Source organism: Topomyia yanbarensis, chromosome 1, assembly GCF_030247195.1.
Source record: "Topomyia yanbarensis strain Yona2022 chromosome 1, ASM3024719v1, whole genome shotgun sequence".
Taxonomy (NCBI): Eukaryota; Metazoa; Arthropoda; class Insecta; order Diptera; family Culicidae; genus Topomyia; species Topomyia yanbarensis.
This window is the reverse complement of record NC_080670.1, coordinates 34195515-34325381: the sequence shown is the minus strand read 5'-3', so window position 1 is coordinate 34325381 and position 129867 is coordinate 34195515. Positions and strand designations below refer to the sequence as shown.

The following is a 129867-nucleotide window of genomic DNA, read 5'->3' as shown; positions in this document are numbered from 1 at the left end:
AAGTACTTCAACTATTTTGTGCGACAATACCGAGATTTATAATTCTTTGTAGCCGCAAAACAAAAAGTAAAGAAAAATATTGTATCACCTTTTTTTCAACATTCTTGTTTATTGTTACGTATTTCAAATCTGGCAAAAGTCAAATGTAGCTGACGAAATTCCTTATCCAGTGATATCATTATCTCATGTTTTGATGATTTTCGACTTATTCCGGGCTGACTTAACACCGACCACCCGGTCAGCGTGGCAAGCAGAAAGTTAGCAAAAGTTGAGCAAAGCAAAATTGATACTGGCAGAGTTTCTGCGAGCATTTTGCGCGATTTGTGCGAGAATTCTGGCAACGAATTCGCTCAAATGCAACAACCGTTTCTGACAGAAGCGGTTAAACCAACCGATGCTGCTCACTTTTATCCAGAATCCTGTCAGATATGTACCGGCAAGATCTCTGCACGCTTCCTGCCACATCTTTGTCAGATGTTTTGCTCGATTCGTGCTAAATTCTACCAGGTAGGAATTGCCAGGATCTTTACACAGTCTATGCCAGAGTTTTGCTCGGTTCCTGTCAAAATTTGCCAGAAAACGCGAGCGAAACCGAGTTCGCCCTAGCTCAACTAACCCGACAGGATATACGCGCAGAAATCTGACAGGGCTGCCAAACCAAGACTTATAGAAATCTAGCAGAGCGGTCTCTGCCAGAAAATTTGCTCACTGGGCTAGCGCCGCCAAACCAACGTTTCCCAACTATCCGTCAAATCCATTCCGGAACCGTCTCGAAATCCTGAATGGATTCAGTATGGAGTCTTGCTCAAAGAAAACAACCGATTCCGACTCTATCGGTTCATGCATTTGAGCTGGAATTCATACTGGAAGTCCGAACCGGTTCCGGACTAGTTTGACTGGGTAGAGGAATAATCGCTGTCAATTCAGTCGAACTCAGCCACTAAAAAACATGACGACTGTAGCGCTCCTGGTTTGGATATCCCAACTACCTTCGAAACCGTTAGAGATTTTTACACAAGTTGAATGCTGTGCTAATGTCCTCTAGTAATAGTCTGGACAAGATGAGTTTGACATATTCATACGAGCAGAAGTTTTTCGTATTCAAATGAGCGGATCATCTCATATTAACGTTTCAAGTATACCCGGTCAAACCATTCGGAATTTGAATCGGAATCCTGAATGGAGTCAGTATGGATTCCAAATCAAATGCAACAACCGATTCTGAGTCGGAATCGGTTGTTGCATTTGATTTGGTATCCATAATGGCTCCATTCAGAAATCCGAACCAGTTCCGGAATGAGTTTAACTGGGTAGTGGTATAACTAACTTTGTGCTCCGGTTGACATTGAGAATGGAAAGATTTACTATCAGATTGCAGATAATTTTTCGTCGAATATGCAGTGTATGTCATTTACTATGAATTTAGCATTTTCCCCGATATTTTGTCAAAATTTAATATCGTCTTATCTTTTCAAAATATTAGGAGGTAGACTTTCAAGAATAATTTCAAAATGGTATTGTCAAAGTAACTTCTTTGCCGTTGATAGTTACTACAGCACAATCAAGTAAATAAAGAGTTCGAGAAGCTGATGAAAATTATTATAGCTTCTTTGTGTATTTGTATTAATGTAATTAATTAAAAAATAATGTATATTAATGTAGTGTATCAATAGCATTTTTCCACTTTGTATCACTGTGCAACGCCAAAAACTCTCGTGTAACTCACACTCTACTGCGGCTCTCAGCCAATATTTCAAGAGCGGAGAGTGACGTATTGAAAAATGCGCGCGAAAGCGTGAGTTCTTTGTTTATTTTATCCATCAGCTGATCCCGGGCCTGGCAGAATAGTATAGTTTTTGCATGTGCATCTCGATGCTTGTGAATATAATAGTTTTTGTAGTGTTAAAAGTGTGATACTTTTTAGTGGGGACCATCATCAAACTTAAAAAATGTTGAACTGCGCTGAACTATCATTGTAAGTCTGTTTAAGTATACTTTTTTTGTGAAAATCGAATCAGAATACATCTGTGTGAACTAAACAGGTTTATTTAGGTTGTTCGCACTATTAATATGTTCTATGTGGGTTCTATTTTACATCTGCGGATAAAAAATCAATCAGAATGCTAAGATTTAGTTCTATTTTTCGAGCATTATATTGAAACATTCAAGGAAACAATATTTATAACATAATTACATTACTTATTTGACACATTATGTTTCTCAATCTGCACAAATCTTGAGCGTTTTTTCAAAACGTCATATCTGCAATGAGTTACTCTGTTTACTTTCTCTTCTGTTAATAATTCGGTCACTTTAACATTTATCCCTCAGCTCTTTGCATAATATGCTAGTTAAAACCACCGTCTTTCGATCTGTACTGTAAAATAGGTGAAAAGTGTTATAGTGACGCCGTAAAAATCGAAAGAGAAAGTGTACAGAGAGTAACTCATTGCAGATATGACGTTTTGAAAAAACGCTCAAGAAATACTGATGAAAGGTATTTGAAGCAGTGTTGTATTCGTGTTTCAAATTGTGGAAAATGTTCCGCTGTTGCGAATCTTTTGAAAAAAAGAAGAGGTAAAAAGATAGAACTGCATTTCAGCATTGCAACTGATCAGTTTTAGTCGGATATGTTATTAAAATCAGGAAAATAATATTAAGAACAGACTGTGTTCTAATACCTATTTCTGATAGGTCTAAAATTAGATAACTGCTCGTTTTGAAGCAGATTTTAATTATGTACAGCATAAACGAACGGCAAGTTTGTCGCATCGACAATACTGACGCTTATCATATTATTTCTGCACTATTTTGTTATTCTTCTATTACGTATTGTACGGTACTAGGGTAATGTGCCTATTATGGCAGTAGAGCATATTGTGACTCTGTTTCGCACCTCTCGGCGTCGTACCTGGCTTTGAACGAATCATACGAGGTAATGATTAGCTGACCAAATTGAATTGGATTAGAAAACAAAAATCCGTGTGAATTCGTCTTTGGCATTTGCTCACTGATGACGCTGATTTTTGATTAGGAGTTATTGGACACAATTTTGAGCTTTTAAGCGCCCCATAGAAAAATTGACAGTTGTGAAGTCGACCGACGAAATCTGGTTCCAGTTTTAATCTACCATCTAATCGACCAATTTAATTGGTTGAAATATACCGATTTCAATAGATTTCAGCGGCCATATTTAATCTATTGTCGCGTCAGCAGTCGCTAGAGTCGGTGCAATAATAAATTGGCCGATTAAAGTGCGATTCACACGATACATCAGGTTTCCGTCACCGGTACGGAACGTCAAGATTAGTTACATGCAGTTAGTTGGAGGCATTCGCACAAAACATCAACGGCGCGGACCGTTTTGACGTATGGCACCGTGTGAACGGACACAAAAGAAGCGCCCAAAAACCTAAGAGGAGAAGACAATCGCGAGCCAATTTTTGATCCAGTCCTAATCTCAATATTGAACCAGTTCCTAATTGGTCGTTTTGTCATTCAAGGGCGCTCAAAATTTTTACAAATGGGTTATTAAACAGTGCTACTGGATCTATTCTGGATACTTTTCATGAGCATCAATATTCATGCAAATTGAAGAAAAGTCTTCGGTGATGATATAACTACGTATATTGTTTGGAAAGACAATCAAAATAAAATTCAGGGGCGACATTATGGAACCATTTCGAATCGACTTTTTCATACAAGCTTGCATACAATAAACCTTTCGTTTCGAGATGCGTAATGTCATCCTAGCTTTCAAATGCAGCTAAATTTGTGAATCCTTGTTTTAAGTGCGAACGTTGAGGCACAATTAATTTTTATTAATAGCAGAGGTTAAAATATTCGCTCATTCTCACGACAAGCAGTTTATCGCACAGCTTTGTCATCCTTAGTAGGCACGGACCCAACTTTCCACCTTTCAAGAAATTGCGATAATTTGCTGACAATGTAGTATGGAAGCGTGATAATTTCGCAGCTTCGAACCTCGTGATAAATTAAGTTCAAGAAAAACCATTAATATATTACAATATAGAATTTATTTCCCCACATTATTGCAGCATTTTCATTCTAAGGATCAGTATCTACTCATTTTTGTGAATTTTTGCGAAACCATTATTAAATAATAAATTTTATTCGGCAGTTTTACATTAGGCGCGAAAATACCATCTCATATCATAACGCGAAAAGATGAGATCCAATGCTGTCTTGTCGAGAAAAGTTTGAGAGCAAACAATGTTACATCGTATGTTTGCTTTTTTATTGCTGGTCGAAGTAGGTGAAAGATTATTCTGTTCATGAATGCGAAAATTGTAAACTGTGATTAATAGTGAAAACTTTTCACTATAGAATAGAACCTAAGAGCATAGAACGAACAGGTAGGTTTTTGTCATTGCTAAGTGCTAAGCGTTGTATGTGGAATAGCTTTGTCGCGTTTTGTGTCGTAGTGTCAGGCAGGAAGGAAGCATTCTTATCAAGTAATCACCATTTCAATACCTAGGAATTGCCTGAATTTAATTTTTTGTTGAAACTTATTTTTTGGGATGTATACAGTCTATAAATCTTGTTGCTTTATATTAGAAAATCTGGTATATTGAATAATTTAAAACTGCAGTCGTAATACAGGGTGACTCAACATGAACTTTTTATTAACTACAAATTAAATTTTTTATCACTCGAAAGTATTTATTAAAATTAATTTCTTTCAAATGTTGACCATAACAGCGCTTGAGGTGGTAAATTCGAGTGATCTAGTTTTGACGCTTGACATTTCAAAGGGTATCTGGCTAACCGGAAAGATAGCGGTTCATTTGCTCATTCATGTTAGAAAAAATTTAAATCTGCTATATTCCCAAAGGTCAAGAAAATTTACAAAAATTGATTTTTATCACTCGTTCACATGGTTTCCTTCTGCCGCCAAAATTACATTTTTGGATCCTGGGATTTGGTCTGTTTCTATTTGTGGGCAAATTTTTATTTACCGGGAGTACTGAGGTCGAAAGTACCGTGCAAAATCCCAACAAATCCGTACAGGTATTTCTTCCGGGCACACGTCCATAAATCTGTTCTGTCTCTCCCAAATTCCAAACGGTTGGTTGGCTTAGATACACCTGTTTTTCATAAATTCATGAATCCAACAAAGTGATTTATTGAACAAGCATGTACTCCGAAGCCAAATGTGTTCTCAAATGAATCAGAGCTCAAAATTGAATCCAACTCCTGCTAATTTACCAAACCGTAAGGCCAAAGATCGGAAAGGTAGGCTCAATTTCCTGGCGAAGGCATACAAGTCGAGATCAACAAATTCCCCTGAAATATTGAACAGATTTGCATTCTTGAATGAATTTTCTGCATGGGAAACGGTCCGTTATGCATCCACGAGCTCCCGGCACATTCTCAAAATGATAAATGAATCTTTACAAATGCAATCCAAATCCACCTAGTGGAGTGAATGTTTTTCTTTGTTTAGTTTCACGCTTCAAAAACCTTTATGAAAACCAACCGTCAATTAGATGTGTTATAAATATAATGTGCGTTAGATATTGTAAAGAAGTAATTGCAGTACCTTTTCTTTAAGACAAACATAAGCGGATGTGCAATTTTCACTGCTGTTGTCAACTTCGCGCAGCGACCCGTTAATTCCTGCAATGATTTCTGATTAATTAACATATTAATCTGTGAAATGTTCCACCGTCGCTTACAAGTAGCTAGGTACAGCATGGACCAACACAAATCGCAACGAGCGCTTACTAAAAATAGTTAGCCCTATCCCATCTCGTCTTCGGATTTCTACCACTATCAGGAGCAAAATACGCAATGCATTTGAACAAACTAATGGAAAACCGCCCTTCACCTCGTGTCGCCCTTCGGCTTCTGGAAGGCTGTAAGAGCGTAGAAGGGATCGCAATGCCTCTACTTACTTCTTATCTGCTCTCCCGCCTTCGGTACTTTGCCCTGGCTAATCAGTGCTCCATCCTCGCAGCCGACCTCCGCTCCCCGAGTGTGTGCAAGTCGCACTCGAAGATCAGCAATAACCGTCATTCAAAGCAAGCTTCCCGATCGGCCAAACTAATAATTTAAATGTTAACACTAATCGCACACATTTCTCCTCACATTGGTAGTAGTTTTTCGCGCACTGTCGCCTTTCCGATCGCGCACACTGCAAAACTATCATGCTGCGAAGATCCTGTCCATCTCGTGCATCCCTTTCGAGCCGGGTTCAGTATAGTTTTCGATTCAGTTGCAGCTCAACGTTCGTGGATATTGAACGCCAGCCTGACCGTGCTTCGGATATCGTCGTGTGTAGTAGTCAAGCGAAGTCGGATCAAAACTTTACAACGAAGCAAACCATTGGCAACGGATTCGGACCGCGGCCAATCTCCAACGATAGCTTGACCCAGCAGGACGTGTCTCCAACTGTTCGTCAACGGTTCAAACAGTTTGTGCAAAGTGTTAGCGATAGTGATCCAACCGTTAGTTCGACTAGCATGATCGGTACGGCGAAGATTCTTTCCGGCACGGACGTGTCCAAGTGAGTTTCGCAGCTGTTGCAGTACGGTGGTTCCAAGACCAATTGTTTTCTGTTTTTTTGTTTTTCGTTAAATACTTTTCGCAGAGAGATCCGTGATCGGTTGAAGAAAGATGTGAGTGAAGTAAGAACCAAGATTCCCACGTTTGTTCCCGGGCTGGCCATTGTGCAGGTCGGTGATCGGGAGGACTCCAACGTGTACATCCGGATGAAGATCAAAGCCGCGGAGGAAATCGGAATCAACGTGGAACATGTGCAGTTGCCGAGAACGACTACGCAGGATGAACTGTTGGCAGTGGTGAGTAGTAAACTGGGATTTAGTTGACTTTTAAAATGATGAAGACAGGAAAACAGAGTTGGTTGTTTCAGTGGATTAAGCGACCGAAAGTTACAGTCGGAAGGACATAACATGCTTCTTAAAGTCGGTTTTTAATATATTAGATTGTAAAAACCGGATATAGGCCTCAAGCGTAAAATTTGGACACAAAATAGTCGGTACTTACAAGGTAGTTTTTGTCCCCGACTTCTAATATTGAAAATAACGATATACGGAATTGCCTCCCAATGAATTATTTGTTCATGTCGAGTGTGTATGCTGAAAGTCCGTCCTTGCCGACATTTTCTATAGAGAATTTTTAATCAATTTATAGCTTGATACAATTAAAGTTAGCTCTACGAAGCATGTTCTGCTCTTCCGACGTTTATGTACTGTCGTTCAATTAAGCGACCGAAAATAAAAGTCGCAAAAACAGAACATACTTCGTAAAACCCACTTCAAATATAAAACCGCAATCAATATTTATATCCGGTTCTTACAAAGTACCTTGTCCGATTTTTAATCTTGAATGTAGCATTAAACCAATTTTCCTGCGAACGAATTATTCATTTTTAACCGTTTTTTTTATAGTGGACGTTTATCCTTGCCGAATTTTTCGAGTGAGAACTTTTCAAGCGATTTTCATGCTGAAGGGTATCTTAGTCCGACTTTTACGCTTGATGCTTATATCCGATTTTTATAGGCTAATATACTGCCCATAATCGCAAGTCAGTCCCATGTTCTATGGGATTCCCTATCTACATGGGACTGACTTGTTATTATAGGCAGTATATTTGCAGCGTGTTTTATGCTGAATGTTCCGTTCTTGTTGCTTTTTATTTTTGGTCGCTCAATTGCATAGTTTATCAAATTGTCCAGTTGAAAGAAAAGAGGTGGTCATATATGGAGAAGTTCACGCTCTAATTCTTTGAAAGAGCGTGCGTAAGATGTTTGAAAAAGATCCTTTCAAGTATTTATTCAAAATTGAAAGAGATAAAATGATTAATCAGTTTTTACCGAGCAAATGTTTGTCGATTCTAGTCCGGATGTCATAATTAATTTTTTTCTGGTTAGGCTAGCCCCCCACACATAAAAAAGAGTTAGTTATTTATTACAGTGGGAAATTGGTAAAAAACAAAATGCGTCAATGATTAGGGCACAGAGAACAGACGTCCATCTTCAACATTCAACTTGTGTAAAATCTCTAACGGTTTCGAAGGTAGTTGGGATATCCAAACCAGGTGCGCTACTGTCGTCATTTTTTTTGTGGCTTAGTTCGACAGAATTGACAGCGGTTATTCCTCTACCCAGTCAAACTAGTCCGGAACCGGTTCGGACTTCCAGCATGAATTCCAGCTCAAATGCATACACCGATAGGGACGGAATCGGTTGTTTTCTTTGAGCAAGATTCCATACTGAATCCATTCAGGATTTCGAACCGGTTCCGGAATGGATTTGACGGATAGTTGGGATAGGTTGGTAAGGCGGTGCTAGTGTTTATCGAATATTAATTCAAATGTTTACACACGTTTTTTTTTTAATATTTTTGTTCGATCATGGATGTCTGTTCTCTGTGTTTAGGGTAATTTCGGGAATGATGCCGCGCATTTCTAAAAATCAATCCTGCATCAAAGTGAACCATAAAATATTTGATGGAATCATTTTTATCAATTGTGACAAGTATCTAAAATACACTGAAATGGTTTTTGTCACGAAAAAATATTCATCAAATTTCCACGAACACTTAAAAAAGGTCTTTTTGGGAGAGATACCGGGTGAGACGCCGCACCGTGATCCCAAATTGGAAAAATGGTGAACAAAAGTATTTTTTAGCTCTCGTTGATGTTTTCGTAATTTGGTGTTTCCACTTATAAATCGGCTAGCACGTTCATTTTTCTTAAGGGAGTTCTTCGTATTTCTAAAAACTTTTTTTTCGTGTTTCTAAAAACTTTTTTTTATCCAACAATATAAAATTAGTTTTGGAAGAAATTCAGATTAGGACGTAAGTAACAATATTCTTCGTAAGTTACAATAAGGGTCTTCTTCTGTTCATTACTCGATCGTTTTAACATTTACTACTCTAAGTACCAATTACTCCATTCTTTTATATTTCGTTGCATTAATTTTCCGTTCCCTCCGATATAACATTTTTTCACTAGTACTGAAGTCCGCATTATAGTCTTGGCTAATGGAAAGGTATCTCCGACGACCGCCCCACAAGCTCAGTGGAGGTCGATTTGAATATTTCTCTGATGGCAGAAATAATGCCGATATGTCTCCTTTTCGATATAAATTAAATTGAAGCCATTTAACATCATCGATATATGCGTGATCTAACTAAAAAACACACGGTCCACCTACCCGCCCGAGAAATAGAGATTGATGGTGTAGACTCCGACGGGGGCCTTAATTGCGAAGTATGGGGTTGGTTCTTCCAAGAACCCGTTGCTTGAGTCAGTGAAAATTTTGGTTTGCAATCATTTTATCTCCTAAGCTTCCTCGTAAAGGCAAGAAAGTGTCCCTTGAAAGGTGCTGTTACAAAACCGAAGCGAGTGGCTCCTGGCTTCGGTTTTGTAACAGTGGCTTGATCGCGGAGGCAATGACACGAATTCCACCAGTGTGGCTAAACGCGTTACATTTATCAATGTACGCGACCTCGCTACAATTACTACGACCATTGATTGAAAGAGCTAAGCGTCCACAGTATCCGAAATAATCGTATCAAAACGAGGAATTCCTCCGGTGGAAGCGTACAAGGTTTTGGCTGGCTTGATTCTCGACACTGATTAAAGGTCAGACGAAACGAGTACCCAGCACGAACAACCGTGGATGGTCTTCCACTCCGTGATGAACAGAGATTGCTCAGAAATGTACACGAAAAGCTCCTTTTGTACGTGAATAGGAACTTCGGATCATCTCAATTTTTCCGGAAAATTCGGCAACGTTGGAAACGGAAATGAAAAACTTGATAAAAGCTGAAAAACGCGTTTAATGGCACCGTTTCGTCGACGGATTACCGAAGATATCGATATTTCATCTGGTGACTAGGCCCTACGTTGTGAATTTGATTCAACCTTTTGATCGGAATACTTGCAATTAGGAATCCTTTCTCGGCGGCAGCAGCATTCCATGTAGACTTTCAAATAAAAGACGTTTCACGATGTTTCAAGGGCCACAAATTTATCTGACAGCAAAGATGCTCGCGCTAAGCATTTGTAGTGCGCATATCGCCGTAACGTTGGCCAAATGATGACAGCACAGAGAACAGACATTCATGATCGAACAAAAATATTTTAAAAATGTGTGTAAACATTTGAATTAATATTCGATAAACACTAGCACCGACACACCAACTTATCCCAACTATCCGTCAAATCCATTCCGGAACCGGTTCGAAATCCTGAATGGATTCAGTATGGAATCTTGCTCAAAGAAAACAACCGATTCCGTCTCTGTTGGTTGGTGCATTTGAGCTGGAATTCATGCTGGAAGTCCGAACCGGTTCCGGACTAGTTTGACTGGGTAGAGGAATAACCGCTGTCAATTCTGTCGAACTCAGCCACAAAAAAACATGACGACAGTAGCACACCTGGTTTGGGTGTCCCAACTACCTTCGAAAGCGTTAGAGATTTTACACAAGTTGAATGCTGAAGATGGACGTCTGTTCTCTGTGATGACTGCTAATTATTATGACAGTAGTGGTGAGGGTGATCATATAGGAGGCTTTGCTGCAAAGATCTTCCCCACAAAACTGATGGTTTTATATTTTCCTATCAACGACCATGCGCACATCGTTACAGTTCCAAGAATGTTCAATGGAGCATGGAAAGCACTCCTTGTATTTCCTGGGGAAAACATGGGAGTTCCTGAGTGCTTTACCTGCAAAATCATTATAGATTACTTTAGTTTTGAGTTCTTTCACATTGCTCTATTGCGGGTAATGGGGAGGCGGACACTTAGATTTTAATGGTGATGCGAAGGCGGACACAAAGACATTAAAAGGTAATGTTTATGAACGATCGCGTAGCTTCGACGAGTTTTTCAGTATTTCTTGCCGGGAGGACGCTCATAAACTGGCGAATTTCGTGGAATAATGGAAGTTTGGGAATCCCAAAGTTATCAACAAAAAACTTGGTTCAAGGGGATGTATGGAGGTCGTCACTTCATTCGGGTGATATCTCGGGTCATCTTCAATCATTATAGGTAGAATGCGCATCTCCAGCGTATTGGGGTCGTGGAGAGCGATATCTACGCTTGTGGTGACGGTTATCGCGACATTAAACATGTTGTCTGGTCGTGCACCTAGTGTTCTAGCGCCAGATTTCCATTTAACGAATCCCTTCGGCCTCGTCCCAGTCCGAGATGGGCTGGCTATCCTAGATCTCCACTATATACATATTTTAAATCTCGATAAATATCCAAATTTAGTGATCTCTTCTTTTTTGGTAAATATGCTAACAGCTACCTGGAAATCTTATTTCAAAAAAGTTCCCAGCGGATCCAAGGAGGCCAGTCGACGATTCGATTCATGATGCCCGATAGTGATCTTCCGTTTGCCAAAAAGTTCGTCTTTTCCCTATCATTGTTGTACGGCCTCTCTTAACTTTCCCTGACTTGGTCTCTGCTACTCTGATGTTGAAATGAATACCTTTTGTGTATGTCTTTTGCCTCCCTTATAAAAACCTAATAGTGTTACTCTTTGTTTCAATTGTTCTTGTTAAAATATTAAATAGTATATACATAATCTTTGAAAAAATGCATCTTCAAGGTCTGCGCGCGATCCTTCAAGAATACATGCGAATATGCGAATGGCCACATGATTATTAAATCAAATTTATACACACGACAAACACGCTAATATGCAAATGCTTGAGCCCTTCGCGACTGTCCCAACGGCACCTACATCCGTGCTCTCGCAAATATGATAACATCCCGGTGAGCACTCAGCGCTTATAAATGTTCAAACGCGGTCTCAAGCGTGAACCTAAAAACTTCCGCGATCGCACGATCATGAATCGGTCTCTATACTCGGTATCAGCAAATTAGGTCCATTCCTTCAATCGGGCCAATTAAAAAAAGAAAGCTCTCATGTGCACTGGAGAACGCGTTCCATGGCGACATGACCGCCCAAGTAACGATTGAGGTTGTATGATAGTTTTATAGTCATCCATATAACTTAGATTGCACTTGTAGCGTGCTATAAAACTTCAATTGTTACTTTATTGATATGGGGTAACTTACACCTTGTCAGAATGTAATCTGTATACCGAAATCTAAATATAAGAATGATGGTCCGCTTGGCCATCCGAGAACACACGCAAATATGTGAATGGTCACAAGGTTACAAAATCGAATTTATAAACGTGAAGTTACATACACGCGAGCACACACGACAAACACGTCAACATACGAAGGCTTAAGCCCTTCGCAATCATCTACCCACAGCCACGCCCGCGATCGCACAAACTTGATGACACTCCGGTAATACGGTGAACGTTTTAGTACTTACGAAGTTACAAACGCGGTCTCAAACGCGAACCCACAAACGTCCGTGTTCGCGCGATAATAAATCGGTATCAGATTCACGGCCCGCACGCGAATATGCGAAAGGCACATGGTTATAATATAGAATTTATACACGCGAAGTTGCATACACGTTTGCATACGCGAAATATAAAATACAAATACACGCGATCGAACACGATAACGTACAAATGCTCGAGGCCTTCGCGATGATACACGCGATCGCGCACCGGCACATATTTGAACCGTACAATGAATATCTCATTCAGTATCAAGGCCCGCTGGAATTAGCCCTAGGCAGTGTTTTAGTGGGGGACATTACTTGTCTCGTCTGCAATTGTAGTGTGATTCTGACGTGGAACCCTTTCGAGAACCAAGCTCTACTACTCCAGTAGAACAACTCTCGAAAAGAAAACTAGTATATTGCATTGGGTGAGTCGATTTTGCATCTGGAATAAAGCATCCAGTATCGCTAAATGTGTAACATAAATTATATTAATTTTATATCCCTATATGGAGGGACTATAAGTAGTTGCAGTAGTTGTTTATTGTTTTTTGTTTTGAGTTCACTGCTAATCGATCCGTAAAATCTTCTACATTGTAATTTTTTAGCGATGATTGTCTATCGGGCATTTCATTTATCGCTCATACGAGAAAAAGAGTCCGCGTTATTAACCAGTTTTTGGAGGCTTAGAATTTCGCGACTCATCTTATCCCGTAGAAGTTGGACGTCGGAAAAGTACCGTCCCGAGTGGGTACCGTCTGTCCATCTGAAAAACTACATATATTATTGATATACTTATACTTTTCTACTCGCTGTGTCATTGCATTTTTGATTCATTTTGCGCCTTCAAATCTTCCATTGCTAAAAGGTAACAACCAAATATTGAATGAACATGTTCAACAAAGTCGTAGTTTGTATCTTCGGGTTTATTTTCTAAACAAACGTCAAAATCTGTCGAGTTGAATATGGACGGGGAACAGCCGGATGCGAATCTGTCATCTTGAATTAATTTATCACCATGCAGATCGATTTATAAATATAGCAACTCGAATAAGTTTATTGGCGATATACCACTATACAGTAATCTATGAAAGAATTCCGAATTGCACATTCTCAGTGCCACTATATCCTATCAGTTGTAAGCGGCAGCTGCTAAACTACTCGATCAACCGCATGTCCATAAATCTTCACCGCGCTAAATCGAGCATGTCACCATAAATAGCGTGTCTTATACGAAAAAAAGTACTGCAAAAATATGACGGTGCATATTTCTTACGGCACTTTGCGTTACTTGCCACCCACGACATTTGATCAATCCGCGCTACCTCCCAATTCCGTTGCTACTTTGTTTGATCAGCATGTGATCGCTAGCCAGACGATTGCATATCTTGTATTCGTAAGCGACAAAATTATTTGACACATGTTTTCCTTAATTTTCCTTACACCATCGGATGAACGGTTTCCTCTCCGACTTAACTGATTGATACATGTCGTCCGTACTGACAGGGCGTGAAATCATATGCCAAGCTCGCGCCTATGCTTTCTGCCATGCTTGCACGCGGTGCGAAATTGCCGCATCACGCTATTTAGGCTATGACATGATCATCTTTCGGTTGGATGCTTGCAAACCGGAATGCAGTTGAGCGGCTTCTCCGGCTGAACCAAAGCGGCGCTCCTCTGTATCTATATCGTTATGTTAGCTAACGTTTATGTCCACATTTGTTACGAGATTTTCGGTTGACAGATTAGTGATTAATATCATATCATTTTTTTTTTCAGCTCAAACGACTCAACGAAGATCCCAGCTTCCACGGAATCATTGTCCAGATGCCACTCGAGTCGGACCATCCGATCGACTCGCACCTCATTACCGATGCCGTTTCGCCCGAGAAAGATGTCGACGGGTAAGTTGATGGTTGGTCTTTGAAGAAGTTACTGCTGCTAATTACTTTGACCCGCCTAGTCTCAACACCGTTAATGAGGGTCGCGTCACCGTTGGCGACATGGGCGGTTTTGTGCCCTGTACCCCAAACGGTTGCATGGAACTGATCAAAAGATCTGGAGTTCCCATCGCCGGTTCGATTGCGGTCATCATTGGTCGGAGCAAGATTGTCGGAACACCGATGGCCGAACTGCTCAAGTGGCACGATGCAACCGTTACGATTTGTCACTCAAAGACGAAGAATTTAAACATGATGGTACGGTGCTGTGCGGTGGGAATCACTGATGCATTTATTGACGAAGGATTTTTTTGCTTCTTTTCGTTTGCATGTTAGATTAAGAAAGCTGATATCCTAGTGGTGGCCGTCGGCAAGCCGGAAATGGTGCGTGGAGCTTGGATCAAGCCAAGTGCAGTCGTTATTGATTGTGGCATGAATGCGATTCCAGGTAATCTATAATTAGAAAGGAGGGCGGGATAATTAAAATAGGACGTGCTTGGTTTCCAGCATGGCGCCATTTGACATTGTCATTTCAATTAGTTAAGCATATAGTTTTATAGAAGTTTATCCTGCCACCAGATGGTTTACACTTGGTCGAGTTTAGGTGTATTCAGTTGCCTATTTTCTTGTTATGGGCCTATCCGCAAGAGAGACTCAAGGTTGCATATATCATATCGTACCAATCCAACAGGTAGTGAGAATTAAATGCTAGAAATAGACAGTATCTTAATTACATTACAACATTATTGACAAAATTTTAAAAAAATCAGTGCCTGATAGTGAAATCTAAAGTAATGTTTAATCCTTTTAGGAAGAGAACACATGACATAGAGAACTCAAACATCTTCAAAATGACGTTCAAAAGATCAATCTCATTAGATAGGTGCCATTCAGTTGTTCAAGCGATGCAGTTTTTTTTGCTGTGTAGCTCCGGCAGTTTTACTGCTATCCCGCACGGCAAACTCCAAGCACCGTTTTCACTCCATGTGCGGTATCCTATTCTGTCTACTGTGTACGACAATATTAAAGCAGAAAAGTGAGCCACAATGTATGTTGCTGTATGCCCAAAGCGACTAATGCAAGCATAAATGCGTGTGAGGGGTATTTAGAAATTCGTGTGAATTTGATGATTTGCCACTAAAAACTATGTTGAACTAATTAAAACAAGCTTTACCTAGCAAAGGAGAGTTTATTTGAAATGCAACTTTTATTTGAAAATTTGCAATGACTCCCTAGCCAATGTAGCAAAGAGTGACGTACACTGTTAGACATTTAGTTTAGAAAGTTTGTTGCAGTGATACTTCAGAAACGAAAAGCACATAAGTTGGCATTGCTCAATTCAACTCAGCAACAAAGAATGCTATTAACAAACTCGAAGTATTTCTCGGTAAGCAATATTACGGTACAGTGACTATCATAAAGCTCAAGTATCTATCAACCGAAATATGGATCGTAGCGTATACTTGCACCCGATGAAGGTAAAACAAAACCTTCAACGCTAAACATAGATGTTTATTCTGCCTTTCGCCATTGCAATTTGTATAGATAGTTGCTTTTTCAGTTCTGCATGGCAATATTGATAGAGCATAATTATAAATTTCAACTCGTCCGGTACTGAAGTAAACAACGCTCTGTGTGTACATTCTACATGTTGTGTACAAAACGAAAGTGGTCCTTATCAGCAGGAATTAATGATGCAGCCAAACAGCCTAGGTGATAAGAAGACATTGCTGTTTATTCCCCTTGAATGCTACACCGTCAGAATCGGAGATAGGATTTTAGCAAACAACAAGCGCTGGGTAATATGTAGGTTTTTAGCGATATTTTAGCATTTGTCATACTAAAAATGTGCGCAATCGACTTGTAATCTAAAGGAAAGTATTGCATTATTTTACGATTTCGATTTCTTGAAGTTCACATTTTTAACGCTACTAGCCTAATCGGGACTTTATGTACCTAGACCTTTCACCTATTTAGTGTAGAATCCATTATTTGATATATTAGGGAATAAGTGTGCAGGGACGGAGACCAATTAGAGTGATTTTTTAGGTAAAGATAATACAGTTTGGCTTTTTTAACATAGCTGGTTCTAGTCACTATTCCAGCTCCAGTGATGCAACCAATTCTAGTTAGAATCGGTTGTATCACTCGAGCCGGAATACCAACTAGATCCAGCCAGAATTCCGGCTCATTTCCAGCTGAACTTTGCAGGGATGCTGATTACCTTGAATGTGGGGCCCTGTTCTCACAGTCACGTCACCTAGTGACTAGAAGAAAATTTCAGCAGGTGACGTGACTTGTAAAAGGGCCTCTGTTTTGTGTTTATCAAATCTACCACTCTTTGCATTCTTATTCGGACACACTCTTCTTCCTTTTGAGACAGTCTTTCGAGAAAAATTCTTTAAAAAGGTTCCTAGTCGCTCAGGATCGGATTATCGGATGTGTATCGGATTATGTAGCTTTATATATCCAGACGATTTCGTAGTGTGCTTCGGTAAATTTGTATATTGATGTTTTTAAGAAGGTATATACGAGAGACATAAGGGAGGTCGCGGCTTTCCAGCGTATCCCAAACTGGATGGTCTTCCTCGGACCCAAAGGGAATCCTGTAACTGAAACCTGACTACTCAGTACATGACCAGACAATGTACTCAATGTCGTGATAGCCGTCACCACAAGCGCAGAGACTGCACTCCATAAGCCCAACATATCGCAGATGCGCATCCAACGTGTAATGGTTGGACATGAGACGGGATATGATACGAATAAAATCCCGACAAACATCCAAGTCTTTGAACCAAGGCTTCTATGTCTTTGGGATGGTAGAATGTAGCCATCGTCCAAGCCTCGAGTCGTGTCAACTTCTGAGCATCCTCTGTCAAGGTTAAATACAAAAAATCTTTGAATCTAACTGGTCTTTCGTAAAGAGTGAGTCGATAATTATTGCGACACCTCAGATTGACGCCCTCTATCAGAGCCCGTACAGTCGATTCCGGTTCCTATTTCTCAGTTTTTTTTCCATTTATTCATCATTTAGTTTTTTCTGCGCCTTTTCTTTGGTCTTCCAAAGTTCGCATTTGATCGTAGCCCCACAGGTGTCGATCGGGCGGAGTTCAGGAAAGTTTCGTGTGTTTTGGCATAAGCCCCATAGAATTAGCCGCACGATTTTGAAGTAGCGACGTGAAGCCAAATCAGTCCAAAACAACGGTTTTGGTCGCATGGCTTCAAAAAAGGGCAAAAGCCTTTTTTGGGGAATTGAGTTTTGCAAATCTCACGGTTTATGTTGTCTTCGGTCACGAATGGTTCTCTATGTTTAACACAAAGGCGTATGGCCTGCTAAATTTGATATTTCGAAGCGCATCAAAAACACACCTGAGAAATATCCCTGTCTCGGTAACTGCTTAAAATCCGCTTTGATGAAGATTTCCCAGCAGCGTGTTTTAGTAAAAAAACTACTGGATTTCGTCCCGATTTAAAAAGTTCGGCGCCTTGTTCGTTTTTAGATTCCGTTTGAAATGAGCAATCAGCTCTCTATTCGTTTTTTTCGCTCATTGTCCCTGGTTTTCGTCCATATTCTGGCTTCTGGAACCTTTGGAGAACTGTTAAAAAGGTCCAGTGATGTATATTCATCTTTTTTCCAAATGTGCGATGCTACAACCCAGGATTTTGCATGTGGGTGACTAAAATCTTTTCGCGAACGGCTTGCTGATTTTCTTTCATTAGGCTGTGCACACTGACAAAGTCGACATAACTTTGACCACAGAGAACAGACATCCATGATAGAACAAAAATATTTAAAAAACGTGTGTAAACATTTGAAATACGATAAACACTAGCGCCGCCACACCAACCTATCCCAACTATCCGTCAAATCCATTCCGGGACCGGTTCGAAATCCAGAATGGATTCAGTATGGAATCTTGCTCAAAGAAAACAACCGATTCTGACTCTAACGGTTGATGCATTTGAGCTGGAATTCATGCTGAAAGTCCGAACCGGTTCCGGACTAGCTTGACTGGGTAGAAGAATAACCGCTGTCAATTCTGTCGAACTCAGCCACAAAAAAACATGACATTAGCGCACCTGGTGTGGATATCCCAACTACCTTCAAAACCGTTAGATATTTTACACAAGTTGAATGCTGAAGATGGACGTCTGTTCTCTGTGCTTTGACTTTTACTGTGAGCCGTTAGTTGATAAACACGGCTCACAGTAAAAGCCAAATGTATGTCGACTTAGTCAGCCTGCACAGCCTAATTTCGACCGGAGTATCACTAACAGCTGCACAACTGAGCGAATTTAATTACACTCTAATGAAAAACTGGGCAAAATTTGGTTAATTTCGGCCTGGTATGAAAAAAGCACAGTTGATAGAGAACAGTTGCGCAAAGAGTGAAGTCAAAAAAAGTCTACCTATCGAGCACAATTGGAATCCGTCTCTGATACCTGTACAGCAAAGCTGAATTCTAATTTTGTTCGATAGGTAGACTTTTTTTAGCTTCAAACTCTGCACACTCTTTGCGTACCTTTGTACTAAGGCCTTTGGAAAAAAGTTACGAAAGTTTGAAACTGTCGCAATGTCTATCGACTAACTCTTTAGACCGCCATCTTAGATAGAGTCCGCACTTTTGTTACTCAGGATGGAGCAATGCGAAGGAACTCTAAGATAATCTGGTAACAGTTTTCAAATAAAGTGCTCAAAGAGTCTCATATTTTCCTAGGAAATACGGGAAGTACTTTCCAGACTTCACCCAATGGTGAACTTCTTTGGAGCTGAGGCTGTCAGTAGCGATGAAGTAATGAACTGTGGACAAAGTTTAACTGATCTCAAGGGTATATTGAATATCAGCCAATTCTACGAACTAAACTTATCAAGATCATTAAGTTTGAGCGGAGTATATATCCATCGAAGATACTGAAACCAGTGAACTCGTGGATATTTGATCCATCAGAGTCGTACATTTTTATTTCTCTAAATTTGATATAAAAATGTTAGGGATGATTTACGGGCGTATATGACCTAGGATTTAGTACATTTCGTGTCGAAGAATACAGTTGAATCAGAAGTATAAAGGAAATTGGCACAGTTGGAATTCACGGTAAACATACATCAACTGTCAAAACTAATTTTTGAGAAGAAATTCCGGGCAAACCGTTACTTTCCTATGACCGGTCTCGGTAGTAAACATGAGAGAAAAGTTCTTTCGTTATCTACTGTGAAATGTATTCGGCCATAACGATTTGTCTAGAATTTCTCTTCAAAGTGAATTTTGTCAGTTGGATTATACGCCATAATCGTATATTTGTCGAAAATTATATGGACGTGAATCGGGTTTGAGAAATAAGCTCGAAACGCCTTTCGAAATTTACAATCACCAATGAGTTTAAGATATCGCATCGTATGAGCAACCAGCATGAGAAGTCCCAGAATTGATGTTTCAGCGGAATGTCGCACAGTGTCTGGGGGCCGGAATAAAACCTCAAAAAGTTATGTTTAACATATCAATATTTCATATTTTTCCCAAATTTTTCATGTATTGAATGATATATATTCAAATTTTTATGATCGTTGGATAAAAATGCGATTTTTAACAGCAATTTAAACGTAGTAATGTCCGGACGTTTTAATGATTTCCCAACTACAATTTCCATGTTATCTTCAAATGCATGTTGTTCTTTTAATTTTGGTTCGGTTTTAGCACAACTAGTTTCAACTTGGTTTGCGATTATAATATGTTCACTAGATTTGCTTGAAACTATGACTTTTTTGTTTAATTGTGTTTCAGGTGGTCCAATCGAAAATATTTTTTTCATTTATGTATCCTGTGCAATCAGGTGAGACAGTTCGGAACGGTCAAATCTGAGTGCATATAAGGAGAGTGACGACACTGTCAAAATTGGAACAATTATTATTTGTTAGTGTCATTCCAAACGAGTCAAATCCATGTATTTTGACAGGTCGTTTGTTCGTTTGGAATATCACTGACAGATAATCATGACAGTTGTCTTCACTCTCCTTACATACACTCTGAGTCAAATATTATACATTATATGGGAAATTACCTCTACTTTTCGAATATTATGGTCTTGTTCTGAGCATCGATGCGCAAACGGGTTTTAGGAGATTTTAATTTTTTCCCGGTCAGCGTGGCAAGCAGAAAGTTAGCAAAAGTTGAGCAAAGCGAAATTGATACTGGCAGAGTTTCTGCGAGCATTTTGCGCGATTTGTGCGAGAATTCTGGCAACGAATTCGCTCAAATGCAACAACCGTTTCTGACAGAAGTGGTTAAACCAACCGATGCTGCTTACTTTTATTCAGAATCGAGCCAGAAATGTACGGCCAAGATCTCTGCACGCTTCCTGCCACATCTTGGTCAGATGTTTTGCTCGATTCGTGCTAAATTCTACCAGGTACAGTCGTGATTCGCTGGTTGGGCCACACCTCTGTCCAACTAACGAATTTGATTCGTTAGTTGGACCGACTGACAGATGTCAAAAACACGCCAAAGGAGACGCTAGTAGTGTAATTGCATCTATTCACATCTCTAATAATTGTCAGATTGATTGTCAAAGTAAATTTGACATAAGATTTTGACATTCAGATGCTTTTTAGTTGGACAATGGTCCAACTAGCGGAGGTCCAACTAAAAAGCGGTCCAGTTAAAAAATGTCCAACCAACGAATCTCGACTGTAGCAATTGCCAGGATCTTTGTACAGTTTATGTCCGAGTTATGCCAGGGTTTAGCTTGGTTCCTGTCAAAATTTGCCAGAAAACGCGAGCGAATCCGAGTTCGCCCTAGCTCAACTAACCTGACAGGATAGGCGCAGAAATCTGACAGGGCTGCCAAACCAAGACTTACAGAAATCTAGCAGAGCGGTCTCTGCCAGAAAATTTGCTCACTGGGTTGTTGCTGATATGGAGGTACATGGTGTTTTGTGCAAGATAATTAGAAAAGCTACAGTAAACTAAAACCTTATACAATTGATTAAAAGTAGTGCTCTTCATTTTTATGATATATTGTTGATATTGGTGAACATGTAACGGAAAATCTGCCATATAAATGGAATCATAGTCATAAGGAAGGTTCAATGACACTGTATGGCAAAATGAATCTAATATTTTATGACTTTTGACATCTAAAATGAGCTTAGTACCTCAAAATTAGCTTAACTTGTGATTTTCAGCCAAACTAGGCAACATATTAGGCTTTGTCCGACTTTTATTCTAAGATCCGTTACTGTGCGACGTCCTCCATCGTATGGGTCAGTTCGATGAAGTGTATGTTCGCAGCGGAGTGAAAAAAGAAACACACGTACTCCATCACCGATAACAGCATTGCTCGGTACAACCAAATTACTACCCATTATCCGATAATTATCCCATGTTCTATGGGATTCCCCAGCCACATGGGAATGACGCGATTATAGGCAGACCAGGTCTCCTGGGTGGGCACCCCACCATACCCCATAATTACACTCAGGTTTTTTTTACGCGGGGGATACAGGCCGCGTAAATGAAAACTGCGTAAATTTCAAAATCCGCGTAAATGAAAACCGCGTAAATTTCAAAATCCGCGTAAATGAAAACCGAGTAAATTTCAAAATCCGCGTAAATGAAAACCGCGTAAATTTCAAAATCCGCGTAAAAAAACCGCGTAAAAAAATACCGCGCAAAAAAAACCGCGTAAAAAAAACTTGAGTGTACCATAATTATTGTCCGGAGAAAGTTTATTCTTTGTTGGCATTTCTGTGTCACCTAATGTGAGAGACCGTCTCAGTTTTCTACGTTGATAACTCGAGACCCTGCTGATGAGCCCAGGTGGATAAATCATCTTGCAATGGCCCCTCCTAGGTAGAGTTGAGCCAGCGAAGGTTACGCGAAACGAGTTCACGACTTGACGTTGTCCTTTGGCCATCCTGTATGGCAGAGTGCATTTTCTTACAATCCGGCACCTCCACGCTTGGAATTAAGGGATTCTACTGATCTACTCCATCTCTCAGTAGGCCTTCGCAGTGAGACCCGTCTCGGAAATAACACCATTAATCTCCACGTTACGAGCTGGGACATAGACACGATAATTCGTGGTGAAGCGACCATCGCAAACAATTGCGTTTGCTTGCTTTAGGCTACCTATAACAACGCGCAAGCGGCTAGATTGTACTGCCACGATTGAATATATCGTCAGGTTTCGCAGAATACGAATAATGTTGAGGGACTTTTTTTTCTTTGGGCCGAAAGAACATTTTGTACAGTCCGTGGGACGTGGGGGACAAGTTTTTTTTACAATTTTCTTAGGTTTAGCACAACGTTCCTCGAAATATAAATTTAGTTAGCAGGGATAGTTAAAGGTAAAATTAGACAAAGATAAATCTTTGTCTTGATAAATCTTAACTGTGTGCCGATGAGCGTTGGTCGATGAAATAATTCGGTTGTTTAAACAACTACCAACTACCGTTAAAATATCCTCACTGTGGCGAAGACGGTGTGTAATGCGAATAATTAGATTGCCAAATGAAGAGTCAAGAAAGATGCCAAATAAAGAGTGCGGCCAGAGGAACAATTCGATTCTTACTCCCATGGTGAAACAGATTCCAACTGCCTAGCCATTGAAACGGTTGCCAATCCGGAGGGACTTATCGCAAGCCTTAGTCGGCTCGGTGTTACTGTCTGCGGGCAATCGCAATTCTTTTTTATTCAGTTGTTTATTTATATGTTTATTTGTAAGGCATGGTACCGTGAAAATTGAAGGTGCCAATTTTTCACGTTATGCATTTAAAATTTCCTAATTTTAGAAAGTTACATATTCAGTTTAAACATTTAACACTAATAAACATTTTTAGACTATCTTAAACTTTATCCAGTTTCATCACATGACGAACGTGGCACTGCTCACGTTGAATATGTTAAGAATAATTCTTGTGTAAGCCCTGCAGGTTAGAAATCAAGATCAATGTTTGTGAAATACTTTCGTTTAAAAGTTGTCAGCCTTATTATAATGCACGGTTAAACGGAATAGATAAACGAGCACTCGATACATGCACTTCTAATTTCAATTAACTCAGTCCGAAGTAAAACGCATCAAACTGAGTGGTATTGAGGTTGTTCATATGATGTATACTTCTAGTATGTTAGATTTCCTTAGCTTTATAACTAAAGGTTGTCCACGAAATTATTGCACTACATAGAAACCGTGATCAAAAATTAATTCGTTATTTATATTAAGAAAAAGATTCAGTTTGTGATATGTAATATTTAAAAACAGTTTTGAATGGCATTCATAAACTTTTACACTTCTCTTCAGCCATCTTTTACTTTCATTATATTTTCATTTAATTGTCAATAACATCTGATTTTTTAGCCGCTGTTTCGTAATTGCCCAGAATCTTTCGATTTACTGAAGTTCCGGGCAGTTTGTTGATTTGCAGTCTTTGGGTACAAAATTTATCTTGAGTAATCTATAGAACTCTAGAACTGATTTTACATAACGACACGATGGTGAATTAGGCCAAAACACTGAAGAACCACTGTCATGTCTAAATTGGGTAGTCAACGTTTTTAGGGGCACTCTTTGTGGTAAATTTCCAGTCCTGGTTCAAAATCCTGGTTGTGACATAATCTGACCTCGTTTGCTGCAATTGCAGATTGCTTGCTAGACCAATTTCGAATTGTTGTTTGTATTTTGCAGCGATATTATATCGGATCTCTGGCGGTAAATATCAGGCACTCTCGAAACTGTGGCGTTCACTGCCCTGCCCTTGTATGCAAAAGTGACGTAAACGCCACTTTGGTAAAATTTCACTTTTTCGTACTTTTAAGTTCGCTACGAAAATCCGCATCTTTCAGTGCAAGTAATTTCAAAATAGAAAAAAAAAAACAATTTAAAACGCGAAAAACAAAATCGCGAACGCATACTTCAACCCGCATCATGCAAGAAAAAATTGATTTCCTTAAAAATATGCTCGATGGTCTTTACGACACTTTTGCATACAAGGGCAGTGCCGTAGTCGTTTATAGGTTTGCGATGAGATAATTTAGAATTCTGGCGATGAGCGTACTGAATTTTCCGGTTGTGTTAATTCATAGAACGAAATCTCACCAATAACAATGATGATTGGCATCTATTGACGTATAATAGAATATGAATATCGATTTTAGATCACCGTGAACTTATTTTGGCGGATTTTAATTGATATTTTTTACCGAAAAATATCAAATAAAATCCGACAAAATATTATAGAATATATAATAGATGTTGTTATATTTACACAGTTATACATAGTCGAGCGCGTTATTTACGAAAATAGCCTTAAACGCATCATGAAATACGAACAAAAGGGTTTGTTCCAGCACACGGAAGTCACTTCCTGTTGCTCCGGAGCAAAAAATTCTTGCTCCTTTTCATTCCGATTTGCTACCAGAAGACAAAAAGAAGAAAAGATTATACAGGAACGATTTTCTCCCTGTTTGTACCGGAGTACTTCCAGTTTCTCCTGGTACTGGAACAAACCTAATTCTTTGCTGGCCTGGACGTCTTAGTCTTACAGTCTCGAATGTCTCATTTTGAAACCTTTGAAGAAAAATACGATATGCTTATTTCATGTCTATGAGGCGACGCTTAATATGTTCACGTCTGTTTAACAACACGGGCCCCTTCGCCTTCGTTCAATAGTGCCCAGGGGCCCGAGGTTTGAACATCATTATATGCATTCATAAATGAATCCGAGATCACCTGGACATCAATAATCAAATGGTCGGTGGTAAGTCAGACCGGACTAAATCGCAAAACATCAAAAAATGAGATAATGATAGCACTGGATAAGGTAATGTATAATGTAAAGGATGCTGCGATTAAAACTTTAAACTCTTTTTTCTCGAAATCAAATTATTATCACTTAGTCCGGTCTGACTTAGCACCGACCAAATTACATAATAAACTAACTGAAAAGAATCAATAAATTAACTGAAAAATTTAGCATTCCTGGCTCGCTAACCCTCATCTCAAGCAGCATAATATGAAGCCATAATAATTAACCTATTCGATTACAACGAAAGCGACGACGATCACCGAAAAGCAACCAAAATAAGGACCCTAGCGTGAGTGGCGATAACAAAACCCTTGTTATCGCTCCTTTTGTGTACCAATTTTGTCTTGTTTGCGGCGGACTTTTTTTGTGATGCTTCATTTGAAGCAAGATTTTGAATTAGCCGAGGAAAGTGCATTAATAGAGTTATTCCATAGAGTTCTTGGATTATTTAAAAGAAAATATAAAGCGGGCCTTACACGTTCAATATTTTTGTCAATACCAGACAGTATTGACAAAAGTATTGTACGTGTAATCGAAAAAACTTGTATTGACGATGTGGATTTCAAATGGGATTGAAATATTGTAACAATATCGTCAATACGCGTATTGACAAAAATATTGAACGTGTAAGGGCCGCTTAAGAAAGGGGAATTGGATCGGATTAATTAATAAATTAGGTAATACATTTATTATAATACACCGACAATATGGTAAATGTCTTCGTAAAAGCTGTTCACTCCAATTTTAATTATAATCAGTATTATTTTCTTCTCAAAAATATTTGGGTTTAATGGTTAAAAAATAAACAGTAGTAAAGTTCACGAAGTCTGTCAGCAATCCCTATTGAAAATCACATCGCTATCAACCCGAACTAATCCATCTATCTCTGTCTTTCCTTCCCAACTTCGACTCGCTGCCGTAACCAGATCCGACCAAAAAGAGCGGCCAGCGGTTGGTGGGGGATGTCAAGTATGACGAGGCACTGGTGGTGGCATCGCATGTCACCCCGGTCCCAGGCGGGGTCGGACCGATGACCGTGGCGATGCTGATGCAAAACACCGTTCAGTCTGCGCTCAGAGTTGCCAAGAGATTGATCGACATGGAGTTCCGCTGGCCGATCAAACCACTGCCGTTAAAACCGCAACAGCAGGTTCCCAGGTGAGATCGAGTGATTTACTAGTACAAACGATGTGTTGTGCGATTTAAGGTTGGACGGAGAATGCGCAAAATTCGCAAACGATAAAAGCAGTTTTTTTCCACACCGTATGTCAGATCTTCATAAAAATCAATCAGCATATGTAGAATGTTGTTACAGTACTGCTGATTGATTTTTATGAAGATCTGACATACGGTGTGGAAAAAAACTGCTTTTTTCGTTTGCGAATTTTACCCTTTCTCTGTCCAACCTTAATAGGGCTCAATTCGTGGAATACGGAACACTATAATTTTTACGAATGACTAGTTGTATTTTTTAAAGAACTGTACCGAGTTAATTTTGTGCAACAACTTTACCATAAATCTAGCTTACATAATCTGTCGCAATACTTTTCGATTGTGCTTTAGAATTTAGTCATGATTTTATTAGTTATATGTACAAAACTACGCCTTTATGTCCCCTGACCATTGTTCTGTTCCACAGTGACATCGAAATTGCGCGTTCACAAACGCCCAAAAACATCTCCGTACTGGCTTCCGAAATCGGGTTAATCCCATCGGAAGTCTCACTCTACGGTGACAAGAAAGCCAAAATTTCCCTCAAAGTCCTAGATCGCTTGAAGAACGAAGCAGATGGCAAATACGTGGTTGTTGCTGGGTAAGTTCGCTGGTTAGTCTGTCAAAATACCGTATCTTTGAATTTCAACCATCACCAACAGAATAACGCCCACTCCGCTAGGCGAAGGCAAGAGCACCACTCTGGTCGGGTTGGTGCAGGCATTGACGGCTCACAAGCAATGTAATGCGATTGCATGTCTACGGCAACCGTCGCAGGGTCCCACGTTTGGTATCAAGGGTGGTGCCGCCGGCGGTGGATACTCACAGGTTATTCCGATGGAAGACTTCAATTTGCATCTGACGGGGGATATCCACGCCGTAACGGCTGCCAATAACCTGCTGGCGGCTCAGCTAGACGCTAGGATTTTTCACGAGGCTACACAAACAGATCAGGCTCTGTACGAGCGGTTGGTGCCGGCTATCAAGGGGTCACGAAAGTTCTCAACTATTCAGTTGAGACGCTTGAAGCGGTTGGGAATCGAGAAAACCGATCCATACACCCTGACTCCGGAGGAAATTCGGCGGTTCTCGCGGTTGAATATCGATCCACATAATGTAGTGTGGACTAGAGGTTAGAGTTTCGCACGACACAACTTTTTTCGACAGTAAATGACTTATTCTATTTACAGTTCTGGACGTGAACGATCGCTATCTACGCAAAATCACGATCGGATTGTCTCCGACGGAGAAGAATATGACACGCGACACCAGTTTTTCGATTTCGGTCTCCAGTGAAATCATGGCGATTCTCGCATTGGCAACCAATCTGGAGGACATGAAGCAACGTCTGGCCAAGATGGTGGTCGCTTTCGATCGAACTGGTGCTCCCGTTACGGCGGACGATTTGGGTGTCACGGGTGCGATGATGGTTCTACTGAAGGACTCCATTGAACCGACATTGATGCAAACACTGGAAGGAACTCCAGTCATGGTGCACGCTGGTCCGTTCGCCAACATTGCGCACGGTTGTTCGTCGATCATTGCCGATGATATTGGGTTGAAGTTGGTCGGAAAACCCGGTTACGTGATAACAGAGGCTGGTTTTGGATCCGACATAGGAATGGAAAAGTTCTTTAACATTAAATGCCGTGCGTCGGGCAAGATCCCAAATGCGGTCGTTCTCGTGATGACGGTTCGTGCGTTGAAGATGCATGGTGGTGGTCCGCCCGTTATTGGCGGTGCACCGTTGCGCCGAGAGTATACCATGGAAAATCTGGAACTGGTCGAAAAAGGTTTGCCAAATTTACTTAAGCACATAGACAACGGATTGAAGTACGGAGTTCCGGTTGTTGTGGCCATCAACGCCCATTCTACTGATACTAAAGCGGAGCACGATCTGATCAAGAAAAGTTGTAAACAAGCTGGAGCTTTTGCGGCCGTTGTTTCCGATCACTGGGCAAAAGGAGGAGCGGGAGCTACCGAATTGGCGCAAGCAGTGATTGAAGCTTGCAAGCAAAAATCCAATTTCAAACTGCTATACGAGCTGGATCTGACAGTCGAGGAAAAGATGCTAAAGATTGCCAAAGAAATGTACGGTGCTGGAACGATTGAACTTTCCCCCCGGGTTAAGGACGCCATCAGATTGTATACTGACAAGGTACATTAGCAGGTTTCGTAGAATTTCTTTTTCATTTACTCAAATTTTTGCTCTAGGGTTTCGGAAATTTACCGATTTGTATGGCCAAAACTGCCATGTCACTAACTGGGGATGCGAGCGCTAAGAACGCGCCGAAGGACTTCAAACTGGTTATCAACGATATCTGCCTGTCGGCCGGGGCTGGATTTATTGTACCGATGTGCGGAGAGATCACCAAGATGCCTGGACTGCCTACCAGACCGTCGATCTTTGACATTGACCTTAATACCGAAACGGGCGAGATTGAGGGTCTTTTCTAGGCAAAACAATTCAAAACGCAACTTTTATCGGTTACGTAATGCTGGCAAATGTCATCAGTTACAGCTAATTACGAAACTGGGCGGGGCTATTAATTTCTATCTCATTTTTCTGATGATTTTTTATGTAACAAACACACCGAGCTACCATAGAAAAGCTTTACTAGGAAATATTCTAGGCGTTTTTAATGTTGTCCAATAAAACATTGCTTTATTTATATATTTAATAGTGACTGTATCAAGGTTTTTCTGCATCTGAAAATGACCAAATTGAATGAATGTTTTTTAATCTTATCTTTCTTTTGATTTTGATGTCGGTAATAGAAATTCTAAAAACGTTTGTTCAATTAAACAATTCGTCATAGTATATAATCAAACTGAATATGATTTGCAAAGCGTGATACGGACAACCACATTTGATTCCCATTTTCTTAGTTCATTTCCTGACAATATGTTCGAAAACAATCAACCGAATGATTCCAACCGATAGATTCGAAATAAACCTCGGGCTGTACTGTAGCATCACCTGCCGGTGTATAGCTTGAGCTCGATGGAATTTCGCCCTATAGTATCTGGATTTTGCCTGTATTCAGGCGTAACGGGTTTAGGATGAAATTCGTTTGGAGTTCCCCGCAGTCACCAATTTTTCTGGCAAAGACCGTTCTAGACTTCTGTAAGTCTTATTTTAGCAGCTCTGTCAGATTTATGGGAGAATCCTGTCGGGTTAGATGAACTAGGGCGAACTCGGTTGCGCTCGCGTTGTCTGGCAAATTCTGACATGAACCGAGCAAAATCCTGGCATAACTCGGGAATAAACCGTAACAAAGATCCTGTCAATTCCTACTTGTTAGAATTTTAGCACGAATCGAGCAAAACATCTGATAAAGTTGTGGCAGGAAGCGTACAGAGTTCCTGGCCGTACATTTCTGGCTGGATTCTGGCTAAAAGCGACCAGAATTTGCCAGAAAACGCGAGCGAAACCGAGTTCCCCCTAGTTCAGTAAACCAGACAGGATCAGCGCAGAAATCTGACAGGGCTGCTAAATCAAGACCCACAGAAATCTAGCAGAACGGTCTCTGCCAGAAAATTTGGTAACTGGGGAGTCGCTCTTCCTCAGTCACCGTGCCCAAGCAGAAAGTTAACAGAAGTTGAGCAAAGTGAAAATGATTCTGGCAGTTTCTGCCAGCATTTTACACGATTTGTGCGAGAATTCTGACAGAGAATTCGCGCAAATGCAACAACCGTTTCTAGGAGAAGCGGTTAAATTATATCCAGCTAAGAATGTACGGCCAGGATTTCTGTACGCAGGGATGCCAAGTGTTTTTCCAAGAAGTCTGTAATAATTCTCGAAAAAGTCTGGAGTTGTCTGGATAGCCCAATTTTTTTGAAAAAGCTTGAGGATTGAATTTGAGGCTGTGAGCTTTCAGCATCTTGGATTGCTGAAATTTCCAGCTGATTCAACAATATTTATTCACTATTAGCGAAAAAACCTTTGCTATTTTGTGTTTCCAGCTATTCTAAAAAGTTTTGTTTTCAAAATCGTAGCTCGAAAAGTTGTTATAAAAATCAACAATTCTATCTCATTTTGTTATTTTTCAAATTGTCTGGATAAATTTGGACAAATTTTCTGAAATCTGGATCAGACAAACATAAATCTGTATGTCTGGACGACGCTTAAAAATCTGGAAGAATCCAGATAAATCTGGAAGGTTGGCACCCCTGTCTGTACGCTTCCTGTCACAACTTTGTCAATGTTTTGCTCGATTCGTGCTAAAATTCTACCAGCCCTCTAAGAACGGTTGGTTTCAAAACCGTCCAATGAAGGACGTTCGTTGGACCAATTTGGACAACGTCCAAATAACCGTTCAACGAACGTCCATCGTTGGACCCGTGTTGAACGATTTTGAAACAATTTTTTGGACGTCTCAGTGGGAGGTAGGAATTGACAGGATCTTTGCACGGTTTATTTCCGAGTTGTGCCAGGCGGCCCTATTCTGCGCGGCGTCCCACTGAGACGTCCAAAAAATTGTTTCAAAATCGTTCAACACGGGTCCAACGATGGACGTTTGTTGAACGGTTATTTGGACGTTGTTCAAATTGGTCCAACGAACGTCATTCACTGGACGATGTTGAAACCAACCGTTCTTAGAGGGGTGTGACAGGAGACGACTAATCTCACCTCACTTTCCGTGACTTCCCTCTAAGAACGGTTGGTTTCAAAATCGTCCAATGAAGGACGTTCGTTGGACCAATTTGGACAACGTCCAAATAACCGTTCAACGAACGTCCATCGTTGGACCCGTGTTGAACGATTTTGAAACAATTTTTTGGACGTCTCAGTGGGTTTTCTCGCCCGATTCCCCGGTCAGCGCGGCAAGCAGGAAGTTAGCAAAAGTTGAGCAAAGCGAAATTGATGCTGGCAGAGTTTCTGCGAGCATTTTGCGCGATTTGTGCGAGAATTCTGGCAACGAATTCGCTCAAATGCAACAACCGTTTCTGACAGAAGCGGTTAAATCACCCGATGCTGCTCACTTTTATCCAGAATCCGGCCAGTAATGTACGGCCAAGATGTCTGCACGCTTCCTGCCACATCTTTATTAGATGTTTTGCTCGATTCGTGCTAAATTCTACCAGGTAGGAATTGCCAGGATCTTTGCACAGTTTATGTCCGAGTTATGCCAAGGTTTAGCTCGGTTCCAGTCAAAGTTTGCCAGAAAACGCGAGCGAAACTGAGTTCGCCCTAGCTCAACTAACCCGACAGGATACGCGCAAAAATCTGACAGAGTTGCCAAACCAAGACTTACAGAAATCTAGCAAAGCGGTCTCTGCCAGAAAATTTGCTCACTGGGTCTGAGAGTGGAGTCGGGTGAGGTGAGATATCCCATTGCGGTTAAATGGGCGTCTCACGTCACCCGAAGTGACTCTTCAGAATTGGGTGACAAAAGTCACGTAGAGTGAGGTGAGATTAGTCGTCTCACGTCACACGCCGTGCAGAATAGGGCCGAGGGTTTTTGCTCGGTTCCTATAAGAATTTGTCAGAAAACGCAAGCGAGACCGAGTTCGCCCTGGTTCAGCTAACCCGACAGGATGCGCGCAGAAATCTGACAGGCGGCCTTATTCTGCGCGGCGTGTGACGTGAGACGACTAAACTCACCTCACTTTATGTGACTTTTCTCACCCGATTCTGAGAGTCGACTCGAGTCAGGTGAGATTCCCTATTGCGGTTAAATGGGCGTCTCACGTCACCCGAAGTGACTCTTCAGAATTGGGTGAGAAAAGTCACGTAGAGTGAGGTGATATTATTCGTCTCACGTCACACGCCGCACAGAATAGGGCCGAGGGTTGCTAAAACAAGACTGATAGAACAGTCTCCGCCAGAAAATTTGGTAACTGGGATATTCGGTCTTATTCTGCGCGGCGTGTGACGTGAGACGACCCGAAGTGACTCTTCAGAATTGGGTGAGAAAAGTCACGTACAGTGAGGTGAGTTTAGTCGTCTCACGTCACACGCCGCGCAGAATAGGGCCGATTGTTTACAAAATTCATATAAAAATGACCGTTTCGAGCGAACCTAGAACGACTCTGATCTAAAAACGAAAACAGCAGTAAAACAAACACCACCACTTTCTTTTCCCATAAAATGATAATAAATAACTTTATTGACATTGTTCGTTTGCTGAGACCTAGTCCTCTGAGATGGAAGTTATGAGTATGACATTTCTATGGTTGCTTTCCGCGCATTAAAACCGGTGCAACAATTCGTCCGTATTGGATTCCGCTTCGTTTCTTTTGCCTTTTTCTGGGCCCATCCCACCACCGTTAACCATTGGATTTAGCGATCTTTGCTTGATGTGTTCAATCAACTGCGGATTGAGTTCTTCCTCCTACGGAAATAAAATGAGTATCATAAACATGATTGACAATCGAGAGAACTTACTTTTCTCTGGATGGCAAAAATGTCGTTGTCAATTCCCACAAAGTCAGACTCGTATGATTGAACGCTAAAAAGCAGATGTGTCAATTAGTTGAAAAACTCACGATAAAAAAATGATCGTCTCTCACCTAACGTCATCAAATGCTCCCTTGGTAAAATCCTTATCGTTCAGTACCGGATTGGAACCCTCGACGGAGAAGACGTTCGTTGTTGGCACCTTCCGGCCTCCGTTGATGTCAGACGCGATGGACCCGAAATCGGTTGCCGACAGTGCCTTAAGCTGCCGATTCAGGCTACGTATTTTGATGCAGAAAGCTATCACCAGAATAGCGCAAACCAGCGCGAGTGCGGAGGCGATCACAATCAGAATTGTCTTGAGCAGTTCACTCTTTTCGTCCACTTCTTCGATGCTGGTTATGGGAACATCCTGCAGTAGAAGTTGCCGCGCTGATAGAGCGGTCTTGAGGTTCGTTACGAATACGCGGTCGTTGGAACGTCTGAAAGTTGAGGTTATGTTTACTTTGTGTGTGCGCTGAAACTGTTATGCAATGACACTAACTGTTGAATCTCGATCGCTTCGACTGCTTCGTTGTTGCGAATGAAATGTGCCCGAATGTCCGTTACCCTATCTTCGTCAGCTCGTCCTGTTTTACCAATAGTGCCTTTAACCACATCGTCTATGTTACAATCCATCTCGTAGTGTTCGCTAAATTGTTCTTCAACCTAACCAGGAAAACCACTACTGAGCAAATATGACATATATAATTAAAAACGGAATTTGACGCTTACGAAATTTTTCATTTCTGGATTATCGATTTCGCCAATGTTATTCAGGAAGACAAATTTGACCCGATTTGTCTCGGCAATGATGTAGATCTTAGCTGGAACCGTGTCGGTATGGTCGACTAAAATGAATATAACAAATGAAACATGTAGTGACCCTGACGAAGCCACTCGAAACGTGCCACTTACCCAAATCGGTGGCGACTATCGTAAATGTGTAATAACCTTTCATACTACTCTGGACCTGTGTGGCCAGTGAAAGCTGACCATTCGCCAAGTCCATGTTGAAGGGAATTGGTACAGTGGGAAGGTTAGTGCCAAACGCCTTCAAGGATTCCGCATCGATGGTGTAACTGATAACGTCATCCTCGTCCGGATCGTCAGCTATCACCTGGAAGAGAATTTTTCCGGAGTAGTCGTTCACGGTGATACCGGCCGAATAGGACGCGTAGCGAAACTTGGGAGGATTATCGTTGACGTCGTTGACTTTAATGCGAACTATCAGCCCCAATCGGGAGTCCGCCGGGAGGGGTGTCACCGGTCCGTTGATACTGTTGGTAGCGATCACACGGATTTCATGCTTGGGAATGTCCTCGCGATCTAACTCCTGGGTTAGCTGCAGGATGCGGTTCACTTTGTCCAGCTTGAACAGGTGACTGGAGTTCCCGTACGAGGCTTTGTAGAAGAGAAATGTAGTTTAGAAGAGAATAGTGAATAGTTGAAGTGTGTGTGCGTATTTATGTACTCACTGTCGATAAAGTAGAACACATTTTTCTTATCCTCCGGAGGCAATTCCGCATTCTTCGGATCGATTGCTTCCGGAATGGTTCGATTTTCCTCTAAGCCCAGCTCGTTTTCTGAAAAATTCGTTTTGTATAATGTATTAATGGCTTGTTTATGAATTAGTCATAACTTGCACCATTATAGACCGTATGGTTTTGTTATTTGAGGGGAGGAGAGAATAAACATAAACGATGACACTTATTTGCATCTGTGGCAAGAGTAAATGTTCAAGAGTCCGGCACAAGAGCAAGTTTTTTAGTTAAGGCGTTTCGAAAGGAAAATTTTTGCATGACAGCATTTTGTTTCGTATGCCTACCACCCAAGCATCTTGTACAGGTTTCGCTAATTTGGCTGTGTGATAAATTGGAACAAATCTGTTTGGCATAACAACAAAAAACAACAAAGTCTATGTTGAAAATGTTGAGGGGGAATTGGATTGATTCCAACTAAAACGAAACATACTTTATAGCTTTCATACAGAATGGTTTTTCCAATATTTGACGAAATTTGACTGTTGTTCTAAGATCATTCTAGTTGCAAGATGCAAGAAAAGGATTAGGATCATTCAAAACTATACTCGAAAGAATAGTAAATAAAACATAGCATAACGCTATCAAAGAAAAATGACAGTTTAGTGAGCTTGTTTATAAGGTGTTAGAAATTAACAACGATTCGAATCAAGTTTCTCGTACTATGGTAGAATCAGAAAATGTTCTCCATGTCCAATTGCTCACAAGTAAAAAACGCTGTATTCTTATATTAATCAGATTTTCTAAAAAACAGGATTGTTGGAAATTGGAAGGTTTAGATGGAAAAGGTTTATCAGACCTGTAAAATCTGTATCGAAAGGTGAATCCTCTTCTAGGAACTCCGGTTCCCCAGTCATGTTGATAAAGGCAATCACCACGTTAGCAGCCTCGGCAGATAGGTTTCCTCCATCCTTTGCTAAAACTTTGACCTAAAGGGCAAGAATAATCGCATTAGATATATTGATTGATATAACTTGTAGTTGGTGAAATGGGCAGACATGAGTCAAATAGATTTACGGTTAGCTGATACTCTTTCAGGTCACGAAAAATTCCGGAATAGGGATCCATCAATGCGGAGTGATTGATATACGTACATCATAGTATGCTGACGGCAAAATCATTGACAGCTGGTGAGGTGAGTAATCATCTGTGTTGAAGATTGTTTTCAACGATAAAAAGGAGAAAATTGCTATGGTGATTGGGCACTGTCGTAACAACGAAAATTGAGATTGAGTTTGAAAGAACAAAAACAGTCCCTGCCAAGTGCTATTTCAACAATCGAAATATTACCATCCAAACGTGAGAATTGTGTAAAATCATTACTTTTCAGAATAAAATATTGGACCGAGTGTACAGTAGATTTTCTCTACATCGATATTCTCAATGCTCGACTGTGTTTAAACAATATTAGTCCTGTCATGAAATTTAATTTTTCACCTTCGAAAGGATAATAAACTCATAATATAAATAAGAACAAATCTCGCGTGTGTTTTAAGCATGCTATCAAAATTCACTATGAGATGAAATTGTGGACAAACCATTAATCGCCGACTATAAATCACGGCAACAGATGAAAGAGAAAACTTTTCTCTTTCATAAAATGTTAACATCAATTCTCGACGAGTTACGGTTTGTCCGGAATTTTCTCTCACAGTGAATTTTGATAGCATGCTTATTGGCCCTTCACAAAAAATACGTGAGAAATGTTGTATTTATGCAGAAGCATGGGAATTGTGCCGTTAGACCCATCGTCAACAGAATCCTAAAAAAATATAATGCTGCTTTTTTAATTTGAATTCAATTGGTGATCTAACGTCGGTAACAAATGTGTCAATTTTTTGCACAGACGCAAATTTTACTGTACACGCCACCGAAAAACTACTTAAAATTAAGTACTTTTGACTCAATCTCGTGGTATCGTGCAGGAAAGTAAAATTAGGTAAACCGTGTTGAAGGTAGTTTCCATTTAACAACGGCAAAAATAATAACTTAACCTTGAGTTTAATTTACTTAAATTTAAGTTGAATTTGCCTAATTTTGAGTATACCCCAAACAACTCAAAAGTACCTTACTGCACGGAAGACCTCGACTGAGTCAAATCTCTCGTTTTGTTTTTGACAACACTAATAAGTGCGAAAGCGACGCACAGCTCAAAAGTACCTAAATTTAAGTTAAAAGTACTTATATTGTAGGTTATTTTATGGTTGCGTGTACATTTCTCAAATGTCCAGCTGGAACCGCTAGACCGACGTTAGGCAGACATAGCTTCATTATGAGTAAAAGGCACACCTACATTACCGACCGATACAGATAAATACCCAGCACTGCTTTACCATAGTACACCCCAAATTAAAAATGAAGGTATGATGGCCGTCTTGTATCTTTTATCATATAACCTGTCCATTCATCCAAACTCCAGTAGCACATTTGATGACAGATACATAATAATGTCCTTTATATGTAATTTAAATAAACCACAGAATCCACTTCGATCTTGGCTGTGCACATAAAAACAAAAAAATCCAAATTCAAAATAAGATCAAATTCTCGCAAGCTCTATTCGATGGTCCCTTTCGCTTCGAACTATTCACAATTGACTGTATTCACCGTTTCCTTACGCGCTGTTCGTGGTCGAACCACCGGTGCAATTACACGTTGCCAAATCGTGACCAATAACCCACCTCTGTCGGAACTCAAAACACTTTCTTACCCGATAAGATCTAGCCTCGATGGCATCGGCATTTGTCAGTACCAGCTGCGCACTGTTTTTATCCAATTTGTTCAACTGAAAGTACACATGGTCCTGGGTGGATGCTGCAACGAAATATAAACGAAAAAATATTTCCCCACACAAGTGCGGTAAATCAATTATACGGTTGGACATTTCGTTATGAGTACAATTTCTTACCGTCCTGACTGGTCAGCGAAAAAGTAACCACCCCGAAGTCTCCGCCGTCTGTATCGGTTGCACTGAAGTTGGGAACCGTTTCACCTTGCGTGTTGACCAACGGTCTCCCGTTGGCAAGGGATTCAAATCTACAAAGTGGAAGAGTTTAAAAGGTAAATCAATTAAAACTGACCTGACATCGTCGAATCGAAAACCAGAGGCAGTCACGTGTTTTGACTTCATTTTCTTACTTCAACCGTATCCTTTCGTCGTTTCTAGGGTAGTTCAGCACTGGTGCCATGTAATTGATCGGTTCCACTTGCACCGTATAGATGGCACTGGTGCACCAGCGAGGACTATTCACAACTAGCTGGTACTCGTCACCCCTGTCACAGGCCTGTGAATTGGGACACTAAATGAGTAAACTGCCTTTCATTAAGAGTTAGAGCTTGAACCTCAATTTCTACCGTCCAACTACCGAAAAAGCCCTTCAAATCGTGTCCAACTGCGAACCGTGCCACATACTCATCCGTCTGTTGCAGCGTGAACAGGTTTGCGATGTTCTCAGTGGCTATTGCCTCCGGGGAGTTGTCACCGGCTGGAAGTATGTTATCTTGATTAAAATGCTCTGACGATAGAGGATTCTGTGTCAGTCAGTGCTCGTTGATTCGTAAAAAGCAAGAAACCAAGAGATTCCATATGTGTCATGTTCGTTTTAGAAATTGGTACAATATCAGACTGCAACGTGCTGCAATGCATGTTCACTTTGATAAATCACGAGACTCTACCAGCTTCCGTTGTAACAAATTGAATGCTATACAATAAAATAAGATAGAGAGTAGCCATAACCTAGCTCGAGTAGCACGGAATCCGCAGTGATATACATCCTTAGTAACAAATTTTTATTCGATGTTGGCTTGCAGTAACTGTTTTTACCTTTCTCTCGAAGAGAAAACAAAGGAATCACTTTAAATATCTGACTTGGATGCATCAGCTATTGTCACTCACTCTCAGTCAATCCGATCCGGCTGGAATCGCTGAAGTGTGGTTGGATTCCGAATCAGTAGCAAATTTTGTGTCAAATCTAAAATTGGAATTTTTAGTCAGCGAATTCCCTGTCGGTCGGATGGCCTTGTTCGAATTTTAGCCGATATATTGCGAAACGAATTTCGAATTCGACATTCCGACTCGAACAAAACCCAGGGAATCCAATCCGACGAAAAATAGAAGAGAAATCCGGGTGGAGGTATATTTTCTGAGAATATTAGAATTAGAATTACGCAATTGATTTCAGCTAGAATATCGGCTTTAATGCACCAGCCGAATTTCGCCAGGAGCTGGTTACGCCTGTATAGAGGCAGCATAATGACACAGTTTAAGCGATGTAGCAGTTCTACACTTACTGAGAAACCCAAACAATTGTCTCAAAACTACCCAAAAATGATCTATTTTGAAGCAACCTTTTCTTGGGGGACAGCTCTTCCGGCTGATTGACTATGAGATTAGTTTTGAAATATGTTTTGAAATAAATTTGGCCAAAGAGAAGAGGTAACCATCGCGAGCTGATTTGATCTAGCCCTAACCTCAATATTGAATTAGCTCTTGCAACGGTTGGTTTCAAAATCGTCCAATGATTTTTTTCAAAATCGTCCAACGAAGGACATTCGTTGGACCAACGTTGGACGACGTAATAACCGTTCAGCAGACGTCCATCGTTGGACCCGTGTTGAACTATCCCTCTAAGAACGGTTGGTTTCAAAAGCGTCCAATAAAGGACGTTCGTTGGACCAACGTTGGACGACGTTAAACAGGCGTCCTTCGTTGGACCCGTGTTGAACGATTTTGAAACAATTTTTTGGACGTCTCAATGGGATTTGAAACAACCCGGTCAGCGTGGCAAGCAGAAAGTTAGCAAAAGTTGAGCAAAGCGAAATTGATGCTGGCAGAGTTTCTGCGAGTATTTTGCGCGATTTGTGCGAGAATTCTGGCAACGAATTCGCTCAAATGCAACAACCGTTTCTGACAGAAGCGGTTAAACCAACCGATGCTGCTCACTTTTATCCAGAATCCAGTCAGAAATGTACGGCCAAGATCTCTGCACGCTTCCTGCCACATCTTTGTCAGATGTTTTGGTCGATTCGTGCTAAATTCTACCAGGTAGGAATTGCCAGGATCTTTGCACAGTTTATGTCCGGATTATGCCATGGTTTAGCTCGGTTCTTGTCAAAATTTGCCAGAAAACGCGAGCGAAACCGTGTTCGCCTTAGCTCAACTAACCCGACAGGATACGTGCAGAAACCTGACAGGGCTGCCAAACCAAGACTTACAGAAATCTAGCAGAGCGGTCTCTGCCAGAAAATTTGCTCACTGGGCGTTTGTTACATTCAGCGATGCCAGATGTGAAGGTATGTCTTCATTTTGAAGACATTTGAAAGGCTGTGAAGACGGTTTTTTTTTCATTTTGAAGACAAATTTGTTTCGGTTGTCTGACCGATTTCTGGCTCAAAATCTAAAACCGATTCAGAATCTTGGTCGGTGAAGACAAATGAAGACATTTTTAGATGAAATGTGAAGACATTTGAAAAATATGCCTGGTATCCCTGGTTACATTTGAGTTGGAAACCATACTGACTCCATAGACTTTTCTACGGCTCATGTACGTACACGCCACATGACACAAATACTACATTACAAGCTGGTGGAAAATAATAAACAAAGACGGCAAAAGTAAATGGGATTGTTTTCAACCAGGAAACTTCATTAGTGTTCGTGAGACCGGTCGCAAAGAACTCAATTCAGAAATCCGAACTGGTTCCGGAGTAGGTTAAAGGCCCAAAAAATACGGCTCCAACGATGGACGTTTATTTAATGATTTAGAAACCAACCGTTCCTCCATTGTGGCAAGCAGAACGTTAGCAAAAATTTAGCAAAGCGAAATTGATACTGGCAGAGTTTCTGCGAGCATTTTTCGCGATTTGTGCGAGAGTTCTGGCAGAGAGTTCGCGCAAATGCAACAACCGTTTCTTGCAGAAGCAATTAAACTAACCGATGCTGCTCGCTTTTAGCCAGAATCCAGCCAGGAATGTACGGCCAGGATTTCTATACCCTCCTACCTCAACTTTGTCAGTTGTTTTGCTTGACAGACTGACAGAAATCTGTCTGTACGGTCTTTCCTTCTAAGAACGGTTGGTTTCAAAATCGTCCAATGAAGAATGTTCGTTGGACCGATTTGAAACAATTTTTTGGACGTCTCAGTGGGTTGTCAGAAAACTAAATTTTCAAAATTAAGTGGCCGCCCACTGAGAAGTCCAAAAATTTCTTCGAAATCATTCAACACTGGTCCAACGATGGACGTTCACGAGAGATAGAATATGGACTTGTTCACAAGAATTCCTGGAAAAGGCTTTTGTTCTAGACCTTTGTAGAAGACATTTAATTTCTATGTCTTTCCGTTGAAAAGATAGTTTTGGCGACCTCTATGCAGTGAAATGTAGAACTAAATTTTTCTAGTTAATAGATGACTCATATGGTGTACTAAATTTTTTTCAAACACGAATCACGACTATATTGTATCTGGCCACGTAATAGAAATGCATTATTATACCATTAGGTGAACGGAAAAAGGATTTTCAATCTCTTGTTTTGCGGAAACGACATCAAATGAGCGAACGGACAAATGACAAACCAGATGTTATTGTGCTACATCGAAGAAACGTGATCGGGAAGGTGTATAAACCACAAACAAGCAGACATTATGCTCTCGTTTTCTCCTATAATCGCTTCAAAAACTGTTGATGTTCGTGCAAGTGTCACTCATATTGCTGCGATATCTCAGTGAAAGAATAGTGCGGGTAGTGCCATTGCCTTTTTTATATTTTAATTTAAGAACTGTCAAAAAGCATCATTAATCAAAGTCAGTATATAACAATCATCAGTCGAGACCATGCAGTTGAGCCGGAACGACAGCAGGTAGCGCTCATGTTTGTATCGAACTATTGACGATGAAGTATGTCATGTCTAATAATCTGTAGAGGTCCTTTGGCAAGCATTCGAATACTGCAGGAAACGATAGTGGGGGAAATGTTGACAAAATAACGTGCGATGAATTCTAAACGCATTTCGACACTTGGAATCTCGAAGCTTGTCTGACTCTCACCACCACTAACTGGATCAATCCCACCAGGTAGCGATGGTTGGGTTGGGGTTATGAGATTTCGACTATGAAACTCCCGTAGCATGCTGCGATTCGGCGAGGAAGACGGATATGATAAAATTGCTTCCGAACCGGGACTGGAAATTTGTTGTCATTTGAAAGGTAGTCGCATATAATTTGTCGTCATTTTGAAGCTCGTTGTTGGTAGCTTCGTTAACGAATATGATTTCATTAGGATCCGATGGAAGTCTGGGTGGTGAGTAGTAGATATGACATTTTCTGAAATTCATCGCATGAGATTTGACGAAAAAATTATTGGCTTACACAATTTAAATAAGGTTCTGAGTCTTTTGGGACGCCTTAATTTATGTAGTTTTTCGAGCTTTGAGTTGACATGGAAATTACGAATAGTCTGCTAGGTAATAACTGGTTAGCAATCTATTCAAAATCTCGTCCAATGCACGAACAAATGGTTTCATTTATTTCTTTTCACAAGTGTATTCTACTTTTTTCAGAAATCGTCACCCGACTTTTTTATATGATTTAACTAATTGGCTGAGTTGTGCTGAAGTGGATTTGTTTTCATGTAGATTTAAACCAGAGATTAGTTCCGAGGATACCAAAGTTCGAAACCTGTAGACCGATCATATCGTCTAACTACCAGGTGGAAATATCACTTAAGTTGTTACTGAACATACGATCGAAACATATTTGACACATTTGGAATATGGAGGAGGATGATAAACTAGTAGGGGTACATCGTCGGTCCAGATGTTTTTTTTTATCTATTTGAGGATTTCTGGGAAGCGTATGATTCCATGAAACGGCTTCACATAATGCTAGCACAGAAAACAGACGTCCATCTTCATCATTCAACTTGTGTAAAATCTCTAACGGTTTCGAAGGTAGTTGGGATATCCAAACCAGGTGCGCTACTGTCGTCAAGGTTTTTGTGGCTAAGTTCGACAGAATTGACAGCGGTTATTCCTCTACCCACCCTCTAAGAACGGTTGGGCACCCACTGAGACGTCCAAAAAATTGTTTCAAAATCGTTCAACACGGGTCCAACGATGGACGTTTGTTGAACGGTTATTTGGACGTTGTCCAAATTGGTCCAACGAACGTCCTTCATTGGACGATTTTGAAACAAACCGTTCTTAGAGGGCACCCACTGAGAAGTCCAAAAAATTGTTTCAAAATCGTTCAACACGGGTCCAACGATGGACGTTCGTTGAACGGTTATTTGGACGATGTCCAAATTGGTCCAACGAACGTCCTTCATTGGACGATTTTGAAACCAACCGTTCTTAGAGGGCAGTCAAATGATTCCGGAACCGGTTCGGACTTCCAGCATGAATTTCAGCTCAAATGCATCACCCGATAGAGTCGGAATCGGTTGTTTTCTTTGAGCAAGATTCCATACTGAATCCATTCAGGATTTCGAACCGGTTCCGGAATGGATTTGACGGATAGTTGAGATAGGTTGGTGTGGCGGCGCTAGTGTTTATCGTATATTAATTCAAATGTTTACACACGATTATGGATGTCTGTCCTCTGTGATGCTAGATAGATCAAAACTAATGTTTAGAATTGCATTGATTGGGTAAATCGATTCGTTTATGTGTTTAATTGAAGCATGATTATAAGTCACGAATCGTACCAGGTATAAAACCATGCTGACATTGGTAGGCTGATCAAACATGAAAAATCAGTGGCTTGGAAATGTAGCGTGAATTACACCAGCCACGGTGTGGTTCCTTATGGTCCCGCAATATATTCGGCCAGAATACCACCTATCTGCTTATCAAATGGTCTTGCTCCTATGCGTTACTCACCTGCCTGTATACCGACCAGTCTGTAGAGAATCTTGGCATTCGGTGTGTTTCTATCGTCTCGGTCAGTTGCCTCGAACCGTTCCACCACTGGTGCTCCTTCGACTGTATCTTCTTTTAGCTTCAGCTCTGCAAACTGGGGCATGACCGGTTTCTGATCGTTGATATCCAACAGAATCAACGTGAACTGCGTTTCGACTGAATTCTTCCGACCGGATCTATTGGGGTTATCTTGGGCCTTTAAGCCAATGATAAATTGATCCAGACCCCCATCGCGATCTAGCACCAGGTTGTTCTCCTTCACCGCCACCAATCCGGTTTGATGCAACCGTTCACCGGGAACTGTTTCCACAAGGCGACGTATCTCGAAAAAGCCCTGCAAGTTCTGGCCCAACTTCGAATCGATTTCGAACGTTACGGTGTAATACGGTTCATCCCGGTCCAGATCATCCACATCGAGACGAACGATTTCTGTCCCGGAAGGTGATTTCTCGAAGATTTCTACCTTCTCGACAGTAGTCTTGAACGAAGGAATTTTGTTGTTTGTGTCGGTTATAGTGATTCTAATCGTTCCTTCCGTCTCAAAAGTACCATCACTGAGTGTGATGTTCAGTTGAATGAAGTAGGTGATTGGAACGTCACAATCTATTGGTTTCTCCGATGGGCTTACCAGTATATAGCCTAAAGAATTGATTGAGAATAGTCCGGCGTGTGCGGGATCCTGGGGACTAAGATATCATTGTCGGTATCATTGTCTGGATTCATATTTACGATATATCTACTTACGTTAACGAATACACGATCTGATTATGAAGTGGGCCATCTATGTCCCGAGCAATGATGTTACCTACTATGGTTCCGCTTTCAGCTTCTTCCATAACGGATCGCTCGATCGATAATGTATTATCAACAAATTCCGGTGCATTATCATTTACATCATCTATCTGTAGAACGACGATCGCTTCCGTGTTGCCCGGTGGAACAATCTGGTTCAAATCCACCAATTTCACCGTTAGAAAGAGTGTCTCGTATTTTTCGTAGTCCAGCTTTATATTGATCACGTTTTGCTCAAGTTCTGGGTTCACTCGAATTTTCCCGCTAACTCGATTTGGGTTGCTTTTGTCTACGTCGATTATGAGGCAGCTGCGAATTAAACGAATGGTTAAACATCTACGTATCCAATCACAGACTGTTCGCTTACTCTTCAAATACATCCGGAGAAACTTGTAAACCACCTTTTACAGCGTAACTGTTCTGCCAATCTATACTGAATTGTAGTTCGGCTGTAGTATCCGGGTCAGAGCCTTCGATTTCTGCTATCACTCCATCTATCTCGGCAGCTGTATTCGGAGCAGAGTTCTCTTCAATATGTATTCTTCCACGAGGCTGAAATGTTGTTTTGTTTTTATACAGAATTGTAGGAACTAGATGACCCCACTTAAATGACACTTACCACTGTAATCAAAGGTGGTTTGTTGTTAACGTCCAGCACGGTGATAACTAGCTGCGAGAACACATGGTGAAGCGGTTCCTGTTTGTCCGTTTGGAGCGTATCCCGTGCCTCCAGTTGAACGATTACTTCGGAAGCTACGTCCCAGTCGAAAACATCATCGTGAGCAATACTGATCTGGAAGCTAAAGGTGGGCAAAGATGCATATTCGTTTGGGTCTTCGGTGTTTTCTAATCTCGTGACTGTCAGATCCGTTTGTATTCGGCCAAGAACCGCAAGAGTCACGTTGTCATCTACATCCCGATCGGTGATGTGCACTGTAACCAGGGGATGATTCGCCCCGTCAGTCTCATTGATGGTAGCTTCGTAGGTTTCATAATCGAACACGGGAACTTCGTCGTTCCAGTTCATCAGCTCAATGTTCACAACTTGCTGGGTGATGTGTGGTATGTCAGCCGTCTCGGTGGCCGTCACGATTAGCTGGAACTGCTGCCGTTCAGGCAACTCGTAATCCAGTTGGTCGGTATTAACAATAGTCAGCGTAAAATTTACAAATTGGTAGCCACTGTTCGGAACAATACTGAACGAATCGGCATTCAGCAGTTCCTGTTCGGCGACTTTTTCGTTCAACCTAACGGTGTAGGTTGCGTGGGGTCCCTAATAAAAGACAGTAAGACTGCACTTAGAAGAAAAGCTGTTTAAAGATTAACCTCACCAAATCAACGTCCTCAATACTGAATCGCTCGAACGGCAATTTCATCAGTGTGTTCTCCCAGAAGGCCATCTGCGTCGGGTCAACGTCGAAAACGGGTGCGTTGTCATTTTTGTCGTCAAGAATAATGGCTGCCTCATTGATAGTTGCGTAACTATTATTGTGGCATTTGAAGGCTGTTATCTGCAAAAAATCAGAACGGATCATTTGTACTGTTATCTTCGTCAAGAATGCATACAAACCGTAAACTGATAGAGTTCGTTCTTCTCCGCATCCCGGTTGATAGCAGCCACACGCAGGAGGCCAGTCGAAGCATCGATAGCGAAATATTTTGCATCTACGTAACAAAATCGGTCGAGAACATAGCGAATGTAAGAATAGTAAAACTACTCACATGCTTGCACCTCCGTGTGCAATTCGTAGCAAATCGCTCGTCTTAGTCCGGTGTCCCCATCGATAGCTGTCACCGTTGTCTCGAAAGGTTCTTTCTCAGGAATTCGCTGGGTCGTGAAGGGACGGGTGAATATTGGTGGTCGGCTTTCTACGTTTTGTACCTGCACGACGAAGCTAACCTCGAGGCTGTGGGTCTTGTTCAGATCATGCACTGTAGCGGAAAAGCTGTATACAGCCCGTTGTGTGTAGTCTAAGGCTTTCAACACTCTGGATATTAAAATTCGTACATTTTCAAAGAAAGATAACATTTCGACTACTACCAAAGAACCTACCTCAGAGTGAATTGCTTGTTATAATCGTCTATGTTCGCTGATTCTTCTAAACTAAATAGTGTTGCTTCTTCCGAAGGAAGCTCAAAGTCCAACAGGTTCGTGTCGAAACCTTCAATTTCGCCATCCACAAATCCGTCAGCGTGTCGTATGGTGTAGTTACAGTCGGAGAGAAAGTTGGCCTGGAGCTCGTCCACTTTGCAGGGACCTCCGCTGGACATTACCGGAGCATTATCCAGAATATTTATCAACGTTACAGCAATGAAGACCACGTTTCGCGAATCGCTTCCTACTACCAGGGACAAGATTGGGTTCTTATCGGAAAGTTGTTCGTAATCGAGTCGATTGCTGATATTAATATACCAATTGTTGTCCTCCTGCAGCAGTATGGCACCAAGGTGGACAGGCGGATTTTCCAACCGAATCGTGCTGCCTCGATAGTTGAGCTGAACCATCTTGTAGGGAGGTTCTATTTCCTCCCACATCGAGACAGGCAGTAGCGGTGGATTCGAAGCGTATTCGCCGACCACAATTCTCTTCTCGTCCATTGATAGAAGGTATGGCTCATCCCAGTCACCCGGCGGTAAGTCTTGGGCACGGATCAACGGTATGACAGTTAAAAATATTAACGCGATCTGTTGGTGGGAAGAGGAGTGCATATTAATGATCGCTTGGGATAAAAAAACAAATCTATTCTGGATACTTTTCATACGCATGAACGTTTCATGCAAATTAAAAAAAGTGCATGATTTCCGTAATTTTAGAAAATTTAAATAATTTTCTATCAATTCAAGTATTGCTAAAAAAATCGAAAAAATTACGACAAGTTTATTAATTTTCAATCCAATTTTGCTCGAATTCCGACGAATTTTATGCAACTGGCAACTCTGTATGCTCTATTTTCGAATCTTTGCCACAATTCTGGCAACAAAATGTATGTTTTTGTTTTAAATTGTTCCTGCAGTTATGATGCTGGTAATGTTTTGTTTTGATTTCATCGAGCACTGAAACTTTCAAAACGTGAATTTCGAGCAATAATTTTTTTTCATGACATTTCAAACCATCATTGGTCATTTTTTTCACCCATCTACTGGATCTAAAGGATTTCAAATATAAAGTATATTTTTTGAATTAGAGGTATTTTAAGACAATTAAGTTTTTTACACAGAAAGTGCAATAACTCTGGAACGGTTGAGATTTGATGGTATGTGTAGAACGAATTTTTCTCCAAATACCGTCGTGCGGGGCTACTTTGCGAACTTTAGTTTTTTTAATATTTACTAACAGACGCGCTTTTATTTGTTTTATTATACCTTTGACATTTGTAGAGCCATGTCTTTTAAACATGTTGCATATGCCTTTTGTCATTTTTATCAACACAAAACAAACAAAACACTTCAAGGGTAGATAAAAGGGAGTGGAGGCTCGTAAAATAAGACTGCTCAACAAATCTTAAAATCTTAAGTGAACCGAGGCCACATACTATTTTTCGGAAAGAAGAAGAAAAAAGTTGAAAAATGGCGCTTTCCGTTTGTTTCTAGTATCTAAGGAACGGTTTTAATGAGCATTTGAAGATTTTTGTGTCTTTAAAAAAGTTGTTTTTAATATCATTATCAACAACTTTACCGAAGATACCAAGCCTCTAAATAATGTTTTGAGTTTATTCTCCTTAATTATGTCCAAGAGAATTAATTACCAAAATTGTTTTTTTCAAGAGATGCTCTGTATTATGTTGTATAATTTCTTTGAAGACATTGAACCTCCAAAGTTGGTGGTTGCGAAATAATGTGATCTTGGCCGTGAACAAACTGGTTTCGAATCTTTATTTCGAAATTCTTGATATAAAAAATGCATAACTTGAGAACGTGGCTTTGTGTACTAATTACGCAATCAATTTAGCACTCAAATATACGTCATAAATATCCCCTTATTCCACTTCTTTTTTGCGAAATTTTCAATCCCACCTGGCTATTTTTATAATTGATAATTCAAAAAAAAATTAAATGCTCTTAAGAACCTATTCTGACATACTAGAAATAAACTGATATTGCCATTTTTCATTGTTTTTTCTTTTTTCTATCCGAAAAACAAAATGCAGTCTCACCTAGAAAAACTCTAGTAAGAGAACTGCGGAGAGAAAAACAGCATTTTTGGCAACGTATGCTCCAGCATTGTATGGCAACACGTCCAATGTTATAAGGATAGGCAATGTTCGATTGGATTCGTTTTTTGACAGCTTAACGCGAATCCAATCGATCCAAAATGGAGTCTCCGCAGTTCTCTTTCTAGAGTTTTTCTAGTCTCACCCACTCAAGTTTTTCTGACAAGTAACGTTGTAAATGTTAAATTAAAATGAATCCCTTATTTTAGAAAATGCGATAAATGCGTGATGCTTTATTGTTGAAAAAGCCTCTGATATCAGTGTAAATTAATGGTATTTCAATAAAAGTAAATAAAACTGGTTAGTTTATATTTTATACCGAATTCAAAAAGTGTGCAAAGTAGCCCTCAGCTAGTCTACAAAAAATATTTTTGAACGCTATATTAACAACTTTTTTATGTGAACCAATTCTGCTCATATTTGGCATACATAATACATACACGATGACGATAAATCTGTGCTGATATGATACAAATCCATCGATTATTAAAGGAGTTATAATTCGTCAAAATTGAAAAATTGATAAAAAGTGCGCAAAAAGCCCTGCATGACGGTATGACAGTAAATCACCCCTCGAGAGGATCTTAATCATGAACCAAACACCCGGTAGATATTGTCATTATCTCATATACTTGGTTCGAAACCGAGAGGTACGAAATAATGTCACAATAGGCTTTACTGCCATAATAGGCACATTACCCTAAATAAAATGGTAAAAACGAAAGGAACTGGTAGCAGCTTGGCGAATGTTATTTATTTATTTTTCTTTATCCACACTCACCGGAAAGTAAAAAAAAATCGGGTAGCGCCAACGGAAGGGGGCAGTTGTGAATTGTTCCTGTATCGCTGTTTTTTTCCGATAAGATAAACTGCAATTAAATTTCTGATGCGCGGCAATCGTTATTTCGTCCTCTTTTTGGGTTGATAGGTAAAGCCCGAAAAAAGCGTACTAATTGTTTGCTCAGGCCTTTTGTTTCACTTCCTACGAAAATTTAATTTAATATTGGCATTTCACGCACCATGCTGGGTCGCCTGCTTTTCTGACAGGGGAGGAGAACACGTTTTCCGGTAAATTGCTTCAATCGCTCGTTCCTCGGATTGAGGAAAGTTTCACTTCCAATAAGCGTTCGCATTCTGATATAATATTCGTTTCATGTTTTAATGAACAATAAAAATTGTACGAGTTCAAAGCTTCCCAAAATTGAACAAGGAATAATTGAGAGCCGTTCGTTATGCGTCATTACGATTCCATATCGCATCCACCCGCACGATTGATTAGCTCACACTTGTCAATCGTATATTCCTGACACATGATGACTAATGCCCCGATCCAATTGGATCTGTAATCAGCAAATAACACACCAACAAATTGGCGTTATTGAATTAGAAAAGCAAAAATTTCCCACCCTTTCGTCATGGCTCCCCCTCGGAGATATGGATGCGATTGGGATGCTGACGTGTGCAAGGACATCGTCACTGTTGTGCTATCTTCGGACAAACGCCATTTTGGGGTAAACTGAGTTAAATATGCCATATTGCTGGTCTAAAAAATCTCTACAAAATGGCGTTTTCGGAATTTTGACATCCTACTTGGTTACTGAGATATAGCAAGAAACGTGCTGAGAAATTCTGTGATATTTGCTTAAAATTACTGTGTCTGGGCATTGGCAAAAGTTATCTTGATGGATTAGATGTTTTTCTATGTAAAAATGTCTGAGAAACACAATGGAAAAATCATTTTTTAAATAAAAACACACGAAATGTGAGAAAAAAGCAATTTTAGTTTTAAACTGGAAATATAGCATATTTGGCAACACTGTATCCAAAATTTTTTATTTTTCCTAGTTTCCCTGAGTCATTTCCTTTAAAATGCATCTCACCGATTGTTTATAGACCAAATAAAGCCAAAGATATAAATAAAAGTTAATAATTGATGATTTTTTTCTATGGAAAATTTTCCAAGCACGATTATGACACGCCATACAAATTTTGTCATCAATACACACCTATGACACGTATGAGTGCGACTTTTGTTTACATGTTTAGCAAAAACTCCTAATATAGTCAACCGATCTTCATAATATTTGAGAGATTAATACAGAATAGACAGAAGCATCAATTGTATTCTCTGAATTGTTACCACTATTTACCAATTGCAAGATATTCAATCTCAATCTTTAAAAATCGTTTTTTCTGGAAATGTGCAAAATGGCGCTTGTCATAAGATAGCACAACAGCGACGACATGGGGAATGGGACACACCACAAGCGAGATGGATTATCATCAAGAAGATAATCCCAATCCCGTGAGATTTGAAGTTTCTGCGGTAGCGCGAGAAGTTGGTGAAAATGTTGAGCTATTTGAGATTTGTGGTGTTCTAATAAGTCGTGGAAACTCCTCGTTTAGTCCTAAATTGCTTAGTCCAGTAGCTGTTTGCTTCGACTTTGTGTCTATACTTACTTGGGCTGTTATTTTTGACGGCCTCTCAACAGATTTTTTTTAGTTTTTTCAAGGAATCTTATCCATCTATAGTTGTTATGAGCAGTAACAGATGGTTTCACCAGGGGATCGTCAGAGCCGTACTTTTCTTTGAGCCAAAAGAGTATTATGATTAGTTGTTGGTAATGGCGTAGCATCTTTTTACATTTAAAGTGGGTAAAGGGTAAACATAAGTGCAATAATGAGGTGCTAGATGGGAGTGTGTAGCACGCAATCAAAAAAGACTGGAACGTGTGAACGCACCCCACCCTCAGTGGGTTGTCAGTCGCGGGATGACGGCAGCACGCCCAGTGAGCAAATTTTCTGGCAGAGAGCGCTCTGCTAGATTTCTGTAAGTCTTGGTTGTCAGATTTCAGCGCGTATCCTGTCGGGTTAGTTGAGCTAGGGCGAAATCGGTTTCGCTCGCGTTTTTTGGCAAATTTTGACAGGAACCGAGGAAAACCCTGGCATAACTGTGCAATGATCCTGGCAATTTCTACCGCGTAAAATTTAGCACGAATCGAGCAAAACATCTGACAAAGATATGGCAGGAAGCGTGCAGAGATCTTGGCTGTACATTTCTCGCTGGATTCTGGATAAAAGTGAGCAGCATCGGTTGGTTTAACCGCTTCTGTCAGAAACGGTTGTTGCATTTGAGCGAATTCGTTGCCAGAATTCTCGCACAAATCGCGCAAAATGCTCGCAGAAACCCTGTCAGCATCAATTTCGCTTTGCTTAACTTTTGCTAACTTTCTGCTTGCCACGTTGACCGGGCGGGAGCTGCCAACAAAAAAAACCGCATGGGTCAGAAGTTTTTAGAGCCGGTTGAGTGCAGTGCAGACGCGAATGGGTAGCCTTGTGCGGCTGGAACAAAACGGAAAGCCTGCTACCCGGCGATAAGTGAAGAACAATTTTTACATTTCAGTTGCTGTGTACTTCCCGGAGAAAACTCGGCACATTTAGTGAAAGCAGTTTTCGGCATTCTCATGTTCCCATCAACCGGAACCGTGTGTGTTTGAGTAAACGAGAGATCGAGCGTTTCGGGAATATCCAGCTCGTTCGATACCGCCGGTGAACAAGAAGAACAACATTTTCCGACAAGAGCGTGAGGATCGGTGGTAAAAAGGGCGGTTTCTCCCTATCGGATCGCGAATCCCAAGAATCCAAGTGCGTACGGCGAGTGAGTGAGCACGTGTCGTTCTACTTCTGAATCTCGAAAAAGCACTGTTGGCAGACGGGCGTTGCAGGGACCGGTACAAAAAGTGACATGCATGGATGCAACCAGTTCGCGAAGGAAATACGATGAATAAGTATAAAGCAGTACCTTCGCCAGTGGCCTTGGGAAAGAGAAAAAGCGAAAGATACTAGGAGCTTCCGGAAGAATGCCGTCCGACCATGACGAAGCAGCAGATGTGTGTTCTGGCCAAGCTCTAGAATCCCTATGCCCAGGAAAGGAACGTGAGGAGGTCGCAACGGTTGAGCGGTAAGTCTGCACAGTATCTCCTTTTCATCTTGCATTTCACTTCAGCATTCATGTTTGGGTTAGCTAGCCTTTTTCTTGTTTTGCAGTCTCTCAAGGGCACGCTACAGATTCGCTGGGCGCTATTTGGGTATGGTGAAAGATCAAGTGGATTATTTTCACAATATGCACACTTTTCACTTTCATTCCCAACGCAAAAGTTATCAGGATAGCCGAACAGACACACGAACCTTGTCGAACAAGATTAGCTACCAGGAGTTCGAAGGAATGTACGATTTTATTCTTTCTTGTGCGATTGCCATTCGAAATCCGTCGCTTATGGAGTTCTCCAGTAGACCCACGCATTACAAACTCGAATCGGTGACCACAGCGTCGATCTTAATGCTGTAGGCAGGCATGTAGACGCGATAGTCTTTCATAAAATACTTGTCGTTAGTGATGTCATTCGCTTACGATAAGTTCAGAACATCATAATTCTAAGCAATTCTTGGCGAACTTTGGAGATAACTGTTACGGCTGAAAATCGCTGAGTCAGCTCTTTCGAAATCTTTACAATTTTAGATGATTATTTTTGATCCGAAACAAGATCAGATATGGTTCGATTGAATTATATGTGTATGAAGTCGAACAGTCTTCGATGAAGAATCCTGTTCGACATTCATTTTAACGAAGAAAGAAACAAATAATGGGAGATTTTGAAAATTAAGACATCCCCTGGCTCGTCAAAGCAAGAATCTGATCATCTATCATTACTCGATGTATGGTTGAATGCTACCGATTTGCTTAGTAAATGGCAAAAAAATACAAAAAACAAAAACAGATCAAGAAAGCATCTTTGTTTCACTCACTTGTGCAAAATTTCAGGGACATAACCAGAATGTCGAGACGCTGCATCAGATATTAATTACCAGGACTGGTAATTAAAATCTAATGCACTGTTATCAACAATTCACCAACCAGATCAGGACCTCTAAAAAATCGTCTTATCAGTATACTGGTCTCGATATACAGTCGCCTTAGTAGGTACTCCGTCTATTGCTTTCAAATACTAAGCATCAACTGATTTCACGAATCAATTGTTCATGATTCGCGACTAGAATTTACAGGAAATGAACGATATTTAAGCACGAACGAGCGTCGAGCGAATCTTTTGGAAATCGAGTTTTCCGTCGGTAATAGATATAACGGTTGATGAACGAACACATGTTCATATAAATGCTTCGGATTTTTTTTTATGATAGAGGCAAGTTGAATTCCCCAACAAAACGTTTGGTCGGTGAACCGATACTCCGTCCGTCACCTTCAAACACATATCGTTAGCTGATTTCACAGTCTCCCGTGAAAATGCTCTGCATTGAACTTATATTTAAAATTTCACAAAACTTTAAAATTTCGTATTTCTACTTCGCTTTCGAGAGATTTTCCGAAAATTATTTTTTATGATCATACATACTTCCAAATTGAATTAAACCTGGTGAAAATTCTTCTGGCGGATGTCCAATTTTCCATCGGTGACAGCGAAATTCTGTACAACTTCTGTTATATTCACTAGTCTAAGTAAAATTGTTCATTCTTTACATGATAAATGCCGCAACTTTCAACAACTTCATTTTATCGGCGCAGAACCGTAACGTGCTGTGGGACGCCAGTCTTAGAAGAACGCTGTTTTATTGATCCGCTCTATCAACTTAGTGAGGATAAGTCATAAAATGAATCAGCAAAAATAAGCCTTTTTCCATGTACACACTAAACTGTTGTTCGAAAATCGAACTGAAAAAGAAAACCAAAGTAAACATCCCAGGAGTGCAAAGCTGATACTCCGCCAAGGGTACCAGAAGACGACGCCATGGCCCTAGTTCATGGTTCTGTTTTCGTGACATGAAATCGTGATTGTTATAGAATTCAGGGCACTTTATTTACGATTTTGGGAACAATTTATTTTTCCGTGCGATGTAATTAAATTATATTGCGGAAATTTGCGAATTGGTGAAAAACCAGCTTGCAATTGCGATTCGAAAGAAAAGGGCCGTTGAAGTGACTCGTATTTTTGTGGTTTAGGCGAGGTGGAAAGATAGCTTGCAGAACAGCATAAACTCACCGAAATATTTGCTCATACTTTCCATTGTTGAAAACGAAACTCGCAAAAAACCCCTTCCCCCCTCCTTTAGAGTGTGCAAAACCTCCATCACTTACCATTATTGTATTCCGATGACCATTCATATTCTCTCATGTGCAGTTGAATCTGCTTTACAGCTCTTTCCAAAATGTATTGCCAATGCAGGGGAGGATACTTCCCGCGCCAAACGCAGTTTGAACTTTGCTACTGGAATCGTTTCCCGGGAATTTTATTTTCCCTCACTTATCATTTTTTTTTACCAAAATGGACGTGTTTCGTTGTTTCTCGGCGCTTTTCACTATTTCGCTTCACAGCTGCTATTCAATTAAAATCTGCTATGGAACAAAGTACAATGGGAAGCCTTTTTAACGAGCTGCGCACTTGAATGCCTTTTGGGTTTTTTTTCTTTGGCAAAATATTTCGATTTTACAAGTTTACTGTATTCATCCTGTGTGAGTCATTCAGTTTCTTTTGTTCGTCTTATCAAGACAAACATCTTCCGTACATTCTCTGTTCAGTTGAAGTGTGCAAATAAATAATCGATTAAAGATAATATTCTTTCTTATTGAATGTTCAGTTCATTTGCACTCCCAACAATAAATGGTAAGTCGCATTTAAAGAAAATTAGAGGAAAGTTAAAGCCATCTCGAGATTGAGTAAGTCACGAACCAAGAGCAAACAGTTTCATTTGCAATTGGCTATCTTCTTGAGTCCCCACTCGCAAGGATATTGGTTTTCGTCACTTCCGCCTTCTACAAGATCCAGCTGTTGAATTTGCTTTTCTTCGATTGCTTCTGGTACACATCAGTCCACAAACGCGATCCGGTTTTCTTTCGGCTGGGGTAGCTTTATGTTTGCACCCGCTTCGAATCGTGATACGATGTTTACATGGTATTCAACGACTAGCAACTGACAGCTTAGAATTGTACTTTAACTCCAAGAATTGTCCACCTGATTGACCGATCGACCGACCGATTTGTTCAGAAATTGACGCGTTATTGACGGGAAACGACTGTTGTACAGTTGTACAGCTCAACTCGGCTGGCTGCGGCACTCCGACTGCGGTATCAATTTTTTGGCCCCGTTATCGCTATCAGAGCTATGCATCGACTGATAAAAGCTTACCGCCGAGGGCTTGTTGTACTGATAATTGCCACCCGATTGGGTCTTCGTCGTAAATCAATTGCTGTTGGAATGCTACTAAGGGCTGACACAACCACCGAGCAAATAGCCACAAAATTTTGTGAAGGTAAACTATCATTTTTGCAGGAAAACCATTTGTCCGGCATGTCGAAACCAATCCTTCTCTCATCCAGAATCTTGACTAGTTTCTTTTTACAAAAAAAAACGTCGATGACAAGAAAGAAATCGATCGGTTGGAAAATGGAGCTCCCACCTCGGCATGCACTCTATCTTAGCGTCAGTTTTCTACTTCAAGAAGAAATCGTTGAGTCACTACCGGAAGGGACTTATTCTCTTCCAAACGTTGCCAGACAAGGAAGGAAGGCGTCAAATCTAATTGAATAAGAGAAAAAATCAGAAATTTGTGATTGCAATTATGCGATAAAAATTATCAGAGCGTGCAGATTAAGGTATACCTACCACCGATTTAACACTGATTGATTGCTCAATATTAGGATATGTTACGAGTCATATGGAACATTGTTCAGATAAGTTTTACCGTGTTATGATAATGGCTAGACATATTCTAAACCAGGCGTCAACGAAAATAGATACTTGTTAACGAATATAGTAGTAGTTAAAAGCCAGCTGGAGCCCTTTAACTTTTCGGTTTATAAAATAATAAACCAGATGTAAGTTATTGATGTAAAACAGTTTTGAATTTAAAACAGTTAGAGGCAAGCAACAGCTCAGTGACCTGAAAAGGAGACCAGCGTCTTTCTCTTCACTGACGAGCAGCTATTCACCATCGATAGCACGTCCATCCAACTGCACAAAGAAGGCATTTTATGTCCCTGATAATATCGAATTCAAAGTTCGGATCAAACATCCAATAAGTGTGATGACATTCGAGTTAGTTGCTTCAGATGATAGATAAAAGTAAGAGCTGTAAAGGGTGTGTTCATAAAAAATTGCAGATTGCGTGCATTTACCGAAGCCAGCATTCAGTTTCAATGTCTCCTTCATTTATTGACTTCTAAGCTTACTGAAGTTTCACACAGAATCGAATACCTTCAGTTCATAGAAAATATAAATTGATTCACAAACAAAGAATTTATTTGTTACATGTGAAGGCAGAATTGTGCATCTTGTGCATCAGCGCATAAGTGAACTGCGTAATCCTTGTCTGCTATTTTTTGCTCGATAATCTTACTCCGAGCCAGCACAGATACAAAGTTCAGTTTGAAACTGAAATTTAATTTGAACCGAAAATAACTGAAGGAATGCACTGAACCGAACTAATGAAGCACGATGGGCCTATACAAATAATAACAAATTGAGTGAGTTAGCTGTATATGGGTCATTATGCGCGAAGTGATCAAAGCACGTGTAATCGACCTTCACGGATTTGAACCAATTTTGGAGGAATTGTTCATCTAGTGCCATTAGATCAAAATCCAAATTTGTGCCAATAGAAACATGGGAAAACCCCCCGTTTTGCCAAATTGGTAAAACTTTTGATTTTGTTTTGATTATATCTTTGGTTCTATTTATTCTTAAATCAAACCGCAAGTCGCGTTATTTAAGAAGTCTAGAAAAATATAGGTTTTTAGCGGCAGTGCTGCCAACTATGCGATTTTTCCAGTTTAAAATTTAAAGTTCATTTTTATCGCAATAGATGATTAATTGCTCCAATATTCGTTCAAATCTGTGAAGGTCTATTTCAAGTTTCCATCGTTTTTAATGACTTTGCGCGTAATTACTAATATATGGAATCAAAATATCTGCTCCAGAACAAAATCAAACAGATATTTCTTTAATCTTCCCAAATAAATCACTGAATCGATCAAGATCGATTCTTTTTTGCGAGTGAATCGGACACTATCCGCTCACTAAACTGAATCGTTTTGCCCATCTCAATTTCATACAGTACTTTCAGTAACTGAAGTACTGAACAAGAAAGCCTGCAATGATGACCTTTGCCACAAAGCCACCGCAAATTCTCGAGGAGACGCCTACCGAGTTGGCATGGCAAAGATAAAAGGCCCAGCTGCACCTCCTGAAAGGTACCCGGAGAAGATGAAGGTCATCATCAAAAGGTTTTCCCCGCAACATGAACCAATCTTCGCCGTACAGTGAGGAGGATGATCACGAAGAAGGAACCTCGAATTACCGACAAACAGCTGATCGAGATGGTGAAAGCCATGAAAGTGAAGAAGGACCCGGGACCAGCCGCAAACTTGGTGCTGAAAAAAGCGATATCTGAGAACCCGGATATGTTCAGAATGATCCGATAACTGGAAGCGACGGAAGCTGATGTTGCTTCCGATGCCGGGAAAACATGGAGATCTTCCAGCGTATAGGTCAATATGTCTGTTGGTACTGTTAGAGAGAGAGAGAGCAATCCTGAACAAGCTAACCAAGTACACGGACCGTGAGAACGGCATGTCATGCAATTCGGCTTCGTTATAGGCAGGTCTACAGTCAATTTCATCGATATCGCTATTTCGTAGTGGTTACCTTAGACGTGAAGAATGAATCAATAGTCCTAGCTGAATAACTCAGCAGGATATTACAGAGCTACTTTTAGTACCGAACACTGATCTACGAGGCAGACAAGGAAGGATGACAACTACAACTGACGTTCCTCAGCCCGACGCTGTGGAAGTATAGAAGGTGAGCCTTCCCAGAGATGTAACGATTTTCGGTTTTGCGGGTGGATGTGGTGTTCCAAGTAATCGGAAAATCACTAGAAGAGGTGGACGGAGACGATTGCCCATCATAAAACAGAGTTGATGTTGACTAGCAGCCAAAAGACAGCAACAGGCGAAAATCGCGATCCGAGAATATATCATCGACTCGAACTTTTAAAGTCATGACGATTATACTAAGGGGAAGACTGTGGGAGCAACCACAGCTTTGGTTGAGGCGCCAGTGTACGGGGCACCACGAACCATCGGGAATCGCTGAACCGAAGCCCGTGAACAGACTAGTTCCACCGCCAGGGACTAGATCGAGTAGGTCGAGTGAAGCACCAGCGGTGGGTCGTCGAGTTTTCAGCGAACCGGAAGTAGCGAACCAGAAGCTACGCTTCATCCGGTATCGCCGAACCTACCTCGCCAAGTACTGGGGTGACATTACGCATCTCGAATCGAAAGGTTTATTGTATGCAAGCTTGTATGAAAAAGTCGATTCGAAATGGTTCCATAATGTCGCCCCTGGTTGGCCTTTTCAGAAGGATTTATGGACTATCCGAGTAGATTGCGACAAAACTGGGACCTAAAAGACTCACGCAACGGGCATCAGCTTCGGAAGAAATTCCGCTGCCGAGGAATAAATGACTCATTGAGATGGCTCGCGAAAACAGGAACTAAATGGCTAACAGAAACAGGAGCCAAATAACTCGCGGAAATTCACCGCTGCGATTAGCCGAATAGGTATTTGGAGCTAAACGGCTCTAATGTTTCTTTTTGTGGCGAAGACATTTATCAAAGCCAATCCACCTTGTATTCCTCAGATAATATGTCCTGAACACGTTCGTCATGATTCTGTCGGATAGTCTACGGCGGTGAATCTACCTTATTGTAAATACCTTGGCGGTAGATTTTTCCCGATACTGACGTTCGTTTCCATGATCCATTTAGCTTCACGCTTCGTTCCGATCTTCTCGATATAGTCCCCGGAGGTGGACCTAACCTACTCAACGGGCCAGCCAGTATGTGCTGAGGTGTTTCCAGTGCTTCCGGAAGAAGCGTAGCTTCCGGTGCCCTAACGACTCACTACGATTTACTCGCTCTAATCCCCGGCGGTGTGTCTAGCCTACTCCCGAACTACCCGGTAGGTTGACGAGGTCGGTCCGGCGATTCCGGTGAAACCTGACCTCCGGTTAACTGGCGCCTCGACGACCTGAACTCGTAGCTACGACGCGTACTACACAACTGGTTCACTGCGATGGACCTAGTCTACACCTACGGAGAATTTCACGGGGGGCAGAATTTCTCCCGAAACCCTATTTGCTGTTTCACGGCGGCTTTTTAGCCGACGACGCTACTTTGTTGGTACCTTCGTCATTTTCTCTGCAGCTTGGAGAGTATACTTGTAATCACTCTGTTAACAGCATCCCAGATAGGCTCGTCGTGGCACATCTCTTCAACGATATTGTCAACTGTCACACCAGGCATACCCCTTCGAACTTCTTCGAATCTAGGGCATTCGAAAACCACGTATTCCGGGCAATTCACGCACTCCCGGCAAAGGGGTAACGAATCATTTATAAACCGATACAGGTACTTTCGGAAGCATCCGTGCCCGGACAAAAACTGTCTCAAAAGGAAGTTCACGTCGCTATGCTTCCTATGCCTCCACACCGACACTTTTGGGATGCGTCGGTGGGTTCGCCTTCCATTCTCCGCGTTGTCCCACTCTTGCTGCCACTTAGCAAACGAGTCCATTCTGACCGGTCTCCTTGCACTGTCGTGTATTGTCTGTGTGTATATGCGCCAAATAATGTCACAGAGATGGCTGGGTCCATTTTAACAAAGTTATACTCAAATGGGAGATATAAACCGATACTGCCTTGGAATATTAATGACGCAAAAATCATTTCAATATTGTTTAAATTGCAGAAATTTGTGATTCTGGGTCATTCTTTGACAACTTTGGCCACCTACGACCGAACCGGATGCTTCAAGGAAGTGACAAAGTCCCTGAATTAAATACTTATGTCTTGCTTCGGAATAACAAACACGATTTTCATAAACTTAGTTTCAAATGAAAGGTCAGTACCCTTACTAACTGCTGTCGAATTTTATGCGGATTGAAGTTATGGTTCCAGAGTTATGATTCGAAAAACGCGATCATACATACAATTTCCCGAAACTTTTTAGCCTTTCTTGTATAGCAAGGAAATGTAAACACTCTGAAAACCGACTTTTTAATTGAGGTCCGGAGGGCCGTGTAACGGACCCTACACGAGACAGAAATATTGTCAGTAAATATATGTTGACATGTTGCTTCAATCCATTAATCCCATTTAATTTATACAGAATAAATATTTTCAAGATTACCTTACACCATCAATATATCGATCAATATATGATTAATTGTCAATATTTCTGCTCGCGTAGGGTCCGCTTATCTCGTATGCCACTCGGATCAGTTCGTGGAGATAGGCAAATGTCTGTATGTTATAATGTATAGATTTATTTTTTTATTTAATTTGTTTATTTAATAAGGCAGGTTTGCGTTAGCTTAAAGGTGCAAAGCATGTCTAGATTTATATCAGAGATAGCTGAAAGGGATTGCACAAACTTGACGAATTTTTGAAAAAAATTGGAACGGGACTTCACGGTTTAAAACCACAGTTTTGAGAAATTAAAAAAAAAACATCTTTTAGGTGAAAATGAGCATTTTTGACCGAAGTCCCGTTCCATTTTTTTTCCAAAAAATTCTTCACCGGAAGTTTCCTGGGGAACCCAAACTTTCGTCATTTTTTTTTTGTTCTGCTCCCCAATCGTGTGTTGAACAGTGTTATCGGTTTCTTAAATACTATTACCGATGCTATTAACCTGGGCAACACGGGTCTGATTGTTATAGGTTTGCAACGTTGTCTGACCATAGGTAGCGCCAAGTTCAAATGTCATGAATGAGGGAATAAGGTGAACTATAATTTGTTAAAAATAACTAACATGTTAACACGAGGAATTTCAATCGGCAGCAATACCTCTCTTTTATACCTCGAGCGTCCTGAAAATTTTACATACATTTTTTCTTGAACACATTCATTTTGAACAAGCCGAAAATGTAACTCGAACATATATTTTGCGATCGATTTTAAATTTTCTCAGTATAGTTAATCTTGCTATCTTCAGCTACGTACCCGGGGAGTTTATTTATGGCAGATTTTTTTAATCAGATTATTTGTAGAATTTCAATGAATGAATGCTCTAAGTAGTCTCTTACCATTGTTCTACATTATCGCGAAAAAAAATTATTTTTTCTTGAAATTTGCGATTCCAAAACAATTTATTTTTAACATGAATTGTTGCTGTAAACCGTTAGCTCCTCAATAATTTTTTTTTGACTTGGTTAACTCAAGCGCTACAATGCCACAATTAAACTGAGCACTAAAAAATTAGCATAATAATTTAAAAATCACGTATTGTTGGAGCGTAAAACAAACACCTTTCTACTGAAACATCTTCAAGCTAAATAATGAGTGAAGAAGAAGGTCGTTCCTATTCCTGGAGCAGTCAGTGACCAGTACTGCTTAAGATTAGATAATAATGTTCATACATAATGTATACACACAAACCATTTTAGCCCCTGCATTCCATCAGGAAAACTTGAAGCAAACTACTAAGACATTTTCTACTCGCAACACAGGTTTTAAACGACCTTCGTCCCGTTTACAAGTACAATTATATGTGAAGGACATCCTCAGATTGCAGATACGCTTGAAACAGCTAAGCAGTAGCTGAATGGTATGATTCAATTGCTAAAAATCTCACCACGAAATTGAATGCAACTTCCTCGGTAAATGTGACCTGCTGGTGTTGTATATTCCTTAATGTAGAGCTTTACTGATGACGACAGCTTTCGTAACCGGGCCGGTCGGTGATCAAACTTCATTCGACTTCATCTGGCATCAAGGAAGGTGACTGCATAGTCAGGCAGAAACGATGAAAAGCATTTCACACAAGGGGTCATTCATAAATTACGTAACGCGAAAATTGCCTAAAATTAACTACCCCTCCCCATGTAACAAATTGCACACTTAATTTTTTCTGCATCTCAGCTTTTTTCTTTTCGCATCTTTAGCCGAAATCTCAACAGCTGAGATCTCAGTAAAAATTTTTTTTTGCTGAGATCTCAGTAAAAGTGAAGTTTCATAGCTGAGATTAGGAAAATATTTCACTGAAAGTCAGCAAACAAATCTCACTTTACTGAGATATCAGTTTCTATACACCAAATTTTTTTCGCCAAGTGCCAGCAAAAATTTTCTGAATTTTTATCAGCTGAAAGTTTCAGCAATACAAGATGCTGAAAAATTGGCAATTTAAATTGGGTCATTAAATGAGAAAAAAAACTCTTTTTTTATTACATACACCGATAAAGATGATTTTCGTGATTACAACAATGTTTTTTTTCCAACTCAGGAAACGTGAAAATAAAATTTAAATTTTAAATAAAGATATATGTTGACAGTCTTGATTTGACACTGTCAGAAGCATTTGACATATCGAATTTCACGACAAATGATGCCCTGTCAGAAAAAAATGAATACATGTTTTTCCGGTTTTCCCGCAGGGTTATTTTTATTTGACATAAACACCATGCAATACATATAGTTTTTTTCATTTTGGGTGTTGTCTTGATAGGCCAGATGTAAACAACCGCAGTTTTCCTATGTATGGTTGTATGTTTACATAAGATTTGTTTTGAAAAACAAAAAAAAACATTTTACGTATTACAACGAATTTTTTTTGAAAAGATGTTTTATTTTGTATATTGGACCTAAAATTTATCCAATGGAACGGATAACTATATATAGCTTAGTGACCCAATTGAACCTGATTGACAGAGTTGCTTTGCTGAAAATTCAGTAATTAAATTTGTCAAATTGACGGCGCAATTGCTGAATTCTCAGTATTCCGGGCTGAATTGCTGTAAATCCGGTAATTGCGCTGTCAATTTGACAATTTGAATGACTGCATTTTCAGCAAAGCGAATCTGTCAATCAGGTTCAATTCAAATTGCTGATTTTTCGGTATTTTGTGTTGCTGAAACCTTCAGCTGATGAAAATTCTGCAAAATTTTGCTGAAATCGACAATCAACTTTTGGTGTGTACACGGCTGTTGGGAAATTGCCGAACCGAATTGAGTGTGTTTCGCCAATTTCTCTATGCTTCCCTCTCTTATAACTTAACAAATACTTTAACAAAAAAAATTTCTTCAATAAAAACATGTTACGTTACATTCTAGCTAATTCCCCCTACCCCACATGTCACAACATGTCACTATTTGTCGTACCCCCCCCAAAAGCGTTACGTAATTTATGAAAAGTCCCCAACGTGTGTTTAACCTGTCGAAGATTATAAATCAACGGTAGCCGTGCCTTATCTTGTACATCTGGTCTTGATCTCAGCTACATCACTAGAACTAATCATTGGGATACAAGTGATATGTGAAAGTAATATAATTTTCTGGTATGATGTCATCGTAAATCACGTGTGCTGCATAGTGCAGAAAGAAAGTGCTTACTTTGAAAGTAGGCCACTCTTTAACACTCAATAGCATCACGGCGATCCAAATTAACGAGAAACGAAAAAATGCCAGAGGGCTACTATTCATCACCTATAAATAGGACTCCTATTATCCGTGTACTTGCACTGGTGCGGTCCTCATTTTTTTAACTAGAAGACAAAATGTCCGGAAAATGAGGAAAAGATACGACCGTTCCAAGTTTATTTTATTCTTCCTTTTTCACGCTACACACTCAATTCAGTTCGTTAATTTCCTACCAACCGTGTAGACAGCGAATTTGGAAACTGATGTCTCAGCGATGTGTTGTTTATTAATTTTCGTCGAAATGTTATCAGAATCTCAGTTATGAAACGTCACTTTTACTGATATCTCAGCGAAAAAAGTTGTTAGCCGATATCTCAGCTGTTGCGATTTCGGCAAAAGATGCAAAAAAGCTGAGATTCGGCAGAAAATATTAAGTGTGTACCAGGTCGGGATAGCTGGAATGCCTGCGCTACGCTCTCGAGACTAAAGTAGAGTTGAATGAGAAAGTAAAAAAAATAATTAAATACAGCCAATTTGCTTGGAAGCTAATGTGGCAGATTAATCCGAAGAGAATTGATCAATTAATTCATTTGATTTGAATAACAGTTTGTTGGAATTTTGCGAATCTTGGCACGGATCCGAGGAGGGTAAACATTTAGTCGGCAATTCAATTCATTGAGGAAATTCCACTGTCAACGTTTCGTTTCAATTTGGCAGAAACTAGTTAATTAAACAACACTGTTGGCTGCTATGAATAATATAAGAAGACAAGATTCAGTCGGAGTGGGGCAAGGAATGAGAGGTTTGAGTCTATATGCAAAATATAGTATCCGTTGCATAGGTACCGTTCGGAATCTCAAAACAAAGTGTGTTGCAGACTTTACAACTTTGACTAAAACGTAATGAAAGAATGAATGATAGGTAAGAAACATAGCAATCGAAAATGAACAAAATATTGCTGTAATTGAAAAATATAAAATATTCAAAATTCGATTCTATCTTGTCAATTTTACTGTAGTTCTTTTAACACCAACCTGTTCTGGTCCTTATTTTTCGTAGAACAAGCGGAAAAACATAAAAAAAATGTTATCAGTTTTCTGAAGTAATTTGGGAAAGTTAGGATTGGTTATTGGATTGAACATAAACGTCCACCAGCAAAACAAAAATAAAATTAATCGAAAGGGTGGGGGATAAGCTGCGCCGAAAACCTAACAACACTGGAAGCGAGCTTAGCATCAGTTCAACTTATCGATGCGGTAAACTTTTCCTACACAGAATGAAAAAGCGTAGGACAAGTCATCTACACATTTACACGGGCTGTTTCTTTCCGAATACACATTCCAGACGAACTCGGGCTTCAGAGATTCTTATGCTAATCAGTTCAATAGATTAAACCTATCAACTTTTAGAACATTTCTTTCTTCTAGTTTACAGTTTAGATTATTAAATAAAGCGCCACTTTGGAAACGTTCGCGTTCAGGAAACACAGCACCTACTGCAGTGGTTTTTTCAGCGTCCTGGGAATGGTGGTTGCTATCAGGCTCACAACTGGAAGGAAAGCGTAGAAACAAACATGCTATTAATGCTGCGGGAATGGAAACGAGTTTGAATATTAATATTAATATGACTGCTTGGCTCCCATTAGTGGACCAACAGCTTCCAATCTTTGTAACTTCTGTTGGCGCTGTTTGGTTAGTAAGTTTGTTAGTTTTGTTCATAATGATATATCGTACAGTTGTGGGTTGCGTTTTTAATGTATGCAATCCGTTCATACTGAAAATGAAATTTAGATAAATCAGCCGCGTTCTGCGTTCACTTTTGCATATCACTCTCTAAATCGCAAGGTTTTCCAAAATCCACTGCTATTATTCTTTGCATTTTTTATTTTTGACATTATTGCTTTTCCATTGCTTCCATTTTAGAATCAAGATTATTTTATTTTTGCTGATGTTCAATTCCCTTTACCATTTATTGTTTCCTAGTTTGTTATGAATGAGTATTTTTACATGCAGTCTTCGGCAATATTATGTAGTTTTGATAGCTACACATTTGTCTAGAACATAGCTTGCACGAAAAGTCATAATGAAAAAAGTTATATTAAAAAAACTAGATTTAAGGGGGTTGCCATAGAAAACGTCTTATTAATCGATAACCTCTAGTCCTACAAGCTCAAGTTCTTCAACAAAATTCTTCACTATGAGCATTTCTAAAACTTTGTCGAAGACACCAACTTTCTACCGCATCAGGATAAAAAGTTAATTTTTTTAGTTCGATCATAGTAAGCCATGCCTAATTTCAATTGTTGTCAGATTGTGGGGAATATTCATATGAACAATTCCTCCAAAGACACCCTGTGAATATATTCGATGGTTTGGCCGCTAGTGAATTAAATTCACGTTTTTGGCGTTTCCGACCACTGTGCAACGGCTTTACTTCTCTTCCGAAGGAAGACGTGACCACAGATTTTTTCACCTCAGAAAAATCTCAACGACCTCGGCTGGAATTGAACCCAGGCAAATTGGAATGGGTGGCGGTCACGCTTACCACTCAACCACCGGCGCCGTCAACCTTGCACAAGAGGTAAAATATCTGAAATAATAACTTGGACATGTACCAAAGATAAACTCAAGATAGAGTGGTCGGAGATTTCCCATGTACCATCAAAATATGACCCCTTGTTAACCTCGGTTCACAGTCAGAGTGACAGCTAAAAAAATCAAAGCGAAGCTTTGGGTAACACCATCGTCGATCTTTGCGTCGTATCTATGACAATATGTAGCGGTAAACATGTTACCCGAATTTTCAGCTGCCAAAAACAAACCTTGATGTACTTGTAGCTTTATATTTAGTGTATGGATAATTTGGTTGTTATTATCACTAATGTGGATAATTCCTAGATAATTAGAATGTCTATAACGACTGCTATATGTTCCATCATGTTTCATGGAATCTTGTACCATGGCTTCGCACTATATTTTGTATGGGAATCAAATAAAGGTTCAATTCAGCGTATTTTTTCAACTGCAGCGTACATTACCCGTTTAAGATACGAAACGATCTGCAACAGTTCTGGTTATCCCATGTCCGGAAAAATCCATTCAGTTGCACTGTTTATTCAGTCTAGCCAGTTCACTGCATTTTGCGTGACGATTCGATACCATGTTCACATACTGCCCAAGAACTTTTTCAACTGTTTGAGTTGTAACCATAGTATTTTGTAGACGCATTTAAATAATTATCGACGCCGTCGACGCCTATTAACGAGGGGGCAGCAAAAGCATACTATTATTAAGTTCACCGGTTCACGGCTACTGAACCATCTTTTCTGAATATTTTGTATGGGACATTGTAATCTTGAGTTTATCTTTGCATGTACTACGAATAACTAGTTGATAATGAAATGAGTTATTATAATACCTAAATAATAACAAAACCTTTTCAACCTTCCAATAACAAAATTCACTGTATGGAGGTAACACTGGAATATTTTTTTTTATTTCGATTATAGAGGTTTTAACCTTAAGGTCATTCGTCTCTTCGGGTTAGAAAAATCTCTTATGAAAAATTTCTAACCCTATGTGCGGGGTCGGGACTCGAACGCAGGTGCGCTGCGTACAAGGCAATAGATTTACCAACTACGCTACGCCCACCCCATAAATACTGGAATACATGAATAATACTAAAATATAGTTTTATACCTCATTGAGGTATTAAGCAGGTATTGAAAAATGTTTCTTCAATACCTGCTTAATACTTGAATAAGGTAATAATAATCAATTAATACCAGGTTTTGGTATGATACCAGAAAATAGTATGCTCTGGTTATTGGCCAGCTATTTTCTCCTGGTCGAGTAAGGTCGCAACTGCAGATCACTTTCCATATCACAAGCTTCTTCAAGATGTCTTATTATTCTTTTTTGATTGTTTTCTTTTTTATACTGTTTGCGTATATTTCGTCTATTATTATTTTTAATGTTGTAACGTCTGGAACCTCTATTTTTACTAGTTTAATTTTATCTATTTTTTCTCTGATTATAGTCTGGGAATTAAGTCGTTTATTTGTTCATTACACAGGGTTTTCTTTATTAAATTTTCTATATTTTCAATGATTTTGCTATTTTGGCATTTTTATCTATTAATTTTTTTTGTGTTTTTATTTCTTACTTTCATGTTATTTTTAGTATTTGGGTGTCATTTTTATTTTAATTATAGAGATTTTAACCTTATTCGCCTCTTGTGGAAAAATCTCTAACCCTATGTGCGTAGTGAGGAATCGAGCCCACGTGAGCTGCGTACATGGCAATCGATATACCAACTACGGTATGCCCGTCACCTATTTGGGTGTTGCATTATTTATGGAATTTCTACTATTAACTATAGAATAGTTATTCTATTCTACTATTAACTATAGAATAGTTAAATTCTCGCCATTATGATAGTACGTGTTCTTCTTTTTAATTGATAGCCTAACAGCTTTACTATAAGAACTCTCCATTCTACTAACTGCCTATTACCCCTTTATTTATGCTTTTCTGCTGTCAATTTTTCTTACATTTTTATACTTCTTAGATTTCTTTTTGTCGCGTTCCCAATTTTTTTAATTTTATTTAATGTTCTTTTTCATGGTTTCGATTTTTTTAATCTTTTCGTTTTTTGTAATTTTTTTCTATTTCCATGGTTTATTTATTTGTTCCGATTTTTCTAAATGATTAAATTGAGTTTTTTTTTGCTTTTTTGCCATCTTTGTTATTTTATTTGTTACTATATTTTTTACTCCTTTCTTATTCTTTTGTACTATTTTGTTCAGTTTGTTAAATTTTCATTTGGTTCTTCCTTATTCAGTTTTGTCAATTTTCCTATTCATTATAGTAAAATATTTTTGAAACATATTTTTTTTACTTTTATGTATTTTTGCTCCCCTTTTTGATGGTCTACCTACCTGTACCCCATTCACTGGATAGCCTTTTATTGCTGTGATTGTTTTTATTTCTATTTATTTTTCTTTTCTATATTCTCTATGTTGCTGTATTTATTGTTTCATTAATAATTTATTTTTTCTTTCACTGTTTATCTCTTTCGTTTATTTTCATCAGTGTTATATTTTTGAATCAATTCATTTTGGATATTTTTATCAATTCGATTTATTCTTCGAGGCTATTTTATCTTCTCCTTTTTTATTCTAATCTTTTTTTTAATTCTTTGTCTCTTCAGAATCTGACACTTCGCAAAGGTTACAATCAAGTGCCAGATTTCGAGAGACGTAGCCGATACGAAAGATTTTTCTATAATAGTTAGGTTTTGTGTCCTTCGCGCATATATTTATTTTTAACCATTTTTTTCTCTTCATAGAGAGAAGTATATCATATGGTTTGTTTTCATATTTCTTATATGATTTAACTATTTGTTCTATTTTCTTAACTTTTTTTTCTCAATACTTTGCTTTATTTTTTCCAATTGTTTTCCTATTTTGTTTTAATTTTTATTGTTTACTCTTATAAAAGTTATTATAATTTCAATAGTAATAACTTCTCTACTTTGTGTTATTTTTCGTTGCTTGTTTTTTTCATTCTACGTATTCTTTATTTTCTATTAATTTTGGCACTTCTTTCTAATATTTATGTTGTATGTTTCTTTTAGTATTTTCTGCTCTTTTTAATTTTGATGATATTTGTAATTTTGATAGTGCCATACCCAACAAGCGCTGCCCTGAAGTATATGTAACTCCTACCATTTCTTTTACTCGCTGATCTGAATAATTCTAATCATGAGAAACGTCAGGATGGCAGGCTAGCGACATCAAATATTTTCTCTTTCAATAATTCATATTACATTTCCTCCCGCTTCACCCGGTAACCTAATGCATTACATCTATATCACAGACAATACTCGTTTGCTACCTTTTTCGTTGGACTATAACAAGTATCTCACATTTTTTTAATTTTTTTTGATTTTGTTATTCCATTTTGCATTTATTAAATTTTTCTTACTTCTATTGGTTTTTTAATTCTACTTTTTATTTGTTGTAATTTTACTATTTCTGCGCTTTATTGTTAGTGTATTTTTTTTTAATTTTTTTTTTATTTTTTTTTTATCCAACCTTTTTTCAATATGTTTTTATAATGTCTGTTAAATTTATTTTAACCATTCTTTTATTTCGATTTTATTTTAATTTGATCTATTCCTTCTATTTATAATTTTTGTTTTCTCTATTTTGTTAAATTTCTTGTTATTTTCTTTCTCCTTTTTGTATCTCTTTTTTCATCTTTTACTATTTATATAATTCTTGTCTCTTTATTTTTTAGTATTTTATTATCACAATTTTTGCTATTTTGAAAGTCCGGCTTGGTGCACCCAATTTAATTGCTGTTTTTTTAATAAAACGTTTTAAATTTTTTATTAACACTATATTTTCGTTTTTCCTGTATGTTTTATTCTTAATTTTTTTATTTTTATTGGAATTATTTATATTAGGGTCATTTCACGCGAAGTGATCAAAAAAAGATGCAAACTTGAAATCGACTTTCACGGATTTGAACAAAATTTGGAGGAATTGTTCATCTAGGGCCAATATATAAAAACCCAAGTTTTTGTGTCAATTGAACTCCCCCTCGGGTCATGGGAGCACCCCCCGTTTTGGAAAATTGCCAAAACCCTTGATTTTCTTTTGATCATAACTCCGGTTCTATTTACTCTAGAATCAAACCACAAGATGGCTTTTGAAGAAAATTGTTCAAGGAGTCTATAAAAAATATTATTTTTTGCCGACAATGTTGCCAACTATGCAATTTTTCAGTTAAATATTAAAAGTTAATTTTTTGAAATTTTATTCAATATTTTTCAATCTCGAACATAGGTTCTTCTCTTATTCGTTCTTTGTATGCTATTCAATATGTAGTTGATTTTTTCGTTTATTTCATTTCATTTTATTTTCTCAATCTATTCATTATTTTTTTCCGTTTCTATTTCTGCTTTTTTACTGATCTTTTTTCAGTTTTATTTTGCTAGTGCTAATATTTACTAATTAAGTTTTGTATTTTTTGTGTTTCGAATTCATCTCGTCAGTAACTAGTACCATCTGGGTGTCTAGTTAGATGATGTATCTGAACTAGTACCCAAATTAGCACTAGTTAGACACAAAAAATTCCAAACAGTTCACACGACATATGTGAACGCCTAAAGCCACATGTCCCGAGTGATGTCCCGGGAAGCAAATATAGCTCTGGTTTGCTGACGAGAAAGCGAAGACGAACTCTTGTCTTTTGGTTCAAGAAACCAAACGCCTGGTATTATGCAATAAAAATTGGACTAAACCGTTTTGCGCGTTAAGGGCACAAGACCTAATTTTAATTAAGTTTTGTATTTTTACATTTCTTATAAAAGAAATGTATAGAATTCGCTCAAACTTTCAAGATTTTTTCCGAGGCCCGGAGGGCCGAGTCTTATATACCAATCGACTCAGCTCGACGATTTGGGACAATGTCTGTGTGTGTGTGTCTGTGTGTGTGTATGTAACGGACAAATTCTCATTCGTGTTTCTCAGTAATGGCTGAACCGATCTTATCCAAACCAATTTTAAATGAAAGAACTAAAAAACAGTATGAACGCTATTAATTTGTTTTTGATTCTGATGTTTAGTTTTCAAGATATGAATATTTGAATGCTTAAAAATGGCGTTTTTTGCAGTTTTTTTAAATTATCTGCCGAAATTGACTACACAGATTAACAATTTATATGTTTTTAGACAGCTTTAACGAATACCTTTCGAACAAGCTATAGATTGTTGAAATCGGACTATTATCAAAAGAGATATTTATCATTAAATGCGGACGAAAGATTTTTATCATTTCCCATTGCCAGAAATATGACCAAAAACATGTAATCTATTATTAACGCCAAAACGGCTTATTTTAGGTCAATAGTATCTTCGGAGAATTTACTGGAGGTAATATGCCCTTTCTTTTGGTATTATGCTTTTGCTGATTAATCCCCCTATGAGTGAGATATTTTCACAAATTTTCTTGGAAGTGATTATATCGAAATGATGCCTTCAGCAAATTTGTAGCTCTTACTTTTGCGAATAACTTTACTGAAGATTTCAAATATCTATTTTGAATACTTTAAAAGTTATGGCTTGTTGTTTGTTGATTACTCTTTGTCGCCTATATGTTGTTCAATATAGTAATAATCCATTGAAATAAGCTAAACATTATTTCGATAAAACGAATTTTGTATTTCATTTTACTATCTACAACCGCTAGAAATAATCACCGAACACTTCCAAGTTGTCTGGAAGGAACTTGATAACTTACCAGGACAAAAATGTTCATTTGTGCGAACCTTCTGACTGCAATTTTTCTAACTTATAACCATCGGATCGATCTGAAACATATCGGAAAATGAAAAGCGAAATAAATAACTCCAAGCAACGGCGTAGCCAAGAGAAGGTTTTGGGGTTTAACACCATACAACCCCTCCCCCCCCCACCACACAAAAAAAAATTATTGGATTGAAGTTGAAAATTTATTGATGCAGACTGATTTAATTCAATATTACAATAACAACTATCTGATCCGTAGATTGATAACCTGTTGTTGTAAACGTCATGAGGACTTTTGATAAATTGTCGGAATGGGGTCATGAAATGTAACTGATCTATTGGTCGTGATTTCACAGTTGTCTAATAGCATCAATATCAAATTCCTGCCTGAAAACATTCCAATAGAAAATTCCAGCGTTCTGTAATCAATCATAATCCTCAGATTTATTTTCAAATTGAGCTCGTTTTTGTAGAAATGTACTGTAATAAGGGTCTTTATTTAATAGGAAGCGAAGTTAAAATTGATTTAATGTCTATGAAACATAGAACTGCTCACCAAAAAAATGCATAACTTTCAACATTTGCTAAAAATGTTTTTGCCTTCCTCATCCACTCTAAAATTCGTCAATCTAATCCTGACCCGGAGAGCCGAGTGTCATATGATCGACTGAGTTCGTCGAGATCGGGAAATATCTGTGTGTGTATGTATGTGTATGTGGAAAAAATGTGACCTCTGTTTCTCAGAGATAGCTAGACCGATTTGCACAAAGCTAGTCTCAAATGAAAGGTACAACCTTCCCATCGGCTGCTATTGAATTTTTTATTGATTGGACTTCCGGTTCCGGAATTACGAGTTGAAGAGTGCAATCACACAGCAAATTCCCATATAAACTGAAATGAAAAAATTTCAAAATCAAATTTGTATTTTTGATGCCAAATGACTTTAAAATGCATGAAACATTGAGATGTTTGACAAAAATTGACTTCTTTGGACTTTGGTACATTTCTGCCTTTCTCATATAGAAAGGTTATGCAATCACTCTAAAAATCGACAATCATACCGGCCCGGAGGGAGTATGCAGTGAGGGGTTGCTACTTTAAAATTAAAACTAGTTTAAAATTTCTTAACAAGTTCAAAATTTTCGGCAGGACCTGGACCTCCCGGATCTTTTTCCATGATCCGCCGCTGGTTTCAAGTGATGTTTCAGTATCACATAGTATTTCAAGATCGTGGCTGTCGATCCATTGTATATATGTGCAAATCGTACTGAACATGTAATATTCTTTTCCACCATTGTATTGAACATTGAACGCATCATTTGATAAAATTATTTTGACGGTATATCGTCCAAGAAGTATTTATGGTGAATTTTCTCAGGTTAATATTCATGACTACAATAAAGTCTCTACAAATTCGCTAAAGACACGAACTCTGTTACTATTTTCTGAATAAATAATTCTGCATAATTTTAAAACTTCAAAAATTACGATTTCGGAATTATGCCGTTTGGACAGTAAGATCGATTTTCACCAAACCCCCACCAAACCGAATTTCTGGCTACGCCGCTGATTTCAAGTAAGTAGAAACAAAGTCGTTCTACACTCGTTCACAAGAAACTTTTTCCAATGCTGAATATCTATTATAATACATTGAAACCCCGATTTTATCAGCCAAATATGAACATATGTTTGATGGGCAGACAAACAAGACTGAATTCGAGTAAATCCTTTCTTGTTTTCCTTATCATGAAGATGGAAATATGCAAAAATAAAAAGTTCATCATAATCAGAAATAGTTATCAGACTACATCAAGGGACAGGAAGAATATTTTAACAGCTTCAGTTTATTAAAAAGAAAAAAAAATTGCCCGATTTAGTCAATGTCCCCATTTTGTCAGCCTAAAATACACCATGAGACTGATAAAAATGGGTCTTTATTGTATGTATTATTCACTGTGTTTCACATTAATAGGTACATTTCATTTTTGGGGATTTTTTATTGTATCGAACTACAACAATTTTTAGGTAATTTTCAAGGGGTTATTTTATAGACTTCTTCCAAAATTTCTCGAACCTATTCCAATTAATTGGTATACTTAAGGGTTTATATGTTGCAGATAGAGAAAATACTGAAATTTTCAGCTTTTTCCTACACAATATTACGAAAGCTTATTAAACAATTTTTCCTAATAAGTTTGTGAAAATTATAAACTATTTGAATTTTTTTTAATAGTTTAATTTTTTATTTAACCGTGATTTTTTAATAAATAGTGACCATCGCTTCACAACGTAGTCTATTTTTCATGGCTTGCGGTGAGCACGATCTCTCGAATTGCTGAACTGAAAATTATGGAATAGAAATTAATTTTTAGTATTCTTTACAGATTTAACTCGCCGCGCAGATAGCTTTGAATTAGACCCGCTGGTGCCCTAAGACGATTTCGCTAGATTTTCAGAGCACTGTGCACCCAGTGCATTAACGCAAGTGACGGAAGGTTATCGAAAAGATTCGTGAAAATGAAAAATTCAGTAATGATTTTCCCAAACAATTCGTTTTCGAGAGGTTTTCATTTGTTCTTTGGCATTAGGATTAGCGATAATAATTCAAATCAAGGATACTACTGGGAAGTCACCTTTAGAAAAAGTCGATGTCGAAGTAAAATTTGGAACTATGCACGCATGCACTTCAGAGTTAGCGTGATATCAGGAGCTGCAATTTCATTTCAACGCTTTTATGTGAAAAGGGCGATACGTACAAATGTAAACATAAGGCTTTTTCATACATGCGAATGAGGGTTTTGAAACACAACAAATTAACCTAAAAATTTGGATTCTACGATATTGCTTTCTTAAACTACAGCAAAAAATACAACGGGCGAAACTGTATTTTTGTTTGTTTATTTAAAGTTTTACCCTCCACGCTCCATGCAAACAAACAGGGCGAAACTGTTTTTTTTTCTTCGTATTGTTTTAGGATTATCAAGCTGATACCAGCTGTAAATAGTAACAATGATCGCTATTGAAAAAACCCGGACGAAATCGGTGGTGTAAGACGGTAGTTATTGTAAAAAACGTAAGGGCGATACTTCAATGTTGATAGGTGGGCCAAAGGGGCGATACTATCATTTTGTCGATTTAGGGTAGACGTGCCCTTATTCATCTCATTAGTCACGATGTCGCACTATTTCGCTGATAGCTCGGCTTAAACTGATTGGATTGCGTTTAAATAGGTATCAACATCTTTGCTTCGTTCTTAAGAAGCAGATCAATAAAAAATCTGGCTTGGAAAATGTAAAATACTCGCATTAGAGCGAAGCGAAAAGTCGAGTACAACGCACCCTTTTTCATCCTACCATTTGAGCTAATGCGAAGAATAGAGATAGCAGACACTGCTCTAACTAATGTGTTCAAATGGGTGGGATGAGTAGAGGTGCTAAGATGAATTAGGGCACAGTAACCCTATATAGCAAAAATAAATTTTAATTTAATAATTTCAAATACTTTATGAAGTTTTGGGTTTCGATCACTGAATCATGCAATCTAGGATGCAAAAAACACAATAGTTCTTAAATAGGAAATAAAACCAAGTCTGGAAATATTCACTGTTGATTTTCTTTGAATGGTATTACTGCTAGTATCGCCCTTTTCAAGAAAAAGCGTTGATTTCTTAGTTCTCAGTCGCGTTGGAAATTTGAGTAAAGTATAAGCTTCAAATCGATTCAAAAAAAATTTCGATTTTTTTGGCTCAGTACAATATATAACCCCTTTAGGAAAATTCAGTTTTCCCACCACAATTTAGATATTTTATTAACAGAGCAGTAACAATAATTCGTTTGTATGTCTATTTTATGGGTCATTTTTTCGCTTTCCCATTGATTTGGTTTGAGATTTCTAGCACTGATGTTGTCCTATGCTGATTTGAGCGATTCTCTGAGTCCTGCCACTATCCCATGTAGTATGTGTATTCAAAAACATCCCAAAGCATCAAGTTCTAAATGTTCTCAAACGATATAATATCCGAAGAGAGTGATGAAAGTTATAAGAAATGTCTCATCACACTGTTAGGTGGATTAAAAGCGTTTTTGTGTTTCGAATTCATCTCGTCAGTAACTAGCACCATCTGGGTGTCTAGTTAGACGATGTATCTGAACTAGTACCCAAATTAGCACTAGTTAGACACAAAAAATTCCAAACAGTTCACACGACATATGTGAACGCCTAAAGCCACATGTCCCGAGTGATGTCCCGGGAAGCAAATATAGCTCTGGTTTGCTGACGAGAAAGCGAAGACGAACTCTTGTCTTTTGGTTCAAGAAACCAAACGCCTGGTATTTTATTGCATAATATTTACTATTTTTTCTATACTGATTCTTTTTCATTTAATGTTTTCTCACTTTTTTAGATACTTATTTTGACATTAAAAATGTCTTACTCCACTATCTGGGGCTAGGTGTCATTCTAAAATCTAAACTATCTCCCATGTAACGAAACTATGTAAGGTTTGCACGCTTATAACTCCGATATTACTAGATGGATTTTAATCATTCATACACCAACCGATTCAGAAACACCTAACTTAAATATTGGTAATAATTTAATATCTCCCCAATAAAAGTAGACTTTTGGAAATTGGTAAAATTAAAAAGTTCACAAAAAACGGGAAAAATACCATTCGTGAGGCAGATTTCTCAGACACAGCCGTCAAAAGAGGGCAGCTTAGTTGCTCAATGAAACACGAAAAGTCATAAATAGAAGCAACGCATGTCCGTTTAAATCAGTTGTTGCTCTTATCCCACACGAGTAACGTCGTCTCCGGGCGATGCAATAAGCGCTATCGATTTTCGGTAACGTTGGCATTTGCACACACTCGCACCTAAGTGACTAAACCATATACGGTTAGTTTATAAATAGAGGTGACGCGTACCAGTTTGAATCAGTTTTTGTTCTTATGTCGAACGGGTAAGATCATGGCTGCAGCGTCTGGGCACTACAATAAGCGGTAGACGCTATGCATTTTCGGCAGCGGTGGCCGTGTGCGGATTTGTCGGGTACCAGCATGGTGTCACAGAATGATTTGCAAAGTGGGTGGGCGGGGTGGTTTGGATTTAATTCAATACGGTGTGTGCTGCTTAAGAGCGTTGCGTTTGAAAAAAATATATTTATTTTTATGCATGCGTGTGCGTTGTAACTTGTTAATCCATGTTTACGGCGCTTTGTAGCTGCGTAGGGTAAAGAGCCAATTGGTTTTCATGTTTCATATTTCGGTTATATGTATTTTATCAGTAAGGCATCTGACAACGTGCTTCTGTAGTTATTGCACTGTTCAGCAGCGTAGTATTTTATATAGGAGAGTACACTCAGGTTTTTTACGCGGATTTTGAAATTTACGCGGTTTTCATTAACGCGTTTTTTTTTAAATTTACGCGGTTTTCATTTACACGGCCTGTATCCCCTGCGTGAAAAATCTGAGTGTAATTGCATCGGAAACAATCACATTCCCAGCAGAACTTTTTGTTTTCTAATTTCAAACACTTTTGTTTCGTACTGCACACAACGGAAAATTTTAAAACAGAACTTACCGTCCCAGCAGCAGTTGAAGCGGGTGTTCTTTTTCGATTCAAATTCAAGCCATGTCTTAAGCGTTACTGGACTTAAAATTGTTTTCCCAGTTTAACCAGTCAGAATATCTGTCCTACCCCTAAAACACAGTTCTAATTGCGTTTTAAGGTATACAACAAATACGGTTGGGTATACTAATTTAAATTTTAAAATAAATCTGTTTTAAATTATGAAACAAACCGCTGTACTGAAGATATAATTATGTCAGTCCTATTACCACATAAAACACCTATATAACATGAAACGCTGCAGAATTGGTTTAATAATACAATGTTTACACTACAGAGTTATAACACGTTTTAATAATTAGCAACAAGAAAAATGTCACCAAGATAGCATAAAAACCCGTTTTAACTGGTAGTGCGAACGTTGCATAACAATGTAATTTATCAAATAATTTCATTTTTCTACCACTAATCGATCAAGAAACTTACACTTAAGATTGTTTACTTAAGTTCATTAGTACATTATTGAAAATTTAAATGGAAAATGAAATTTCATATTTTATGGAGAATCTGTATATTTCCGTTGGCGGGCGTGGGTTTCCTCATCACAGCTCTCAATATGGAACTTTTCTTTTGAATATATTTTCTGGACAGACCAGCCTATTTTTACTAGATGGATCAGCCAAATAATGCCAAACACCTAGTGAGATACTTGATTAATTAATAGATTACCGTTAAAAGACCTTCAATAAATTATGTTTTAATGGGGAGGGTATATAGCAAGTTGTAACATATGAAAACAGGCGAGTGAACAAGAGCGTGTGTCAATATGTGTGATAGATAAAAAAGCTATATTTTTAATGTCACCGTGGTCGTGTCCTGTACACAACCCTTTAATTTTTTCTATTTCACAGCCTGATTCAAATTTCTAGTTTTTCTCAGTTAGTGTTGGCGCCCTCTATGCGGTAACAGGTAGAACTAAATTTTCTAACCAAAACATAAGTCGTTTTACTTACTATAATTCTTGTAAACATACTATTCAGCTAAATCTTACCATTATTTCACAAAAATGGATAGTTCGCGGGACTCGAGTACTGATACACAACCATGCACTGTTAGACCCATGCAAAACTGGCTCAGACATCACTTTGTTCAAAGTTTAATAACTTCTTTTAATAAAGCCGGATTGACTAGCAGTCTTCGACAAAGTTGTAGACAATGAAATTATCTTTCTTATTTTCACTTACAGTGATAATTGTTAATAATTGTTGAAAAATCCCATATAAACTTTAAGCACGTTGGTCCGGTAGCTAGACTTGACCGATTTGCTTCAAATTTGGTGCAAGTACTTCTGGTGGGACTATAAATCGACTCAGGGGTGGGCCGATTGAGTTTTCAAAAATTCATTTTTTTCTGGCCAGTCTAATGCCCATCCTCTTCAACAGTTTTTTAAAATTATTGAATTCTTTCTAGTTTACCGTTTTTTTTAATTCTTGTCTTTCTTGTTTTTTTTATGCTATTTTAGCTAATTTGATAGACCAGTTCCGTATAGCCCATTAAATCGCCTTAGAGTATATGTACCCTCCGTTCTATTCATTGATCTGAAACTTGCCAATAACGAAGAATTGCATTTAAGCGACATAATTCTTCATTTTCCTATTTTTTCTTTTATCTTTAGTTTCTTTGTTTTTCTTTATTTCTTGGACGAAATGCTTTATTTTTCGATTTTTGATACGTTCACATTTATTTGTTATATTATTCTGTATATTTTATTTTTAGTTAGCTTTTATAGTTTTTGTGTTGAACTTCTTTTACATTTTCTTTTCGTGTATTGAGTTTTGCCTTTCTTCGCTATTTGGTGTTCTATTTCGTTTCATTCTACCTAAGTATTGTTTTTATTTTTAGTTTCAATATTTTTCTGTTTTGTTTTTATTTCTATTTTGCCACTTTTTTAAGCAATACCTTTTTTATATTCCCTATGTTCCTCAACTTTCTATGTTATATGACCCTTATTCTTCTTCTTTTTATTTTTTATGCAACTTTATATAATTCAAAGCATCCTTCATTCTACTCAAAAATCTGATTAGTTCCAATTACGAGAAACGGCGACATCAGATTTTTTTTGTTCATTTACATTTTTTTTTTACTTTATTTCATATCCAGTACTACTTTTTCTGTATTGTGTTTTTTATATTCTTTCATTTAAATTCAATTTTTTACTTTTATCTTGTATTACTTTTATTCTTCTATCCGTCTTCCTTGGTTTTTCAGCTTCGACTATTATTTTCTTTTTATTTGTTCTGTTTTTTTCATTTTTTTACTTTTTATTGATTTTTGTATGGGTTTAACTTTTTAAAAACTTTGTTTGCTTTCTCCTTCTTTTATTTACATTATCTCATTTTTGGATTTGTTATGTTTCTAATTATCGTTATTTTTGTATATTCATTATGTATTTTTTGTTATTTTTGCGATTTTGATTGTTCGGCTACTCCGGCGTAAAGCGCAATTGATAGCCCAACAAGCCTCGCCCTTAGGTATCTGTCACTCTAAGCACCCATTCATTCTACTCACCGATCTGAATAATTCCAATCATCAGGAACGGCGGCCAGCAGCCCAGCGACATCAGATAGGGAAACAGCAGATTACCGATGATGGACCCGGTCCGCCCGAACATCATCGTCAGTGAAACGACCATCGTCCTGTGCCAAAAATGGGGGAATGTGTAAAGAACAGAATACAAATTAAAAACCGTATTTATGGTGGCGGCTGGTGCTTTCGACGGAACGTTACCGCATCGACGTGGGAAACATGGCCACAACGGACCCAACCAGAGCCGTCGAACCGATGCTGGCGATTGTGATGTACGCCGAGGACAGGGCCAGGATGCTCAGCGAGCTTTTGGCCCAGTACAGCGATAGACCGCAGGTGCCTGATGCCAGCAGACCGTACACTGTTTGGGGGGAGGCGAGGTGAAAGATCATAATGAATTCAGTTGCAACGCGGCGCAGTTTCTAGAATTGTTACTCTCTTGCCGAAATTAGCCCGGTGGAGATTGAAGGTAGCACGTTATGTTAGTAAGGGATGCATTTTTTGGAGTGATGATTGTCGTAATTTTTTGTCTAGCGGAGTTGAATGAAGGTTTTATATGGACTTTACAGCAAGAACTCATGTGGCAAACTTCCAAGCAATCCTTTCATTTCGTCTGTTTGTGAGAAAACTAATTCAGTTTTCATGATTTGTATCTACTGTAGCTCGTGACCGTTCATACAAATTGCATTGTTGTGAGAGATGTAATGTTAGCTGAAATTAGTTGCATGCTGACCTGGAAGACATTAGCTCACCTAAAATATTCCGGTTGCCGATGGTATTAATCATTACCGTGGTGATCAGATAAGCACAAACGCCAACCATGCCAATGATTAATGAATTCAGGTACATGCTGCCCTCGGTCGTCTGAAATAGTCACCAGCATAATCATCGTTTGTATAGTAAGTAATACACATTCATTAATTTATTCATACCGCTTCGCACAGAACAACGTCGTCCATGTTGAGAGCATCAAAGTCAGTCCGATGAATCTCTTGGGGGTCTGCTTGGTGGGCACCGACCGCCGCGCCACCATGCAGGCTGTTCGATTTGTTCACTTTGTAAGCCAACATGTCACACAGGGTCGCATCCGTCGGGAAACTCGGGTCCGGATCCTGCTCGTACTCATCGATGATGGTAAACAACTGTGGCACCCACAGGCGGAAGGTGTTGAGTCTGTATGAAAGGATGGACGAAACATAATTCTCGATGGCTCCATTACAAACCACAAAACGAATAGCCGGAATAGCTTTGTACTTTTAAACACACAAACTACTACGCGTTTCCATCACATCGAGCTGTATACCCTGTTTTAATTGTGTGGTATATTGATTTTCCCCGTAGAGACGAAATGATCCGGAATTAGAGTTCCTGATTTTATGATATCATTCATATGCAATCGTCAGAAAGGCACCAAAAGATTTCCTAGAATTGTTTTCGTTCCAACTCATCGCGAGGCATCGTTCCAATTAACTTCTCCACCCCACCTTCTGATTCAAATTCAAAGTCCACGAAATGCGATACAACATAATTAAAGGGCTATTCCGGCTGCTGCTGCAAATGACTACTTGAAACAAGTTTAATCTCTAATGACAGAGCAGAACTTTCTTGCAAATAATATGAGATGTAATGTTCCTCCAAGCTCTTCTCGGTTCGTGTCGGGATAAAGACATCCAACTTACCCGAACAGGATTCCAAACTGAATGCTGTAAGCTAGCAGTGAATTTCTAAGATGTGGCTTCCGGAACATCGCTAAGATTTGCTGCATCCCCGTTCGCAATCCACTCAAACTCGAGCCGGTCGTGTTCTCGTCGCACTTTGCTTCCGCTCCGTCGACTAACGTTTCATCCACCAGTTCCTTAATCTGTGAAAGAGGAATAACAAATCCGCACCATTATTAGGCTACGAAGGGCAAAAGGGAAAGCTACCGGGTCAGCTTACCGGATACTCGATGTGGCTGCCTCCGGTGTTGAGTGAGTACAACGACTGAAACACGGTCATCGCTTGCTGGTTGCGTCCTTTGGACATCAGAAATTTGGGGCTCTCCGGCAGGAAAATGACACAGGTGCCGCTCAGCAAACTGGGCAGGCAGCACACAGCCAGAAAGATCTGCCACGAGTGGATCACTATCCGAAGGGGTGGAAAGGGATTGCAAAAAAGTTAGTTTGTAGACGGCAAAAAACGATTCGATTCGACATTTGGTCTGCATTATTTTTACGCTTGCATAATTTCATTTTGAAAGTTTCATCAGAGAACGAACAAAATTATTGATTTGGCGACAGATTTCCAATAGATTACCTTCTCTGAATTAGTTCGATGGTCTTTCACCTCTACAGTCAAAACAAATAGGAAACGTGTGCCTAGGATGAAAGTTTGATTTCGTTTAAATCGGTACTAACAATACTCATAAATTATTTTATTTTGCGTTTTTATTGTCTTCATAGAATAAAGCTAGAACCCACATTTCAGTCTGAAAAAGTATATTAAAATAGTTGAAAGCAACCAGAAGTCATAAACCGAGCCACTCAAACGTAGCTGGAGTTGTTTGCATAACGAGTTTCATAGAGGGAAATCAATTCTCGTGATGTAACCGATCTTTAGACAACCCATTCGACAATCGTCCCCCTGGCAACAGTTTTTCTCTGATTCTCGTTTATTTATACCGCTTCTACTTTCACGCTAGTCCCTGGAAAAACCGGATCATTGAGATGGAAACAAGTTTTAAATTATTTATAGCCATGCAGCGTACAGATTTTGCTTGTGATTTGAGCGTTTGATGATTGGGTGCCCCCATTACCGGAAACAGAGGTCTGTGAGGATTTTTAAGCTTATCGCAGAATATGCTTCGATTTCACTGCCATTAAAACTTTTTATTCGATCAAATATTATGTTAAGCTGACGTTCGAAGCACTACATCCAAAACGAATCTATGGGCGCGAAAATACATCTGTTTTTTTTTTCGCTCTCGAACTGTGAGCGTAAAGCTCCCAAATGATGCGTTAGTGTTCAACCAACACAGAAGAATACATACTTCTGACGTTGCAACAAAGGGAAACAAATTTGATTTTCGCGCTATCTGCTTAGTGAGTTTGGAAATATGCTCACATATTTTGTAACTAATTCTATGGAATGTACAATTAGTGCAAATAACGGAAATAATGGATTATGTGAAATCAGTAACCATCAGCGCCATGATTGGTCCGTACTACTTGAACGAGCTAGCTGGCGTTGTTCGCATGGTCCTTGTGTCGCCAAATTAACTACGACGCACGTATAAGGCATGGCCCAGAAGAAAACTTCATCATCAGTCACTATTCGTCGGCTTTTGCTAGCGCAACCAAGACGTGTTACTTCTTCGCTCTTCTTTGCCATAGTTTCTTATCTCGTTCGTCCGTATACAGACGCCGTGAAAGAACCATTAGTTTCGAGTGCAGGTCGGCTTGAGCTCACGAAGAAAAATAAGATGGGACGGTATCGTCCAACGCATCTACACAAGATGCGAGGAATAATCTCCTACAGAGCAACCAGCACACGTTGCTACCAGAGGAGAATGGAAGCGGTGAAATCGTCGCACATAGGGAGCGGAGTCGCTCGCTTTTCACACCCGTTAACCCTTTCATGCCCAACTTTTTTCTAATGCATGTAGGGTTTCAAAACTATTTTTTCTTGAGAACGGTGAGGTCAAGAAACTCAGAAAACCTTTTTTCATAAAGGTAGGTCCTTCCATGGCAGTGCTAGAAGCTGCTCAATTTTTACCTTCCAATGCTCACTACAATTCTCCCAGAAAATTTACAATAGTCCAACTGCGTGGAAAACGTAGCCAAAAATAATCTAAATTGATAAGTTTTATCAGTTTTCACTAATATTGCCACTTACCAAAGTTATATGAAAAATTCATTTTCCGTCGTCAACGTAAACTGTCCCTGGCAGCACTGCTCCATCGGAGTTCAATCAGACTAATTGCAATAACTTCAGTTCTAGAGCTGATCCTTGTAACTGTTCACACTCAAATGAAAGCCAATAGTCACATTTATTAGCCTTACTTGTTTTCGTGAGCAAATCTTGCTTCAATCAAAAGTTATAGCTGCTTAAAAACGTTGTTGTCCACAAACAACATGGGCATGAATGGGTTAAAGACATCGCCAAGCTCAAAGCTGAGTAAGAAAAGCAGGGGTATAAGCCATGTTTCATGTAAATTCCAGTTTGGAATTTGAACATTTCAAAACACCAGCGGAGTGGAATTCTGGCCGATAAAGTTAAGCCGGAATTCTGTTTGGTTAGTATTCCGACTCCAGTTACACAATCGTTTCTGATTAGAATCGGTTGTGTTACTGGAGTCGGAATACTAATTAGAACTAATCAGCATTCCGGCTCAGTTTCCGGATGTACTTTCTGGGTACATTCTGGATTTGCCGTCAGCCAAGCCACTGAAGGTGGTTTTAGGGACCATTCATAAATTACGTAACGCAAAAATTACCCAAAATTGACTCCCCTTTCCCCACATGTATCAAACTGTCACAAATTTCGACCCCCCCCCCCCGTCCTCTATTATATAATAAATTTCTTGAAAAAAAAATTTCTTCGGTGAAAATATGTTACGTTGCGATCTTGCTTACTCTTCCTCCTCCTTATGTCACAACTTGTCGTACCCTCTCCCCCCCAAAAGCGTTATCTAATTTATGAATGGTTCCATACATAGATTGCCTACTTTCAATGCGGCAGCAGTGAAGACTGAGTTCGTAAATCTTGGTTTAAAACCGGTAGCTGCCCCGATCAGAATACAATAACAAGATTATAACAGAACACAATTTTTGTAACATGTCGTGTTATAAATTAAGTCTCGATAGTAGTTAAAATAACACAAATTTATAACAAGTAACAATGCGAGATATAGTTTTGAAAGATTTCTGTTATGTGTTTCTGATCGGGAGATTACCCGAATCTTTGACAAAAGGTCGATAGACAAAAGGTCGAACGGACAAAAGGTCGAAAGTACAAAAGGTCGAAAATACAAAAGGTTGAGAGGGCAAATGGTCGAAAGACAAAATGTCGAAGGACAAAAGGTCAGGTAAATTTAAAGTCTAAACCAAATTTTTAGCCCTTCAATTTTTTTTTTTTTGAAAAAATAACCTTCAAGGAACAGAAAATCAAATATTACAGCTAAAATATTCATAAATAAAACTAAAGGATTGGCAAAGTTCAAACAAAGGTGAATTTGTATTTTTTTAAACATCATTTAAGCCTAGAAAAATAGTTTGTAATATATTTAGAATTCATTGTATATTATAATGAAACAAAAAAAAAGTTCAACAATATTATGTATAGAATTAAAAATGTCGAATACCAATCATAGTTCATCATTTTTAAAGCAGGAGAGTAATTGTTGTAATGCAAGTAATATTCCAATACTAATTTGTGTATAATTGATTGCGACAGGCGATTCGAATATGAAATCGCAAACCATTATTGGGAAAGGAATATAATTAGCAGATCACTCATCATATAACAAACAGCTCATGTTATAAAGAAGGAATGGAATTGTCTATTGGACCTTTTGTCTTTCGACATTTTGTCCCTAAACCCAATGACACGTCAGGTTGATGCAATGTACAGCAGCTTCTTCGACCACTTGTTCTTGATTCAAAGGCAGCCAACTATCACTGCTCTAAAAGCCTTCGGGACCTGGTCCGAGTCATCGTGTCGTGGAAGCCGTATCGATCACAGCACTATGATGTTATTCAGGTCACGAACTGCCTGAGATTTTAGCACAGCACAAAAAAATTGCTACGGGAACCCGCGGTGTGACCGATACGCAAAGGATCATACTATTGCGACATGCGATCAAACCGATTCATCGGCATCCGTCAGAAGGCGCCAGTGAACAACCATACCAGTTATCGTCGAAATATTCGTCGGCATTCCCTCTTCGCAGCAGCCCAGTATTCCGCGTTGTAGCCGCGCCGAACAGTATCGAATCTGGAGGCCCTTTCCCACAACAGCCAACGAGTATCCAACGGTCAGACACGTTTCACGGCTCAGCTTCGCTTCAGTGCTGCAGCTGCACTGGGGTTGTCGGCTGCTTTTGACGAATTGTATCAAGAACAACTGGTCAAAGAAGCCACTGCTACTGTATATCAACCTGACGTGACATTGGGTAAACGGTTTAGGGTCAAAATGTCGAAAGACAAAAGGTCGAATAGACAAAAAGTCGAAAGTCAAATGGTCGAAAGACAAAAGGTCTAAAGGACAAAAGGTCCAAAAGGACAATAGGTCGAAAGTATCCAATATTGAAAGGCATTAAACGTAAGGGATAATTTTTTACGCAGTTTCTTATTCTTTCGCATTCCATTCCTTCTTTATAACATGAGCTGTCTTTAAGCAACTAGTGATTTTGGTGCCCGAGGTCATCGTCATTCTGCGTTCGCGCCGAACTGAACAGCTGAACTGAACGTGGTGGCTACCAACCTCGCAAAGAAAAAGTGAAAAACGTTAACATCGCAAATTGGAACTGCTTGTTTGACGAGGATTAAGTATATTGAGCAATGCAAAATTCTCAAACCGGAAAAATTTTGGGATCAAATTGTTTGGCATAAGTCCAATCCAGCAACAAGTTGGCGCTAGGTAGACACTAAAATCCAAAAAGTCAAACATCTTGCATGAACGATAAACAACTGGCTAGTACCTGGTAGTTTCTCGATAGTAAGCACAGCGGTTCTGTTCGCCGACGAGTAATGTGAACTGAAACCGCCTTTTCATCGGCAAACAGAACCATCAACAAATGCAACAGACTCGTCCGGTCCTTGTATCCGCTGATATGTGGAACATCTAAAACAAGCGCCAAAAATCAAATAGGTGCCTACAAATAATATGCCCTGCCTTCGCTTATGCAGTACCCGTATGGAGGCATTGTGCCCAAATCCATTGACTGAGGCTCCAGTGCATACAAAAAAACCCAAAGACGACCCTAAATCTGCTCCCCTGGACGAGAACTAGTGAGGTACATGAACTGGCCTACCCTAAAATATAAATTCCAACAATTCAGCGCAAAATTTTTAGAAAGGTGCCTCACCCCAGAAAGCGCAATAATTAAAAAAATTAATGTGTTGGTTTGAAGTTAGTTTCAAAGTTAGAATTAGATAGATAGGATTTTCTTTAACCCATTCATGCCCATGTTGTTTGTGGACAACAACGTTTTTAAACAGCTATAACTTTTGATTGAGGCAAGATTTCCTCACAAAAACAAGTAAGGTTCATAAATGTGACTATTGCCTTTCATTTGAGTATTAACAGTTAAAAGGATTGGCTCTAGAACTGAAGTTATTGCAATTAGTATGATTGGGTTCCGATGAAGCAGTGCTGCCAGAGACAGTTTACGTTAACGATCGAAAATGAATTTTTCATATATCTTCGTTATGTTACAATATTATTGAAAACTGATAAAACCTATAAATTTAGACTGTCTTTGGCTACGTTTTTCACGAAATTGAACTGTGGTAAATATTTTAGGAGAATTGTAATGAGCATTGGAAGGTAAAAATTGAGCAGCTTCTAGCACTGCGAGGAAAGCACCTATCTTTATAAAAAAAAGGCTTTTCGTGTTTCTTGACCCCACCGTTTTCAAGGAAAAATAGTTTTGAAACGCTACATGCACTAGAAAAAAGTTGGGCATGAAAGGGTTAATAAATGAATTATCATCATACTTAAAAGGCAAAATAAGAAACATATCACTAAAAATTAACCAAATAGCAAATAAATTGCTGATCACTTACTATGTACAACATGTAATTAGACATAAAACGCCATATGAAATAAACAAAAATTTATGAAAAAAGGACAAAATAATCAGTTTGCGTTTTGACACCGTATCAGATGCAACATGATTGCAATTGCCCGTTACACGCAGATCGCTTGTTGGTCAGCCAGAGCCGTCATTATGGGGCATCTAAGCGACACAGTCAAATACGTGAAGTTATAAATTATAAATAATATAAGTTATAAATCATTCGGCGCACGCATGCCAAACGAGCAACATCATGCCTCTCGCAATAAGCGGTTAAACATCGATAACCGTCTATGGAGTTGCTCCCGTTTCTTTGCTGTGTGCAAAGTTTATCGTGCGCTTTTCATGCTGCTGTGCAGGGATGCCAGGTTATATTTTTTAAAATCTGTACGCAGCCTATGTAAAAATCTGTGTTAAGGAAAATGTACAAATTTGTCTGAAAACAAGAAGTGGAAACTTGAATTTTTTTGTATGTATGTATGTGGTAGGAAGCCACCATCAGTTCAAGGCATTACCAGTGGATGCGGGTATACTTACAGTAGACTGAATTCAAGTATCAGGTTACTTTCATATTATTGCTCTTATCGAAGGGCCAAAATAGGGTTGGGAGGACCCGAAAACTTTTCTTTTTTAGGCAAAAATCGAGCGCGACGTCAAAAATATAGATATCTTTGCTAGTCTGTGCTTTGTAACAGAAAACTGTGCATTAAAACAGAAAACTGTGGAAATCTTGCAGTTCTTAAAATCTTTGCAGAACATTTAAAATCTGTGAAACACAGATTAATCTGTGTATCTGGCACCTCTGCTACTGCGAGGTTCGAGACGTGCACACACGATGATTCGCAATGTCGGTGGGTAAGGTGGATTTGGATTGAGTTCAACACGCTTCAGGGTGCGACGTGTGGTTGCTGCTTGTGAGTTTGCGCAAGGAAAAATCAAGTTATTTTTATGCTTGTGTGTGCATTTGGTTGGCATCTAAGGCATCTGATAAACTGCTTCTGTAGGTATTTCTAAAGCATGGTCCGATTCCTAAAAGCGGGGGTTAATTGGATACTTTGGTGGGTGAGGAGATTGAGATATGTTAGAGCCGTCACTAATTAGTTTTTATTTTTATCACATGTTTACAAGCATTACTATTTTATATCAATCAAATTTCTTGGGGCAAACTCAGCAGCGTAGGGTTGTATATAAGAGTTTCAAATTGGAATTGGAACGGAAACAATCACATTTAGAATACAGTTCAAATTAAGCAACAAATAGAACGGCTGTGTATACCACTTTAAATTTTAAAAACAAAACTGTTCGAAATTATAAAATACAACGCTATACTGGGGAAGTAATTTTTTCAGTTCTAGTCCTGCATTGATCCCATAATATAAATTAAATCCCGTTGCACTAAGTTTGCACGGCAATGACATTTAAATAATTTAATTTTTTAATGATTCTATTAGTTTAGCCATTAACTGAATATTTCGTTTGGCGAGTGTGGGCTTCCTTATCATAGTCCTTAATATAGAGCTAATGGTTTTAAATATATTTTCTGAACAAGCCAGTCTATTTTTGCCTTTCTCATATAGAAAGGTTATGCAATCAGTCTGAAAAACGCCAACCTAATCCCGGCCCGGAGGGCCGAGTGTCATATCCCATTCAACTCAGTTCGTCGAGATCGGAAAAAGTCTGTATGTGTGTGTGTATGTGTATGTGTATGTGTATGTGTATGTGTATGTGTATGTGTATGTGTATGTGTATGTGTATGTGTATGTGTATGTGTATGTGTATGTGCATGTGCATGTGTATGTGTATGTGTATGTGTATGTGTATGTGTATGTGTATGTGTATGTGTATGTGTATGTGTGTGTGTATGTGTATGTGTATGTGTATGTGTATGTGTATGTGTATGTGCATGTGCATGTGCATGTGCATGTGCATGTGCATGTGCATGTGCATGTGCATGTGTATGTGCATGTGCATGTGCATGTGCATGTGTATGTGTATGTGTATGTGTATGTGTATGTGTATGTGTATGTGTATGTGTATGTGTATGTGTATGTGTATGTGTATGTGTATGTGTAAGTGTATGTGTATGTGTATGTGTATGTGTATGTGTATGTGTATGTGTATGTGTATGTGTATGTGTATGTGTATGTGTATGTGTATGTGTATGTGTATGTGTATGTGTATGTGTATGTGTATGTGTATGTGTATGTGTATGTGTATGTGTATGTGTATGTGTATGTGTATGTGTATGTGTATGTGTATGTGTATGTGTATGTGTGTGTGTATGTGTATGTGTATGTGTATGTGTATGTGTATGTGTATGTGTATGTGTATGTGTATGTGTATGTGTATGTGTATGTGTATGTGTATGTGTATGTGTATGTGTATGTGTATGTATATGTGCATGTGCATGTGCATGTGCATGTGCATGTGCATGTGCATGTGCATGTGCATGTGCATGTGCATGTGCATGTGCATGTGCATGTGCATGTGCATGTGCATGTGCATGTGCATGTGCATGTGCATGTGCATGTGCATGTGCATGTGCATGTGCATGTGCATGTGCATGTGCATGTGCATGTGCATGTGCATGTGCATGTGCATGTGCATGTGCATGTGCATGTGTATGTGTATGTGTATGTGTATGTGTATGTGTATGTGTATGTGTATGTGTTTTTTTTTTCTTTTTTTTTTACAATGGAGAAGACCTTTATGTCCTAGCCCAGTACACGTGCTAACGGTAGGGTCCAATCTACCACACTGGGTGCACTGGGGGCGTGTCGGACTCGAATGGTGACCAGCCATTAATACCGACTAAACTCCATTGGGCTCCGCCATCATTCCTCCCAGGAACTACCTCTCGGTATTACTTCTGGGGGGATGGCTGTACTGAATGTACTCATTCACTCTCACTCGCGCGATCATACATCCTGTATGAGGCTTACTTGGGTGCTCTCTCAATCACACTTTGATTCACTCTCAAACACTCCCACATGAGGCTGACTTTTGTGCTCACCTTTTACGTTCCATGCGAGGCTGACTTGTGTGCTCACCTTACTCATTCCTTGCTAGGCTTACTTTTGTGCTCGCCCTACCCATCCATGTGAGGCTGACTTGGGTGCTCACCCTATCACCTGATTCACTCTCAAACGTGCCACTCTATTGTACCTTTGTCACTCCCTCTGGCATCCCATGTGGGACATTTTTCTTAGGCCCCACTTCTGACATACCATGCGAGGCTGACTTTTGTGCTCACCTTTTTCATTCCTTGCTAGGCTGACTTTTGTGCTAGCCTCTACCAACCTGTGAGGCTGACTTTTATGCTCACCCTTAACATGCAATGTGAGACTGACTTGGATGCTCACCCTTTCACTCCTCTGCCACGCCATGAGGCATCGATAGCTTAGTTCCAACATACTACGCTACGACCCTCCCGTCTTGGCATGAGGCAGTCCACTTATACGCCTATACACTCACTCTTCTATCTTGCTTCGGGGTGGCTGGGTTTACCCCTTACGCGGTTGTCATTCGCTGCGCCAACCTACCTCGGCATGAACAGACCATTCACTCTCTTATTTTGCGCTTGGCCTTTTTCGCTCCAGCTAACCAATCACTAGTTAGCCGTGCCCGCCATCTGTTGCTCGGTTCGCCAGATTACCTGTAGCCTACTGGCAATCTGGATGGTAGCAGCCGAGACTGCGTTCCACTTCTCCACCGTTTGACACATCCGCTGAATAAGGGTATCCGGGGTTGTGTCCCAGCCACAGACGTCAAGCATTGCTCTTCTTTCGACGTCGAACCGATGACATACGAACAGTATGTGTTCGGCAGTTTCATCTACACCTGGGCAGTCCGGGCAGACTGGGACCTCTGCGTGCCCGAACCTGTGGAGGTACTGACGGAAACAGCCATGGCCTGACAGGAATTGTGTCAGGTGGAAGTGAACTTCCCCATGGGGTCTTCCCACCCAGCTCGATATGCTAGGTATCAGCCGGTGGGTCCACCTACCTTTCGAGGAGTGATCCCACTCACGCTGCCATCTGGCGACCGAGGTCACCCTGGTGCGCTCGCGGGCTCCCCTATTTCCACGTAGCTCAAAGCACTCCTCATCTTCCCGAATGACCAGCCCGACTGGCATCATGCTCGCTATCACGCAGGATGCATCGTGTGATACCGTGCGGTAGGCAGATATCACTCTGAGGCACATCACGCGGTAGGTGCTCTCCAGTTTCTGTAGGTAACTGGTTACCCTCAGTGCTCTTGACCATGACGGGCCGCCGTACCTGAGGATAGATACGGCAACGCCTGCCAGTAACCTACGTCTACTGGCGCACACCTTTGAGCTGTTGGACATCATTCTCGATAGTGCCGCAACAGCAGTCGACGCTCTCTTGCACGTATAGTCGACATGGCTGCCGAAGGTCAGCTTGTCGTCTATAATGACTCCGAGAGACTTCAGACTTCGCTGTGAAGTGATCGCGACTTCTCCCACATGGATAACTGCATGTTGTGCCGACTTGCGGTTGTTGACGATAACTACCTCCGTCTTATGATGAGCGAGCTCCAGGCCTCTCGCGCTCATCCATTCCTCCACCGTGCTAATCGCGTGTTCTGCGGTTAGTTCTACCTCAGAAATTGACTCCCCGTAGACCTCCAAGGTTACGTCGTCGGCAAAGCCGACGATCTTGACCCCAGGAGGGAACTTCAGTCTCAGAACCCCGTCATACATGAGGTTCCATAGCACCGGGCCTAGGATCGAGCCTGTTGAGGATGATCCTCTCAAGCAGTTTGCCAGTCGTGTCTATCAGACAGATTGGTCTGTACGCCGATGGGTCGCCTGGCGGCTTCCCGGGCTTCGGCAACAGCACCAGTTTCTGCCTTTTCCATCTATCGGGGAAACGGCACTCGTCAAGGCATCTCTGCATAGCTAGCCTGAACATGTTCGGGTTCGCTATGATCGCTGCCTTGAGAGCGTTGTTTGGAACTCCATCCGGCCCTGGAGCTTTGTTCATTGCTAGGGATTTAGCCACTGCGAGTAGTTCTTCATTCGTCACTGGAGCCACCATTTCGACCGTGCCCGCACTGTCTCGTAGTGCAGGTGGCCAGGGGCTTGTGGCTCGAGACGGGAAGAGTACTTCGATAATCGTTGCCAACCGGTCCGGAGACCGTTCTGGGGGTGAGGAGCCCCCTTTGGTCTTGGCCATCACAATCCGGTAGGCGTCACCCCACGGATTCGCGTTGGCACTCTCACACAGGTTGTCGAAACACGCTCTCTTGCTGCTTTTAATAGCCTTGTTAAGGGCTAATTTCGCAGCTCGAAACGCTTCACGGCGGTTCTCTCTTGCATCCTCGGTGCGAGCTCTTTGCATCCTACGTCTAGCTCTGAGACAGGCTGACCGTAGAGCTGCAATCTCGGCACTCCACCAATATACCGGGCATCTACCGTTTCTTGGCAGTGTTTTTCTCGGCATAGTGGCGTCGCACGCGCGTGATAGAACAGCTACCAGCGCATCCCCGCTTAGACTGTCGGTGTTGGCCTCCAGTCCCAGGGCCGCGGTGAAAGCTTCGCTGTAGAAGTGATTGGACTTCCACCCGCGTACCTGACAGGGATCTCCCGCCCTCGGATGCTGCACACCATAGTTGATCTTAAAGCGGATTGCTAAATGATCGCTATGGGTGTAGCCTTCGTCTACCCTCCATTCCATGCCTGGAGCCAGACTCGGGCTGGCAAAGGTCAAATCAATCCACGCCTCCACTCCGTTTCTACGGAATGTACTAGCGGAGCCATCATTAGCTAGCACAGTATCGAGTTTCGCAAACGCTTCCATTAGCGCTTGACCCCTGCTATTTGTACAGCGGCTGCCCCACTCCACTGCCCAAGCGTTGAAGTCTCCCGCTATTACTACCGGTTTCCGGCCCACGAGGTCCGACGAGAGCCTGTCGATCATCTGGTAGAACTGTTCTATTGGCCACCTTGGTGGGGCGTAGCAGCTGCAATAGAACACACCATTGATCTTGGCAATCGCCACACCCTCGGCGGAGGGGTGTATTACCTCTTGAACCGGGAACCTTCCCGTTGTACAGATTGCCACCATTCCAGACCCGTCCGACACCCAATTGCCGTTGCCGGCAGGGATGCTGTACGGGTCTGATAAGAGGGCGACATCTGTCCTCGACTCCGAGACCGACTGCCACAGCAGCTGTTGGGCTGCTGCACAATGGTTAAGATTTAGCTGTGTGACTCTCACGGCTTCTTCATATTTAACTCGCCGAAGGGACACGAAGGTCCGCCCATAGCATGTTTATGAGCTTGCTTCTTAGCGGTGCAGATAAGGCACTTATATGCCTTAGTGCACCCCCGCTCTTTATGCCCCTCCTCGCCGCAGCGACGACATAGCTTGCTCCTATCTATGCCTTTGCATTCGTATGCTTTATGGCCGGATTCTAGGCACCGATAGCACCTGTCCACTGAAGGCGGCTGGGGTATACTAATAGGGCATACCGACCAGCCGATCTTCAGCTTCCCTTTCTCGGTTACCTTTTTGGCATCCGCATTCAGTAGCCTGAGGTAGGCTACTTGGGTGCCAGAGGGTCCGTCCCTCAATCGCACAGAGGCCCGCTCGATTGTGACGCCGCAGTGCTCCTTGACGGCTGCGACGACGTCTTCTGCGGTCGCGAACTCGTCCAAGTGCTTGCACTGGAGAGTTGTTTCCGCACCTAGCGACCTGATTTGGGCGCCCTCACCAAGGACCTCTTGGGCCAAGGCCTTATATACTGCACTTGATTGTGCGCCTCGCTTCAGCACCAGGACCATCTCTCCCGTGTTGGTGCGTCTTACGCTACGCACGTCCTGCCCAAGGGCCGAGAGGCTTTCGGCCGCCTTCATCGATTTAAGGACATCGGCGTATTTGTCCTTGTCGGTTTTTAACCACAAGGCTTCGCCTCTGTCCTTGGCCTTCCTCGCAGGCCGCGGTACCTCCGGTTTCGGTGCCGGCTTTTTCTTGGTGACCAGCGTCCAGGGGTTTGAGCCCCCCTGCCCCGGTCGTGCCGGGTTGCTGGTACCATCGCTCTCCACAGCGAGGTCACTCTCGCCCTCGCTTACCTCACCCAGGCGGCGTTTAACCTTGACGGTTGCACGCCGAGTGGTGTCGGTTTTGGCACCCTCGCCTGGCGACTTCCTAGGGCGCTTCGCATTCGATGCCGTCTTGCGATTGCCCTTTCCTTTTCCCTTCGAGGGGAACTCAGTCGCCGCTCCGATCGACGTGGCTGCTCCATAGAAGGTAAAGGCCACTGTCTGTGAACCTCTATCGACCTTCTCTCTTTCTTCCCTATTGGAGGCCACTGTCTGGGTTTCTCTGTCGGGCCTCTCCCGACATTCCACCCTCTCAACATAGGCCTGCTGTTCCTGTCTTGCGACACGAACAGCTTTCCGGAGCTCCAAGAGGCTCAACTTCAACTCCTTGGCTATGTTCTGCTTTGCGCTAGCGAAGTCGATTATAGAATCGAGTTGCTTCGCTACTTTGCGCATCGCAGCTATTGGCCCCTCCGATGCATTGGTAGGGATATTGCCCACCGCTGCTGGGGGGTCACTGGTGCTTTCGGATGCAGCACTCATCGCTCCACTACTCTCCCCACGGGGGGGAGACCTCGCCAAACCACCTCTTGCGAAGGGGTTTGGCACCTCCGTCTGTTTGTTTTTATTTTTATTTACCTCCATGTATAGTCCCACGAGTAGCGCGAGAAATATATGTCCGCCACGCCAGAGCTCCGCATTAGCGTGGTAAGGGACGCTTACTGTGGGGGTTGCCCAGGTACCCCACAGGCTCCGTTAACGATCGAGCATCTTTTTCACCCCCTCGATCACTCATCCCTCGGCACGGGTCGCTTCACGCCTTGGAATTGGGGTTATGCCCTACCTTGCTTTACGTGGTGATCTCGGCCCGGATCATCACAACCATCCTCCTTTACCAGGGCTTTGGACCTGTAGCTCTGGTTCTCAATAGTTCCATGTACGTATGTTATTACAGACATGCTACTATTGGGATCCGTCATTCGCTAGCGGAGTTGTATGTGTATGTGTATGTGTATGTGTATGTGTATGTGTATGTGTATGTGTATGTGTATGTGTATGTGTATGTGTATGTGTATGTGTATGTGTATGTGCATGTGTATGTGTATGTGTATGTGTATGTGTATGTGTATGTGTATGTGTATGTGTATGTGTATGTGTATGTGTATGTGTATGTGTATGTGTATGTGTATGTGTATGTGTATGTGTATGTGTATGTGTATGTGTATGTGTATGTGTATGTGTATGTGTTTTTTTTTTTTTACAATGGAGAAGACCTTTATGTCCTAGCCCAGTACACGTGCTAACGGTAGGGTCCAATCTACCACACGGGGTGCACTGGGGGCGTGTCGGACTCGAATGGTGAATGTGTATGTGTATGTGTATGTGTATGTGTATGTGTATGTGTATGTGTATGTGTATGTGTATGTGTATGTGTATGTGTATGTGTATGTGTATGTGTATGTGTATGTGTGTGTCTGTGTGTATATGTGTGTGTATGTATGTGCGTATGTGTCAAATAATGTCACTCATTTTTCTCAGAGATGGCTGGACCGATTTGCCCAAACTTAGTCTCAAATGAAAGGTGCAACCTTCCCATCGGCTGCTATTGAATTTTGGATCGATCGGAATTCTGGTTCTGGAATTACGGGTTTAAGAGTGCGGCCACACAGAAATTTCTCATATAAACTATAGGAAAAATAAAAATAGAATTTTTATTTTTGATGCTAAATGTCTTCAAGGTGCATGAAACGTCGAGATTTGACGCAAACTCGAAAAAAAATTTGACGACTATTCACTTTTTTGGATTTTGGCACATTTTTACCTTTCTCATATAGAAAGGTTATGCAATCACTCTGAAAAACGTCAACCTAATCCCGGAGGGCCAAATTTTTTTTGACTCGCATAAGGTTTCTGGATTTTAACAGGGGCGTAGTTGATGGTTTACGGAGAGGGGTTACATCCCCCCCCCTCTACCGTTCACTCCCCTTCCTTAAAAATCTCCTTAAATCACCCCTCAGCCCTCATACCCCTCCCCATCAACCCCATCATCTTTAAACCACCACTATATCACAAAGCATACCAATTTAAGCTGGGGAGTCGTTCGTTCATGGAACTTTCGCACTCCTCACATACCCACCCCCGCATGACAAAATGAGATAGCAAACAGATAACATTGATCTAATACTGATTAGGTTAATGAAGTACGATATTTTTTTGTTTCAAGTGTTTCACCGTCGACACGTAGCTCATCAAGTTCGTGGCTGGCAAGCCATTGTGTATAAATGCAAAGTGTACTAAGAGTGTAATGGACATTTCCACAATTATGTTGAACATAAGCCTCCGTGCTATAGTTTGGAGAAATGAGAAAGGCACAATTGCACCGCTAGGTGGATTAAAACAAGTTTTTCTACGATGGATCAGCCAAATGTTGCCATTTTTATTGGAGAGATATATTTTTATTGATATCACGTAGGTTACAAATAAATTAGGGTATTTTACCACAAAATTTCTGATATAAGCGAAAAAATTAAAAACCAATAGGATAAGCTTGCAAATATTGTGCTGGAGAAAATATTCATAGTCTTGAAGTGCTTGTATATTCCAAAACACTAAATGAGATGATATTTTTTTCAAATTTGATCAAATAACGATTGAGATTGTTATTTATCAAATTTAAACCAATCATCCCAAACGACTTACTTGGATATCCGATGATAATTTACGGTAGAAGATAAAAGGGAAAAATTTAAGTGTATTCTACTTCATTGCGGTTATGCCTGTTACCCACCTATTTTTTAATAATCGGTGTAAATCGGGATTTTCTATGTGAGCTTACTCATCTATGCATAACTCCGGAACCGGTAGTCGGATCAGGTAAAAGATCAATAGCAGTCTATGGGGATATTGTTCCTTTCACGTGAGACTAAGCGTGTGTTACTTGGTACAGTCATCGCCCAGAAGTTGAGTCCAGGTTTTTGCCAAATACACACATACGTACACACATAAACATACATTTTTCGATCTTGTTGAACGGAGTCGAATAGTACATGGCTGTATAAAAAATCAATTTTTGAAGCGATTGCATAAGTTTTCTATGTAAACAAGACAAAAAATAGATTTCTTTTCGGTGACGTAATTCTAATCATAACGTAACGTTATGTTCCAAACGACAAATTAGTTTAATTCAAAACGATGGAGTCTCGTGGTCAGTCAACTGATGGCTAAGTGTCAAAGTCCCTAGCATGCGTGACAGTACCCTCTGTCCTTATGTGACAATAAGCAATGTTGTTGCCAGGACTGATCAATATTTCTAGGAAAGACACCGTTTCCATTTACTTGCTGTCTCTGTTCACTGAAGGTAACCCAAATCCGACATGAGATAAACAACGCCGATCGGAATAAACAGTCGCTTTTTTGGAAATCATTTGAATGTATCGCAGCTTGGTTTTCACAGAAAAGCTCAACTGTTCGCGGATGTGAATCTGCCAATACCATCCGTTTCGGCAAAACTCGCTCAAATATGGTACGTAGGTAGGTAGCTGTTTGCAGAGATTCCAATCATCATCCATCACTGGTTCGTTATTGGATTTCCAGAAGGTGCCAACCGCAGTTGGTGTAATGCCGATACCGATGCAGTCGAATAGTGAGTTCTCTACAACTGACGAATGGTAATGCTTAGATGCGCTATTTTCACCCTGGCTGAAGTAATCTAGGTACCGACGAAAGCATGAGAAGGCTCTTGTTTATAGGGTGAAAAATGACTTCCACACGGAGAAAAAATTGTTCCCAAATTAGAGAATTAAGATGGACTGTGAACAAAAACCATCGTTCAAAATTTTATAATTATTCTCTATTTTCTTCAGTGTTTTGTGAACTTCAGTCACGATTTCCGCTATGTCATTACTAATTCGTTTCTCTGTATAATTGGATCACAGTTTCATGAAAGTTTTTGATAGACTAAAGGTTAACCCGTGGTTTTATTAATAAATTTGAGAACACTGTTTATCTGATTTTGCGTAGTTGTAAATTATTTCACAAAATCAAAACAAACTGAATATTTATCGTGAACTATTTCACAAAACTGGGAATATTATTGATAAATCCATTCATACCTCGTGACCACGTCTCACCAATCGTGTTCATGAAATACTACAATACGTTTACACTTTCATGATGTAGTTAAAAACATACGCTATTTTGTGCATGATTCTAATATTTTCACGTGAACAATGTCATGGAACTCAGAACATTATTCATGGTTTCATGAACCAGATTCCTAGTGTATTAGTCGCAACTAACAACTCACACAGTTCACAAAATCATAAAATGCTAGTCATGGATTCGTGAACTGGTTCGTCTCTTTTAGTTTATATATTTAATATAAACCAGTGTATCTCCAAATTAAAAACAAGAATCACAACAAGAACTGAACATGTCCGTCCAGGGAGTAACCATAGTATCCCAACCAATAATTATAATTTTGGCGTGAATTAGCTTTTTGGGGAACACAATTAGTTTCATGGAGGTTTATTATTCATGATTTCAGGAACTTGGCCACAATTTTCATACACGGTCCAGTTCACGAAATCCTTACCTTTTTTCATGAATTAATGAACAGCTTTTTTCCGTGCAGTAACGATAGGCGACTTTTTGTGATATATATACACAAACACACATACATATATACATCCACATGCCTGAGAGAACGACCAATTTACTGTCATTCAATTTGCACGAACCGACGCCACCTAGTTTACGCTTGTTGCAAAATAGACACTCACCGAAACTGCCACCGAGTAGACGAAAGTCCCACTCCTGCGGAATGATTGCCCAAGCCAGGGACGGTAGCAGCACGTTGCCGATGCTATAGAATATTCCAACCACTATCATCACCCGGGATCGATGCTGGAGACTGTGAAACTCCGACAGGTAGGCCATCAGCACCGCGAACGGGCCGCAGATGCTATCAACGAGAGAAGGGATGGAATTTAAATCAGATTGGGTAGATAGAAAAATGCTATGCAAAAAAACGGTGGCAGGTGAGAATAGAAAAATTCGCTTTATGATGGTCTCGCCGAGACTAGGTTGACGGCTAAATAAATGGAAATTCTATACGTGGTTGAGTTCTTGGTTGTCATCTGTCGGCACCGAATGGCTCGTAGTGTGATGCGGAATATGTTATTTTTTGCAGCACTACGTTACCTTGTAGAGCCGTCGGAGAGTGATAATTTAATATTTGTGAGTACCCGTGGGAAAGCTTCGAACTCATTTTGTGACCTGCATCGTCGTTTGAAGTAAAAACCACCAATCTCCAAAGTACGGTGTTTTTTTTGCTCCGTTTCCATATTTGCCTATAGTTGATGGCACGAGTGAAGAGACGATACGCTGCAGTCATCGGCAAAAATATCAATTTCAATTAAAAACTTTATGCCAAAATTGGAGATTGGTGTTGAAATGTTTCGTGTACTCAAGGCAAAGCCTTTTAAATGCTCTTCGCAACAATACTTTGAAGGGTTGAAACTCGTATAAATTTACGTCTCCTGACCATCACATGCATGAGCATAAAAAATGACACAATTTTACGTTTGATTTTAATTTTACATGTCGTTGAATTTTGCGAGACACGTAATTTTACTCCAATTATGGCGTTTGTTTAAAATGTTGAAGGATGTAATTTTATAGTACTGCGCATGGAAAGTACATCTTTCATGTAAAATTAAACAGAACACGGTTATATTTCGTCACTTCGTCTGTTATGGTTTGTTAGATTGTGGTAAGTTTAGAATTATGTCAACGATAAAATTCAGATTTTTTGGTGTGTACTGTTAAATTGGTGTACTTTTAAATTTGTTAAAATCTGGTCAATGATTCGCTGCAAATATGCCTGAGATTAATTCAGGTCTTGGCGAGTTCCCGGGAGCATAAAGAACCGTCATTGGTGGTCGATGTGGTCAAAGGCTCTTTAATTGGTAACCTAGACTAGCAAAACCCTAGTAATTTTGCAATAATTTTAATATTCGGACATCCAGAATTTATAAATAAGATACACTGTAACCTCCATTTACGAATCAAACCGGGTGTTCGCATAAAAAGTGTTCGTTATTTGTGATTTAGTTCGTAAAAAAAGTTTGCACCACATTCTTATTATTATTAGTTGGTTGAGCAATATTCTCGATAATCCTAACAATATGGGTATTTTTGAAACGGGCTTGACAAGTAGATGATGAAAATAGATAATTGGAACCTTTTTGAAATCCAAGATGGCGACTTGCGGTTGAGCAATATTCACGATAACCCCAACAATATGGAAATTTAAACCGGAATTCGCCATATTGGGTTTCAAAATTGCATCATATTTTCGCCATGTACTAGTCAACCCCGTGCCGAAAATACCCATATTGTTGAGGTTTTAGAAAATTTATCTAAACCGGAAGTCGCTATCTTGGATTACAAAATGGCGCAAGGCATCGATTTGCGCCATGCACTCGTCATCCCCATTCCAAAAATACCATTATCGTTGAGATTATAGAGAATTTATCGAAACCGGAAGTCGCCATCTTGGATTTCAAAATGACTTCAGGCATCGGTTTCTGTTATTCACTCGTTAACCACATTCCGAAAACACCCTACTTTTATAAGCAACATTCAGCTAAGAATATGTAAAATTGTATATAACTTCTTAAACTTTTTTACGAACTTTGTTCGTAAAAAAAGTGTTCGTTATTTCGAATTTAGTTCGGTAGTAAGGTAAATCGAATATTACGTAAAAAGTTCGTAAATGGAGGTTTCAGTGTACATTAAGTTAATAAAATAAAAAAGCGTAAAATTTACAAAACAAATAAAATGAATAATAGAAATAGAATGAACAAAATAAATAAAATTAAGGAGCTAAAAAATTAACAAGAAACATGAAATGATTTAAATATTAAACAAGAAAATCAGAACATTAAATAATTAAAATAAGTCAGAAAAATTAATCAAATGAAATGAATAAAACAAATCAAATAAATGAAATTAATAATATAGGTAAAATAAATAAATTGAATAAAGTAAATTTGGAATGAATGATACAAATAAAATATGTAAAATGGAAGGAATAGGCGTAGTAAAAAATAAATAAAATGAATAAAAGCATAAATAAACAGGATACACAGAGTTAATAAAAAATGGTGAAAGTATTAAAAGAAGTAAAATGAACAAAAGAAATATAATAAGCAAATTAAGAAGATAAGATACATGAGGTGAAAAAGGTGAAGCAATTAAAACAAATGAAACGAATAAAATAAATTGAATAAATATATAAAATAAATAAAATAAATAAAATAAATAAAATAAATAAAATAAATAAAATAAATAAAATAAATAAAATAAATAAAAAAAATAAAAAAAAATAAAATAAATAAAATAAATAAAGTAAGTCTATCGATACCAGGACACATGTTAGTGAACTCGGGTGATTCGTAGTTATACTGCCTAAGCTCGACCCTCATTAACAGAAGACAAAGATTAAGCCCGTACGACATTAAGCCTGTTCTAATGACCCTGCCACTTCTAGTTTTCCGATCTGTTTACTTCACATCCTTGCTCTCACTTGAGTACTATGGCTCTAATTTTCATAACTTTCCCTACCCAGTAATCTCTAGCTAATTGAATGTCGTTAAAATGTAAAAAATATAAAAAAATTAATAAAGTAAAAATAGATGGCCGAATGCTGCTTGGTCGAACGCCATTTGGCCGACTGTCACTTAACCGAGAGGGCCAATTGGACAGAAGAGTCATTTGGTCGAATGTCTATTTACCAAATGACCGAATGCCGTATGGACGAAAATCATTTTACTGAATGGCACTGGACAAACTGGTTTTGGGTTTGGAATTATTTTGCCCTCAGTAATACTTACCAAAATGCCCATTATATTTGACTGAGTAATCGTTATAGAGAAATACATGAATGCGATCTAATTATGTGAATGTGATTTGTTCTACATTGAGTACTGTTTGCTTATTCTTGCATTTGGGTCATTCCACGCGAAGTGATCAAAAAAAGATACAAACTTGGAATCGACCTCCACGGATTTGAACTAAATTTGGAGGAATTGTTCATCTAGCGCCATTGTAAATTTTTTGTGTAAATTGAACCACTCCTCGGGTCATGGGAGTACCCTCCGTTTTGACAAATTACCACAACGCTTCATATTCTTTTGATCATATTTTCGGTTCTATTTACTCTAGAATGAAACCGCAAGATGTCTTTTGAAGAAAATTATTCAAGAAGTTTAGAAAAAATATAATAATTTTTAGCGGCAGTGCTGCCAACCATGCTTTTTCAGGTAAATATTAATAGTAATTTTTACACTCAAAACATATATTTTAATTTTGAAAATTCTAATGCCTTTGTTCCTCAGATATTTTTACATAAAAAAACTTATAATCTCAATATAATTTGAGTGCATCCTAAGATACACCGTTTTGAAGGGAAAAGCTTGCATTTTCTCACAGCCGCTAAAAATTAGTATTTCTTCTAGACTCCTTGAATACTTTTCTTTAAAAGCCATCTTGCGGTTCGATTCTAGAGTAAATAAAACCGGAGATATAATCAAATGAAAATCAAGAGTTTTGGCAATTTGTTGAAACGGGGGGTGCTGCCATGACTCGATGGGTGCACAGTGTTTCAAAACGTCGTTTTCACGATCAAAATTCAATAACTCCTAAACCGTTGGATTTGGAGATTAGACTTCTTCGAATAAGTTTCTGGATATAAATACACGCATCTTTTGGTATAATGAGTTAATTAATTCACCTAAAAGTGAGATAGAAAATTTATTTCCCCAAATAGTTTAGCTAGAAGCTTGCTGTCTTTAGCAAAGTTCTAGAAAATGTGGTTGTGAAGAACTTTGCTGAAGATACTAAAGCTCTATATATCAAGGGTAGCGAGATACGGAGGGTTACTTGTGATAGACGTCTTAAAAGCAGTTTTTCTAATATAACTTCTTACGATTATTTTTTATATTAAAAGAGTCTTCTAAAAAGTTATTCAGAGCGATAAAATACTCATTTTTGGTGAAGACGACGAATATGTAGCTCTTGAAACAAAAAAGTTATTGCCAATTTTCGAATATTTTTAGGTCAACTTACACCTTAAGCAACTTCATTAATTGCAAAAATTCGCAGATTGCTTTGATTATAATTGAAAGTACTAACGTTTTGCTTTCCATACAATATAAAAACCTTTGTCTGACGGAGTCTGCTAGGTAGGTTGTGTATGAATCCAATACTCAATATTATCAATATTATCGCACTGAACAAGAAAATAATTCAACATACGAAGAATCTATCTCACTTTTAGGTGAATTAATCACTTAACTCATTATACCAAAAGATGCGTGTATGTATATCCAGAAACATCTTCGAAGAAGTCAAATCTCCAAATTCAACGGTTCAGGAGTTATTGAAATTTGATCGTGAAAAAGGCGTTTTGAAACACTGTGGGGTGGTTCAATTGACTCAAAACTTTGGGTTTTTATATTTTGGCCCTAGATGAACAATTCCTCCAAATTTGGTTCAAATCCGTTAAGGTCGATTACACGTGCCTTAATCACTTCGCGTGGAATGACCTATTTACAATATTTCTTGGTGTTGATCTAAACTTTCTGTGGGTATTTCCCTTCTTTTTAACATGAGCTATTCATTCTATATGGTGAACGTCTTCAATTTTACCTTTTTTGATGCGAACATTGACAAAGGTATAACATTTGTTAGGTTCGTTGGATTTCCCAGTTCAAAAAAGTGAATCCAACCTTTTCCATTTTATGTTTGTTCCAATAGTATTCAACTATGTATACAATTCAATCTTAGTTTTTGGCGCAATTGTCCGTACCTTAATTTGAAATATCTCAAATTAAAGTACGGACAATTGCGCCAAAACTAAAATTGAATTGTATAGTTGAATGTAATGTCTAACGGAATAACAGACTTAAGTCATTCATATGCCGATCGGTTATTCCATCGGACATTTCCAAAGAATCTTAAGATATTATCCTTAGAAGCCTTCGATAAATTCTTGTTCCAGATGAATCGACATAACCTATGCAAAAGATTGAGAACGAATTGAACAAGACGCGAGTTTTTGTACAAATCAATCCATTTTTAGGTGGTTTAAATTTTTAGCATTTTTAGATTTGTTTATATATTTAGTACTTATACAATTAATAACGTTTCAGCATTTGTAGAATTTTTATTACGATTGTCATTTTTAAAATTAAACATTTCCAAGATTTTTTTTGAATTTTGGCAATTCTATTATTTTTGATATTTTTAGCATTTTCAACATTTTGAGAACTTTAAGCACGTCCAGCTTTTATAGCTGTTACAGCAGTTTTAGCACTTTAAGGTCAACCTTAAATCAGCATGTTTATTGTAATCTCCGACGACGTACAAGTATATACTAAAAAAAATTCCTCATTCTTGGAAGCAGTATCTGGAGATAATAACCCAATCCAGCCAACATAAAACCCCCAGTAGGGACCGCGTCGGTCGACGCTATATTACTGTTTCCATACTCACATAAATCCGCCCATAAATTTGAAAATCATAATTGCTGCCACGTTCTGGCTGATGGCACACAGCACGTTGAAGGCAGCATCGAGGAAGTAGCCGTACACCAGCAGTCGCTTCCGGCCGTACGTATCCGAGAGAAAGCCCCAGAAAAAGGCGGATGATATCATTCCTGGAGGGACGAGAAGGAATAAATATAAACTTGAGCACTTATTTACTGTAGTCGGGTGCACATGAAATTTTGAGCTTTAACTGGCAGGGGGACAGTGCAAGCACTGTTACGAAAACTTCACACGTGTTGTTGCATTTTATCCGGACTATTCGCGTGGAATAGACCGGATGGTGTGATCACACTGAGTTTTAAAACTTTTTCGCGTTAAAATTTATTTTAAATTTAAGGTTTACGTGGCAAATAAGATATCAGTTCATATGTTTCCTGGTGCTAAAATTTTAATATTCTGTTGAAAGATAAAAGATTTTTTATTAAGTCTGTTTATTGGAGAAATCAAAGAAAGGATTTATTGATATTCAAAGTAGGATTTTACAACACTCCCTTTTAATGAAATATGGCAGTCTAGTCAGTATAGTAAATTCATTTGAAGTCCTACGTCAGAAACGCTATCCTCAAAGAAACATCGAGTAACGAATAAATTCAACAATATTATAATTTCTGTCTATATTATTCATCATTCTATATTCATCATTCCAAACTGTACTTCAACTGCATTTCTACAAATCATCAAACCTAATGTTCATATTAAACCCGATTCTCTGGCGATAATTAACTACCTTCGGTGTCGATACGCATCAATGCCACGTTCTTGCAATTTTACAATCACCAACCCCCTTACAAACAATAGTAACTTACCTGCATAACAGACGGCATTCAGGATTCCCTTGTTGACCAGCGACAGATTCAGATCACATTCGGCACTCGGCAGCACGTACGACATGGTGGTAGTTTCGAACACGGTTCCAATACAGCATGGCATCGCTACCAACAGCAGTAGGAAGTTGAATCTGCCATACCCGGTCGCGGCAATGGCCGTTTCGAAGTCAGCTGGTCCTGGGTGGCAAAGAAATGAAGGGTAAGACATTGTTCAATATGTTCAACAGCGCTACTGCCGAGATATATTATGTAAATTATCTAGGGGAAATCAAGCGTGAAAACTATTTGCGGTGCCATTTTTACTCTGTTATACATATGAAATATGGGTGAGATTGTGTGTTGCAAAGGAACAAAAAAAACAGGAGTGAACCAAACGATTATTACCATCGACCGGTCCGAAGGTAACGGTAGTACAAGCTTTAAGATTGAAGGCCGTCTGACCGACTGAGTAATTTAGCATACCATCTCTTCGGATTGGTATTAGGTCTTCCTCTAATAAAATCAACTATGACAGTTAATTTAAAGAATATGTGTTTTCGATCTGGCGAAATTCGATCGAATGTTTCGGCATTGGGAAAATTTCCTATTCAGCATAATGAGAACCAAGCGTAATCAGTACCGGGTTTACGCATGGGCGCACTAGGCCTAGGCCTGGGCAAGGGGCCACGGGATTTTGAGGGGCGCCGCAGAATTGATATAAATCCTTACCAACTCGTGTGTTCTAAAAAAGGTACACTCGAATATTTGTAACTCTTCAGAACGTTGCTAAAATTGTCAGAAATTGTAATTGATAGTCGTTTATAGTTTAAAGTTTTTATTGTTTTAACAATATCGATGAATCGGTAGCGGGGCAGTTCGGAGTCGCATCCAAAGTGATCAAACCTTCAAAGAGCATCTGACAAGCAATTTGAATGGCAAGGGAATGTGGTCTAGATTGGGATGGGTTTTTTTAGAAGCTGATATCTTGTTTCCATGACAATATTTGACAGATAGGGTAAAGTGCCTATTTTCACCATACTAAGGAGGGTGCCTCACTAATTTATTAATCACTCGGTCTACAATCAATGAAATGCCTACAAATTGGCATGAACAGCTTTTCTTCATTGTTAAAAAGCAAGATAATAACACAAAAACAGTGAAATTCTTGTGCTTGAGCGCAACGAAAACTCGAATCGAGTGCCCTATTGTTGCGCTACCATTTGACTCAATGAGTTAAAATGTCCAAAGAAGGACTAAACTGCAACGAGGAAATAAAGGTTATTCCGCTTGTTAAAAAAGGCATAGACGTCAGTACTCTGAACTTCATATCTTTCAAAGTTGGAGTTCACCCAACGTACCGTGAAGCAGCTCTTAACCCTGACACATGGCCGCAAGGCATATTGTTCAGGGAATTTGAGGATAGCCGTACCCAGAACATTTGGTGCCCACCGACTGATTTTCTCCGTTCTCGGAAGCCGCATGTATTCCGCTAATGCAACCCGGCCCATCAACCCTACAGAGGACTCCGCAACGATTGGCAATGCCACTATACCAAGCTACACCGCCATTGTGAAGGAGTGTCGACGCTGATCGCATACTGGGACGCAACTCAGTTGGTACAATGGAAGCCCGCTACATTCGAGCCTTTGCAGCCAGCATTCAGCAGTCGTCTCGGTCCTGTATGTGTGGGTGGAGAAGGGGTCTTCCAAGCCGCCTTTCTCGGTAAGTATTATACAAATGGTAACGATACAACGGTTGAACCGATTCACGCTTCTAGTTCATCGTCCAACTCTCGCCGTAAGCTACTACCTTCCCGTTCCTGCTCTCCGCATTGCACCATCGGGGTTCAACGCATACTGGGGCGCACCGCAGTTTGCACTATGGAAGCCCTCGATCCCCCCGCCACAGTCGAGCAATTGCAGCCAGCAAACATCAGTCGTCCCGGTCCTGTGTGTGGGATGGGTGAAAGGGTCTTCCAACCCGCCACAAATGGCAAGTATACATCTGATCCGAACACTTCAAGGCGCTGATGTATTCTTCGCTTCCAGTAATTTGCCTTTTGCTCTAACATCTTGTGACCAGATGTCAACCATTGCTCTCGCCGATGATGATCGCCACATTCTGGGGCGCGATGCAGTTGATTCGCTCTCTGCAGAACCTGATCCGTCATCCAATAACATCGAGATTTACTACCAGAATGTTGGTGGCTTAAATTCATCAACGGACAGCCATTTGCTCGCGACCACGGGCTGCTGTTATGACGTCATCGCCTTAACCGAGACGTGGCTCGACAACCGTACTCTGTCTCGCCAGGTGTTTGGTTCAACATTTGATGTCTTCCGCTGTGATCGCAATGCCCTCAACAGCCACAAGACATCAGGTGGTGGTGTACTCATCGCCGTTCGCCATGGTATAAAAGGCCGAGTGATCAACGATGAGCGGTGGGCGAGCTCCGAGCAAGTGTGGATATCAGTGAAACTTTCCGATCGTAATCTCTTCCTGTGTGTCGTGTATTTTCCACCTGACCGAATTCGTGATTACAGCCTGATCGATGTACATCTTTCCTCCGTTTCTTTCATCACCTCGATGGCTGCCCCGTCTGATGATATTGTTATACTGGGCGACATCAACTTACCTGGCTTGACCTGGTGTCCGGCAAGTAATGGATTTCTACGATTGGATGTCGAAAAGTCTGCGCTTATCAACAATGCCAGTTGTATCTTGGATAACTACAGTAGCGCAACTCTTCGACAAATTAATAATATCATCAACGAGAATGGACGTACATTGGACCTTGTAAGTGGCTTTGTAAGTGCCCGGGACTACGCTCCGTACTGCTGCGCCGCTCCGACACCTTTAGTCCAGCATGGGCGCCATCATCCCCCACTACATCTTGTACTCGCTGGTAACCTAAGAGTGAATTTTGAAGACGTCTCAAGCTCTATCGTCTACGATTTTAAAAACGCTGACTTCGACAGCATCGTAAGCACGCTGTTGGATATAAACTGGGACGAAAATCTTAACAATGATGACGCGAACGAAGCAGCGATGACGTTTTCTAATATTCTTAATTACCTAATCGACCGTCATGTGCCAAAACGAACAGTCAGCAATAATCAACACCCTCCCTGGAAATGCATTACGAAACCACTACTTTCAACTCAACCGCGAATACAAACAGCAAAGCAGACGTGCCTTTTTTAGATACCAGCGAAAGGTCGAACGGCAACTGAAATTTCCCCACAACAAGTCGCTGCCGCTTCAAATCTAACTCCTTCTCTAGGACGAACCATCAACCGAGTTTGTGTCGATAATGCTGCCATTCTTGCAGCAAATTCCAAGCTCAAAGCATCTAGTTCCCCGGGCCCAGGTGGCGTTTTTTCTCGATTTTTGTCAAAAAGTGCATCAGCGGGCTTCTTGAACCACTTCGGCGAGTCTTTGTGCTATCACTCAATACTGGTGTCGAGCGCAGCGCTAGCCTCGCGGTATGTTAATTGCACCAATCAAGTTGGTACTGAACGTCTTAGTCCACCAACCCATAAAGTGCTCAAGGGAGCATTATGTTGAGTCGAATTTCTACCAAGAAACGCATCATGATAGCCGTAATCACGCATCGTTCCTCGCGTCCCAAGATGCATAATACTGCACTTATGTTAATGATGGTCTAAACACCAAAGGACCGAGGCATCGGGTAAACTGGTCAAGATTACAATAAGTGATTAGCTTGGCAATGACCATGAAAAAGGCGAAGGTACGACAATAGATAACCGTCGAAAGTGACGACAGCAATAATCATAAATAATCGTCAAAAAGGACGACCGCAACAAAGGGTGCGACAATAAGACAATTGTACATACCTACAGCTGCGCATGCGAAGGGTGACCAAAGAAAACAAAGATGATCTAGCGGCGGTCATAAAATAAAGTCGGTCTAAACAATGTAATGTATTCAGTTTGTTGATGAGTCAAGTTTTAATTGCATGCGCCGGAAACAACGGCGGCTGAATAAATTATGGTTTACCCGAGCTAGAAGAATTAGAAACTTGAATTGTTATCCGCCATCAAACGATCTAGCGTAGGGGTCCTAATTATCTGCCGTACCGAATGAACGGCGAAAGAGAATTAAACACACTATAGGAGTGAGCGAGAAGGGCTGATAGCTAGGACCAAATCATAGATGAAATTTTATGTTAAGAATTTGTATATATAGTTTTAGGATTCTAAAATAAAGTCAGTCTTGTTTATGAACACCAACCGTTGTGTTGATTTTTCTTTCTTTGCGTAAGTGGTGTAGTGATTCCATAGGGCTGAACCAGTACCAAGACGTCACACCGGAGCAGAGAAGTATCCTCATTAAATAAAAAAAAAATATTTTCTTTCTCTTTCCCTATCCAGGTACAACCCGCTAGAGAACCGTAGCTATCATAAGTCGTACTTCCGGCTTATGAATCTACTCGTTTACTCTCCGGGTAAAAGAAACTCTAAAAACAAATAATTATTTTTTTAACAATTTAAGGAAGCAAGTGCGAAGCTCGGTAACACGTCGTTGCTAAGCTAGAACCAAGTCGGTTCTAAATCCCAACGACAACTGGAACATTCCCTTCCTGCTGGAAAGCAGCGCACATGTTTCCAGTTCACAAAAAAGGAAACAAATCGAACATTGACAATTATAGGGGAATCTCGTGTTTAAGTGCAGTATCAAAACTATTCGAGCTGGTTGTCTTAGACCCTCTTTTCTTTCACTGCAAACACTACATTGCAGACGATTAAACGATCGACAACGACTAACCTACTCTCGTTCACAACATATGTACTCGATGGATTCGCTGACGGATTGCAAAACGATGCTATTTACATGGATTTATCTGCGGCCTTCGACAAAATCAATCATGATATCGCAATAGCGAAGCTGGACAGACTCGGTATTCATGAACAACTACTGCGCTGGTTTCGTTCCTACCTCGATGGAAGGCAACTCCAAATCAGCATTAAGGACTGTCTATCTACACCATTCTTCGCTACATCCGGCATCCCACAAGGAAGCCATCTCGGTCCACTGATATTCCTCCTCTACTTTAATGACGTCAACATCAAATTACAAGGACCCCGCCTTTCTTTTGCCGACGACATGAAAATATTTCGACAAATACGGGATAAAACCGATGCCGAGTTTCTTCAGAGTGAATTGGAGAGCTTTAGTACGTGGTGTGATCGAAACAGAATGGTTTTAAACCCGAGCAAATGCTCAATCGTTAAGTTCGCGCGGAAACGCCATCCGATTCAGTTTAACTACCATCTCTTCGACTCGAATAATACAAGACACTCTAACGTCAAGGATCTCGGAGTCATCATGGATTCGGCACTAACGTTCAAACCACATACATCATACATTGTGGATAAGGCGTCAAGACAGCTTGGGTTCATCTTCCGAACAGCGAAAAACTTTAAGGACGTATACTGTTTAAAATCTCTCTATTGCGCGCTGGTTCGCTCAACACTGGAATATTGTTCTGCTGTTTGGAACGCTTACTACCAGAGCGGTGTCGTCAGAATCGAGGCCGTCCAACGCCGGTTCATACGCTTGGCACTCCGACATCTTTCTTGGCAAAACAGATTTCAGCTGCCAAGCTACGAAAACCGTTGTCAGTTAATACAGCTCGATATTCTAAGCATCCGGAGGGACTGCTCTCGAGCCCTGTTCGTCTTGGACTTACTGTCTGCCAGGGTGGATTGCCCTACAATCCTCGGACGCCTCGATCTTCAAGCTCGCGTTCGAGCTCTGCGCAATAACTCTCTTCTGCCAGTCCCGTTCAGGAGAACTAACTACGGACTCCAGCGTGTGTTTAACAGTGTGGCGACGGCGTTTGACTTCAACCTGACAAGGAATTCGACAAAAACTAAAATAATGCGTATTCTGAAATGTAATTAGTTTAAGTAACCACCATTGGGGCCAAGGGGTCTGTTGGTGACGGTACAACAAATAAATATACAATAAACAAAGATGGCAGGTGCTACTCTAACCAATGGCTTCAAATGGGTAGAGTGATAATAAGAACATCGCGAAAATAGGCTCAGCACCCTATTTACTTGCAATTTTAAATAAGACTCAGGATCAATTTTCTGCACGGCGGCAAAATGGCCAACAAAAATTTTGTAGTTTAGGTTGGGACACTTCAAAAAATTTAAATTATTCAAATAATTTCAATGTATTATATTTATTTTTGATATTTATTTATTAATTTGTAGTTTAGAATATGAATAAGTAACTCAAAGACTTATTTACTTCCATTTGACAAAGTTAATCTGACTCACAGTTTTTACAAGTAAAACTTGTATGCGTACGTAGGTGCATGCTCTCCCAACCTATACGACACACTTTCCCCGACCTATTGTTCTAAGAAAATAAAATCCAATGAAGCAAACGCAAAACCCTGATCGTTATTATCATTTCAGTTACTTCTTAACACTTTAAAATTAACTACGTTACAATTTCGAAGAAAAAGATTCAATCAGCACCACAAAAGATTTTCGCTCGTGTAGCTGTAACAAGAATGAACTATGCACACCTACACAGAAAAAATATTTTGTAATTTTAAGCTTATTTTCATCCACATATTTGGAACATGAATATAAATGTAAAATTAAGTTCCACCACAAATACGCACGACTTGTCGCGCTTTCTTCAACGAATTTTATTATAATTTTACACGTGGATTGAAAATTACAGTTTCTTTAAACGGAGAACTAATGCACTTCAATGTATTTTTACTCGAATATTTCTGTGAAATGAACGTTTTTGCCAGCAAGTGGAAATGGAAGCCTATCTAAACCCTACTATTAATTCACAAACATGCAACAAAAATTATCTAACCTATCTGTGTCAACAAAAACGTTCATGGATGAAAAACCAAACGAAATTTACATCAAAAACATGACCGAGCATATTGAACAGCGGCGAGTCTAATGTTACGCAAACAAATACACTCTACGGAGTGTATAGTCAAAAATAGGTATATTTCCAGTGCTGGTTACGGGTTACAGGCTTTCTCCAGCGTAGGATGTCGACTCGGACCAGTTGCATCACATCAGGAATGCTGTACTGCGCACAATCGCAAAGTTCTGAACAAATCTAAACGGAACAATTTTACTACGTACTTTTGTAACTCCTGTAGTCTGAAATCTAGTTAATTTCATTTGACGTTAAATTTTATTGTTTGCATTTTTGGACTCAACATCTATATCGCGATCAAGGTGGCTGTCATACGCTGATCAGAAGAATTTGAAACGTTAAACCCAACTTAACATGCATGATAAAATGGTGTACTGGACTATATCCAATTTCAGTTAACTCAGTTCAAAGCAAAACACATCATTTCTTATAGATTGGACATTTTTTAGCTTTAGAGCTATGAGAAGAGGACTCAAAAAAACGAATACAAACGAACAACCAGTGCTGGAAAATTCTAGATGACGGAAATATGGATATAATTTGAAAGGGGATGGTCAGCGGATGACGGAGATTGATGATTGAGGCCATTTTAAATTGAAAAAATGGCAGTTTTCGGTCACAAAACATTGAAAATCATCAATACGGGTGTCATTTGAAACGGGTTGGTCAGCAGAGGATGGAAATTGATGATTGATTCCATTTTGAAATTTAAAATGGCGGTTTTCGGTTACCATAAACAGTAACATGTAACAGTAGTACATGTGTCATCAGAAAAAGAACTGGTCATCAGAGGATGGAAATTGATTATTGTAGCAATTTTTAAATTCAGAATGGTGGCTTCCGATTACCACAAAACCGTGAAGACCATCATAAATATGGGTGTCATTAGAAAGGGGCTGGTCAGCAAATGGTGGAAATTCATTATTGAGGCTATTTCGAAATCCAAGAAGGCGCTTCCAGTGATCACAAAACAATAAAAACAGTTATCGATTTGGGTATCATTTAAAAGAGGGTGATCATCAGATGATGGAAATTGAAGATTTACGCCATTTTGAAATCCAAGATGGTGGTCTTCGGTTACCACAAAAAAGGAAAAAAAAAAACATCATCCACGTGGATGTCTTTTGAAAGGGGCTGGTCAGCAGATGATGGAACTTGATTATTGAGACCATTTTGAAATCGTAAATGGTGGCTTCCAGTAACCACAAAAAAGAATTAAAACAATTATCAATACTGGTGTTATATGAAATGGGCTGGTCAGCAGATGTTGAAAATTGATGATTGAGGCCATTTTGGATTCCAAGGTGGTGGTTACCGTATCAAAAAAAGGAAAACTGTCTACAATATGGGTGTCATTTGAAAGGGGCTGATCAGCAAATCATGGAAATTGATGTTGTAAGCCATTGCTGCTTTTCGGATAACCATCATCAATATGGGTGTCATTTGAAAGGGGCTGGTCATCACATGACGAAATTTGATTTATGAAACAATGGGGTTCTTTTGCAACAGGGAAGAAAGCAGATGACAAAAATCGATGTTCAAAGTCATATTGAATGTCAAGATGACAAACTAATTTGATGTAGCCGCTTTGATTATGTTCAAATCAGTATATACATTTCCACCTATATTAAAAAAATTCACTTCATCCAGAAATTATAAAAAATTTGAAGTTATTATTTATAAATATAACTCGCACTGAATAGAAGCTTAGGTAAATGTTTAGGAGCCATATGCACGTCAGAAGATACTCATTCTCGAGAAATAATAGAAAATTATGATATTTACAGACATATTTCTACCAAAAGACTTGTCCTCAACTTCTTTTTAAATAATAATGTGCTACAAGTTGTTACTTTGGGTTTTCAAGTAACAAATTTCCGTCAACTACATATCACCCGATTTCAAATGACTATTAATGAGCGCTCTAAAGAGTTATAGGAATCGAAAATCGCCAATTTAGACTTCACTTGCTCACCACCCGCTTATAAGAACATGAATCTTGATTGATGTCCTCAAGTGTTTGGTGGTTATCAAATTTTTGATTTCATAACGGCTGAATTTATCACATTCTGCCGTCTACTCAAGTTCCACCTTTTACATGACATCCATATAAGTGATAGATTTTAAATTGGCGTCAATTATCATTTTCCATCATCTCACAGTGTCGCCTAGCCGGACAAAACCTCAAAATTTTATTTTAGATTTTTCATGATTTAACATTTTTCTCTGTTTCTTAACAGGTTCAATAGAGTCTTCTCAAAATCCCGAGGATGAGAGTTCGATTTTTTACAGAAATAGATGATGGATTCTGAGGAAAACTATTTTTAAACCTAAGTTATTCAAATGAATATATCTTTTTAGTTAAGATTCCGATTGGGGTCAAACTGATTTCATTGGAAAGGTTATTCGCTGGACTTATAATTGCCATTCGATTTAGTCGATACAAGCCTTCCTTCTCGCTCAGACATGAAAAACAAATAGTAAAGCGAACAATAGTTTAAAGTTATAATGTTCAAAGTGACTGTACTTTTTTTTTGAAACGGTTCGGAAAGATCGCTTGTTGTTCATGATACTTGAAAATTAGTGTACTTTCCGAAAATGAATATCTTGTTTTGCCCCTTTCTGCCCCGAGGTATGAAAAAAGGTGATTTTTCATGATACGTTTGAAGGAGACGCATGGTAGCCTTTGCCTATCTGGGGTTCCCAATATAATTTATAGATGTGTCTTATCATTATCAACAATTGAAAAAATGTGTATTCTTCTAAAAAAAATCACCGCACCTAATTTTTTGAACATGAATTTTCGGAAATAGTGCACTTTATATTCGTAAATGTTGAATTTTCGAACCTCCCTAAGTGCCAAAATTTTGAGGTAGTAAAAAACAAAAAATAAACATCAAATATGAATTCAGCGTCACAAAATTATCCTAATGTGAAGTTTTCATCAAATTCGGGCCACTTTTGAGGTTTTGTCCGACTTTTGTATGGAAGGTGATCACTGTGCATCTGCTGGCTACTACTTTTCAAATGACACCCATGTTTATTATTGTTTTTACTGTTTTGGTAACTGGAAACCGTCACCTATTTCTATCACTTACCGACTACCACCTCTCATGTGACACCCATATTGATGATAGTTTAGTACCTTGGGAGGAGTTGTTTTCGTTAATTTGGTTCATTGGAATGGTTCACTTCCATAAGCTATGACAGTGCAGATGTGAGATTAGTTTTTAATTTAAATAAAACAGGTAAAAAACTCAAATGACCAGACAGTTGAAAGTGAACTGTGAATGACAGTATTCTTACAGTGAATAACTTGCAGTTTCAATTTCATGGTATATTTTCGTTTGAAATGGACACTTTATCGCATTGTGAACAACTGTCAAAATCGACAGAAAATACCCTTTCATTCTTTATTTTGTCAGTAGTTTAATTTACTAATTAAACTAATTTAATTACTAAATTAAACTACTGTAAATAGTAATTTACTTTACTATTTTACTATGCTTAATCCACTAAAATCGCAACGCTCGCTCATATATTAACGTTTGGTAACTATAGTCACGATGTTAACAAATTCAGATTGAACATGTGAAAACCGAAGAGTAGAGTGGGGTCATGTAGGCCAGTTTTGTTAACGAGCTCGTGCGATGGTGTTTTTGCACTGATTTTGACAAACAAGCACTCGTTGGAAAGGTTATACATCCGGAAACATTTTGATAATAATTTATTTATGCCTGGTTAAATATTTTTCTAACTAAATGCAATAAGGCGAAGGTACTTTTTTCCATGTTTTTTTTAATCCACTATATTCGTGGTTCGCCTAGAAAATTAGCGGTTCAACTTTTCCTGAAGAGTTTGAATACTGCAAATTATTTAAACAATAATAACACAAATAATCCATTGGCGTCATTCAGGTAAGAAAATGGCAGAATAACTTCTTCGGTGCCTCGTCGTTGCCAGAGTGTGGAATGGAAGTTATGCATTCCGACTCGCGTGGTAGCTTAACTGTGGGACGACCACGTTTACGCTTCGGAGCATTTTTTGGATTCCTTTCATACGAGTTTATTTGAATTTATCTGTTTATCTGCCATTTTGAACGGACGCAATTTCGTTCTTTATGCGAAAAACGTTTTTCGCACAAAATTACCATAGTTCTGCCAAATAGTTCAAATTTACCTTATAGTAGTGACCGACAGTGACCCCAAACGGCTGACCTACTGTGCCCCCAAAGCGGATGTTTCATATTGATGTCCGTATTTTTTTCAAATCCAAAAATGTCGAAAAAACAACAAAAAAGCTCATGTTCAGCATTAATTGTATGCTGATCCACGGTAACAACCGAAATGATAATTCACGCAACACGAGCGACCTTTGCAATAACATATCAAAGATAACGCCATATACCAATTGTACCCCCACACTTATTTGACCCCATTTTACTATACTATTTTTTATTTCGATTATAGAGGTTTTAACCTCTATATAAGGTCATTCGCCTCTTCGGGTTAGAAAAATTTCTTAAGAAAAATATTTAACCTTACGGCCGGGGTCGGGATTCGCACCCAGGTGAGCTGCATACAAAGCAATCGATTTACCAACCATGCTGTGCCCGCCTTCCTTACTATACATTCAAAAGTAACCAAGAAATAGGAAATTTTGCGCTTTGTTTACTAAAGTCATCCTCAACTCATCACGGAATACATAGATTTTTTTCCGGTCAAGATGACGTTTAAATGGTGGACGATAAACCCGGCCTACTTCAGCATTCCTCTTTGGCCATTTTGCAACTGCTTTTAACCCTCAAATAGGCAAGGGGTCTCAGAAAAAAACGGCAAATGGAGCGATGTTTCTTGAAGTCACAATTTAAGCTTGCCTTTTTGAGGATTAAGAGAAGCGCCACGCAATATCTTCTAATTCTAGCCTTCAAATGTCCTGTTATCTTTCCAATAGCCATTCAGCCCTATTCTGCGCGGCGTGTGACGTGAGACGACCAATCTCACCTCACTCTACGTGACTTTTCTCACCCAATTCTGAAGAGTCACTTCGGGTGACGTGAGACGCCCATTTAACCGCAATGGGAAATCTCACCTCACCCGAGTCGACTCTCAGAATAGGATGAGAAAAGTCACGTAAAGTGAGGTGAGATTAGTCGTCTCACGTCACACGCCGCGCAGAATAGCGCCGATTATAATACATATGTCTTGTTTTGGAAATCTTTGAAACGCGAAGCTCTGTGATACGCTGCTCAACCATTTTAATTGATAGTAACTCAATCTTAGGGTGTCCGGGATTTTGCTTCTTTTTTTGGAAATCCTGCGCAATAAATTTGACTCAGATCATCTTGCGTGTATAATGGCAGTAACGCCACTTACGGCTCTATTCTGCGCGGCGTGTGACGTGAGACGACTAATCTCACCTCACTATAAGTGACTTTTCTCACCCAATTCTGAAGAGTCACTTCGGGTGACGTGAGACACCCATTTAACCGCAATGGGGAATCTCACATCACCCGAGTCGACTCTCAGAATAGGGTGAGAAAAGTCACGTAAAGTGAGGTGAGATTAGTCGTCTCTTGTCACACGCCGCGCAGAATAGGGCCGTCAGTTGCGGAATATATAATCATTTTCTCCGTATATTTGGATGATTTTTCCCATACAAACTAAATTATTAGCCTACTTGGCTCAAATTTGGAAGAGTCTCAGAGTGGCATGGAGAACCATGGTACTTCATTTCTATTTACACCTATTCAATGGTCGGGGAACCTTAGTTCAATACTGACCATGGACCCCGAGTGGTCTTAAGACGGCCCTGAGTGCAATGAAATTCCTTTTCAGTGGATGTTTTGAGGTTTTGCGGTGCCTGAGAAATTCACTTATCTTCTATTGTTATCGGCTATGTTAGTTTCTCAATTATTATCATCAGAAAACACGAGCAAAAAGTTGAAAACAATTCAACCGAAAGAAACTCCCAATGCAGTTGTGAATTGATCCTGGCTGGTGATGGTTCATTTTAATTGTTTTGTGGCACATCAATGATTTTAGGGGCACCTGCGCTTGTTCTGTTAAGCTGTCCGCAGACAAGGCACACGCCACAAAAACTATTCACTATGAATTTTGTTCTAGCTATTCTAATGCGGATACAGCAACAACGTGTGAATAGCTAGAACAACAAAATCCATGGCGAATATTTTTTGTGGCGTGTGTCCTATTACCATGTCTGCGGACAGCTTAATAGCTACAGAAAGCTATATTTCTGATTACCGATCTGCTGAAAATATGGCTTTATCTTAAAAATTTTGCAATGAAACGGACGATAAAAAACACTCTCCCATCACGAATCCGCTTCAATGGATAAAATGAACTGAAACGCGCTCCTTGAGTAATTTCGTGATTTTCCATGTCTGTCCCAATTATGCGCTTGCAAAGCGCAAACAGTGCTCTATAAATACGTACCAACAACGGATCACCGTAAGATAGCATAAGCTGCTCGTTTACTGCCCTGTCACGTCACACTTGTAGTGTGATTTGTGACTGTTGACGATTAACACCGACCGAGAAGATGATTAGCCGTAACCGTGAAATGCGCAACGTGTTTCTTGAATGAACCGACCTAGCTTGGTGACAGTGAGTGCAGTAAAGTAGCTCACGAATGTTCGCACGAAATACTCACCACAATTCACCCCCTGTTCACCCTTGACCACATCTTTATCTTTTTCCATCCTAACGAGCGCTTCGGTTTTTCGGTAGTCCTTCTTTATTCAATCACTATAACAGCACCCACTATTGTCGTAGCCTGTTACTGCTGCTGCTGCTGCAAAGCTGTCCGAGCTCACCAATCAATCTCACACTGACGAATTTCCCGCACTAAACTTGCCCCGTTTGCGCGGATGGTCGATGCATTTTGCCACCCACCAAAGCTGACAATGACTGGTCGGATGCCCGCCTAATTGACGACTGGGTGCTGGTTGCTAAATGGGCTCGGCGATGGTGAGCAGCGAGCGCCACATGACGAAATGGGGCGGCGACGTAAGCTTTTCCTTCGTTGACATTGAGATGGATATTGGCTAGGAAGGTAGTATGTACGTAGTGATCGTGATTGCGGTTACGATCAGCTAAGCTAGCGAACAACTCATGGCAGCTTGCTAATCGCAGATGACTTTTGAATTAAGGTGTTTGTTTTCGTTCATAATAGACTAACGCAGGGATGTGTTAGCCCATATGGAAGAGGAACGTTTCCTACTCATAAAACACGAATTATGATGAATGTTTTCATGATCTATTTGGCTTATAGAACTGCAACGGATTGTCACCACTCCGGTATGTTCGGTAATGTTTGAAGTATTTAGTGAATGAAAACAAATGCAATTGTTTGTTCAGTCTGATTTTCACGCAGAAATCCCTTCCAGACAGTCTCCGCGTGGTTTCGCTATGACTAAATCATCGTCCCTATTGACTATGGCTTGCTGTTTGGGCTTAGGCGGAGATTTAGCCTGGAGATGATAAAATTTAATGATGATACTAGCGAGAATATAACAAGGAGCTATCGTGTGCAGCACACAGTGTCGCCTTGTTGGACAAAACCCCAATATATTGTAAACAGGTTGGATAGCGTGTTCTCAAAATACTAAAGCTTAATGATGAAAGTTTCATTTTTTGCAGTACTTCAAAGATGAAATAGATAATATAGATAATAGAAATAGAATTCTTAACAAATCTTTATTCTAACCTCTGTTATTCAAATGAATATAACCTTTTAGTTAAGATTCCGATTAGTGTCATACTGGTTTGATTTGAAAGTTTATTAATTGGGCTTATACTTTTCGTTCGGTTTTGCCGATATAAAGCTTTCTTCGCTTTCGGAAATATACAATAAATCATAACTCGTCCATTACAAGACATAATGTTTCTATAACTAAATTAGTTATGGAATTTCCGTCTCATCAGTATCCGACACAAACTTAGTACCAGAACTAAGCGAGCGCCGGATTGACGCAAGCTCCTTTTCCGTTTTCTTACGGGACATCACGTAGGACTAGGAGGGGTTCGCTCAGAAACACAGATAGTGTTTTCGCTTTTGGAGCCAGCGCCAATTCGGCGCTAGCTTAGCCCTGTCACTAAGTTATTGTCGGATTCTGATGAGACGAAGTCGAAACGCAAATTCCAAAACTAATTTAGTTATAGGTTTTGTGCTCTTAACGCACAAATTTTTTTTCGTAGAGACAAAATAGTTTAAGGAGCAATATAGCATAGTGTATTCTATTAAAAATTGACTTTATTTAATTTTATAAAGTCAATTTTCGGATATAGATCTCTTTATTATCGCACAAAATATTGAGAATTCAGTGGCACAAAATTACCCTAACGTAAGGTTTTCATCAAATTTGGGCAACTTGTATGGTTTTGTATGACTTTTTTAAGCAAAGGGATCACTGTGCGGGGTGATGTACGATGAGATGCTTGGAAACCAAGATTCAACGATGATGTTTATCTGCGATGCTGATTAGAGTACTGTTTTGCTTTCGTCAGATAATTGCTTTTGTATGGGGCGATTAAGTGAAATACCTAGTTGTTCCGACCAACTTCCGAGGAATGGTTTTTAATGCGCTATAAAATAAACTTTGAATTGCATTGAAAAACTTTTCCTCAACTTGTTTCGCTGAGCCCTTCCCACTATGCGATTAGTATGAGCCCTCATTGTAGTGTTGCTTTGACGTCGCACTTTGCTCATATCTTGTTGTCTCTTATAACAATGATCAAGTCATTATATTATTATGACTTAAGATGAAATATGGTTAACATGGCAGTTAATAATATGGTGTATGTTTTACTCAAAATGATATGTTTCTGAGTGTTTCAAAGTAATCAATACAATGAGAACAATTAATAGAATAAAAACGTTTGAATGGATTGAAGGTAGATCAAAAAACATCATGTTTTCGTGCTGATATTGCTGCCGCAGAAAGGTAACTGATTTTCTATTCTTTTTTGCGAATTGTCAATTTCCAATTATCATACTTGATTTAACAGCCATAATTCCACTCAAGCAAAACCAGGCGTATTCCCTACGCACATCAAATGCCCGGTGGATTGGTTTTCTATTTGGTTAATTAGAAACCAAGCCAACAAAGTAAATCGATTGTTCAGTTCGAAGAAACGCAAGCTCGATTGGCGTCACCCGGCGGATACGTGTTCGCTTACAGTACCGTCAAACTAATAAGCATTTAAAATTACATACAACAAAAATGAGCCATTTTGAAAATAAAAAAATGAGCGGAAAAAATATTTGCGCAACCAAGGCGATTTATTTTCATAGATAGTATATTGATAAATCACTATATAAATAATAGCTCGGCTCGGCAAATTCCCAACAGCCGTTTAGTCAGCAAATTTAGAAACTGACATTTCAGTAAAGTGAGATTTGTTTGCTGATTATCGGTGAAATATTTGCCTAGTCTCAGCTATCAAACATCACTTTTAGTGAGACTGTTGAGTCTTCGGCAAAAGATGCGAAAAAATCTGAGATTCGGCGGAAAGGAAAAAAGTGTGCAGAAATAATTTTTCCAAATTTTCGAAAAGAAACAGGAGTGATAGTTTTTGAACATTACTAACTGAGCGGACTGATACAAAGTTTATATTATTTAGTCGGTAATATGTGCACTAATATATTTCACAGTATGTATTACTTCTACAAATGAAGGAATTATTTTCAGAAAATCTTTCGAAAGAGACTAGTTAACACTTTTGCAGAACAAATCATCTAGAGGTTTCGTAAACACGATTTATAAAAAATTACCATTTTTAACTCTTTATGAGGCAGTGGCAACTATATTGCCACCTTTGCGTTTCGTTCATAACGCAGGAATATCAAATGAAGTGTTTCAATCTTATGAAATCTACGTGTTAGGAGTCTGGCAACTCTTCTTATTACTTTTTATTGAGATACAGTGAAAAGTGCCAGATTGGTGAAAAGTTTTTTAAAAAATGCGGCGATTTACTTTTGGATAATAAAATTAGCTCGATTTTGAAAAACAATACTCTAGACCCTATAAGTTAGTGATGCAAATTTGGAAACACCACTGTTTTTAATCCTAAAATTTGGTTTAGGAGTGGTAAAAATTGCAAAGAAAAAAATAAAACGAAATAAATGAACGTCTATAATCTGTGGTCTCATTTTTCAACTTATCCTCAGAATCTAGGGGTTATTTACTGTTAATCAGTTCAATCAGTAACCCACCTTAATTTCTTTCTGAATTTCTGATCCAGATCGACTTGTCTTTATTTTCGCACCAATCTCGTTGGAAGTACATCAAACATTACGTAGACTGACGTTTTCTAACGGACGGTAGCAAGTATATTTTCAAAACAGTTTTTATTGCGAAATAAATGTAAATATATTGTAAACTAAGTGAAAGAATCAATTAATATAACATTCATTAATAGCCCCAAACTCTGGGCCTTATAAAGGGTTAATTAAAATTGTCATATTTTAGCGATTTTTACGCCTTTTGCAAAATCCCAAGGTCCCATTTCTAACTTTTTTTATTTTTCTGCGGACCTTATAAGACAAAATGTATTTAAAAGTTTTTTCAAAGGATGTAATTATATTATTGATGAAACCTTTAATAGTTTTAAAGTCTTATTGATAAAACCTTAGATAAATAGTAGGTGAGCTGTGACAGGTCGCTTTTGGTTTTCTACCAAACGTTTTAGTGAGCTTTCAAACACGGTATTGTTGCTTCGTCAGCTAATATTTAGTGGTCCATTAGACACATTGGACTATTTTGTTTAAGTGTGCTCCAAGGAATTACCGAAACAGTTTCTACCTAAGACAAGATGAGACAATTAACTTCTTATTTTTGGTTTTCTTGCTTTTCTTGTGCCCTGTTGAATAATTGATGACAGTTGACTGTATACGACTTGCGATGTTGGCAGTGCAGACAGTTTCTTTTTCATATTTAGATATGTTGCTGTAATACACAATACTCGTTTTATAAACAAACATGTTTCGACAAGCATATGGTAAGGGCTCAAAAGCCAAATGTCAAAATTCACTTTGAGGAGATATTCTGGAGAAACCATTATTATCCAAGCACGGTACATAGAAGTCAACGAAAGCGGAAACTTTTCTCTTTTGTTTGCTATCAACGGCTGTGCTGGACGATTAACGGTTCGTCCTGAATTTCTCTCCAAAGTGAAATTTTGACAGTTGACTTTTGAGTGCTGGCCATATGTTTGTCGATATTTCGCCAAAATTTATCTGGTACTAATTAATTCAACATTTAATTAATGAAAATCGATGTTGTCAAACATCAGACCGCGAAAGCTCGGAAGCAAATGATCGATTTTTCGAGATAAAAGGATCGATTGCAAGAAACTCAATGGGCATTATAGAAGGAAAATCGATTTTGCCAGATCGTTTTTTTTGAGTTCACGAAATCGATGTTGTCAAAAATCGGACCGAAAAGAACAGATGCCAAAAATCAATATTTCGAGACATTTTGAAAAAATCGCATCGACATCGCCCATTCCTAATTCGTTGTCCATAAGACGTTGTCCATTTTCGTTTTTGACAGTGCACTACACCGGTGTAGTCGGTGCTACACTCATTCAAACTTGGGTGTAATCAGTCTATCTCTTTCTTTGCACTACACCAGTGTAGCACCAATAAAAAACGAAATCACTATAGACTTATCCAGCTGCGTTGGTATTGTGCCGTTTTGACGTTTAAATTGGGAGGAAAACAAATCATTTGCACTGCGAATTGGGAGGAAAACAAACCGCTTGTGGGCTTAAGGGGAGGGCGGTAGTATAAAATTGCGAGATCTGAGTGTGCGTATTTTAAACGTTTCTACCGTTTTTTTTTTAGGTTTCTACCGCTATTTGTAGGAGGAGGAAGGTCAGTCAGCAAGAAGTTTTGCAGAAAAGCGGGGTTGCTTCGATTGTTTTTCAAGCTTTGGTTTTACCCTAACTGAATCTGGGGACGAAATCTAAAATCCCCTCCCTTCATATTGTAACAAATGTCAAAGTAAACTCAGATGCCAAATTTCACATCATTTGGACGATTTTGGACCCCAGTCCACTTCGCTTGACTTACGTTTCTCGAAAAATAGGGAAATGCTCTAATAACCCAACTTCCGTATTTTTCCTGAAATGAAATTTCCGTGTGGTTTTCTTTACATTTTTACACTAGAAATAGTCAATTAAATAACATTTTTTAGTTGAATTGAGAATTGAACCACACCAGAGTTTGTCACTCAATTTGGCGCTCGTAGGTTCTATACGAAGATCAGGTGAACAATGGAATGTGTTTAACCGTCATAATGGAATCCTTCTTGTTTTCTCAGACGTCATGTCGTTAATCACATAGTAGTAGAGAGGCTCTTTTATTTTTAATAAAGAAACCGAGAAATTTAATCGATTATAAGAAAATATTGTGACTAAGCACAAATCTTCGATCAACATGGGGAACGTGCCATTTGAGCCAGACGCTACTGAATAATTAAATCGACCATGAAGGATAAATTCGATTATGAATGAATCTGAAAACCTGGAATAAATTCAACGTTCACCTTAGTCGCACTTCCCTATCGTGAAGATTTCAAATTCTGATGCGCACTTACTAACTCCATTCACTGCCTTACTTGAACTGTAGTTGTAATGAAAACTTTAAGTTTAATTATACCGCAATGACCCAAATTGTCTATAGCCACTTAGCCGATAGGCATTTTATTGGCCTGCGTAAACACTTGGATTAGATAGATTATTGGAATGATGCTCGATTCGAAACTCCCGTTGGCAATTCTTTCTCTTCTATGGAAGGCCTCAATTGTCTTTTTATTGACTGGTACCTGAATGGCAAGCAGATTAGGTTGAAGGTACGTACTATTGAAAACGGTACGGTCTTGATATTACCGTTTGTCACTCGAACTACTTGAACTTGAACTTGGGTACACATACAGTGCAGGGTATGTTCAACAGATCGGTGTCAAGAGGGTCGACAACTTGTTCGAAATTCCTCACGATTCTGGCTGTTCCATCTACTAAAATAAACAATACAAAAAATACTTGTATTTCACGAAATCGAACAAAATGTCATTTGATCTGGCGTACCTTAATACTGACTAATTTAAAAAAAAAAAACTTTTTATTGACGGACCTGATGATATTGCAGCATCCGTATTTTACGAAATCTGACTAATTTTAATTTTAAGTTTATTCACGTTGCTGGTATGAATTTGTATTGTAGACTTCTCCATGAACTATCTGTTCTTAAAAGATATCAATCTATGATCGTCTACATTCATCTAGCAGCTAAAATGGTAATCCATGCTGTCAGTTTCTCTGTTCCGTACGTATTTGATTGGCATTTGCTCTTGATATTCCTTCTCATTCCATTTTATCAATTGTAGTTTGATCGGTTTCTATGTCTGCTCGACGAGTGGATAAATTATTGATTGGACTTTGCGAAAGGATAACTAGTAAGTATGTACACTAGGCACAGAAATTGTCCGTACAGGGAATTGCTTCGGAAAAAAATACTGGCAAAAAAATACATTTTTCGAATATGTCTGCAAAGATCATCTTAATTTGTTCTTTTAAACCCGCATATAAATCAAATACTGCATAGGGCCATACACTAATTACCTACGTAAGGGAATATGGGGGGAGGGGGAGTTTCAAAATATTTTACAAATTCTTATCTGAGGGGGAGGGAGGGTTTGTTCTTTCTTACGTAATATCATAAAAAGTATGAAAATGAAATCAATAAGAAAAATATTCTTTACACAAGAATTATGTATTATATGTGCCATGCACATTTTCTATATCAAACAAAATTAGCACATATTGTACATCATGGCCAAGGAAGGGTGGACCTGGAATTGAAGTGTTTTGCAACAGCAGGATATGATTGTTAAATTAATTATGTAATTTTGTTTATTGTTGCCATCGTGAGGAGCGTCTTAATTGTCGATGGTGTTAGAGCAGTTACATCAATTTCTTGACGCTTGGTGGCACATTGTTCTGTTCGGGAACTGGGGTCACAGTATGCCTTACAAGTTAAGAAGTGCTGACACTCTTCGTGTTGATGGTCCAATATTCTTCTATTCATTCTTTTTGTTCAAACCGCAAGGTATTCGGAAAATGTTCTGTCATGCGATTGTGACAGATATTGTGGGCCGAATATTTCCAGAGTGTGAACTGTATTTTACTTCAAGAAAATTTGAAGATGTCGGAGCTATGCGTACGATAATCGTCACATTTGGAGCTCAAAATAAATTCATGCCAGAACAGGTTATAAATTCTTTTGAGCTCTGCATCACAAGAAAATAGATTCAAAAGAAGTGGAATATAGCAAAGCAGATTATATGGACCAGATTGGCTTTTTTAAATATCACCCAATAGTTGTTCTACTAGGATGCAAATAAAATTACTACAGATGAATGCAGTTAAATTTTGTCATGAATTTTCTTGAAATAATTCTATATGTATCGTTTTCGCTATCTTATTTAATGAATTAAGAATATGATTTTTTAATTATGAAAATCATGATAAGATCTTATAGGGGGGAGAGGGAGTTCGTCAAAATCTTACGAATTCTTATCTGGGGGGGGGGAGGTTGGAATGTTCTAAAAATGCCTTACATAATAAGTGTACGGTCCCAATTAATTTTAATTGGCTATGCACTGCAAGGCAACTTAATTTAAACAAACCCACAAAAAAGACGCAAAAATTATCTGTAATTCACACTACGAGTTAGAACGTGATTTAACGCTATCTTGATGACATTTTTCTTGTTGCTAATTATTATAACGTGTTTCAACTCTGGAGTGTGAACATTGTATAAATATTCCGTTGAAATCCAAACCACCGATATCAGTATCGTGTATGACCTCTATTCGCTACACGGACACATTGCAGTCAGTTATTCATCAGTAGGGCCCAACTTCCAAGATGTCTATGGCGGATTTTTTACCATTTCTCCACTAATTCTTGCTAATAATTGTATGCTTGTTTAAATCAAATAGAATTTTTGTGTATGAACTCGTCATTTGTGGAAATACATATACAGTAGGATTCCGTTTTTGGCAAACATATTTTTTTCAGTAGCCAAAAATGGAACTGTGCTACAATTGAAACCTTACTTTACTTACCTTACATTACTTACTTTAAAAGCAATTTGTGACATCATAAATGTTCCAAGAACATTAATTACATAAAAAATTGTGAAATGGAATGAAATGATAAAAAAATCAGCACATTTAATTTTCGATATGGCCGCCACCATAAAATATAGTAAATATTACTCATGTTTGGAAATAATGTCAAAAGTGATATCAATTATTACAAATAAAATGTGTATTGATCATTTTTTTTAAATATTTACTATGCACAACCTCAATGTTGCCAAAAACGGAACTTTTTTGTTGCCAAAAATGGAGCATGCCAAAAACAGAATCTTACTGTATTTTTAAGGTTAGCTATCCAAAACACGAAACCGAATATAGCCAATACAAAAGAAACGTTAAATGACATGGTAGTAACGTTGAACTAAAGTAATAGTAATACTATTCGGTTTAGTTGAGTGTATTTTGAATAACATTATGGTGCACGAATTTTTTTTGCATCGCTTTAGGAATTTATTGGAAATCTTTTTAAACTTGCTAGTGTTTAGCCCAAAAACTTACAAATATTGGAGGTAGCAAAACAAAGTCTAGTTGAAAAATTGTAACTACGCGATTCAGGAAGCAAAAAGATCAGTTCTCGACACATCGTTATAAATAAACCTGCAGTACGGACAATTGATGTGCTTAGTGTACATAGTGGACCACCTTCCCAGCAGGAAACATGCTTTGCTTGCGATTCCACTTAACAGTAAGATGAAATTTCAATCCAAATTTTAAATAATGCATACCGGTTGAGAGGGTGGCAGCCGTAGAGAGATCTACCTACGCGAACTCAGCGGGAAATCGAGAATCTCCTTTATACAGTATTATTCAACAGATTGAATAGCGAAATCTATCCACGGACTGGATGAAAGGAAAATCCCGCAAAAGATTTTAATTTCCATATTCATTGATTTGTGCGCATCTAGTTACTACTTCCTAGTTTTGTAGCTATTTCTCAACTGCATTTTACTTTCTCTCGCAAGAAGTCAACTTACTAATTAGTTACCCGGGTAAAAATTTCTTTAAACATAGCATACTTATAAAAGCATCAATTTCCAGTCGAACGCAGGCTCCGCTATGCTAAATCAACACGGAAACGATGATTATTTAATCCAAATTTTTCAATCGAAAATCCGTTGCTTTGATAGCTCTCCATATGGTCTTCCTGGTAAAACGAGCATCCGGGCTATGCATGGAGTAACTTTCTATCATCAGATCAGTTCACTGCACATTCTTTCAACGGCAGCTTATCATAAATGTGGCGTTTGACCTGTCACAATTGAATAGTTGGATAATAGAATT

The 129867-nt window shown here is 39.3% G+C and overlaps 3 protein-coding genes and 1 long non-coding RNA gene across 6 annotated transcripts; 1 reads left to right on the top strand and 3 right to left on the bottom strand.

Annotated features, from left to right (window-relative positions):
- The first annotated feature begins 1822 nt into the window (after positions 1–1822).
- Positions 1823–29009, top strand: LOC131677344 (C-1-tetrahydrofolate synthase, cytoplasmic). Its single transcript, XM_058957094.1, has 11 exons — positions 1823–1975; positions 6239–6529; positions 6614–6824; positions 14149–14273; positions 14333–14567; positions 14646–14757; positions 26043–26274; positions 26756–26929; positions 26991–27460; positions 27519–28486; positions 28543–29009. The coding sequence occupies exons 1-11, from the start codon at positions 1950–1952 to the stop codon at positions 28783–28785; spliced, it is 3087 nt and encodes a 1028-aa protein (XP_058813077.1). The 5' UTR covers positions 1823–1949; the 3' UTR covers positions 28786–29009.
- LOC131677347 (uncharacterized) lies at positions 5215–5809 on the bottom strand. Its single transcript, XR_009303326.1, has 3 exons — positions 5700–5809; positions 5564–5640; positions 5215–5307 (listed from the first exon to the last, which is right to left on the bottom strand). It is a non-coding gene; the product is annotated as an uncharacterized LOC131677347 (long non-coding RNA).
- Positions 29010–32421: 3412 nt separating the features above from the next.
- LOC131677343 (cadherin-23-like) lies at positions 32422–55397 on the bottom strand. 2 transcript variants are annotated; one of them, XM_058957092.1, is made up of 22 exons: positions 55254–55397; positions 54380–54812; positions 46071–46702; positions 45740–46005; positions 45588–45682; positions 45349–45528; positions 44637–45290; positions 44385–44569; positions 43970–44326; positions 43187–43911; positions 37654–37796; positions 37450–37595; positions 37220–37347; positions 37022–37125; positions 35111–35240; positions 34249–34356; positions 33689–34174; positions 33506–33621; positions 33276–33439; positions 32845–33213; positions 32720–32783; positions 32422–32666 (listed from the first exon to the last, which is right to left on the bottom strand). In XM_058957092.1, the coding sequence occupies exons 2-22, from the start codon at positions 54404–54406 to the stop codon at positions 32523–32525; spliced, it is 5223 nt and encodes a 1740-aa protein (XP_058813075.1). In that variant the 5' UTR covers positions 54407–54812; positions 55254–55397; the 3' UTR covers positions 32422–32522. The 2 variants fall into 2 exon arrangements, with proteins under 2 accessions (XP_058813075.1, XP_058813076.1); XM_058957093.1 differs by having other exon boundaries at positions 54380–54637.
- A 9666-nt stretch (positions 55398–65063) lies between these two features.
- On the bottom strand, positions 65064–120364 carry LOC131677341 (synaptic vesicle glycoprotein 2B-like). 2 transcript variants are annotated; one of them, XM_058957087.1, is made up of 11 exons: positions 120069–120364; positions 106449–106646; positions 105590–105752; positions 99811–99992; positions 82122–82306; positions 81863–82044; positions 81116–81356; positions 80936–81047; positions 80385–80544; positions 80166–80293; positions 65064–65261 (listed from the first exon to the last, which is right to left on the bottom strand). In XM_058957087.1, the coding sequence occupies exons 1-11, from the start codon at positions 120115–120117 to the stop codon at positions 65206–65208; spliced, it is 1656 nt and encodes a 551-aa protein (XP_058813070.1). In that variant the 5' UTR covers positions 120118–120364; the 3' UTR covers positions 65064–65205. The 2 variants fall into 2 exon arrangements, with proteins under 2 accessions (XP_058813070.1, XP_058813071.1); XM_058957088.1 differs by lacking the exon at positions 120069–120364 and adding an exon at positions 119852–119957.
- Positions 120365–129867: the final 9503 nt, after the last annotated feature.

What these genes read in the sequence shown, in the direction of transcription:
- LOC131677341 (XM_058957087.1), bottom strand. Translation starts at nt 120,117, where the DNA reads ATGGAAAAAGATAAAGATGTGGTCAAGGGTGAACAGGGGGTGAATTGT. An exon ending in GAATGCCGTCTGTTATGCAG is followed by an intron (nt 105,753 to 106,448) that starts GTAAGTTACTAT and finishes TCGTCCCTCCAG; the next exon opens with GAATGATATCATCCGCCTTT. An exon ending in CGGCAACCGGAATATTTTAG is followed by an intron (nt 80,545 to 80,935) that starts GTGAGCTAATGT and finishes CCCCCCAAACAG; the next exon opens with TGTACGGTCTGCTGGCATCA.
- LOC131677343 (XM_058957092.1), bottom strand. Translation starts at nt 54,406, where the DNA reads ATGAATGGTCATCGGAATACAATAATG. An exon ending in GATAGTCGCCACCGATTTGG is followed by an intron (nt 33,622 to 33,688) that starts GTAAGTGGCACG and finishes TATTCATTTTAG; the next exon opens with TCGACCATACCGACACGGTT. An exon ending in GAAGCGATCGAGATTCAACA is followed by an intron (nt 33,214 to 33,275) that starts GTTAGTGTCATT and finishes CTCAACTTTCAG; the next exon opens with ACGTTCCAACGACCGCGTAT.
- LOC131677344 (XM_058957094.1), top strand. Translation starts at nt 1,950, where the DNA reads ATGTTGAACTGCGCTGAACTATCATT. An exon ending in TGGCATGAATGCGATTCCAG is followed by an intron (nt 14,758 to 26,042) that starts GTAATCTATAAT and finishes TGCCGTAACCAG; the next exon opens with ATCCGACCAAAAAGAGCGGC. An exon ending in AAATACGTGGTTGTTGCTGG is followed by an intron (nt 26,930 to 26,990) that starts GTAAGTTCGCTG and finishes CATCACCAACAG; the next exon opens with AATAACGCCCACTCCGCTAG.